This window comes from Chanodichthys erythropterus, chromosome 20 (genome assembly GCF_024489055.1).
Source record: "Chanodichthys erythropterus isolate Z2021 chromosome 20, ASM2448905v1, whole genome shotgun sequence".
NCBI classification, from domain to species: domain Eukaryota; kingdom Metazoa; phylum Chordata; class Actinopteri; order Cypriniformes; family Xenocyprididae; genus Chanodichthys; species Chanodichthys erythropterus.
In genome coordinates this window covers 27,855,359-27,972,975 of record NC_090240.1, presented here as the reverse complement: position 1 = coordinate 27,972,975, position 117,617 = coordinate 27,855,359, and the positions used below count along the sequence as shown (strand labels likewise).

Here is a 117,617-nt window from a genome sequence, read left to right as displayed (position 1 = left end):
TTCATTCGTGAGCCTTCAGTTTGACCTATGCTGGACACAGATTTGCAGTAACATCAACCTCTACATAATCTACTAGTCATAATGATTTCAAAAGAGCCCAGAATAAATTAAATATAAAGTTTTATTTGTCAGGTAACAATGTATCAAGCCAATTATATAATTAAACAATGAGAATCCAATTCAGAAATTATAAATACATAACATCAATTGCTCCAAGATGAATCTAAAAGTGAGAGATGCATACCTGACATCAGAGAGACACACAGCAGTGTCAGTGTTTTGCATGCAGAGCTCCAGAGACTCACACAGCACTGAGTGTTGGTTTTCTGGTTGCAGAATCCCAGTTTTATCTGTTTTAGACTGTTTTACCACTTTCCTTTAAATACCCAGCTCAGAAAAATGATTTAAGTTCACAGAAGGCCTTTTGGTTGGACAAGATGGTCAGGGATAGAAAAGCATTCTCACATTTATTCTGAGCTTTCAATCTTTCTCATAATGTAAGTGACACCATGAAAGGGAAAAATAAATAGATGCATAAGATACAGTACATCATATGTGGTATATAGACATTCTTAGTGAACTTTCTGCCAGAGAGATAAGAAAAGGAGTGGAGAGAGGGAGGTTTACAATGGGAGAGCAGAGAAGATTGGGCAAATTTCTATGTCCTTTCTTCATGATCTTTTCTTCAGATTAGCAATTTTATTGTTTTGTTGCATGGTGTCTGTTTTTTGTGAGAGCTTCTGTGTCAATCAGGAATTTCGATCTTACCAGATAAAATATTTTTTTAGATAATGTTAGAATATTTATCAGGAAAAAAATACAGAATAAGAAAGAACACAAATCTATGTTTGTATTAACATTTTTTTATTATTAATTTAACATTTCAAATTAATTTCATAAAAATAATCAAAGAACAACATTTACAGTAATTTTCAGTCAGACCATTTTAGTGCAAAAAATAACTAAGAGTTCAAAGTAACATTCTAACAACCAAAATCAATAACTGTGTTGAGCTGCAGCTTTGTGATGCAAATTCTCCTATGTAGAAGGCGACATTCTCGTGACCTTCAGCAACGTTCCCTAAAAGTTCTCTAAAGTTGACGAAAATTCCGAACCTTTACAGAACATTCGGGACGTTCCTAAAGTATCATCGTTTAGTAATGAAAGTGCTGCAGTTTAAGGTTCCTTATATGACTTTTGGGGGACGTTCCATTTTGGTTATTCTATGGTCACATAAAAACATTACAAAGAGGATATTTGGGACATTAACAGAATGTTCTCACATGGTCCTCTGTTGGTCATTTAATAATGTTCCCGATATGACTTTAGGGGGACGTTCTATTTTGGTTATTTTATGGTCACATAAGAACGTTACAAAGAGAATATTCGGGAAGTTATCAGAACGTCATATAGTAATATTCCCCTAAACATTCCCAGAACGTCCTGAATGTTCCCTGAAGGTTCACCAAATAACGTTCTCAGAACATTCTCATAACATCCCCAGTGGTGTTAAGGACATTGTCTAGTAACGTTCCCAGTAGGTTCAGAGACGGTCACGATGTGGAGTTTTATAGAAAATAATAAAGTTTGAAGTCACCGTTATGGAGGTGAGCGTTTGCTTTAAATGGGCTCTTGATTCTTGATTTTTTAACAATATGTTTTCTCTGGCTGCTTTAACTGTGTTTCCAAAACACGTTTATTACAGCAAAAATTGCAAGAGAAATTCTGATCAGATGAATTTAGTTATTCAGTGATGGTGATTCAATCATCATGGAGGGTCCTGATTCACTGATCCTCTCCAGAATCTAAACTATGAGTGTATTAACTGTTAGTTCTGCGTTCATTAAAGGTTAGTTTATTTTTCATGTTTTGTTTTTTTAATTCATTATACAAAGTTTTGAGCAGTGTCTAATAGATTCACACAGACATCATGAATCAGTGTATGATCCTCAACAATGGTGACAATAAACACTCTTTTTTGTGACTTTAGTAGTTTGTTTTGTGATGCTCAGAGTCTGTTTATCTGAAAATGTTTGTCACCATTGTTGAGGATCATACGCAGAATCTTGATGTCTGTGTGAATCTACATGATCCTGTCTGAATATTTTCTGCACAATGATAAAAACTTTTAAAATTTCAAAGTAGGACAGGATTTTATGCGTTATCATAGGACTACAACAACATGAAAGTAACACAATATTCAGAGATTAGTGAAGGCCATGGTATGACAATGAAATCATCAACAATGAGCAGCCAAACCAACTTGATTAGAAATGTTTTACTTACTTTTTTTTTTGTAACGAATGCTTTAGAAACACAGTTACAACAACTGGAGAAAAAGTAAAGTCAAGACATCAAGGATCAGGAGCCCAACTAAAGCAAGCGCTTACCTCCATAACGGTGACATTTCTAAATTTTGATAAAACATCAACACCTCATTAAGAAGATTTGTATGAAAGAAATAGTCAGAGTGGTTTTTAATAAGTGAAGATGCTGAGATCTACAGAGATCTGTTAGTGTTTAATGTTGGTTCTGTTATCTGAGTTTTGTGAGGTCACCATTGTGCTGGAGAGTAGATCCTGTGCTTCAGTCAGTGATGATCCAGAAACACTGATGTTCTGCTGCATGTTGTTTTATGTAAAGACAGTAACTGTGTAATTACTGATGCAGTGATACAGTAGTTTACTGTAGTAGTTAATGTAGCTTATGTGTGCTGTTGTCAGTGACTTACTGCAAAAGATTTGCATTTTATAGAAAAGGTTTCATAATAAGCCAGAAAATATCTGTAAAGAGCTTTTTTTTTTCATATATAAAACGTTTAAGAAAAAGTAGTTTTTGTTTGAACAGCCACTTTTATTAATCAATTTAGCTCTAATTTCCAATTAAATTTTTTGACAAGAGCAGCAGGGACATTCTGAGAACATTTCCAAATAAAGTATGGTTCCCTAAACGTTCAGAGAACATCTTGAATGTTCTGTGAAGGTCCGCCAAATAACGTCCCCCAAACCTCAAAAGAACACCACATCGTGACCATCTCTGAACTTTCTGGGAACGTTACTAGGCAACGTCCTTAACACCAGTGGGGACGTTCTGAGAATGTTCTGGGAACGTAAAATTTCTAGTGGGGAGGATGTCATAATAAATCACTTCAGTCGAACACAATATCTAATGATAATCTATTGGCCCATACTGCAGTTTTTGAAAATGCACCACAGCGTTAACCTTCAATAAAATCTCCAAAAATCCAAACACTGTTAAGAATAGTAGAATAACTAGAGAGAGCTCAGGGTGTTGTGCTGAATCTCTCAGAAAGTTGGTCCAAAACACCAAAGCAGCAAGTCTGACAATGGAAAGTCAGAAATATAAAGTGCGTTTTGAAGCAGACTTAACCAGAGATAACTTGAGATGTTTCTTCCAGCTCTCCCTTGAACCCAGTAACACCTTCAAACACAAAAAGTGACACTCAAAATTGTGGAAAATTCTATTCATCTAGAAAACTAATCACTCATTAATGATCAATTCATCATTTTTTTTCTGATTTATTCACATAGCTAGCTTATTCTTTAATTGTGCTTAGCAATGCTGTTGTTTTCGTCAGGGTTGCTTATGTTTACATTCAGTCAACAAACTTATAATTATTTGGCCAGACATTACTAATAACAATTAGTTCAAATAGAAATACATACAGTATGTATGTAATATGACATTATTTATAGTATTCACATACTGTATACTGTAAGCCACTTTGAATAAAACCGTCTGCCAAATGCCTGAATGTAATGTGAACCTAAGCACAGGGTTAATTACACCCATGCCCTGCTGTCAACACCTGACAAACAACAAACTTGTGATGTGTTTTTTTAAATCGTTCAGTAAGGAATGCAAGAATGAATCTTTATGATTGAAATGTTTCACAACCTTCAATTCTTCAGTGTTTTTTTCTAAAGCTGCTGTATTAATTTTATCCAGATATTCAATTCATATCTGTTAAAACAAAGCTCCCTCAGCTTAGTTTCTCAACCTTCAGTGTCTTGAGATTAGTGCAAGTATGATCCCACCATTTACAGCTCATGCTGGCTACTGTGAGGTGGCGGCAACTTCCTGATGTCATTATTCTGGATGAGCTGGAAGTACAGCACGATCTCTTCATAGTTCTTAATGGAGATTCTCTCGTTCACACCATGGAATCTAAAGGAGGAACATGAACGTTTACACAAGTTTATTAACACTTCACAAAGTGTAGATTTACTGCACTGTTACTACATATTATTTACATATGCCAAATTCTAACATCGCCAAATACTGGCCTGGCATGCATAATACAGTGTTTTTAGTCATTTTAGTCGTTTCTGTATAAACAGATTGTTTTGAAAAAAAGCTTTTAAAAAACACGAACAACTTTCTCATTTGTTAGTACTTATTTGTTGTTTAAACGTACCCTCAAGCTGGATACTCCACTACATTAGTATAAAGAGCCACTCTCCTGTGTCTTACCTCTGAGGATCACCTGGTTTGAACCACGTTGGTGCAAAGCGATATATGTCTCGGGTGATGTCCTTGTAGTGCCGGCTGTCAGTGTTGCCAACACATACACCTGTGACAGGAAATCATAGAGCAGCTAAAAGTGGCTCTTCACGAGACAATGATGTGCGTAAGTGGCACTTAAGCAGGAATGCATGACTTCACTTACCAGGGGCCACTGTGAGCTGAGGAAACATGACCTGCACTGTTTTCTTTATGACCTGGAACCCAAAAGCCTGCTCATCATAGGAGCTGATGGGCAGCGGGTCGAATCCATTGACCATCTCTACCTTCACACGCTCATCTGATATGGTTGACTTGACCAAATCCATAACCTAAAAGATGACATAAAAGGGGATGTGATGTGATCAAACAATGGGTGATTATAGTCAAGAGTTTGATATAAAGGGATAGTTCACCCAAAATGGGGTACAAACAGCACGGGACTTTTATTGTATGGACACACATCTTATTGTGTTCCATTAAAGAAAGAAAGTCATACAGTTTTTCAGTCACAAACATAATTGTCATTTTTAAATGAGTGAACTATCCTTCTAGAGTTAGTTTTTTATTTAGAGTGATTCATGTGAAACTGGTTAAGAAGGTGTGAAGAGCAAAATTTAATAGCTGAGCTATAACAACTCTAGCCTGGCTGAATGAGCCATTGAGTGGCTACAGCGTGACCTCTCACCTCCTGCAATGTTTGGGCTGAGTGGATACGGAAATTGACAAAAGCTTCAGCGTATGACGGGATTACATTAATCTGTAAGAGAAAGAGAAATTATCAGATCTACATTCATGCTACAACTTAGAGAACCTACAAAAAAGAGGGCCCCACCTTCACACCCGAGTTAAACATTGTGACGGCAGTCGTGTTCCTCACAAAGGCATTTGTGTCAGGTTTTCTCTCCAACACCCTGCATATGAAGGGGACAACATTATTATTATTATATTACTATGAAAGGGGTTTTCCTGGGTATTTACAAGCTTACTTAGATGTTTATTTACAAAGTTATTGTTGGCTGCATTTAATCATTAATACAGTAAATCATATGTTAAATATATTACATATATCCTGTTCAGCAGCATCTTCTGAAGACTTCAATCATGGTGTTTCAGGGAATTCAGAAACTGCCTACTGATATAGAGAATAACTCCCTTTGGAGTGGACTTTGTGCTTTGTAACTTTGCAGACCTTTTTCATTCTCAAACAGCAACATTACACACTAAAGAAACATGATATGTCCTCTTTAAATTGACTTTGGTAGTCCAAACAATTTTCAGTGCAGGAAAAATCCTGTATAAAATATACTTTGATATGATATTGATTACTGTAGTCAGCATTAAGACAACAATATGAATGAACTACCTGCTGAGTAGCGGAGAGAAGAGCCACAAATTAGACATGATGAATCTGAGAGAAAGGCCAAACTACAAAATAAAATAAGAAAAATTGTTTGATGTAAATCAAGTCTGTATGTCATAAAAAATCAGCCTGTAAAATCCTCTGCTTGAACACTTTTACCTTATGTGCCAGGTGTTCAAATGTGCCACGCTCAGGACCATATCCAAACAGTCTGGGCATCCGATTTTCCTCCAACCTAAGAAAAGATGTTACCAAAAACATAATTTAAATAAAGTCTTTAACTCCGTTAAACAGTGTTTTGAGAATAACTGGATAGCAATAAAAAATAAAAAAAAATCACAAAAACTTCTAATAAAAAGATCAATTTTTCACTATTTCCAATTGTTTTACAATAATAAAGTGTTTTAGGGGTTTCCGCTTGCCTTCTGACAGCTGAAGCCAAGATGCCAATGCTGCTCTCTCTGGGCGGCATGGATGAATGTCCTGGAGCGCTGCTGACACTCAGCTTTACTGTGGCCTGACCCTTCTCACTGATACCTATTCTACAAAACACACACAGGGCAAATATTACAGACTAATTCAATAATAAATAACTCTGCTAATAGAGCTGCTCAAAATAACTCACAGGGCAGCAGGTCCATCCAGGCCACTTATGACACCGTCCAGCACTGCCAGGCCTTCATCTAAAACATACTGGAGCTTCACCCCTCGAGTCTTCAGGAGCTTCACGATATTGACTGCACCATGTAAGCCATTCACCTGACATATAACCGTATAAATAAGTGCATTAAAATAAGTTTTATAAATGACATAAAGATGGGTAAGATAACTAATTTAATATCATAAACGCAGTGACAAGTGAACTGAATGATTCTCTCTTCTTATGCTGTCCCATTTAAATACTTAACGTTGGCTAGACCAGTCTGTAGTTAGTGTTACCGTTGACTAGATTTTATTAACGTTAGCCAACACTAGCAGCCAGAGACTTCGGTAAAGTTGGTTTTATATTCGCACATTCGGACTTCCGCGTTTAAGATTTGTCTAATTATATGTGCTTTGAAGTGAATATTTGCAAATACAAAGCATGGCATGCTATTCACAGCTAATTATTATCAATCTGTACATTTTCCAGAATCGAACAAGACGGCCATATATTGTTTAATCGCTTACTTACTTGCTGAATGTCTGCTGAATGTCCAATGTTGTGCGGAAAACCACATAGGGAGCGTCTCAAAAGTTCGATATTGTTTTATTTTGTGCAAACAGACAACTACATTTTATCCAACTATGTACAATATAGAATATAGATATTTTTCTGTTTCTGTTTCTATACCTACAGAACATACAGCCCATGTATTGCTGTTTTATTCACCTCTGTTTCTCTGGTTTGAAGTGGTAATAAAAACAGTGTTCACCACGTGTTAAATAAAATAAATGGCTAAACTTCTAAACTATCTTTTATATTTTCCTGTTGTATGACACCTTCGTTTAACAATAAACTCTCACAATATCACAAATCATGTGCATTGAAGGATGTTTAGTCCTGCAGAATTATCACTGTCCATGGTACTGAATCAATCAGATTATTGACAAGCATTCACAAAGTATAACAGCAAACAGGATGTTTAACTTGGGTGAACACTTCAAAAAGTAGTGTAAAAACTTTTTTCAAGATGGTTTACTGGACATTTATGAGAAAGGTAGGGTACCACAATGTTTATTCACCCAATTTGTAGGCTACTGCATTTAAAAAAAGTAATAGGCTATGTGATCATAAAGATGTTACTACTTTTACAAATCATATTTGTATATCCTTTTTTTATGAACACATCTATATTGAAATATTACAAAATCTGAACATATTACAAAATTATTTTTTATGTGTCTACACAAAAACGGAGATTTGCGTTTGTGGCTACGTGATGATGTCATCACGCAATGAAATCACAGCGTAATTTAGCAACTTATAGCAACAAATCGACCAGCCTGAAATCAACTGAAGGCAAAAGACATTAAATCTCTTAATATCTCAGCAGAGGAGGATTAAAGAACTCCACAAACAGCATTACCAGCTTCACTTATTACTAACTTCACTGACATTTATTTCTGTCAGACGTCTGCAGCAGTTCTTATTGTTAATTAACACAACTTTTATATTTCTTTCATTTAAGGTTACCGTGATGGTGATTGATGTTTCCATTTATTGGTCTCTAAAGTTTTGTTATCAGTAGCGGCGTTCTTTGGTTGCTGAGACAGTTTGTTTAACAAACATGTTTGCAGTATATCAATATTTGTAATGTTATGAAAAAATAAAAGATCGGAAATTACGGTTATATACGAGTCATGGATTTTTCTTACTATCCAGTGTCAATTTGAATGTAATTGTAAACATGTACTATATTAATACATTTAAATAATAAGTCTTTCTGCAGTGACACAAGAACACATCAACAATCAACCCATGATTCTCAGTAACGGTGACCAAAGTTTCATGCCGCAATGCATGCTGGGTACCATGGTAAACAAAACAAAAAAACCTCCCAGAATGCATCACACTATTAATAAATAATGCAACTGAATTGTACAATATATATTTTTCTAACTATTGTTGGAAAACGATAGTTGTTTGCTGTGATTTTTGTTGTGTTTTATTCGCTTTTTATGTCGAATTTATCTTTATGAATATTTTGTTTATTGTCACCATTGTTGAGATTCATATGCTGATTACTGATATCTATATTTTTTATTAGAATCTTCTTTCTTTCAATCCTGCAGTACAGTTATAATCCGTGCTGTACTATCAACGGATTAGCGAATAAAATTTATTAAGGGCTCATATTAATTATTATATTTCAAACTCATTGATAAAACAAGATATAATTAATGACATCTAAAAAAGAATTACCCATAATACTACTCATATATTTCCACTTCAGTTTATTGCTTTAATTGTGTTTTAACACACACCGATTCAGCAGCCAAGCATAAACCAAACGTTTAAACGTTTAGTGGCCAACTACTGGAACCACCAATCACCAACATGGTAACCCATCTTTATCAAGCCTCTGACAATTACTCACAAGAACACTACTGAAAACAAATCTTGCCTCAAATCAGCGCTTAAAAGTTACTTATGAAGCATCTCAGTCATAATTTAAGTGAACTACATCTTAAGTGTCAGAGCGTCAGCGTCTTAGAGATGATTCACGACACTTTGCTGTGCCACAAATGGTATTTTGGATGACGACATAGGCATGGACCAATCACTGAATAGATTTCCCTATTTAAGAATATTCTCAGACAAATTCACACTGAATGGTGTAATTCCTCAGAGGACTTTACATTCAACACATTTGACAATAAATATTTTTCAAGGTAATACATTACGATATACACATTGGAAATGAAAGATACACATGTTTTCCACCACGTTTTAATAGTAATTTTTTAAACGGTATTAACTGACCTGCCTAGCCTAGATTTTATGATCATTCCACGCCAGATCATCATTCCAGATGTGACAGATACCTTTATATAGCCCACGTTCGTGATTTTTTTTTTCCAGCGGTGAAGGGGGGTGCATGGTGTGGAATCCTGCACAGAAATCACCAACATTGTATTACAGTGAGGTTCTTGACTGTTTGAAGTAAAGTATTTGGAGTTTCGTAGGACTTTGCAGACGGTTCCTTCCATTCTGTCTCTTAGCCGTGTGCGTATAGAGATCAGTGCGTGTTTTCCACTGCGGATGAAAGCTGGTTTTGAGGAAAATAAGGCTGTTGCTGCTTGTCTATGTTACTACGATTAAAAAGAGGTGTTATTTGTGTAGTAACAGCGTTTAGCGCACACGTTATTGATCCGGGAAATTGGAATCTGTGAATATGCGACCAAGTTTACTTTTACTCTGAAATCCTGTATTAAGTAGATTGATTAACCAGTCGTTTATGTTTTGTTTGTGTGTGTCATTTATGTTTTAAACTTCTTCAGTTAAAATTATCATTAAACACTTTTTATTTGTTCTTTGCATTAATATAAATATTTTACAACTTCTTTTGAAAGGCTGTGAGTGTGTTTTCAAAAGCTATTGAACTGGAACTGTGTGTCCATCAAAACAGCCTTAGACCTTTGATACTGAACTTTTCAGTTAATATGACTTCATTAAACACTTTTCAACTGTTCTTTACATTAAGATAACTATTTTTCAACTTCTTTTAGACTGATATGAGGCTTTTTTCAAAAGATATTAATTTTAGAAGTGTGTCAATACAAAATAGCTTTATTAGACATTAAGGGCACAAACTACATGTTTACAGTAAATATTACTATATTAAACACTATGACTGTGTTCTTTACATTGAGATAAATATTTTGCAACTTCTTTTAGACTGATATGATGCTTTTTCCCAAAGATATTAATTTTAGAAATGTGTCAATACAAAATAGCTTTATTACAGTTTAAGGGTAAAAAGTATCCTTTTCCAGGCAATATTTGTACATTAAACACTATGACTATATTCTTTAAATTGATATAAATATTTTGCACCTTCTTTTAGACTGATATGATGCTTTTTTCAAAAGATATTAATTTTATAAGTGTGTCAATACAAAATAGCTTTATTACAGTTTAAGAGTAAAAAGTATCCTTTTCCAGGCAACATTTGTACATTAAACACTATGACTATGTTCTTTACATTGAGATAAATATTTTGCAACCTCTTTTACACTGATATGATGCTTTTTTCAAAAGATACTAATTTTAATAGTGTGTCAATACAAAATAGCTTTACTACACATTAAGGGTACAAACTACACTTTTACAGTAAATATTACTATATTAAACACTGTGACTGTGTTCTTTAAATTGAGATATATATTTTGCAACTTCTTTTAGACTGTTCTGATGCTTTTTTCAAAAGATATTAATTTTAGAAATGTGTCAATACAAAATAGCTTTATTACACTTTAAGGGTACAAACTACACTTTTACAGTCAATATTACTATATTAAACACTATGAGTATGTTTGAGTATGTTTGATTAACGAGTAATTTATGTTTTGTATCTGTATTATTTATGTTTTAAAGTACTACCATAATAATGATAAATCAATGACAACTGCATACATAACTATAAATGATTATGAATTTTTTTATAAAAACAAACAAAATAATGTTCAAAATAATAAGAAAGTAAAACACGAATGTATAGTTGCCTTTGAAGAAGATTTTATTATAGTAAAATTGATAATAATACAGCATAATATAAGCATGTCTCACTCCACAAATATAATCATACAGTAAAAAAGTATGCTGCATGAGAAAATTTAGGAATGTGTTTACATGTATGGAAATGTATATTTCAAGCTGAAGAATATGTGTCACATGGTAAATGTTACATTTCTCAGAATATCTATAAAATGTATGGCGAAGGGCTTTTGCCTGTATATATAGTGAGACGATAGCAGAAATCAGGAGCGGTCTCCTGAAGAGGCTATCTCCTTGTACAATAAAGTAAAAATACTTCTGTAATCAAAGATCTTTGACAAGTCATTTTTTTACATAGAGCATAAACCACAACACTTTCTTAAAGTAAAAGAGGTTGTTATTGAATACCCTTACATTGTTCATATCACTTCACTTGCTTCCTAATTATGAAAAAAAAGAAGAAAAAAAACAACAGGTGTTTTAAATGTTTTTGTAGATAATAAAAAGTAAACTACCCTATATCTCAAATATTTCAACCTCCCAAATGCAAGTATTTCTTCCCCCAAAATTCATTCACATAAAAGACCAGCAGAGGACAACAAGCAACACAACAATATGAAGCTTATACCAAATACTAAAAAAGTGTAAAGCATTTACATAACATATCAAATAGGCAAAACATTTTTTCTTACAATGTAAGAACACTTTCAGCATAAGCTCCTCTAACTGAATAGCTTACAGACACAAATCACAAGTCCATGGTTCTTCCTGTGCTGGCACTTTAATGTTGAGACGATACCACCTCAGACAAATTTCACATTGAACCTGGGAGGAAAATAGGAAATGTTGTTAGATTTATTTGCACAGTGTTGTAATTATTAAATGTAGTTGTGAAAACACATGCTTTCACTTAAAACGAAAAGTCAACAGCCGGATAAACAATACCCAGTCGTAGAGCACATCTACTGGATCTCTTTGTCTGTATCCACAGTTTGAGCATTGATCATCTTTGTGACGTATTTCTTTGCGTTCACACTTAATGCATTGCTCCTCTTTTGGGGGTAATTCTTTTTGCAGTGTGTGATTATGGTAGTCTTACACAACATGAACTTTGCTTAGTTTCCATTATTACTGTTTTGGATCTACACATGCTAAATATCTTTTTTAAAACAGACTATCATACCCGAATTTTTGGCATGCCTTTTCATTTCATTTCATTTGTACCACTCAGAGAGTCAAGCATGAAAAGGGTGTCAGTCTGAGCATATACAAACTAAATTGGATAAAAAGAAACAAATAAATTAGCAAATAAATGTCACTGAAAGATCAAACATGTCTAAATGGGCATATGTAGTAGCTTATCATTGAAATTAGCACTCTTTTACTTACCACAAACCTCCAGTGATTTTTGGTGATATTGACAAAAGTGATGACCCCATCATATTGCTCTAAGTTGACCTGTTTATCAAAAATTTAAAAGATCATGTCTGTGCAGTGTACATGTGAAAATTAAATATCATAAGTAGTTGCACTCACTTTTCAAAATCCTTGCTGTTCCATCTGCTCTCTTGTGCCATTTAAAATGACGCCTGTGGTATCATGGCTTAGCTGGTAGAGATTTGCATCCTCCTTATTAAGTACAGTTATGAAATAGCACTCAATAGTCTAAAATGATAAAGCATTTCAATTTGAATCACATTACTTGATTGACATACATTGAGGACAACATTTACTGTTACATACAAATATAATTGTAATTATGCATTTAGATTTTTGTTCTGTAATGTGTACCTCTCCAAATAACCATTCATGTGGCCTCAGTGCATTGAATTCCTTGTGATGTAAAAGGAACTTGAGATCTTGGCTAGGAGTCTGAACAATTACAACAACTAGCAGCTCTGTATGTTCCTTCTTCTTCAATAGCATCTGGATCTGTAATGATATGAAGTTCATAGAGTAAATAATAGCGTACCTTCATATATGCAATTAATAGTTTAACGTTTTGTTCTAATGACTTCATTACCTGTTCATCTACATGGAGTCCATCTGCAGGACGCTGACATGCATCAGAACTTGAAGTTTCCATTTCCACATCCTTCTTGATCCTCTTTTTGGGGAGCAGGTATTTTATGTGGAACAGAAAAGAATTTGGATTTGGTGGATGGGAAACGGTCTTCCTTCTTCTTCCAAGTTTCTTGAGATTGATCAAGGTTCAAAGGTTCCTCAGGTTGCCGCAAAAGCTTTTGAGGAAGTTCATGCTTGATGATATGCTCTGTATACCTCGCTTGTAGAGACTTGTGCATTTTTCTTATGAATGTCCCTGTTTTGACTTTTCTTTCTTTATGCATTATGGAATGTTTGACAATTCCAAACCACCTTTCAATGTGACAGTTGGCATCTCTTGTTTTTGGTTGTTTCTTTGTTGTCTCCATGTACTGTTCATGACATTCATCCATCAGGTCTCCCAACAGCAAGCCACTCCAAAGAGGAAAGATAGCAAGGTACATATCAAAGAGGACTGTGAGAATGCCTGGACAAAAGTATGGGTTGTCTTCTGTTGCCAACCCTGTGTCATCATCAACCATTTCTTCCTTCACCTCTTTCATAATCTGCTGAAAAAAGGCATAGAATGGTGATTTGGCACTGATGGTCATTGCATGTGTTCTGTCTTCACTTTCACACATTTCCCAGTCTTCAGATTGGGGAGTTTCTTCCATGGCTCCTCTTTGGATCTTGAATTGACACTCTCCAAATATGCAGACTCTCTTTGACGAGGTCTGTGTTTTGTTGGGTTGTGAGCAAGGCACATAATGCACGGAACACCTTTCTTTATTAAGTCATGTTGCTGGCATTTTGAAGTCTTGCGAAAGCATATGTGGCAAAGTATCTCAGTCCTTTGTCATCTGTTTGCCTACAGATTGCCTGTCTGACAGCTTTCAGGATGTGAGCAGAGCAAATGTGTAGTACAGTATATGACTTCATTTCATCCACTGATTTTTTTTGTTCATGCAGAAGTCATATGCTCTGTTGAGGTAAGTGCTGATGTGCTCTTTGTTGAAAGCAAGCATCACACTTATTATTGCCCAGCTATAATCAGTTTCGACCTGGTGAATTTTTATTTGGGTGTACTTTGATAAATGCAAAGTGAATTGCATGAGCCAAAATGTGATTGGTGGTACTGAGTGCTTCATTGGAGAGTGTTTCACAAATAGGCAGTGGTGGTGCATCTCGACCTGCATTTCCTGGAAGAGTGAGTGCATAGTACAACACCGGTTTTGGCTGTTCTGGAATTTTTGACACTACACCACCAGTGGCATCAAGATAGAGGGACACAGGAGACTTACTTCACAAATGATGCACAAGAATGCTGATCCTCAACTCAGAGTACAAATGAACAATGAACCGATTCACACTGAAATGCTGTATGTAGCCTGGTATTTTGAAGTATTTTTCGTCCTTAAATATTGTCTGCCTTAAGGATATTTCCATCTTGATGTTAGAGTGTTTAATGAAGTCATATTAACTGAAAAGTTCAGTATCAAAGGTCTAAGGCTGTTTTGACACACATAGTTCCAGTTCAATAGCTTTTGAAAACACACTCACAGCCTTTCAAAAGAAGTTGTAAAATATTTATATTAATGTAAAGAACAAATGAAAAGTGTTTAATGAAGTCATTTTAACTGAAAAGGTTTAGTATCAAAGGCTTAAGGCTGTTTTGATGCATACACACAGTTCCAGTTCCACATAGTGCGCATTAGCGACATCTGGTGGTCAGACTTGTTTCTCCACCATATCTAAATCATCTAAATCACAGATCTACGGTTTGAAAAAGCACTTGACCAAAGCTTCGTAAGTCCGTGACATCCGGAATAACTTTTGTCTTGAATCATTTATATCTAATATAAACTAATCTCATCTAAATTAATTAATATGTGCCTCGAAGCCTCGGTATCAACCGTCCCATCACTAGACTTAAGTACCATGGACAGTGAGTCTTTATCACGCTGTCAATCGAAACTTGCACTTTGTAGATGGTTCCTCAGATTGACGATGACGTCACAGCACTCCATAGAGGTAAGTGTGTTTGTTTGCTGTCGAGTTCTACAGAAAATTGTGTTGTACTTTGTGCTCATAACAGTCAGTAACGATAAAAAAATTAAATTAGCCTTTTTTAATGCAGATTCACAAAGTTATTGAAAGCGGCAGCCCGAATGTGCGAATATAAAACCAACTTACCGAAGTGTATTATAAGTGAATCTAGCCAGCACATTAATTAAACTTATCAGATGACAAGAGCATGGTTGATGTAAGGTTTGTAAGATTTACCTGCAGCTTAATGTATTAGTGTGAATAGTGGCTTAATATTTGTTGTTTTACCATATTTAAGTATAAAATATATATAATATACATTCCAGTTGAATATGTTAAACAAATGTTTCTTATTTATCTCTCTCTGTCTCTCTCTCTCTCTCTCTCTGACTCTATCTTTCTCTAGAGTTGAAGCCTACAGCCATTGTATCCATGCAGCAACTGATGGAAAAGGGGTTCGCTTTGGTGCTGTTGTCGCAAAAATGACATACATATAAATAAACAAACAAACAAACATTCTTGAATCATTCTTGTGTCTTGTCTTGCCTCTCAACAACCTTTAAAATACCGGCTGTAATTTAGTGACTGCATACGCTGATTCCAACTTTAACTTACTTGATAATGAGCTAATTCACTTTAAGGAGGTTAATCAATATACTGTATAATTCAAGAGACTAAGACTTAAAGTTCTCCATTTTTTACAATTGTTTTAAAATTGATATACAATTTTCATTTATATTTTGTGTAAATTCATGTTTAAATTTAAAATTGTGACTCAAAGCACACTTAGTAATTAACCTCTCTGAAACTGCAGCCATCGCTATATCATCCAGTACGGTAGGTGGCGCTGTCACGAAAAACTAGGGTCCTGAAACTGCAGCCTCCGGTTGTGCAGGAACATACTATTGAAATTAGTTATCTTACCCAGTAAACGACCTGTTGCTCGCCATTCTCGCTTCTCTTCTCGGTGGCAGCAGCAGCGGCGGGAAACCGTAGTGGGCGTGGCCAACTTGTCACTTCAATCGAGGGTGACCAATAGAAAAATGCCTTTCATCCTGGTTGGTAGAGACCGCCCACTGAGCTACAGCTTCACGTGCAAACAAAACTTTTCAATTCGCAAAACTTTTCAACTTGCAAAACTTTTCAGCTTGCAAGCAAAATATTTTGACCCACAAAAAAGACAGCAGAAAAGAGAGAAAAATGTGTGGGTTTGGGATGAAAAGTTCTCAAAGTGCAAAAAAAAAATAAAGGTTTTTAAAGATTTACACGCACTGCAAATAATTCTGTTATCAACTTTTTATTTTTGAACCTTAAGAAGACTTTTTTTGCAATATATATATTTTTTAATTACAAAATGATTAGTTTTACTCTCAAACACAATATGTTTGTTTGAATAAAAAAGACACAAAAGAAACTCCATACGTGACAAGATTTTCGTCATCAGAAGAGTACGTGCACTGCCAAATTTTTGTAACCGCGCGTACATGTATACACAGGTTGCATATGCGCAGTTGATTTTATTTTATCCACAAGGTGGCAATCGTGCTCTGGGGGCGTCGATTCACAAGGCAGTCAAAGAAAAACTGCATAAACAGAACAGACCGGAATGCGTGCATGCAAGTTTGAGCGACAGTGGGGGTCTTATCCCAAAAATCAGAGGGAAATGATAGATGAATAACACTGATGTAGAAGCACCAATTCATGATTTTAAGCCTAAACTTGACATAATCTGTAAACTTGTCCCTCAATTCTGATTGGTTGATTTGAATGTTGTTCCAGGATCAACAAAATATCTTGACCCAGGAACATGTTGAACTCAGCAAAATCAGGTTATGTGTTCAGGTCCCACTCGGAGGTGGTGCGAGTAGAACCCAGAGGGTTTATACTTACAACAGAGCAAATGTTAATCTCTGAACATATTTTTGTAAAGTGTGTTGTGAAAATGAAATGTGAATATATATCTCCATGCAATTTTGTTCACATACCAAATATTTTGACGATTCAATTCAATTCACATTTATTTGTATAGCGCTTTCACAATACATATCGTTTCAAAGCAGCTTTAAAGAGAATGCATGTCAAAATTACAATATCAGAAGAATGCAGTTAGCAAATAATGTAATAATTTGTGAAAAACAGTGTGTGGTTTCAAATGCTTCGATACAGTGAATCATTTTGCAAAGTAACTGGTTCAGTTGTTTCAAAGCTTTGAAAAAATTTGTTTCTCCCATCACAAGTGTAATGTATAAAAAAAAAAAAAAAAAAAAATTCCAACATGTGTAAGTGCTATCAATAATTCACTCTTTGCTGGGAGTTGGACTAACAGCCGATCTGACCAATCATAATGTTCAATGTGCGGTTTTGTCTGACAAATTATACTGCGTTCACGTCACCTCGTATTTACCGGAATCTTGAGATGACAACACGTGACGTTATAATCGGAGCGGGTGTGTCTCATACGTTCTGAAAAGTGAAGCCGTGGGCTCTTTGATTGCCCCCTGGAGGCTGGATGCAGTACAGGTCATAAACCCCGCCCTCTCAATGCAGTCGAATGAGACTTCAGTGAAAACTTAAAAATAAATTCTGCTTCAAATAAAACTTTCTGAAAGATGGTTTTGGTCATTTAAGGTAGTTGTTATCACACTGATATATATTCAATTGTTCGTTTTTGTGATGATTTAGATTTTAGCTAGCAATTTGATTCTATAAAAACGGGGCGTGTCGTCATGATTCGAAGTTGATTGACAGGTTGTCTGAGGACTGTCGGAGCTTCGAGGGGAGATTGAAGATGTATTAACTAACTGTTAATTTTCGATTTCTTTGTCATTAACACCAACAAAATGAGTTGTTCAGCAGTAAACTGTACTAACCGACCTACAGGATCTGACGGATCACTGAACTTTTTTCTGTAACATCAAATGTGGGCGTTATAAGCTTATTAATAAATGTTATTAGTTAAGATAACACACCTAATGTTAACCATGTCGGGAAAAAGCAGGTGATCGTTATCTGGCAGTTACTTATTATTTTTATGGGTATAAAATAATAATTAGCAGGACAAAACTAATGATAGCTTACTCTAATTACAGCAATCGATCTCCTGTAACGTTAGTTGAACTTGATTTAAAATGGCAGGACCGTTTCTGACGATTTAGAGTTGTTTCTAGAGGCATATTATATTGATTTTATCTACTGAATTTGCTGTTTCAAAAATATTATTGCTCTAGAAACAGAATAGCCTATTATTTTATAGGTAGACTTTTAAATTGTGTATAATTTTTATAGTCTATTTAAAATACTAGAATGATGACGCAGTCGTCTGGGCGGAAGTTTGATATCGCGCCTCCGCCTCCGGCTCAACTGACGATTCCTTCTGCGCATGCCCAGGCTCCAAACTTTTTTTTTTTTGACGTATTGCGTAACGTGTCAGCGCCCATTCATCAGCCCATTTTGGCTTCAGTTCAATACAATGGAAGGAAGCGACGTCGCGTCGTCCATCTTTTTTTACAGTCTATGATTCGGAGCTGTTCGCGTCCTTTTGGTCCTTGGACTGGGAGTTATGCGTTTCCATGACACCACTAGCAACACCCTTAATTAATCTACAGCGGTCAGGTGGTACAGCGGCCACGTGGTACATGTGGGAGCTCTCAGAAAACTCCCAGCTTACAAGCTGTAATTACGAGCTCTACGAGCTAGAATCTCGTAACTACAGGGATTACAAGGCCGCGTGAACGCACCTTATATCAAACTGTGGAGTTAGTAGTTGGACTTGTAACTGAGACCAGCTAGTGAGAACTGTGCAGGTAAACTTGGTGTTCTTGTTATTGGGCCCGCCTCCCTTGCCATCGACCAGTGTTTAAGTCCTGCTTGGAGTGGTTCAGAGTGCACAGGTTACAGACATAGATTTAAAACATGGTTTGTATTGAAACGTTTCTGTGGTTTATATTTTGTAACAATATATAGGCTACTACTGTTCAAATGTTTGGGGTCAGTCATTTTTTTCTTTTTTAAAGCAAAATTAGTAATTTAATTCAGTAAGGATGTGTTAAACCAGTGGTTCTCAACCTTTTTTGGGCCAGCCCCCCCTATCCATTATCCAGGTCCTTTACCGCCCCCCCGAAATACCGACAACACCAACCCCCAACACACACACACAAAAAGGGATGTCTTTATTGAAAGTATGCTGATTATTATTCTGTATTAATAATAACAATATGTATAATTCACATCTGTGTTTTCCTCTTCTTCTTCTTCTTATTATTATTAATATAAAATCCGTAACTTTTTTGTATTTAAAATATAGGCTACCAGATTTAATCAGTGAGTATAGCCTACATCTTGAATCCATTTTCCAAACCGTGTTTTTGTCTTATCCTGAATCACTATGACACGCCTATAATAAGTGTTTATATTTGGACTATCTGGTTTGAGTTGACACCGCTGCGGAGTACAGTACCTGCAGTACCAAGACGCCTGCAGTTTAGTTTATTTAACGCTAAAGCTCCAAAAGTTACGGACTGCAGCTTTCATAATGTCACTGAAAGCCAAATAACATATTTGATTTGATTGAACAGTGGCAGGAAGCCCTTAATTTGTGCCGGGAAGCCCTTAATTTGTGCCGGGACATGCTGGAACCGGAACCTCCGAAATCTGATCCGCACCTCATTTGGGGATCCCCCTCTCATATAACACCAAAAGTGGTCCATGCCGTGTTTCACGAGTTCACACTTACAAATAATCAGATAGTAAATAGTATGCATAGTATGCGTATTTGGCGTGCTGTCCGAGGAGAGGGCTCCGAGCTCGGTATTTTGGCCCGAACCCATGTACTCCCCCAAAAATTGCAAACAAATGCAGGACAGCAGGCGGAACATCATTGATGACCCCCAAAATTGCCTTGCTTAGGCTGAATGCGCTGCTGGGGGGGTTAGTAAAGGACCGGTAGATTTCTCGTCATATGGATGAAGACATTAGACAGCGCTGAGCTCCTGCGGGAGCCGAGGCGACATCACTGCTGCGGCCGTGGAGAGAATAGCTGGAGGAACTGAGCTCCTGCGGGAGCCGAGGCAGCATCACTGCTGCGGCAGTGGAGGAATTAGCCAGACTAACTTAGCTCCTGCGGGAGCCGAGGTGACATCACTGCTGCGGCAGTGGAGATATTAGCCACAATAACTGAGCTCCTGCGGGAGCCGAGGCGACATCACTGCTGCGGCAGTGGAGAAATTGGCTTGAAGAACTGAGCTCCTGCGGGAGCCGAGGCGACATCACTGCTGCGGCAGTGGAGAAATAGCCAGAAGACCTGAGCTCCTGCGGGAGCCGAGGTGACAACACTGCAGCGGCAGTGGAGGAATTAGCCAGAACTGAGCTCCTGCGGGAGCCGAGGCGACGTCATTGCTGCGGCAGTGGAGAGAACAGCCAGAGGAACGGAGCTCCTGCGGGAGCCGAGGCGACATCACTGCTGCGGCAGTGGAGAGAACAGCCAGAGGAACGGAGCTCCTGAGGGAGCCGAGGCGACATCACTGCTGCGGCAGTGGAGAGAACAGCCAGAGGAACTGAGCTCCTGCGGGAGCCGAGGCGACATCACTGCAGCGGCAGTGGAGAGAAAAGCCAGAATAACTGAGCTCCTGCGGGAGCCGAGGTGACAACACTGCTGCGGCAGTGGAGAAGTTGGCCTGAAGAACTGAGCTCCTGCGGGAGCCGAGGTGACAACACTGCTGCGGCAGTGGAGGAATTAGCCAGAACTGAGCTCCTGCGGGAGCCGAGGCACCATCACTGCTGAGGCAGTGGAGAAGTTGGCCTGAAGAACTGAGCTCCTGCGGGAGCCGAGGTGACAACACTGCTGCGGCAGTGGAGGAATTAGCCAGAACTGAGCTCCTGCGGGAGCCGAGACGACATCACTGCTGCGGCAGTGGAGAAGTTGGCCTGAAGAACTGAGCTCCTGCGGGAGCCGAGGTGACAACACTGCTGCGGCAGTGGAGGAATTAGCCAGAACTGAGCTCCTGCGGGAGCCGAGGAGACATCACTGCTGCGGCAATGATAGTAATTTTCCGTTGTATTGGAATGATGGTATTAGTTGAGTTGGATATGGCGGCTTGCAGGTATGTGTGAGAGAACGAGCTGGAGCTGAAACTAACCGATAGGTGTTCGTTGGGCTTCTTTAATATGGAAGAGATTAGATCGGATGTAGTTCTTAAGCTTCCAGTGACCAAATGTTTGAATCTGATGCTGGGAGTGGCCTTTTTTGGGTGGCTGTAGTTGCTGCTCCTATGCAGAATGGATTATAGGGTTCTAGGGGAGGCAGCTTGAAGAATGAAGTAGAGAGGTGTCAAGGAGAGTTTTTTGCGGGTGGTTTATGGAAATATCAGCTCAGAATAAGGTACCGGGGTTGAGAATGGGTCCACCTCTGGTGACAACAGCTTGAATTTCTAAGAGGATCTGATGTTGTTGGCAACATGGTTTGGTTCCAGGGCTTTGGTGGGATGGGCATCAGTGTAGTAGACAGGGTGAACTGCGTTTGCTTGTGGGACAGAGCAAGGAGGAAGAAAGGCCGGGACCGAGGCCGTTAGCGGAGGCAGCCTCATGCTCGGTCGGCCCCTGGAGCCAGGGGAGGGATGAGGAGGTTAGAAAAGAGGGAAACTGAGAAAGGGAAATTGCGGCATCTGGGCCTACACCGTTAGCGGAGGCAGCTTCACGCTCGGGTTTGCCCCTAGAGCCTGGGAAGGAACAGGGTGGTTAGAAAAGGAAGGAAGGGAAAGTAGGACGTCTAGGCCTGTGCCGATAGCGGAGGCAGCCTCACGCTCGGGTCGGCCCCTGGAGCCAGGGGAGGGATGAGGAGATTAGAAAAGAGGGAAACTGAGAAAGGGAAATTGGGGTGTCCGGGCCTGCACCGTTAGCAGAGGCAGCCTCTTGCTCGGGTTGGCCGCTGGAGCCTGGGAAGGAACAGGGTGGTTAGAAAAAGAGGAAAGCTGGGGAAAATAGGATGTCTAGGCCTGCTGCGATAGCGGAGGCAGCCTCACGCTAAGGTCTGTAGCTGACACTGTAGACCAAAGACAAAAGAGAGGTAGGGTGAGAGATGGTGGCATGAAATGGCTGAGACGGCTGAGCTTGCTCCGCTAGTAGAGGCATCCTCACGTTAGGAGGGAAGGCATTTATCAAGAGGGGCAGGCATTGTTGGATGGTGTGCGGCGCCGGTGAAAGCCGCGGTGTGTGGCCAAGCGGATGGAGGAGGAAAGTGGGGAATCTGGGGCACGACCCAGGCTTGCTGCTGCTGTGGCCTGACGCTTGTTTCTAGCACATGAATTGAAGATACAAGAGTGAGGATGTAAGATGAAAGATTGGCCTTGTGGAAATACTCACATCATGAAGTTTAAGTAGCTGATCGAAGATAGTAATTCCTGTTTAGAACAGTTTGGACTGTTTAGGAAGGTGGAAGCGAACATAAATGTCCTATTGATTCCTTATGCCTGGAAATTAACTGTATTCAAGTTAAATCCCAGAAATTCAATGGTCGTGGCTGGACCCATCGTTTATTCGGGGCGATTGGAAACCTGAGCTCTGCGAAAGTGCAGGGCCGAGAGATAGATTATTAAACATTTTACATGTTCTTATTTTCTCAGAAGCAGCCTGAAATCCTTTAAACCCGCATCTTCACCTCTGACACAATGGTTTGATACTGTAAATGACACTGTTGTACTATCATTGCTGTTTGATAATCATTCCACATCAAACGAGGTACAATATGATTTGGATGATCCTTGTTCTTTTAACTGTTGCTGGTTTGAGTCACATTTGTAAAAGACAGAGCTTTGCATAATAAAAACGTGCACCTTGAATTTATTTAATTGTTTTCAACAATCACTAACATTTAACCATGGACATGCTGCTTGTTTAATATTGTTTATTTATATTTATTATATTTTCCATCCAGACCTTGAAAGTACTCAATTCCATACTTTCCAAACTGTAATGTAATTAGTTTATTCATTGGTTATCTGTCTATGGTTTGTTAAGTTACTTACAGATTTCTGCTCGCTATAAAACGGATACAGACGAAAAGGGAACGGTAAGATTTATTTAAATGCATCAAAATAATGATTTGAAAAGAATTTGTCCTACCAGTCTCTGCGTCTCCAATAGTGAAGCTGTGCTTATACTTCGAAACAGAAATACATATTCTAAGCGATTTGTTGATGAATCGCAGGACAGCGATGACAATAAGTTGTTTCAATGAATCTATGCGACCGTGCGTGCAATCTGAACGTCATAGGCTACGAGCATATACAGCTGATTGAGTGTTTAAACCACAAGCAGCACGTTAATTAGAACGGCAAACTTTACAGAAACAGTTTAAAACGTGAATTTCCCCGATCAGCATTTATACAGATGTCATAATGTGGAAATTAATTCAGGGACGGAAAACGAGAAGGATTTTAACTGTGCTTTTACGGGGTTGAGTCGATGGGGAGGAAAGTCCGAGCTGGCTGGGATTGAATCTGCGCTGCGGCGCGGCTCTGGCTTGCTGAAGGCCTGCTGCGGCGGCCTGATGCTGGAACAAGGCCCGTTCCTTCGCGGGAGGAGGCGGCATTGCCCGAGACTTGAGCTTGGTGCTCGACTGCCTTGTTGTCCATTTCTTTATGGCAGGAATGATAGAATGGGCAGGACTAGGAATACACAGAAGGAGATCGCGGGTGTTTCGACCGCAGTGACGAGAGTCGGCCTCGGCGTCTTGGCATGCGGGGACCCGTTTGTTTGGGCTGACGCTCCCCCGAGATGAATCGGCGGCGGTGTAACTTAATTGCTCCTAGTAAGGCCAGAGGATTGTGACAAAGATTCCTAGAGGACGAAAAATTCTTCATCGGACACAAAGAGATTAATTTCGGACATGGTGGGAACTTAGGGCGGGTCAGATGCTGTCAAACTGTCGAGGAATATAGGGCTACGTTCACACTGCAGGGCTTAATGCTCAATTCCGATTTTTTGAAAAAATTCGTTTTTGCAAGGCCGTTCACATTTTCAATTAAATGCGACCTTTTGTGATCTCCTGTGTGAACGTGAAATGACCCAAAAGTGACCCGCATGCGCAGAAGAGTACGCAACGGTCAACGACGTCACTCGTTGTTTGCGGAAGTAGACGGCCACTTCGTTTGTTCCAGGCTTTAACCTCCTTGTATTTGGCTCGGAGGCTTTTTATTTTTCGCTGGCATTGGAGCTAGGATCGTCTGTAACCACGCTCTGCCATTTTGCTGGAAATGTTTTCCTAAACCGCCCGGTTCCGATAAGAGCCCTCGAGTTTGGCCTGAATAGAGCTGTCACCCCAAATATTAATTAAATCTGTGACCTCGCTTCCCTTCCATTGACTGGTCTCAGCAGCATCGTCCTCCATGGTTGTTGTTTATCTTCTCGTTCCCGCCTACTTCAACGCAAAATTATGACATTTGTAGTGTATCAATGACGTACGGGTCGGATACATGTGGTCTGTCGCATTTCAAAAGATCGGATACGTATCGGATTCAGGACCACATACCCAAGTGGCCTGGGTCACATTTGAAAAGATCGGATCTGTGTCGTTCAGACTGTCATGAAAAGATCAGATACAGGTCGCATAGGGGCAAAAAAATCAGAATTGGGTCGTTTCAGCCTGCAGTGTGAACGTAGCCTAGGTGAGTCGACCATGTCTTATGCTTTCACTCGTGCTGATTGGGTAGATATGTTGATTACTGATTGCTGACAGCTGGCCGAGATGACGTGATGAGTAGTCAGATTATTTGAACGTTGCTCCTCCCGAATTTTGTTAATAAAACATCATTTTGTGTTTTCCGACGCATAAGCAACATATAAAGCAGTGGCTGCAGGGCCTGAAATTAAAGGTGCGTTCACGCGGCCTTGTAATTCCTGTAGTTACGAGATTCCCAGCTAACAAAAAGGAGTTGTCAGAACGTTTTGTTAACATTCTCTTTAAGTTATGAAAACGTTATTTTGGAATGTTTTCTAAACGTTCAAAACGTCCAGTTTTTTAATGTATCAAGAATGTTTTTTCTTGGTTTATGTTAACGTTAGAGGAACATTCCATTCTATAATTTTGGAAATGTTATAAAAACGTTATTTTGTAATATTTTTGGAACGTTCAAATTAACTGTTTTTAAGAACGTTTTTTCTTGGTTTATGTGAACGATAGAGGAACATTCCATTCTATCATTTTGGAAATGTTATGAAAACATTATTTTCTGAACGTTCACAACACCCTTCCCCACTAGACATTTTACGTTCCCAGAACATTCTCAAAACATCCCCACTGGTGTTAAGGAAGTTGTCTAATAATGTTCCCAGAACGTTCAGAGACGGTCACAATGTGGAGCTCTTTTAAGGTTTGGGGGACGTTATTTGGCGGACGTTCACAGAACATTTAGGAAACCATATTTTATTTTTTATTTTTTTTAGGGAACATCCCTGCTGCCCTCATCAAAAATGTCGATTAATAAGAGTATCTGCTCAAACAAAAAATATTTTTTCTTAAATGTTTTACAAAAAACAACAGCACATGCATGAGCTAATGTACCTGCTGTATCACTGCATCAGCAACTACACAGATACTGTCTTTAAACATGCAGCAGAGCATCAGTGTTTCTGGATCATCACTGACTGAAGCACAGGATCTACTCTCCAGCACAATGGTGACACACAAAACTCAGATAACAGAAACAACATTAAACACTAACAGATCTCTGTAGATCTCTGCATCTTCACTTATTACAAACCACTCTGACTTTGTTTCTTTCATTCAAATCTTCTTTATGAGGTGTTGATGTTTTATCAAATTTATAAATGTCACCATTATGGAGGTAAGCACTTGTTTTAGTTGGGCTCCTGACCCTTTACATTTTAATTATTTTTCTCCAATTGTTGCAATTGTGTTTTAAAGCATGCATTGCAAAATAAATTGTGAGAAAAATCTGATCATATGGATTTGATTGTTCATTGTTATTTTTCTCATCATACAGTGGCCGTATTCTCTGGTCTCTGAATATTGTGTTTTCTTTCATGTTATTATAGTCCAATGATAGTGTATAAAATCCTGCCATGCTTTGATATTTTGAAAGCTTTCATTATTGTGCAGAAATTATTCAAACAGTATCATACAGATTTACACAGACATCAAGATTCTGCGTATGATCCTCAACAATGGTGACAAAATTTTCAGATAAACAGATTAACTCTGAACATCACAAAACAGCTACTAAAGTCACAAAAAAGATTTTGTTTAGTGTCACCATCGTTGAGGATCATACGCTGATTCATGATGTCTGTGTTGAAGGTGGAATAAAAAGCCCTCCTCAAAACTCTTGTCTGTATAAAGAAATAAATATAATAAAGCATTAATAAAACTAACAGTTAATACATTCACAGCTTGAGACTTTAGTGATGATGACTAAATCATCAGCACTAAACAACTCAATTCATCTGATCGGAAGTTCTCTTGCATTTATTGCTATCACTATCATGTCTTGATAACACAGTTAAAGCAGCTAGAGAAAATCTAATGTTATGTGTCAAGAATCAAGAGCCCATCTAAAGCAAACGCTCACCTCTATAACGGTGACTTAAAACTTTATTATTTTCTATAAAACACACACGCAGAAGGCGATGGTTTCGTGACCTTGTTCAACTTTGCCTAAAAGTCCTCTAAAAGTGACAAAAATTCTGACATTTTACAGAACATTTGTGACATAAACGTCCTCTTTTGGTAATGAAAGTGCTGCAGTTCAAAGTTCCTTATATGACTTTAGGGGGACGTTCCAATTTGGGTCATTTTATGGTCACATAAGAACGTTCAAAACATTAAACTTCAAAAACATATAGCAAATATTAATAACATCATAAAGACGTTACGGCTACAGCAATGTTGTTCTCACAACGTTTTCTCTATATAATGAGAACATTCATTAAGTACAGATTACAATGTAAGGACGCTTTTTATAAACATTGTACTCAGAACCTATTATGATAACATTCTGAAAACATTTAGCAAATAATAATAACATTAAAAGCATGTTCTCAGAATGTTATCCTAAGAATGTTTTCGCTCAACATTACGAGAACATCAGTCAAGTACAAATAACATGATAAAGACGTTACAAGAACGTTGTTATGAGAACGTTTTTGATCAACATTATGAGAACATCAGTCAAGTACAAATAACATGGTAAGAACGTTCCAACAATGTTGTTCTAAGAATGTTTCCTCTCAACGTTATGAGAACGTATTTTAACTATGACAACATTAAAAGAATGTTCTTGAAACATTATTTTAGAAATGTTTTTTTCTAACATTTACAAAACTTTAACATAACGTTAGTGAAAGTTATGGAAACGTTCCCTGTTAGCTGGGTTCTAGCTTGTAAAAAGCATTCACGTCCTCGTAGAGCTCGTAATTACAGCTTGTAAGCTGGGAGTTTTCTGAAAGCTCCCACATGTACCACGTGGCCGCTGTACCACCTGACCGCTGTAGATTCATTTAGGCGTTGATAGTGGTGTCATGGAAACGCATAATTCCCAGTCCGAGGACGTGAACAGCTCCGAATATAACGTCACGTGCTGTCATTTCAAGAATCCGGTAAATACGAGGTGACGTGAACGCAGCATAACACCCGCCAACCCGCCAAATGCGGGTAGATTTCAGCTGTGGCGGGTAAGACAGCCACTCCCACTAGCCAATTTGGCGGGTTGAATATAATTTCAGTTTACAGCATCGTCGAAGATCGTCGTAGCACAACAGTACAATCAAATCACACAATTCGTTATTTACATGCAGTTAGTGAAGGAGGGATAGGCGGAATTGCGCTAAATGACACACAACAGAAGCGCTCTGTCGCGTGCGCTTTCTCTCTCTGTCGCGAGCGCGATCAGTTCTCCTCGCGCCTGAGTAGCCAAATACGCGTGCACACAGATGTCTAAATGTCCATCGTGTGGAGTATCTCGCGTGAATACAGTCGGTTATGGCTTAAGTGGACGTAAACAGGTGAGTAATAATATGCGTTAGTTACGTCCATGCATTCAGCTGCCCAATTAAATAGGTCATTAATGTTAATCAAACAACAAAAGATGTTAAATAAATGTAGGCTATATGTGTATCTATAAACCTAGTGTATCTGAAAAAAGATTATTTTTAATTTACTATTTTTGTAATTGGCTTCTTTGTTCTTTTATATTCTTCTAAATCAAGTAAAATGACTCGAAATAAAGTAATTTAAGCATAACAAAGTCAACTTTAATCATATAAAATGTAATTTACCAACATCAAAATTGTGGCCAGTGAAAATGCTGAGTGGCTAGTAACTTTGGAAAACCACTAGCCACAGTGGCAGGTGAGCAAAAAAGTTAATTTCCTGAGTTCCCTTATTAGCCCTGAGTGGCTGTCAAACCTTTTTTAAAGAACGAGATTTTTTTTTTTTAATTGACGCTACCAAACCAAGTCAAGCCAAGCAAGCCTAAGAGTACTAAAATATATAATATACATGTACAGAACAAGAAAAAAAAAATTATAAGTAGCTATAAGCCCAAACGAATTAATTTGAAGCGAAACTGAAAGTAAAAAACGGTCTTAAGCAGCCTATCGTTCGGCATGAATTCAAATGTTTCCATATTAGCAATGTATTTGGATGCTGAACTTTTATTTATTATGTCAAATCACTCCCGTTTCAATATCAACGAAAACAATCTTCACATGAGCAAAAATGTGTTTGGCAGGACCAGTTTCAGCGGTGGTCAAGCTGAACGGCACAGATAGGATATACGTACGGAGTATAAAATGAGCAGTGTAATTTTTTATATGTTTGGCTGACGGTATTTTGTTTTGATAATAAATATGATATGCGAGTTATCACACCAAGAGTGCTGTTTTTAGGAACATCTGCACAATCGCAAATATGACATTTATACAACAGTTCAATAAAGTTACTGAGTAACTTAGCCTAACTTTTATAGATAGGCAATGTTTTTGCTCCGTCCAAGAAAACAGAACAAACAGCAGAACCGCTGCGTCTCCGAGCAACACGCGTTTTGATCCTCAAAAATATCTGCATTTTTGACAGAATCAGAAGAGTAAATGATTCAAATAGGCTACCCAGAGTCGCTAGGTTAAACCTAATAAAAATAAAATAATAAAAATAATTAATAAAAAAACAGTCTATGGGTTAAAAGAATTAGGATTTTTGAACGACTCGTTTGAATAAAGGATTCAACTCTCTCATTAAGTTAGAGGCTTACCGCCATCTTCTTGGCGGTGTTCATAGTTAAAAAGTAGACGTTTCATTTTTTTCAATCATTTCATATTTCTACATTAAAATTTTAACATTAAAAACATTAATCTCTTAACATAATTTTAATATTTTAATAATTAATCTCTTAACATAATATGTAGTGTCACGTGGGCAAAAACGATGTTAAAAGCAGATTTGTAGGTCTTACCTTTTACTCCGTGTCCGTCTGCTGGAAGTCGACCATTACAGAACAAAACGATGCGCATGCGCAGTACTCAGATTCTTCGAAAGTCCGTTTGACTTGCTTGTTTAAAATTTCGAATTTGTCTCGCGCGTGCCCCATCCAATAAATCTCCTTCATTCACAAACACATCATGTTTATAATATATAAACAAGTCCGTAACTTTTGGCGCTCTAACGGTTAAACAGAAAGGCATGCATCTTGCGAAAGAACATTATAGCCGGAGCTACTTCTCTCTGTTTATGTCTATGGCGAGTCACGCAGGTACTGTGATACTACTCCGCAGCGGTTCCTACTACCAGACCGGTCTAATATAGTCAGAATAAACACTTATTATAGGTGTACCGTAATGATTCAGGGTAAGACAAAAACACGGTTTGGAAAATGTTTTCATGTTGTACATTTTCATTGTATTTTTTTTTTTTTTTTTAATTTTGAACACAAAAAGTTACATATCTGGAAAGTTATCAGGAGACCAACAGAGTGCCTTTTGTAGGCCATCCCGGAAGTTAGCGGCGCACGGGTTCCCTCGGTTGAAAGCCTATGTATTTTTCCCATAGACTTTAGGAAAATCGCAGAAAATAAGCTCTGTGTTTAACAAAGGGTTATGACACTTACATGTTTTGTCTATCAAGATCTTTACAAGTTAACGCAAAATTTATAGATTTTGAAGCCTAAATAAAGTGGTCAGATATAAAGGGCTAACAGTAGGCTATAAACGGACTACAGCACACCATGGTCGCGGATCAACTTAGTCACCACCACCAAGCTTCCTCAAACTGTATTTAAAAAAACTTATTTAAAAACATGCTCGCTGATTATGATCTGTGCTGTTATTAATACTTATCCACTTTTTCATAAGAAATGCAGTCCAAATGTCCTGTTTGTTATGATGACATCTAAAGTCCCCGCCAAAGGAAGTAGTCCCTTTTAGCAATTTGTTAGCAACCGCTGTTTTTAAGACACAGTAAAGGTTTAAAAAATCACAAGCGGGTTATAACTGGTGTGATTTATGTCATAGATCAAAACGTGAAAATATTTAGAGGCTTTGTTAACCACAGACCTTATTTCAGGTGATTTAGCAAAAAAACATTTAAAAAAACCCATAGACTTTACGGCGTTGGAACCGGAAGCCCTAAAATGCTAACTCGCTTCCGGGTTTTGCCTACAAAAATGCGTCATCCCTGAGGTACTCTATGGACCACGTCGCTACAACGTTCTCGCGGCATTAACCAGCGACGTCTTTTGAGGACGTGCCCGCGACGTTTCTGGAACGTTAGCCAAGATTCTTAAAAAAATGGAAATTTACCACGACGTCCTCACAACGTTGTCATTCAGTAACCTGTTTTGTTCACAAACATATGAATGATCACAATTTATTAAGTAAAATGTTAGGTAGTTTTGCTGGCAAGTATTTTATGAATATAGGCTATTTATGAACTACGTCGATTCATTTAAAAAGCTTGAATCAATTAAATTTACTCATAATATCCAAATGCCATATTAACAAACATAATGTTGGCTTAATGCAATCTGGAAAGTTATCAGGAGACCATATAGGCTATATACGTTTACAGTCAAGTTTACATACATGGCATGAATGAAATTGGAGTACATTACAGCACATAATTCAAAACTGTTTTGTGTGAGTGTGAGACTGTATGTATTTGTGAACATAATTTGTATCAGTGTTGAAATTGATTCAAGTAAAAACAGTGAAGAAGCATCGCGTATGTAAGTTTATTCATTTAATATAATAATTTACAGAAGTATTACAATGTTGAACTCCATCATATCGCCGGGGTGATAATAATCCTCCGGTCTATAATGAACGTGTTTATCGAAGCAGATGCAGAAGTGAAGTCCCTGCTCTTCACCTGCTCAAAACACACCGGCACGGAAGATAGCAGCGTCCTTTTTCTTGTTATTAAACCTCTGGACTCGATGTCCTGACAGGCTGGAGTTTGTGCAACCTCCACAAACACAATAATTTACCATGACGATGATAGAGTACAAAAACTACCGAAAACACACTGATTCATGACGGCTGTTGCTTAATACCACCTATCTGCACTGAGTCAACACAGAAGCCGTTTCTCAATGTTTCTCTACTTGTTTGTATTTGTGTTCTTGTGGACTTGTGAAACGTCATCAGTCGCTGTCCAAGTACACTCAAAAATAACTCTTTGAACAACATAAAAAAAATCATGGAAAGGATTTCCACATGATTAAGTTGCTTTATTTCAGCATTATGCAATTCTGTTATCCCAATTTAATGTACTTACGTTGGGTCAACTTAATTTATTAAGGTTGATTCAATTTATTTACTATGGTTGGGCACAGCTTAATTTAATAGTGTCAGCCCAACTAATTTGCAATGTTTTGGACCAACTCATTTACTTAAGTTGATCCAATCGATGCAATTTAAGTTAGCCTAACAAAAGTGCTTAATGCTGAAAGAAAGCCATTTAATCACATGGAAATCCTTTCCATGATTTAATTACATTAATTCAAAGAATAGCTTTTGAGTGTTAATAAATTAAAACCTTTTTACCATACACTCAAAAAAATGACACTTTAAACTAACTCAAGTCAATTATGGACTGTTTCCACACAACCAACCAGTTTTTATTAACATTAAAGGTTTATTTTTACTCTATGCAAAATCCTTGAGTTGTGACAAAACAATTGACTAAGGAAGAATCTATGTAAAATAGTTATGTCCAACTTACTCAATTCAATCATGGACAGTGGTTCCACATGATTGAGACAAGTAAAATCCAATAGAATCAATTGTGTTCATTTAAAATAAAATAAATAAAAAGCAATAAATAAATGAATACATAAAAAATAAATTGTTTTCTTATACATTGATTTTTACAATGAATTCTTCTTGTTTCACGAGTTTGTTTCCTCATAAAATCTTTAAGCTAATAAGGTTAAGCGTATTTGGCTTGCTGTCCGCTGTGGAGGGGCTCGAGGAAGTAGCTTCAACTCGAGCTTGGATATACCCCCCAGGGACTACTAGTGCATGGAAGAGGAGTACGATAGATGAGATAGATTCATTTAATTATAGTGAAGATAATCAGATTATGCACAAATAGAGTGTTTAATAGTTTTGAAATTTATATGAGGCAGGGTTGTTTAATGTTTCATTTTGTATGCAGACATCAATCACTTGTTGCCTGAGGCTATTAATGTTTTTGTTTGTTTTTTAAATAAAACGAAAAGAGGCAAAGTGGTGTTTTATAACACATTTCGTTTTATTGTTGGCTAAAATATACATACAGAGATAACCGGAGAAGCCAGAGCGATCTGAGTGACGTTATCAAGTACGCTGCTGTGCCATTTGCAGAATCACCGGACTTGTGTTCTCCCGTCCACGGGAGTTCGTTCTCCTGAGTCAGTCTCAGAGATGGGCACTCGAGTTAGTATGGAAGCCCGTTTCCACCACTAAAAAAAAAAAAAAAAAAAAGATTAATTGCAACTTTTTATCTCAGAACTCTGACTTTTTAACTCGCAATTGCGTGTTTATATCTCACAATTGCGAGTTATAAATTCAGAATTCTGAGTTATAAATTGGCAATTACGAGTTATAAAGTCAGAATTCTGAGTTATAAATTGGCAATTACGAGTTATAAAGTCAGAATTCTGAGATATAAAGCTGCAATTGCGTGATATAAGGTCAGAATTGCGAGATATAAAGTCAGAATTGCGAGATATAAAGTCAGAATTCTGAGATAAACTCTTTGAAAGGATGTGTTAAAAATGACTCAAACTGTGTTAAATTCTTACACATCAATGGGTGAGTTTAGGGACAATACTTGTTGTGTTAATTCTAACACATTCATTGAGTCAATGATTTTAACACATTGAATGTGTCAGGAAGATTAACCAGAGGTGTAGTCAAGACAAAACCCTCCAAGACCGAGACCAAGACCATTCAAGAGGGAAGTTAATGAGATAAATCAGTCATTAATCAAGCACTAGTGATGAACACCTGCTGTTAACAGGCAGAATCATTGAAGGAAAGTGGAAAACAACAACAACATAAAACACCTGTGCTACTTTTGAACATGAAGACCAAATTTGCAATGATCTCTTTGTCAAGTCCAGTCAAAAAAAAAAAAAAAAAAGAAAAAGAAAGAAAAAAAAGGTCTTACACATTAGTGCTTGTGTTTTGGGACAACACTTATGTTACTGTGTCAAACACAGACATTAAGAATGTGTCAAAAAGCATTTGTTAAAATGACTCAAATTGGCTAAATTCTTACACATCAGTGTGTGAGTTTAGGGACAACACTCATTGTGTTAATTTTGACACATTCTTTGTGTGATGATTTTAACACAGTAAATGTGTCAGGAAGGTGATCTGATGATAACAAGCAGAATCACCAAAGAAAATCAAAATTTAAGTCACCATCATTGAGATCAGCGTTTACTTTAGTTGAGCTTTTGACCCTTGACTTTTTAAAACAAAATTTAGTTTGGGCTGTTTTAACTGAGATATGACAACCAGACAAACAAAGGAAACAACAGGTGATGTTGGTTATGTTTTTACATGATCATTGCTTGTCCTGAATCACTGAACTCATTTAGAGCCCAATCTCTGAGTTAGATTTACATTTTTGATTACAGCAGCACTGTGATTCTACAGCAGAAGATCAGCTTTTACAACACAATCCAATGGATTTTGCAAAATGTTTCTGAGCAAAAAAAAAAAAACTTTCTTTCAGGCACACACAGACATCAAGAATCAGCCTGTGAATCTCAACAGTGGTGAAAATAATAAAACATGTTGCAGTGCATTCTGGGTGCCACCAATCAAAATTCATCCATGGCTGCCATCATGCATTGCTGCATGAATAAATTATTAGCTGAATTTTCTTAGTAATTTCCTTTATTCTCATATTGTATTTTGTTCTGTTTATGTGACTTTTTAGTAGCTTGTTTTTTTAATGTTCATAGTTGATCTGTTTATCAGAATATGTTGCTTAAGATTCATATGCTGATTCTTGATGTCTGTGTGTGCCTAAAATATATATTTTTTTTTTGCTCAGAACAGCTTTTGTGAAATTCTTCAAAGGATATTGAAAAAAGCTGATCTTCTGCTGTAGAATCACAGTGCTGCTGTAATCAAAAATGTAAATCTAACTCAGAGATTGGGCTCTAAATGAGTTCAGTGATTCAGGACAAACAATGATCATGTGAAAACATAACCAACATCACCTGATCAGTTTTTTCCTTTGTTTGTCTGGTTGTCATATCTCAGTTAAAACAGCCCAAACTAAATTTTGTTTTAAAAAGTCAAGGGTCAAAAGCTCAACTAAAGTAAACACTGATCTCAATGATGGTGACTTAAAATTTGATTTTCTTTGGTGATTCTGCTTGTTATCATCAGATCACCTTCCTGACACATTTACTGTGTTAAAATCATCACACAAAGAATGTCAAAATTAACACAATGAGTCATTTTTAACAAATGCTTTTTGACATTCTTAATGTCTGTGTTTGACACAGTGAATTTGTCAAAATTAACATAAGTGTTGTCCCAAAACACAAGCACTAATGTGTAAGACCTTTTTTTTCTTTTTCTTTCTTTTTCTTTTTTTTTTTGACTGGACTTGACAAAGAGATCATAGCAAATTTGGTCTTCATGTTCAAAAGTAGCACAGGTGTTTTATGTTGTTGTTGTTTTCCACTTTCCTTCAATGATTCTGCCTGTTAACAGCAGGTGTTCATCACTAGTGCTTGATTAATGACTGATTTATCTCATTAACTTCCCTCTTGAATGGTCTTGGTCTCGGTCTTGGAGGGTCTGGTCTTGACTACACCTCTGGTTAACCTTCCTGACACATTCATTGTGTTAAAATCATTGACTCAATGAATGTGTTAGAATTAACACAAGTGTTGTCCTTAAACTCACCCATTGATGTGTAAGAATTTAACACAGTTTGAGTCATTTTTAACACATCCTTTCTAAGAGTGTATCTCAGAATTCTGACTTTATATCTCGCAATTCTGACTTTATATCTCGCAATTCTGACTTTATATCTCGCAATTCTGACTTTATATCTCGCAATTCTGACTTTATATCTCACAATTCTGACTTTATATCATGCAATTGCAACTTTATATCTCAGAATTCTGACTTTATATCATGCAGTTGTGAGATATAAACACGCAATTGCGATAATATAAAAATAAGATAAAGATATGATAAGATAAAAAGTTGCAATTAATCTTTTTGGGTTTTTTTGTGGCGGAAACGGGCTTCCATACTAACTTGAGTGCCCATCTCTGAGTTCGACTCAGGAGAACGAACTCCCGTAGACGGGAGAACACAAATCTGGTGATTCTGCAAATGGCACAGCAGCGTACTTGATAACGTCACTCAGATCGCTCTAGCTTCTCCGGTTATCTCCGTATATTTTAGCCAACAATAAAACGAAATGTGTTATAAAACACCACTCTGCCTCTTTTCGTTTTATTTAAAAAACAAACAAAAACATTAATAGCCTCAGGCAACAAGTGATTGATGTCTGCATACAAAACGAAACATTAAACAACCCTGCCTCATATAAATTTCAAAACTATTAAACACTCTATTTGTGCATAATCTGATTATCTTCACTATAATTAAATGAAATGGGCTATAACATAAAACACAATCCTGTCTCTTTTTGTTAAATGTCAGTTTTAATGATCAATAGCCATTATAAAAAGGTATAAGAATATACAATAAGAAATAAAGCAAACAGTCAAGCTTACAAAATCAGCGCTTTAGTAGGATACAAAAGTTATATATAGCCATATATAAAGTTATGAAATGCCACGTAGCAAACGTCAGAAGGATTAGCCGAGGTAAGGCTGCTCTCAGCTGGGTACATGAGTGCTGAGCGTCCGGTGATCACCTGCACTCAAAAAAATTATTCTAGCTGCTTGTTCAGTTTATTTAAATAAAATAAGCTGAACCAACACAAATCTTTAGTTTTTTACTTAATTGGCATTCGCACTCAATTGTATTATGTTAAATGAAATTAAATTTGCAAAATGTTAGGTCAACCTAAACCATTTGTGTTGGGACTACATGAATCATTTATGTTGCATTGATTGAACCTGGGCAGTGGATTTCTAGTTCCCAGCATGCTTTGCGTAGGGAAAGATTGGGACAGTAAATGTTGAACTTAAGTGCTGTTTAATGTGTTTTTTAGTAAAGGGAAATACCTTTTAAAGTTTGAAGTTCAGTTATATTTGACATTTAAAAGAGTTTATGTTATGTCGATTTTTTGAGGTTACCATTATGCTGAAGTGTAGACCTTGTGGTTAGGCTCTAGGTGGCTATGTAAAACAAATTCATATTGTTTTCAACAAACATTAACTGTGCTCAAGCCAGTAATGAGAAGTTCTTTATCTGATCATTACTTGCATGCTATAAATGTTACTTAGCATATGAATAAGTGGTATTTTAGTTTAGTTTTTATAGACATAGAAATAAATTAGTTTGAGGGCCAGCACAAAAACAGTCTACATATGGTCATCAGCTTTTCCCCTCTCAATGGTCATGAAACATGTATGTCTGTGTACAACAGCTACTCAAAACCTAAGCACAAGCGCACATCTTCACCATGATGGTAACAAAAAAAAACAAAAAAAAAAGCACTGGTTGGATCAACAAGAATGAATTATGTTCAGGAAACATACACAGAATACGTCAAATGAAACTGGTGTGATCTCATTCAATTAGGATGAATTTCAAATAAATCAGTTCAACTGTGTGGAAATAGGTGTCATAATTGAATTAAGTTAGACCAACAAGTTATTTTTTTGAGTGTGGATCTCGCAATTTATCAATAAACCACAAATTTGAGCTTTAAACCAGCACATTCTCGCCTGAAAAACTCTACGTATCATGACATAATAACAGTAATATGTTTAAATTACGTGGGTTTTCTCCTTGAGGCTTGGTGGTTGGTGAGAGATGCATTCTGGGATACCTGGCTGTCTCAAGTCTGCGCAAGTCACCTCTCGATGCATCCTCGATAAAAAGGGTGGATCAGGAACTCATCCGGGGATTTGAACTATATGCTAGATGTGAACTTTGAATTAGAACAGTACACTGAAAAAAAAAAGATTTTTTTGATGCTGTTCACTTTATTTAAACAACTTATTTTGATTCAACACCATTGTATTAGGTTTCTGGTTCAAATTCAATGCTTCATGTTAAATTAAGTTGAAACAATTACTTTTTGACTTAACTTGATGTTTTTATATTAAAATAACATGTTTCAATCAAGTAAACCCAACCAGGACTCAATCAAACAGGATTTTCACTTCCCATCATGCTTTGCAAAGGGGCTGAACTAGGAGTGTAAATGTTGAAATAAAGTGTTATTTTAAAAATGGAGAGACTTTTTAATGTTTACTATTCTATTATGTTGGTATTTAAAAGTTTCTGTTAATTAATAGTTTTAGGGTTACCATTGTGGTGAATTGTTGCACTTGTGCTTGGGTTGAGAACCTGCTAACAAACTTTAAAATTACTTTAATAAGAAAATAATCATTGTGGAGGTGCTCTGGGTTGCATTTCCCAAAGGCATTAAAAGCCTATGTTGATTGTGAAACCATCTCCACCAATGGACTTAACAATTTAGGCTTTACGATGTTATTGGTTAAGTCAATTAGGGATGAATCCAGTATCACATCTTGATTTCTAACAAAGAACATCACAAAAGTTATGTAAATCACAAAATTAAACAAGAAGAATTAATTGTAAAAAATCAATGTATAAGAAAACTATTTATTTATTTATTTATTGCTTTTTATTTATTTTATTTTAAATGAACACAATTGATTCTATTGGATTTTACTTGTCTCAATCATGTGGAACCACTGTCCATGATTGAATTGAGTAAGTTGGACATAACTATTTTACATAGATTCTTCCTTAGTCAGTTGTTTTGTCACAACTCAAGGATTTTGCATAGAGTAAAAATAAACCTTTAATGTTAATAAAAACTAAGTTGGTTGTGTGGAAACAGTCCATAATTGACTTGAGTTAGTTTAAAGTGTCATTTTTTTGAGTGTATGGTAAAAAGGTTTTAATTTATTAACACTCAAAAGCTATTCTTTGAATTAATGTAAATAAATCATGGAAAGGATTTCCATGTGATTAAATGGCTTTCTTTCAGCATTAAGCACTTTTGTTAGGCTAACTTAAATTGCATCGATTGGATCAACTTAAGTAAATGAGTTGGTCCAAAACATTGCAAATTAGTTGGGCTGACACTATTAAATTAAGCTGTGCCCAACCATAGTAAATAAGTTGAATCAACCTTAATAAATTAAGTTGACCCAACGTAAGTACATTAAATTGGAATAGCAGAATTGCATAATGCTGAAATAAAGCAACTTAATCATGTGGAAATCCTTTCCATGATTTTTTTTATGTTGTTCAAAGAGTTATTTTTTTGAGTGTACTTGGACAGCGACTGATGACGTTTCACAAGTCCACAAGAACACAAATACAAACAAGTAGAGAAACATTGAGAAACGGCTTCTGTGTTGACTCAGTGCAGATAGGTGGTATTAAGCAACAGCCGTCATGAATCAGTGTGTTTTCGGTAGTTTTTGTACTCTATCATCGTCATGGTAAATTATTGTGTTTGTGGAGGTTGCACAAACTCCAGCCTGTCAGGACATCGAGTCCAGAGGTTTAATAACAAGAAAAAGGACGCTGCTATCTTCCGTGCCGGTGTGTTTTGAGCAGGTGAAGAGCAGGGACTTCACTTCTGCATCTGCTTCGATAAACACGTTCATTATAGACCGGAGGATTATTATCACCCCGGCGATATGATGGAGTTCAACATTGTAATACTTCTGTAAATTATTATATTAAATGAATAAACTTACACACGCGATGCTTCTTCACTGTTTTTACTTGAATCAATTTCAACACTGATACAAATTATGTTCACAAATACATACAGTCTCACACTCACACAAAACAGTTTTGAATTATGTGCTGTAATGTACTCCAATTTCATTCATGCCATGTATGTAAACTTGACTGTAAACGTATAGCCTATACATTCAAGTTCACACAACTACATAATCAAGACGTCATATGCACCCCCCACACAATAATCGGCACGGAATAAACTCATAACACATAATGAATAAATAAAGGATAACAAGAAACAAACAGTAACACTGCATGTTCGGCCTCCGGCGGGAGACATGATCACGGATCCGTCAGAGAGATGAAACGTGAATGATGCACCATAAGTCTTGTTTTTTAAAAATCTTTTTTTTTTTTTACATTTGCTAAGTAACGTTACCAAATCAGTCATGATGAGAAACCGCTATATCACGTAATGTTAGTGTGGATGGATATTAAGGAAGTTTATTGGTTTCTGTTATTAGTAATCAATAACGTTATGACCAATAGATGAGTTTGCTTTTGCCTGATTCATGATAATAATCTGTACAATATTGTGATCTGAGAACAGTGTTACATATCGTTTGCTAACGTGTATAGGCTATCTATAAGCTAACACCGGTCTGCCCTGTTCTCCACTAGTTCTCCTCAAACAGCTCAATTTGTCTCTTTTCACCGTTATTTTTTCGAATCCTGTCACATTTACAAATTCCTCAGCGTCCGAACTGTCACTGCGATCCATTGCTTTCATTTATATTGATCGCGCTCCCTTCAGTTATGTCACTTCAGATTTGGCATTTTTCAGATGCAGAAGTAAAATGTTCTCACAAAAAAATGACTCCAGAAGCCTAATTAGTGTATTTATATGTTTTTTTTTTTCAAGAACATCTATTTCATACATTATTTTTCTATACATTGAATCACTGAAGCTCTAACCTGCAATATTCCCTTTGATTGTCATTTGGAGGTTTTAACTCCAGTGGAAATGAAAGTGTCAGCTGTGATTGTCCTGTCAGTTTATTGGGCCATAAAGATAAACATAGTCATACAGAACAGCTGTTAAAGATTAACCTGACATTGTCTTTGACATTTACTTGAGCATTGTGGTTCTCATCATATCAGAGGTATGTAAAATTGTGAACCTGCTCAACAGTACAGCAATACAGATGGGGTAAGTAACCCTGTACATTTGTTTTGGTAGTGCATGCCAACCTTTGACCTTAGCATCTGTGGAATTACAAATTTAAGAATCGGTTATAGAAGAGATTTAAGAAGGTTTAAATTTGTATTATGTGAGAGTTATTAGAACTCTCAAAGGGGGAACTGTGGAATTACAAATTTAAGAATCTGTTTAAGATCTGCGGATCCTACATCCTGACCATTTGGCAGGACAAGCTCAAGATACAGTGGTGCCTTTGTCTCTATGATAATGTAAAGGTATGGGTACTGTAAAGGTACTAGCCTATAACCCCTAGTCTGTAACCCCCATACTGCAGTTCCATGCAGTCAGTACCGCTATAGGTCCTGAAGACATAGAAAGAATTGCTGAGAATTTGCCATCAGTGCATAGAAATTTTTCTGAGTTTAGGATAGAGTTGTCCAGAAAAAATGAAGCTCTATGATATGTCCCTAGCTGACGTCACCCAGCTAATGTCACAAATCCTGAAAGAGTCAGAATTAAATGGTTTTGAAAGTGCTGTAAATAGTTTCAGCATTCCAGCAAAGGCGAATTGAGAGAAGGAGTTCTGAGAGTGTTACAGAACCTTGTTGGACCAAAGGTAGACTGGTCAAAGATCACTAGTTGTGTACAGAAGAAGGATGAAACTGTAGGGGAGTACACTGAAAGATTTTGTCAGTCAGTGGCAGCATACAGTGGAATAGCTGACACTCCAGAGAAGGTGTTAGAGGATAATGGACCACTGGTCTGCATGTGGTTTGATGGGCTTTCATCAGAATACAGAAATGCATTGCCTTTCTTAGACCTCACATGGTCCAATGGAACCCTGCAAAACAACTTGGATAGGTTAGCCATCTGGGAAAGAGACTCAGATGTCAAGACAAGAGTAAAGATTGCAGCAGCATCCTTTAAGGTCAACACAGAGAATCGACAGAAACGTAAATGTCCTAAGAGAGAAGGCAGTTGTCATTACTGTGGTAAACCTGGACATTGGATGAAAGAGTGTAGGAAAAACAAAAAGACATTAAAAGAAATGAACAGCTTTACTCAGCTCCTACTCAGTCTACTTGCTACATTGAAAAGGCCCCTCCCCTCTTCTCCAAACTCTTGGAGCAGCAGCTTGCTGACATGCTAACCATTTGGGCTGTGGGTGCTTAATTTCCCCAGTAATCTACAAGAAAGCTGAAAGACTCATTCTGAACAAAAGAAAGTTGACTGTCACTTCTACCATTTGGGGACACTAGTTAAGTACACTCACAGCCTTGTAATGCTTCAGCACACACTATTCACTTATCCATCCTCTATGGGCTATGATGTCTGCTATGACTGATGTTTCAATGGAAGATGGAGATGTAGCACCTTTAAGTTTGGAAATTAACAACAGGTAGAGAATAGGACACAAAGACCAGTGAGGAGCCCAGGAAAGAACCGAAGTGCATAAGGCCTCGGGGGCCAACCCTGTGGTGAAGACTTCCTCAAAGGTTTCCCCCTCTCTGTTTATCCCCACCTTACTGGTCTATAGGTGTCAAATTGATTAAGACTAGGTAAAGAAAAAGAAGAACAAAACCACTATACGATCACTAGAAGTTTATTATGATAAGAGTTAGACATACGATATGATCATCAGAGGTCTAACATACTAAAGTCTATGCATGAATACTGCTGGTCTGCTGTTTCTTTGTTTTCTTGTGTGCAGGTATGTGTATATGCTATGAGGTCTCATAAGCAGCACCTGGTGTAAAGCATCACCTCAGATATCCATGAACAACCTTCATGATTGCGGAGTCATCTGAGCAAATCGAGTTGCGCAATGACAAAGAATCATCTTGGGACAAACATGGAAATGGACTGTACCGGAACAGACTCCACAGATATTCAGGCGCCATGGACTTTTAGGACTTCCACGCTTATGCTACATGGTTTTCTGTGTCATTTATAAAACATATTACCACCCTGCGTTGTATATGTGTTTCAACAGTATACTCAAGTTAAAGAACAACACTTATGTAAATGTTGGACATGACACAGAATAAGATGTATGTGCCTGTAGCTGTTACAAGTTGCATGACTGCAAGATGGGATTTATGTTAACAAACATAGGTTATAGAAGGGATTTAAGAAGGTTTAAATTTGTATTATGTGAGAGTTATTAAAACTCTCAAAGGGGGAACTGTGGAATTACAAATTTAAGAATCTGTTTAAGACATCCTTTTGGCCATTTGGCAGGACAAGCTCAAGATACAGTGGTGCCATTGTCTCTATGATAATGTAAAGGTATGGGCGATACTGTCACACTGGTTGGGTTAGCACCATGCATTTGAATGCTTTGATCTTCCTACTGGAAGGCAAACTATGTGTGAACATTTACATAGTATTAGTTCTCGTGACCAGCTACTATTTATACTGTTTGGGGTACTATTATCTACACAGTCGGGGGTAATTTCCTGTATTGTCTTTAGATGCTTTTGTTTTAGTGGTCACTTCTAAGGCTGTGTGTAAGGGCAACACCTTTAAGGACTGCCAACTGAATGCCTATAAAACATCATGTATACACTGCCTTAGTTAGATTTTGGATGACCACAGCGACACACAGCGTGTTTCTCAATAAAGAGTAATTTCTGCCTAAAGATATCCCAAAGTGTCCTGGTCTATGCTTCTGAGCTTATTTTAAGGACCTACAAGTTGTGTGCAGATGACATTCAAAACTAATGACTCTAATTTCCTGTTTTGGCCCAAACATTATCAGGAAGGCTATTCCAGAGAGGAACCAAATGCAAAATGCTGTATATTTAAAAAAAAATTTTTAACACACTATCAACTTGGATAATTTAGAGATTTTATCTGTTCGTGATGAAATATATAACTGAATATCATCAGCATAACAGTGGAAACTAATTGCATGCTACTTTCAAATAATATTACCAAATGGCAGCATGTGTATTGAAAATAGCAGAGGGCCTAAAACAGACCCTTGCGGCACTCCATAATTTACTGACATTAACTTGGAAAATTCCCTGTTTACAAAATGGTAACATCAGGTAGGTATGATCTAAAACACTTTAATGCCTGTCCCTGAATACTAGTGTAATTTTGTAATCAATCTAAGAGTATGCCATGATTTTATAGTATTGAATGCAGCACTAATATAAAGTAAAACTAGTGCTAGTAGTTGAGATGCAGCCTTGTTCAGAAGCTAGAAGTCATTTTAAGAAATTACGTTTCTGATGGGGCCTGAATTCTCCTGACTAAAATTTTTCCTAGATATCAGTACACTGTAACAAAGAAATCTGTAGAAAAATGGAAAAGGTACTGGAAATTTTCTGCCAGTATGTTATCCGTTATTTTTATGGACATTTCCCTTAACTCTAAAACACTACAAAATGCAATGTGTAATTCAAAATTTGGGTAAAACACTTGTGAAAAATTAATACAGAATATCCCTTAATATATTAGCACAATACATTGGGCACTTTTTAATGTGTACAATAAATTATGCAAATACAGTATATCTTTGTATCTTTTTTTTTTTTTTTTTAGAGAAAACATGTTTTTTCTTGGTAAGTATCATTTCATCTTCATGTTGATTCATTTATTACAAATAAATAAATACATTTCACATATGAATTTAATCTCAAACTACTGTACTTTCAAATCCAGATTTCATTAGAAACTTGAAGTTTAGCATTTTCATTTATACAGTATAAAGTATATTTAAATGTACATTTAGCAGAAAACTTTCATGCAAAGTGACTTACAAATTAAAATCTGTTGTATCTTTTACATTATATTAAATGCACAGACAAATACTGTAGCCTATATCTTAATGTTCTCTGCTTCCTGCAAGTTCAGTTTTTACTACACTAATCAGGGTATTAGAATACAATATAATAGAATATACAGTGGTTGTCACGAATACGACCTCTGTGGCTCCCTCCGATCGCCACCTGAGGGCGCCATCACCTGAGTATTAAGCCATTCTACATTACCCACACTCCATTTCTAGTCTGATGAACTCACCACCTGTTCCATATCATCCTGGACTATAAAAGACCCACGCACCCTCAGTCAGTCGCAAAGTCTTGTTTTGCCCTGGCTAACATTTCTGAGTGTTTATCCCTGTGTTTAGTTTTCCTGTGTATGACCTTTAACTGTCTTGACTACTCTGATTCTGTTCGCCGCCTGCCTTGTTATCTGTTTGCCTGTTCTCTGATTTATCCTGCCTTGTCTGCCACCAGCCCTGATTGTTTGCCTGTCCCCGATACTGAGTTTGTCTTGTCTCTGATATTGCTTCTGCTGTTATCTGACCCCAGCCTGTACGACTACGATCTTATAATAAAGCTGCACATGGATTTCACTGAGTCTGCTTCATTACAGAAGACTTCGCCTGATCAAGGACCAGCAGCTTTACAACGTCTGTCGACAGAACTCTCTACCCAGGCAAGTGTTCTAGCTGTTCACCAACAACAACTCACTCATCTTACTTCTATTACAGAGGAATTGGTCAAGACGCTACAAAGCATGTGCACCCCACCAGCTGACGCTAGTCCGGCATCAACCACGCCGCCCACGGCGTCTGTCACACCCGTCTCCACGACTAGCAGCCCACACCTAGCCTTCTTGGAGAAATATGACGGTTCACCCGCCAGGTGCAAGGGCTTCCTGCTACAATGCTCATTGTTCCTGTCACAACTACCGGCCCTGTACCCCAATGATGTGAGTCGCATAGCGTTTGTTTGTTCCTTACTCATCAGGAGAGTGTTGGAATCGGCTACTACGGTCTGGAATAATGGCCAATCCTCGTTTACCTCGTTGGAAGATTTCCTGCAGCACTTCTGTGAGGTGTTTGAGCACGCTGAGGGCAGTAAAGAGGCTGGTGAACTGTTGTCGGCTCTTCGTTAGGGGAGACAGACTGCCGCGGATTATGCGCTTACATTCCACACACTCGCAGCTCAGACTTCATGGGTGGATGACACACTTAAACTACTGTTCCGTGAGGGATTAAACACCGATCTGCAGTCAGAGCTGGCATGCCACGATGAGGGTCGCTCACTCAACAGCTTCATCGAACTGGCAATCCGTATTGATAACCTGATCTGGTCACGCCGCCCTGCCAGACATACCCCGGTCACATCTACGCCTGTACCTACACCGTCGCTACGGAGGCAGAACCCATGCAGATCGGCTCAACCCACCTGTCATCAGAGGAGCGTGAAAGATGGATTCAACAGCGGCTGTGTCTCTACTGCGGTCAGCCCGGTCACATGTGATCCTCGTGTCCCACACGTCCACCCAGCCGAAATTCTTCAATGGTGAGTTCCACTTCAACCTCACCCACTATTGAAATCCCAGCTGAACTGTTATGTAATGATGTGACTATCCAGACTCTTGCCATGATCGATTCCGGGGCAGCAGGCAACTTTATGGACCTAGATTTCGCTAAGTCACGAAACAACACGTTAATCCCCTGTAATTCTGTGTTGTCAGTGGCAGCGCTAGACGGACGCCCTCTGGGGACTGAACAGGTTAAGTTCATCTCTGATGACATCACCCTGCAAGTCGGCTCACTTCATAAAGAAACCTTACACTTCTTCATCATTGATTCCCTGCAAAATCCCATCATCCTCGGATTGCCGTGGCTGCAAAAACACAATCCACAAATCTCCTGGGCTGAAAATCAGATAACTCACTGGTCTGAGGATTGCCATAAGACCTGTATCCAGTCTCCCTCGCGTCCATGCACAGTAGAACCTCCGTCTATCAGTGACCAACTCCCCAGTGAATATGCAGACCTTTCAGAAGCCTTCAGCAAAAGTCAAGCTGCACAACTACCACCTCATCGTCCCAATGACTGTGCCATTGATCTCCTCCCCAGTTCCATGCCACCTAAGGGCCGCATCTTCCCACTATCACAACCCGAATCAGAAGCTATGCAACGCTATATTGAAGAGGAACTTGCAAAGGGCTTCATACAACCATCCACCTCTCCCGCATCCGCCGGCTTCTTCTTCGTAAAGAAGAGGGATGGGGGTCTAAGACCCTGTATTGATTACCGGGGTCTCAATGAAATAACTGTAAAATTCCGCTATCCATTGCCTTTGGTTCCTGCCGCCCTAGAACAGCTCCGATCAGCCCGTTTCTTCACCATACTTGATCTCCGAAGTGTCTATAATCTCATCCGCAACCGGGAGGGTGATGAATGGAAGACGGCCTTCTCCACCACCACTGGGCACTACAAATATCGGGTCATGCCGTTCGGCCTGGTCAACAGTCCGTCCGTCTTCCAAGCATTCATAAATGACGTCTTCCGTGACATGCTCACCAAGTGGGTCATTGTATACATTGATGATAACCTGGTCTACTCCAACACTCTCTTAGAACATGTCCAGCAGGTCCGCACTGTTCTCCAAAGACTCATTGATCATCAACTATACGCAAAGCTTGAAAAATGTGAGTTCCATCAAACTTCAACTTCCTTCCTGGGATACATCATCAGCACTGAGGGGGTGGCCATGGATGACAATAAAGTCCAGGCAGTGGTGAACTGGCCATTACCATCAACCATCAGGGAACTCCAGCGATTCCTAGGTTTCGCCAATTTCTATCAGCGTTTCATTCGTAACTTCAGCCTGGTCGCCGCTACACTCACCTTTATATTAAAGAAGGGTAGTTCAGGACTCATTTGGTCAGCCGCAGCCTCGGAAGCATTCCAGAGACTGAAACAATTGTTCACTACAGCTCTCATTCTTCACCATCCTGACCCCGAACGTGAGTTTATTGTAGAGGTAGATGCCTCCAACACGGGCATTGGTGCGATACTCTCCCAGCAGCATGGCAGTCCTCCCAAAATGTTTCCTTGCGCTTATTATTCACGCAAACTAACCCCTCCTGAGCGAAATTATGATGTGGGAGATCGGGAACTTCTGGCGATCAAAGCTGCACTGGAACAGTGGCGTCACTGGCTGGAGAGAAGTAAGCACCCATTCACAGTGCTGACTGACCATCGTAATCTGGAATATCTACGTTCCGCCAAACGCCTAAACCACCACCAAGCCAGATGGGCGCTGTTCTTAACTCGCTTCGTATTCACTGTAACCTACCGCCCTGGATCCAAGAACGTTAAAGCTGATGCTCTATTACGTCAGTTTGAGTCAACTGTCTCTCTGCCCACCAACAAAACCATTCTCCCTTCTTCCATCATCATGGCACCTGTTCAGTGGGATATCATGACCGAAATCACACACGCTCACCTCACAGATCCCTCACCAGCCGAATGTCCTGCATCACTCACAAATGTACCTGCATCTCTCCGTCAGTGAGTAATGCACATGATACACAAATCTCCCAGCTCGGGTCATCCCGGCATCGCTGCTACAGCACAACTGGTCAGCAACCGTTTCTGGTGGCCTTCCCTGCAAGCAGACATAATCCATTACATTCAGAACTGTTCCATATGTCAGACCACTAAATCAACCCGACAACTGCCAGCCGGTCTTCTTCAACCGCTATCCATACCGCAACGTCCATGGTCCCACATTACTATAGACTTTGTATATGTATATATACATATATATATATATATATATATATATATATATAACAATGTTTTTGAATCAACACATGTGTAGACTTGGTTTAATGTGTGGTGAACTTTTATTACTCATTGACCATGTAATTAATCTTGTGACATACAAATGGAATGATGACACACTTTACAGATCCTTGAAGCCTGAAGAACAGGTCATCGAACAGGATGTGCACTGAATATGTTGACAAAGTTACTAACAAAGATTTGTAATGGGAATTAATGGTGCAAATTGCTATCTGAAAGTTTAGTGTAGTGAAGGGAAACATCTTCCTCTTTCATTGCATTTCACCTCTGCTCTAGCTTACATCCTAGTCTAGCTTTCTAATAAACCTGACATTGTACACTATGAATATTGTTGGCAAGCTGCTTATGTTGCTGTTGTAAGTCGCTTTGGATAGAAGTGCTAAATGCATGAATGTAAAAGTAAAGATATTTTAAAGTATCTTTTGACTCTCTTTGCAGTGGATGAACTCAGTGACAGAAGACTGAACATATTCTGAAGGAGCTTGTATCTTTGAAATGATTGTTCAAATGAGTCATTGAGGCTAAAACAATGGAACAAACACTCCTACAATCACAATGCACAAAACCTAAAGGCTGTTATAGTGCAACGGTTGATTTCCTAACCTTGGGATGTGTGACAACATCCAGGACAGGTGACAGTGAGCAGCTATTTTGGGTAAATTCAGTTCTTGTGTGTTTTGGTTAATCATTGTTATCATATATAAAAGTCACTTCTGTGAGTTGGGGGTAAAAGGATGTAATATAAATGATAATTTCTGCATTTCATACAGCAGTAGCAGACAACATTTCTTGACTGATACAACCATCACTTCATGATGACCAAATTATTTTTTCTAGCTTGTAAGTGATTATTGCTCTTACATATAATGCTTTTTTAAGAGCTTGAGTGTTAACATTTCATTTGTATCTCCTTTCAGGCTTTTCTCTGGCATTGTGCCAGTTTGGTAAGTTTTTATTAGTTTTTTTTTTTTTTTTTTATTTGTTTCATTATTAAATATTATAGTCAAGTCATGTTTATATAATGCTGTTATTATATTAATAATATTATTTGTGTAATAATTATATATTATATTAATTTTATTTATTTCAGGATTTGCCTCCCAACTGGCATGTTACTTCACAAACTGGGCTCAGTACAGACCTGGCGTTGGCAAGTACATGCCATCTAATGTGGACCCACATCTGTGCACTCATTTAATTTATGCTTTTTCTGTTATTAGTAAGGAAAATAAATTGATAACCTTTGAATGGAATGATGAAACTCTTTACAAATCTTTCAATGAACTAAAGACAAGGTATGTGCTATCATCTGATGTTTTGTTTGTGAATATATTTGTTAATAGAATAGAATATGTTATGTAATGTAGTTCTGATTATTTGTACAGCCATTTTCAAAAAAATGCTAAAGACATATTTTTTTCATCAGCACTTGACCCAGTAATAGTAGCACTTACCTTGATTTCTATTCTTCCATCTATTTGTGTATTTAAAAAAAAAAATAAATAAAAAAAAAATACCATGCTACGAGCGCGTTACTGTTATAACTGTGACTTCACACAGCACTTACGTACTGTTGTTCTCATGTTGTTTTGATTGATTCTACTATTCTCATTTGTGAGTTGCTTTGGATAAAAGCGTCTGCTAAATGACTAAATGTAAATGTACAGTGAATAATGCTACACATATTTGGCTTGACAGAAACCCCAACTTGAAAACTCTGTTGGCTGTTGGAGGATGGAACTTTGGCTCAGCTCAGTAAGAGTCCTGCTCAAACACTGAATAATGAAGGATGTGTGTTGAACAGAAATGTTTATTTCAACTTCATGGAATTTTCTGCCATGACTGTAGGTTTAGTATCATGGTGTCCACACCAGAAAACAGGCAGACCTTTATTCAGTCCTCCATCACATTTCTGAGGACCCGCGGCTTTGATGGTCTGGATCTGGACTGGGAGTATCCCGGTGCCCGTGGAAGTCCTCCAGAAGACAAGCAGAGATTCACTCTGCTGTGTAAGGTACTTCAAGATTTACAGATTTGCGTTCTTTCGCACACAAAACAAATTAACCTAGTATGCTCTTTACAACAAGTTAATAACATGGTTGAATGTTGGAGTAAAAATCAATAAAAGTAATAAACATTCAGAGAAAGAATGAGCATGCATGTACACATGTCCAAAAGTCCACTGGTGAAAATGCTTCTATTTTGCATTTTTCTATTTAAAAATGTGTACCAATTTACAATAAGGTTTCATTTGTTAACATTAGTTAATATGAACTAAGAATGAACAATACTTATGCAGCATTTATTAATCTTTGTTAATGTTAAAGAGTTCGTTCACCCAAAAATTAAAATTATGTCATTTATTACTCACCCTCATGTCGCTCTACACTCGTAAGATCTTCATTCATCTTTGGAACACAAATTAAGATATTTTTGATGAAATCTGATGGCTCAGTGAGGCCTCTATTGAGAGCAAAGCCACTGAACCTCTCAAGATCCAGAAAGGCACTAAAAACATATCTAAATCAGTTCATGTGAGTACAGTGGTTCTACCTTAATATTATAAAGTGACAAGAATACATTTTGTGTGCCAAAAAAACAAAATAACGATTTTTCAATATCTCATGATGGCCGATTTCAAAACACTGCTTCTGAGGTTTACGAATCTTTTGTTTCGAATTAGGGATTCAGATCTCCTATCAAACGGCTAAACTGCTGGAATCACATGATTTTGGTGCTCTGAACTACTGATCGATTCGTAAAGCTCCAAAGCTTTTTTTTGGTGCACAAAAAGTATTCTCGTTGCTTTATAATATTAAGGTAGAACCACTGTACTCATGTTTTTAGTACCTTTATGGACCTTGAGAGTGGCTTTTCTCTTAATAGAGACCTCACTGAGCCATTGGATTTCATCAAAAACATCTTAATTTGTGTTCCGAAGATGAACGAAGGTCTCACGGGTGTAGAACGACATGAGGGTGAGTAATTAATGACATAATTTTCTTTTTTTGGTGAACTAACGCTTTAACAAATGTTTTAAACATGTATTGCTCATTTTTTATACTGATAACTAATGTTTAAAAATGAGACCTTATTGTAAAGTGATAACTAAAAATGTAAATTAAAAAAAAATCAGCATAACAACAAACTTAAGAGGAACATGAATTTTTAGAAAGTATTTGGTTTGTTCCTCTTTTGCTTTAATGGCAGCAGCACTTGTGCTTCATGAACTCCACAAGTTTGTGTAAAAGATGATCATGTTCTCCAGAATTATTTGAGACGATCCAAAAGAGCAACTTTAGCTTCAACAGATGAAAATTTGACTGTCTGTACAAAGAGTCACATGATCAAGGTCACACTCATTTGATAAGTGACCTAGAAATAGTGCAGAATCAGAAATATTTAATTCTATTTTACATCATGCTTATTTATTTCCGGGTTTATATTAGATTTTGAATGACAGATTTTCAACTTGAATTATAATTTACACTGAGTTAAAAAAGGTCTTAATCCACTGCAAATATGTGACTATAACAGGAACTCTTGGAAGCTTACACGGCAGAGGGTGCTGCCACAGGACGTCCCAGACTCATGCTCACCGCTGCAGTGGCTGCTGGGAAAGGAACGATTGATGCTGCGTATGAAATTGCCGAAATTGCCAAGTATGCCTCATGAAGAGTTTTGTTCACTTTGAATCATGAAATATGATTAAGCTGCGGACAGAATCTCTTAAAATGCCAATAAAATGATCATTTAGTAATATTTGATGTATAAATGGGCGCCGACTATGAACTCGCTATCTTGTAATGCAGGTATTTGGACTTCATCAGTGTCATGACCTATGACTTCCATGGCTCATGGGAGACTGTCACTGGACACAACAGTCCTCTGTACCGTGGCTCTGGAGACAAAGGAGACAATATCTACTTAAATACTGTACAAAGGCCTTATATCCTACTGTAAAACTTCTGAAATATAATATAATAAATAACATATAAATGATTTGTGAATGATACTATGAGTAATTGCAAATAACAAGCAGCTGACAACATGCAACAGGAAATAACTGATTCATCATGATAATGCAGGATTTTGCAATGAAATACTGGAGAGATCAGGGCGCTCCTGTGGAAAAGCTGAGGATGGGGTTTGCAGCATATGGAAGAACGTTTCACCTGGCGTCTGGAGCCAGTGGAGTCGGAGCTCCAGCTAGTGGACCTGCCTCAGCTGGACCTTTCACCAGAGAGGCCGGATTCTGGTCCTATTATGAGGTCTTATCTTCAATCCAACACTTAGAACGTACATTATAGCACAATATTTAATTGTGAAAAATAAAATCAGAAGAGTTATGGATTGATTATCTCCCATCAGATCTGTACTTTCCTTCAAGGAGCCACTGTGCAATGGATTGATGATCAGAAAGTTCCTTATGCAACCAAGGCACAGGACTGGGTGGGATTTGACAACAAGGAAAGCTTTACGACTAAGGTGAATATGTCATACAGGCTGGAAAATACATACAATTTAAAGCAGTTCTCATGTTCTCAATAACTAGATCTGGTCTGCTACAGGTGAACTACCTGAAGGAGAACAAGTTTGGAGGAGCTTTCATCTGGGCTCTGGATCTCGATGACTTCACAGGACAGTTCTGTAGGCAGGGCAACAACCCTCTTATTGGGCATCTCCACTCACTTCTTAATACTGGTACATTTCAAGCCTATTTCTGCCACATAAGAAAAAAAACATGCTTTGGTACATCATAATTACCACATGAAAAGTCAAAATTATGAGATAAACAGTCAAAATTATGCCAAAAATGGGAAAAGGTTGGAAATTTATCATTATTTGTATCTCCATAATTTCAACAAAAAAATTCAAGTCAACTTTTTGTCATTTCAACTCATAAATATGACTTAGTATGTTAATTTCGACTTCTGATCTCATGACATTATAATTTTGATATGAGTATGACATTTTTAAAACGAGTAGACTTTTTGATCTCATAATTATGCCATAATTTCGACTGTCAGACTTCAATTTTGACTTTGTCATAATGACTGTTTTCATAATTTCAACTGTCACAATTTTATCACATTTTCATATCATAATTATGACATAGTCTCATCATTTTGACTTTTATATAAATGAAATGATTATATTATATAAAGAATAGATAATGTACAGTCTGTTCTGCGTTACCTTGTCAGTTTATTTTGCGATAACTCTGACTGTACATTATCCCTTTATTGCATGGCTACTCCCCAAATAAAGAAATATATGGGCATGAAATATTGATTCAAGTAGAAATTGGACGAAGCCAAATATTAGGAAATATCAGACCGCTGGATGCCGTGATTGACCAATAAGAATCAAGTATTCCAGGGAGCCATGTAATAAACCAGATTAATAATTGGAAAACTTGAGATAAAATATCAAATTCCAATTTCCTCCTCCAGAGTCTCTCCCTCCAAATGCAACACATGTGCCCCAGGAGACCACAACATCATCCACTGCTCAATCTACTAGACGTAAAGTTGTACCGACAGCTCCCTCAGGAGCAGAGTTCTGTAAAGGCAGACCAGAAGGACTTCATGCAAACCCAGCTGACCCAATGACCTTCATTCAGTGTGCTAATGGCGGAACTATTGTACATACATGCCCAGCAGGGACCGTCTTCCATCCCGACTGCTTGTGCTGCGACTGGCCAAAGAATTAACCTCATGTTATCATTCCTAAAAGGGAAATGTGTGGAATTTTTGCAGCATTTTTGAAGTACTAGTATTTAGGGCCACTAGTGGCGCAATAATTTCACACTTTACCTTTAAGTTTGTGTTAATGTCTTCAAATTTAACATACACAGCCAATGATATAATACTACTTTTGCAAACTATTTTGTTGGGTCTTTGTGCTCCCTTTTAGTCTAACTTGTCTCATTAAAACTAGCATGATTAAAAAAGCACTAATTGTCCACTTATTTTACATTTAGAGTGTGATTGCATACTTACATTTGTTCATTCATTAAGGACCCGGTGTCACACAGAGTCTCACGCTGGCAGGGTCGCGGGTCTCACGATCACAAACTCGCCAGTCTGATTTTTTTAAAGGGGGGGGCGTGACCAAAAAAGTTGGAGCACCACTGGTTTAGTCATTTCCATACAACTCGCTAAGTCATTGATCAAGTTCAGAAAATCTCAGATGACGTGCCTACTGCTGTCTTCATTCGTGAGCCTTCAGTTTGACCTATGCTGGACACAGATTTGCAGTAACATCAACCTCTACATAATCTACTAGTCATAATGATTTCAAAAGAGCCCAGAATAAATTAAATATAAAGTTTTATTTGTCAGGTAACAATGTATCAAGCCAATTATATAATTAAACAATGAGAATCCAATTCAGAAATTATAAATACATAACATCAATTGCTCCAAGATGAATCTAAAAGTGAGAGATGCATACCTGACATCAGAGAGACACACAGCAGTGTCAGTATTTTGCATGCAGAGCTCCAGAGACTCACACAGCACTGAGTGTTGGTTTTCTGGTTGCAGAATCCCAGTTTTATCTGTTTTACCACTTTCCTTTAAATACCCAGATCAGAAAAATTATTTAAATTGTAAATTACAGAAGGCCTTTTGGTTGGTTATTAATCAATTTATGGGTGGAATAGGAATATAATAATTCATAAGGTTTTATGAATTATTATGCACATACCGACCCAAGGGGGAATTAAACCTATATTGTGAATCAATTACAACGAATTATAATTGATTATATATGTGATTAGTTCAGGTTCAATAATTATTTAGAGAAACTACCAGCTCATCCAGCAAACCGCTGCTTCTCACAGAATATTATGAACGGAGTTATTCTCTGGCCATGAGAATAACTTGCTATTATAGCATCAAAGCATAAAACGATCGAAAAACGTTAAAGTGTCTTGGTCTTCAGTTGAAGGAACAAACAGAACAATCGCGCGTGAATAACGTTTTAATATATGCAAACTACGAATACAGAGGTTATACGTCTATATATATATATATATATATATATATATATATATATATATATATATATATATATATATATATATATATATATATATATATATATATATATATATATACAAGAATATACACACATAGGCCTATGCACAAGAGTGGAAGTAGAGAAGGAAAGAGAGAAGGCAAGTAGCAAACTTACAAACAGTCCTTGAAGCCAGCACGGAAATCAGTTTCATCATCTAAGATTGAGAAACGGCAGTATACTTGCATTGGTTGTGTGTGTCGAATTTCAATTTAGCGCTGGTGCAGTTCGTTGGCTTCTTCCGTTCCGCGGGAAGGTTTGAACTGAGGACTTGAGAGTGAGTTCCAATGGAAGATGGCGGCCCAGAAGCTGAGCGCGATGGCAGCGCGTGGTCACCGGAGACGTCCATGAGAGACGTGCATGAGGTGCTCGGGAGACAAAGGAGGAAGGTGTGTGTCGTTGTTTTTATGGAAACCCAATCTAACACACCTCCTGAATTGTAGCAGCCAATAGATGCGCAGCACTATTTGGCGGGCAAAGTTCCTTTGCTTGGTCCCCTAGCTGAATTTGCATACTTAATGACTATCAGATCGGATTTCGAGATGGAGTACGTTCTTCACAGTATCATTAAACACATAGAAAAATGCATTTGTCAGCTATGTGACATATCTCAGTGAATAGCTCGAGTCTGGAGCTTTATGGAGAGATCAAACTCGATACATCAGAAATGCATATAAAAGAAGTTGGTTTACAGACAAAAATTCCATCATTAAAATGCACACTAGCACAAGTACACTCATTTAAACACTAGGAAACATGCATACGCTTCAAAATACAGGATGGGTATATGTTGGTATAGTTGTATTTTACATATACAGTCAAAATGTTAGTTTGTGTGTTTCTGTACGTGTGTGTTTTTGTGTGTGTGGGTGTTGGAATGTGATCTGGTCAGTCTCTGGGGGGTGCTCCTTTTTAAGTCTCCAAAGTTGGGAAGTTGGAGTTTTCTGTTTTACTTCGGAGGGTAACAAAGGTGTCAAGTGGGCTCATCTTCTCTCGTCTCTTCGGGGGCCGAGCTGAGATTTACAACCCAGTCCAGCATGCTAAAAGTGTTCTGAACATTCCAAAGTTTATTGATTATCCTGATACGTGGGTATATGCTACACTGACCTTCAATCTTTCTCATAATGTGAGACCATGAAAGGGAAAAAGAAATAGATGCACAAGATACAGTACATTATATCTGGTATATATATTCTTAGTGAACTTTCTGCCAGAGAGATAAGAAAAGGAGTGGAGAGAGGGAGGTTTACAATGGGAGAGCAGAGAAGATTGGGCAAATTTCTATGTCCTTTCTTCATGATCTTTTCTTCAGATTAGCAATTTTATTGTTTTGTTGCATGGTGTCTGTTTTTTGTGAGAGCTTCTGTGTCTATCAGGATTTTTTACCAGATAAAATATTTTTTTAGATAATGTTAGAATATTTATCAGGAAAAAAATACAGAATAAGAAAGAACACAAATCTACGTTTGTATTAACATTTTTTTATTATTAATTTAACATTTCAAATTAATTTCATAAAAATAATCAAAGAACAACATTTACAGTAATTTTCAGTCAGACCATTTCAGTGCAAAAAATAACTAAGAATTCAAAGTAACATTCTAACAACCAAAATCAATAACTGTGTTGAGCTGCAGCTTTGTGATGCAAATTCTCCTATGTAGAAGGCGACATTCTCGTGACCTTCAGCAACGTTCCCTAAAAGTTCTCTAAAGTTGACGAAAATTCCGAACCTTTACAGAACATTCGGGATGTAATAACAGCACCAAATAACGTTCTCAGAACATTCTCATAACATCCCCAGTGGTGTTAAGGACATTGTCTAGTAACGTTCCCAGTAGGTTCAGAGACGGTCACGATGTGGAGTTTTATAGAAAATAATAAAGTTTGAAGTCACCGTTATGGAGGTGAGCGTTTGCTTTAGTTGGGCTCTTGATTCTTGATTTTTTAACATTAGATTTTCTCTGGCTGCTTTAACTGTGTTTCCAAAACACGCTTGTTACAGCAAAAATTGCAAGAGAAATTCTGATCAGATGAATTTAGTTATTCAGTGATGGTGATTCAATCATCATGGAGTGTCCTGATTCACTGATCCTCTCCAGAATCTAAACTATGAGTGTATTAACTGTTAGTTCTGCGTTCATTGAAGGTTAGTTTATTTTTCATGTTTTGTTTTTTTAATTCATTATACAAAGTTTTGAGCAGTGTCTAATAGATTCACACAGACATCATGAATCAGTGTATGATCCTCAACAATGGTGACAATAAACAATCTTTTTTGTGACTTTAGTAGTTTGTTTTGTGATGCTCAGAGTCTGTTTATCTGAAGATTTTGTCACCATTGTTGAGGATCATACGCAGAATCTTGATGTCTGTGTGAATCTACATGATCCTGTCTGAATATTTTCTGCACAATGATAAAATCTTTAAAAATTTCAAAGCAGGACAGGATTTTATGCATTATCATAGGACTACAACAACATGAAAGTAACACAATATTCATAGACTACTGAAGGCCATGGTATGACAATGAAATCATCAACAACGAGCAGCCAAACCAACTTGATTAGAATTTTTTTACTTACTTTTTTTTTTTTTGTAACAAATGCTTTAGAAAAACAGTTACAACAACTGGAGAAAAAGTAAAGTCAAGACATCAAGGATCAGGAGCCCAACTAAAGCAAGCGCTTACCTCCATAACGGTGGCATTTCTAAATTTTAATAAAACATCAACACCTCACTAAGAAGATTTGTATGAAAGAAATAGTCAGAGTGGTTTGTAATAAGTGAAGATGCTGAGATCTAAAGAGATCTGTTAGTGTTTAATGTTGTTTCTGTTATCTGAGTTTTGTGAGGTCACCATTGTGCTGGAGAGTAGATCCTGTGCTTCAGTCAGTGATGATCCACAAACACTGATGTTCTGCTGCATGTTGTTTTATGTAAAGACAGTAACTGTGTAATTACTGATGCAGTGATACAGTAGTTTACTGTAGTAGTTAATGTAGCTTATGTGTGCTGTTGTCAGTGACTTACTGCAAAAGATTTGCATTTTACAGAAAAGGTTTCATAATAAGACAGAAAATATCTGTAAAGAGCTATTTATATATATATATATATATATATATATATATATATATATATATATATAACGTTTTAAAAAAAGTAGTTTTTGTTTGAACAGCCACTTTTGTTAGTCAATTTAGCTCTAATTTTCAGTTAAAGTTTTTGACAAGAGCAGCAGGGACATTCTGAGAACATTTCCAAATAAAGTATGGTTCCCTAAACGTTCAGAGAACATCTTGAATGTTCTGTGAAGGTCCGCCAAATAACGTCCCCCAAACCTTAAAAGAACTCCACATCGTGACCATCTCTGAACTTTCTGGGAACGTTACTAGGCAACGTCCTTAACACCAGTGGGGATGTTCTGAGAATGTTCTGGGAACGTAAAATTTCTAGCGGGGAGGATGTCATAATAAATCACTTCAGTCTAACACAATATCCAATGATAATCTATTGGCCCATACTGCAGTTTTTGAAAATGCACCACAGCGTTAACCTTCAATAAAATCTCCAAAAATCCAAACACTGTTAAGAATAGTAGAATAACTAGAGAGAGCTCAGGGTGTTGTGCTGAATCTCTCAGAAAGTTGGTCCAAAACACCAAAGCAGCAAGTCTGACAATGGAAAGTCAGAAATATAAACTGCGTTTTGAAGCAGACTTAACCAGAGATAACTTGAGATGTTTCTTCCAGCTCTCCCTTGAACCCAGTAACACCTTCAAACACAAAAAGTGACACTCAAAATTGTGGAAAATTCTATTCATCTAGAAAACTAATCACTCATTAATGATCAATTCATCATTTTTGTCTGATTTATTCACATAGCTAGCTTATTCTTTAATTGTGCTTAGCAATGCTGTTGTTTTCGTCAGGGTTGCTTATGTTTACATTCAGTCAACAAACTTATAATTATTTGGCCAGACATTACAAATAACAATTAGTTCAATTAGAAATACATACAGTATGTATGTAATATGACATTATTTATAGTATACACATACTGTATACTGTAAGCCACTTTGAATAAAACCGTCTGCCAAATGCCTGAATGTAATGTGAACCTAAGCACAGGGTTAATTACACCCATGCCCTGCTGTCAACACCTGACAAACAACAAACTTGTGATGTGTTTTTTTAAATCGTTCAGTAAGGAATGCAAGAATGAATCTTTATGATTGAAATTTTTCACAACCTTCAATTCTTCAGTGTTTTTTCTAAAGCTGCTGTATTAATTTTATCCAGATATTCAATTCATATCTGTTAAAACAAAGCTCCCTCAGCTTAGTTTCTCAACCTTCAGTGTCTTGAGATTAGTGCAAGTATGATCCCACCATTTACAGCTCATGCTGGCTACTGTGAGGTGGTGGCAACTTCCTGATGTCATTATTCTGGATGAGCTGGAAGTAGAACAGCACGATCTCTTCATAGTTCTTAATGGAGATTCTCTCGTTCACACCATGGAATCTAAAGGAGGAACATGAACGTTTACACAAGTTTATTAACACTTCACAAAGTGTAGATTTACTGCACTGTTACTACATATTATTTACATATGCCAAATTCTAACATCGCCAACTACTGGCCTGGCATGCATAATACAGTGTTTTTAGTCATTTTAGTCGTTTCTGTATAAACAGATTGTTTTGAAAAAAAGCTTTTAAAAAACACGAACAACTTTCTCATTTGTTAGTACTTATTTGTTGTTTAAACGTACCCTCAAGCTGGATACTCCACTACATTAGTATAAAGAGCCACTCTCCTGTGTCTTACCTCTGAGGATCACCTGGTTTGAACCACGTTGGTGCAAAGCGATATATGTCTCGGGTGATGTCCTTGTAGTGCCGGCTGTCAGTGTTGCCAACACATACACCTGTGACAGGAAATCATAGAGCAGCTAAAAGTGGCTCTTCACGAGACAATGATGTGCGTAAGTGGCACTTAAGCAGGAATGCATGACTTCACTTACCAGGGGCCACTGTGAGCTGAGGAAACATGACCTGCACTGTTTTCTTTATGACCTGGAACCCAAAAGCCTGCTCATCATAGGAGCTGATGGGCAGCGGGTCGAATCCATTGACCATCTCTACCTTCACACGCTCATCTGATATGGTTGACTTGACCAAATCCATAACCTAAAAGATGACATAAAAGGGGATGTGATGTGATCAAACAATGGGTGATTATAGTCAAGAGTTTGATATAAAGGGATAGTTCACCCAAAATGGGGTACAAACAGCACAGGACTTTTACTGTATGGACACACATCTTATTTTGTGTTCCATTAAAGAAAGAAAGTCATACAGTTTTTCAGTCACAAACATAATTGTCATTTTTAAATGGGTGAACTATCCTTCTAGAGTTAGTTTTTTATTTAGAGTGATTCATGTGAAACTGGTTAAGAAGGTGTGAAGAGCAAAATTTAATAGCTGAGCTATAACAACTCTAGCCTGGCTGAATGAGCCATTGAGTGGCTACAGCGTGACCTCTCACCTCCTGCAATGTTTGGGCTGAGTGGATACGGAAATTGACAAAAGCTTCAGCGTATGACGGGATTACATTAATCTGTAAGAGAAAGAGAAATAATCAGATCTACATTCATGCTACAACTTAGAGAACCTACAAAAAAGAGGGCCCCACCTTCACACCCGAGTTAAACATTGTGACGGCAGTCGTGGTCCTCACAAAGGCATTTGTGTCAGGTTTTTTCTCCAACACCCTGCATATGAAGGGGACAACATTATTATTATTATATTACTATGAAAGGGGTTTTCCTGGGTATTTACAAGCTTACTTAGATGTTTATTTACAAAGTTAGTGTTGGCTGCATTTAATCATTAATACAGTAAATCATATGTTAAATATATTACATATATCCTGTTCAGCAGCATCTTCTGAAGACTTCAATCATGGTGTTTCAGGGAGTTCAGAAACTGCCTACTGATATAGAGAATAACTCCCTTTGGAGTGGACTTTGTGCTTTGTAACTTTGCAGATCTTTTTCATTCTCAAACAGCAACATTACACACTAAAGAAACATGATATGTCCTCTTTAAATTGACTTTGGTAGTCCAAACAATTTTCAGTGCAGGAAAAATCCTGTATAAAATATACTTTGATATGATATTGATTACTGTAGTCAGCATTAAGACAACAATATGAATGAACTACCTGCTGAGTAGCGGAGAGAAGAGCCACAAATTAGACATGATGAATCGGAGCGGCAAACCAAACTACAAAATAAAATAAGAGAAATGGTTTGTAGTAAAGCAATTCTGTATGTCATAAAAAATCAGCCTGTAAAATCCTCTGCTTGAACACTTTTACCTTATGTGCCAGGTGTTCAAATGTGCCACGCTCAGGACCATATCCAAACAGTCTGGGCATCCGATTTTCCTCCAACCTAAGAAAAGATGTTACCAAAAACATAATTTAAATAAAGTCTTTAACTCCGTTAAACAGTGTTTTGAGAATAACTTGATAGCAATAAATAAATCACAAAAACTTCTAATAAAAAGATCAATTTTTCACTATTTCCAATTGTTTTACAATAATAAAGTGTTTTAGGGGTTTCCGCTTGCCTTCTGACAGCTGAAGCCAAGATGCCAATGCTGCTCTCTCTGGGCGGCATGGATGAATGTCCTGGAGCGCTGCTGACACTCAGCTTTACTGTGGCCTGACCCTTCTCACTGATACCTATTCTACAAAACACACACACGGGAAAATATTATATACTAATTCAATAATAAATGACTCTGCTAATAGAGCTGCTCAAAATAACTCACAGGGCAGCAGGTCCATCCAGGCCACTTATGACACCGTCCAGCACTGCCAGGCCTTCATCTAAAACATACTGGAGCTTCACCCCTCGAGTCTTCAGGAGCTTCACGATATTGACTGCACCATGTAAGCCATTCACCTGACATATAACCGTATAAATAAGTGCATTAAAATAAGTTTTATAAATGACAACTAATCAGTTCACTTGAGACTGACCTCCTCGTCGTGACCCAAACCAATGAAGAAGCTTCTCCGAGGGGTGTAACCTCGTTCCAGCAGGTATTCCAGCGCCTGAAGGATCCCCTTCAAGAGCACATCATTACAGTTAGCATCAGGTGTGCAGTTTTTTCAATGAAAACAATGCAGTGCTGAATCACTGTACCATCACAGACTGTTTGTTGTCGATGGTTCCTCGACCATAAATGAAGCCATTGATCTCTTGAGCAGAGAAAGGAGGAGCGTCCCACCCATCCGCCTCATCGGCCGGCACTACATCAATGTGAGCCAGCAGCATGTACGGCTCCAGATCAGGCTCTCTCCCTGGTACCGTGAACAGATGGCTGTAGTTTCCCACCACCTCATGTTTGACCAGGCTGGATGAGAAGACCTTTGGGAAGACTGAGAAAGAAACCAGTCAACACTCCTTTAGTGTCACTCAATACAAAACCTAATATTACTAAAGGAAAAGTGGCTACTTTACAGCGCTAACCTTCAGAAAATGCTTGTTTATATTTTTTAAATTGTATTTTTATGTTTTCTATATATAAGGTTTGGAATTTTTGTTACCATGTTACCAAAATGTAGGACGAGCTTCAAGCCGGAATTGTGTGATTAAATTGTTTTCAGGCAATGCAGAAAGGGTCCACATGATGTCACTGCCTCTGAGCCCAATTTTATGAAATGCTTAACTATTTGTAATGGGAAAAACATGTTTTTTGTATGTATTTATAGCTTCAAAAAGGTAATGGGACACAAATCAGGGGAAGGTTTCAGTAATCTTGCGTTGACAGCACTGTTTGATGCTGTTGTAACTCATGGTGTCTCACCCCTCCTCAGCAGCCCGTCGAACTCGCGCAGCGCGCTCGTGTTCACATTTGTCTCAGTAAATGACACCGTGGGAATCTGTATGGCCGCTACGAAAGAGACGAAAACAAGACATTTGCAACAGTTACATTACAATTACATTTGTAATATCAACAGCACACATGTTGACAGTGTCTCCGTTGACTGTATCTAAATGTCTTCCTGATAAATCTATTCACGTCACGTGATGAGTTTCATGTCAAACTGCGCTTAGGGATCGGGACAGAGACGGACTCGGTATTTCTACGTTGTTTGTTACCTTTGAAATTTGCCAGCAGATTCTTCCTCTGTTGCGGACTTAAATGAAGAGAAATGGTTGTTGTATTTTCCCATTTTCCCAGCTCAAGCCCCGCGTTCCCATCAAATGTAAACGTCCTAACGGTGGCAACAAGGAACAAAACTGTAATCGCAAATATGGCACTAAACAGCAGCCCTTTGAGAAACTTAAATAATTTCCAGTGAGTGCTATGGCCTGTCATGTTTCAGGAAGTACGAAAGAGTCATTTCATAATCAGGGTTCATGTTTATCTAATACCTCACTGATGACGCAGCACGAGCGCCCTCTGCTGCTGTGGATTAGAATCACGTGAATCAGCCATGGAGATTTTCATAAAGGTGAACTGGCCATAGGTGGGGGTGAAGGGGTTAGTTCACCTAAAAATGAAATTTCTGTCATTAATTACTCACCCTCATGTCAAATTAAGATATTTTTTGATGAAATCCAATGGTTGAATCTTCATAAAATCATCATTATGACCATCAGATGATAAGACACACATGCATATAGGCTATGTTAATTATATGTATATGCTTTTGTTTACTTTATTTAATAAAGAAAAACCATGTGCTCTGTTCATACTCTGCTGTTTAAAACTGCATGAATTATCTAATCAAAACACAACTAACATAAAGCTTTTTACTGAAAAAACAAACTGAAAGACTGAAAATAAAATAAAACACACAATAAAGTAAACATGACAAAATAAGGACACTGACAAACACAAATATGAGCAATCAGCATATGAATCTCAACAATAGTGACAACTAAATATTCAGACAATCAGATCAACTCTAGACATCACAAAAGTGATTAGTTATAACAAAAACCTCAGCATAAAATAAAAGCAAATAGTTAGAACTAAAAACAAATAATAGGACAATTCAGCTGCATATTTTATTCATGTTGTGATGCATGCTGGGAGTTTTGTACTATTGTTTCTAGCATGCATTGCAGCATGACACTTTTGATTGTCACCATTATTGAGATTCATGTGCTGATTCTTGATGTCTTTGTGTGTCTATCTATCTATTCTGTAAAATATAGTTAGTTGAGTTTATGTAGAAAGCTTAATTAAACTGTTGGGTTTACTTAAAAAACTTAAAGGAACCGGTTGCCTTAGATTTAGCAAGTTAGTTAACTCATTATTTTGATTTGATAAAACTAAAATGTAATTAAACTGTTGGGTTTAGCTACCACAGAGTACTTAGAAATCTTGAGGATTGGTAATTTCAATTTTACAAATTGAGTACTTAGTTCAGTCATGTTAAAAATTATGTAGAAAGAAACTGCCTTAAATTTCTCAAGCATTTTTTACTCAGTTGCAACAATGGACCATACATTTATTTGTATTTATTAAACTGGAGATACTGTTGAAAATAATAAAGTTTGATGTCACCATCATGGTGGAAAGTGTTGGCTTTAGTTGGGCTCTTGACCTTGACTTTTAACATTAGTGTTTCTCTGGCTGTTGTAACTGTTATGGTGAAAAAAGCCAAGAGAAATGCTGGGATTGTTCTGTTGCATCTTTCCTGATGATCTCACTGAATATCCACAGATTTAATCCTGAGGTTTTTATACTTGAACAAAAGTGTGGTTTGTCATTAAAAACAAATAAGTATTTTTTCATTTCTGGGGAGAATAAATGTAATAAAAATGGATGTCCTTCCCAAACTTTTGTATTTATTTCAGTCTATACCTAGTTATTTATCAAGTTCTTTTTTCAAAGACCTCAATAAACACCTTTCAAAGTATATTTGGAATAATAAAATGCCACGAATTAAACTTTCCAAACTAATGAAACCAAAAGATAAGGGTGGGATAGACTTCAGTTATATTATTGGGCAGCTCAGATAAAAAATATGACTAGTTGGTGCAGTGAGAGGACCAATTCTATCTAGTATAATATGGAAGCTTCAGTTTGCGCCCCACTATCAATCAGGCTTTTACCATTTGTTAAGAACTACACCAAGCTAAAAAACATTTCAGAACATTTTACCATATCAAACACTCTTCGAGATTGGAGAGACATTAAGACATACTTAAAAAATTTTCCCTCTCTTTCCCTGTCCTCCCCACTTTGTTTTAACCCTGATTTTCCTTTAACATTCCAGTATATTGGTCTGTCGACATGGCTGAAACTCGGAATCTCTCAAATATCTTGTTTATTTTCGGAGGGTACTTTAAAATCTTTCCAGCAGATTATGGAGGAATATAAAGTTCCAAAGTCCAATTTTTACAAATATCTTCAATTAAGGCATTTCTTAAAAGCAAAAATAGATAAAGAAGAATTGAGAATGGAAACAACAGAGATTGAAGACCTTTTATTGAATTCAGTCAGTTTAAAGGGATTCATGTCAAGGACATATAACATCTTGTCTAGTAATTGCACCTCTGCCTTATTGGGACTGAAGGGTGTCTGGGAAAAGGATATTGGTCAAACTATCGAAGAGAATGAATGGGTTGTTATATGCAATAATGTATACCCAAAATGTACTTCTCTGGGGATCCATGAGCTCAACTTTAAATTTTTTAATAGGATATATCTCACCCCGATGCGTATTAGGAGATGTTTAGCAATGCTACAGGCCTATGTTTCAAATGTAAAAAAGATAAAGGTACATTCATTCATTGTTTTTGGTTCTGCGACAAAATTTTGCCATACTGGAAGAAAATACACAGCGTAATTAAAGATCTTCTCGGACTGAACTTTGATATGACCCCAGCTTTGTATTTATTGAATTTTAATGTGAATAATCTGTTTAAAAAAGATGCAATACAATTATTCATTGTCTTGGTATATTTAGCTAAAAAATGCATTTTGTTACTTTGGTCTGCATCACAAGCTCCTTCCTTTAAAATGTGGATATCACAGATTGCAACTTGGTTGCCACTTGAAAAACTCACCCACGATAAACACCAAAAATCAGAAAAATTCTGGCAGATATGGTCTCCCCTTTGGGAATACATAAAATAGCTCTCTTGATGAACATACAGAACTGTTTTTAACTTTCTTTAATTTTCTTTTTATTTCCTGTAAAGCAGTGGTTCTCAAACCTGTCCTAGGGACCCCCAACCACTGCACATTTTGCATGTCACCATCATCTAACACACCTGATTCAAGTCATCAGCTAATTAGTAGAGACTGCAAGAGTTGAATTGGGTGTTAGAGATGAGGGAGACATGCAAAATGTGCAGTGGTGGGGGGTCCCTAGGACAGGTTTGAGAACCACTGCTGTAAAGACTGCTCTAAAATACTGTGACCTTTTTGTTTTGTTTTTTTGTGTTGTGTTTACATTTGAATACATCCTTTTTTCTTCTTTTTCTCCTTTTTTAACTTGTGACTCTTGATTTCGTACAATCTGTAACATGTATATATATGTTGTGATACTGTTAATGTTATGTTGATAATATGGGCAAACAATAAAAAAAAAAACAAAAAAAAAAAAACAAATAAGTATTTTTTAGTAATCAATGAAACTATAACAAGAGACGGAATGCTGTTAAAATCATATTTTTAATATGTTAGTCAAAAAACATTTGGGACTATATAGACACACAGAGACATCAAGAATCAGCGTGTAAATCTCAACAACGGTGGTAGCTAGTTTTATCAATTCAAAATAATGAGTTAACTTACTTGCTAAATTTAAGGCAATCGGTTTCCTTAAGTTTTTTAAGTAAACCCAACAGTTTAATTAAGCTTTCTAAGTAAACTCAACTAATTACATTTTACAGTGATAATCTTCTGATTGGTTTTGTTCCATTATAACATTTCAGTGATGGTTGGTTTTGTTCGTTTGCGAGATCTCAGTTGGTTTTGTTTTGTTATGACATTTTAAAGACGTTTTGCTAGTTTAGTAGATTTCAATGATGGTTTGTTATTTTCCGTTACGAGATCTCAATGACGGTCGGTTTTCAGTGTCAGTCGGTTTTGTTCTGTTAAGAGATTTCAAACATGGTTGGTTTTTGTTTTGTTACGAGATTTCAGTGACGGCCGGTTTTGTATGGTTACGAGATCTCAATGATGGTCAGTTTTGTTCCTTTACAAGATTTCAATCACAGTTTGTTTTCATTGTCAGTCAGTTTTGTTCAGCTACTAGATCTCAATGTTGGTCAGTTTTATTCCGTTATTAGATTTAAATGACAGTCGAGTTTGAATCGACTCAAACTGTTGGTTTTGTGACGAGATTAAATGACGGCCGTTTTTCAGTGTCAGTTTTTTTTTCCATTACGAGATTTTAATGACAGTTGGTTCTGTTCCATTACAAGATTAGTCAGTTTTCATTGTCAGTCAGTCAATTTTTCAATGGTTCAGTTATGAGAACTCAATACGATATGTTTTGTTCTTTTACGAGATTTTAATGACAATTAGTTTTGTTCCATTACAAGATTTCAATGAGATTTCAATGACAGTCGATTTTGTTCCTTTACAAGGTTTCAGTAATGGTTGATTTTGTTTGGTTACAAGATTTCAATGACTGTCAGTTTTCAGTGATGGTCAGTTTCATTTCGTTAGGAGATTTCAATGACGGTCGATTTTGTTCCTTTACAAAATTTTAGTGATGGTTGATTTTTTTCTGTTATGAGATTTCAAAGACAGTCAGTTTTATTCCTTTACTAGATTTTAATAACAGTTGGTTTTGTTCTGTCTATTTTAATGATGGTGGGTTTTGTTTTCATTTCAATGATGGTTAATTTTGTTCCTTTGTGAGATTTCAAAGACGGTCGGTTTTTGTCTCATTGAAACATTTCAATGACGGTCAGTCAGTTTTATTCTGTGATGAGATCTCAATGATGTTTTTTCTTTACAAAATCTCAATGACGGTCAGTTTTATTTGATTGATGGTCAGTTTTGTTCAGTTACAGTTAATGTTGGTCGATTACGAGAACACTGATGTTGGTCAGTTTTTTTTAAACATGCCCACCTCCCATACTGATGATCGAATGTTTGAGTCCGCTCAGAGCGGGGCAGTTAGGACCAGGTGGGGTTATGTTAATGCCATGACCTGGAGGGGAGTGAGGTTTAAGGGGGTGAGTGTAATGAAGACCAGATAGTAGAGAGCTGTACTGGTAAACCTCTCTCCCCACCTCAAAAGGCGCACTAACAAAGGATGTTAGAGATAGTGTTCTTTAATGCTAAAGTATAGTTCACTTTTTACGCGTATGCGAGGGTCAGCGTACAATGTGCGTGACAAGATTTTCGTCATCAGAAGAGTACGTGCACTGCCAAATTTTTGTAACCGAGCGTACTTGTATGCACAGGTTGCATATGCGCAGTTGATTTTTTTTTTTTTTTTGCAGCAATCAGTTTATCCACAAGGTGGCAATCGTGCTCTGGGGGCGTCGATTCACAAGGTAGTCAAAGAAAAACTGCATAAACAGAAAAAGTGGAAAGTGAAGTATACCCGGGGCTTTAGGAGCCACTGGCCTCTCTAACACCTCTTCCCACAGCTACCCAGTCTCCCAGGAGATCTCCCATTCAGATAAAGACGGGGCTCAACCCTGTTTAGCTTCGGTGGGTGTGCAGGTGAAAGCTCCAGGTTGACCGTTGCAGGGCTTCTCAAACATCTTTCCAGCCATAGACCCTCTTACCAGTGCAGAGTTTAAAATAGAGAAAATAGAGAAAACACTTTAAAATCTATTACACAATCCTTCACTTGACCTCTGGACACCAAGTCTGTGTCAGACACATAGGATAAATAATTAGTAAAACATAATTTTTAATAATATATTAAATTCCCTGTTTTGGGTTGACACATAACAACTTACAGTGTAAAAAGATATAAGTTCAATCTCCTTTTCTTTGCTCCATTGCCGCCATCTTGTTTGAATTTTTTCTGAAATCTCTGCAGTATATATTTATCTGTATATACTATGTATATGTTCTGCAATGGAATGCTAGAAGTCTAGCCAATGGTCAAGAATTCAATTCAATTCAATTCAAATTTATTTGTATAGCGCTTTTCACGATACATATCATTTCAAAGCAGCTTTACAGAAAATGGATGTCAACATTACAATTTAAAGAATGTAGTTAGCAAATAATATACTTTAGGTAATTACAATCACTGTTAGCAGTTTAACTGAAGGTAGAAGTAATGAGCTCCTGGAAAATGAATTACATTAACAATAAATTAGGATATAGAGATTGTGCAATGTGAATGTTGATCTAGATGATTGCGTCTCCTGAAGTCCTCGCAGGAGCTGGCGCCGTCTCTTCACAGGTGATGGTCATCGGAGGTCTTCTTAAGAGGCTGGATCCAAACTGAAGCTGATGTACTCTCTAGTCACCTCAGGGCGGGTGTCCCGAGGTAAAACAGAAAAGCAAAAGGAGAACAATTAGCGTAGCTGCTGTTCATAACTTTAAGCAAAGATAGTCATGTGCAGTTGATCTGATATGAGATGCATTATGTGAATGCTTGGCTAAAGAGATGCGTCTTTAATCTAGATTTAAACTGGATGAGTGAGTCTGAGCCCCGAACATTATCAGGAAGGCTATTCCAGAGTTTCGGAGCCAAATGTGCAAACGCTCTCCCTCCTTTAGTGGACTTAGATATCCTAGGTACAACCAGAAGTCCAGAGTTTTGTGATCTTAAAGAGCGTGAAGGATTGTAGGGCGATAGAAGATTGGTTAAGTACACAGGAGCTAAACCATTTAGAGCCTTATAGGTCATTAGCAATACTTTATAATCGATACGGAACTTAATAGGTAACCAGTGTAGAGATGATAAGATTGGTGTTATATGATCATATTTTCTTGACCTGGTAAGAACTCTAGCAGCTGCATTTTGTACTAATTGTAGCTTGTTTATTGAGGAAGCAGGACAACCAGCTAATAATGCATTACAGTAATCGAGACGTCATGAAAGCATGAACTAACTTTTCTGCATCAGAAATAGATAACATATTCCGTATCTTAGCAATGTTTCTGAGGTGAAAGAAGGCTGTTTTTGTAACATATGAAATATGATTTTCAAAGGACAAGTTGCTGTCTAATAGAACACCTAGGTCTTTAACTGTCGAGGATGGAGTAACAGCACATCCTTCTAAATGCAGATTGTAGTCTGAGAGATTCTGTGTACAGGTTTTTGGCCCAATAAGTAATACTTCAGTCTTATCTGAATTTAATAGAAGAAAATTACTAGTCATCCAATGTTTTACTTCTTTAACACACTCTGTCAGTTTGGATAATTTACACTGTTAGCCCGGATAAGTTGAATTTACTTAAAAAATTTGAGGAAACTGGTTGCCCTAAAAAAATTAAGTAATGATTAAGTAATGTGAACTTAATAATTCAAGTTCATTTAACTTAAAATGTTTTGTAATATTAATTACTTTGTAGTTATTACAACTAGTATATTTAAGTTCAATGTACTAAGCAAGTTAACTTGCCACCAATCAAAATTCATCCATGCCTCCCATCATGCATTGCTGCATGAATAAATTATGAGCTGAATTGTCTTAGTAATTTTCTTTATTCTCACTATTTAAATTTTGCTGTTTTTCTGTGACTTTTTAGCAGCTTGTTTTCTAATGTTCAGAGTTGATCTGTTTATCAGAACATGTTGCTTGTCACCGTCGTTGAGATTCACAGGCTGATTCTTGATGTCTGTATGTGCCTAAAATATAATTTTTTTTTTTTGTGATAAGAACAACTTAAAAAAAAAATAATTGTATTATAAAAGCTGATCCTCCGCTGTAGAATCACAGTGCTTCTGTAATCAATAATGTAAATCTAACTCAGAGATTGGACCCTAAATGAGTTCAGTGATTAAGATCAAATAATGATTATGTGAAAACATGACCAACATCACCTGATCATCTTTTAACTTGGCTTGTCTGGTTGGTTTTATTGCAGTTAAAACTGACCAAACAAAATCTAATATTAAAAAGTTAAGGGTCAAGAGCTCAACTAAAACAAACCCTGACCCTCGATGATGGTAACTTAAAAATTGTGATTTTCTCCTTTGGTGAAAAACTATAAAAAGGTAAATGTTAGGAAAAAAATGTCTGTAGAACAGCCAAAACAAATGTTCCAACTGCTCATCAACAGCTCCTTCAATTCACACACACCACAACAAAATGGCGTCATTACCTGCCACAAACCAGTGTGAAGGAGGCGTGGTCAGGAGAAAAACTTCATAATTTAAGTGCATTTAACTTACATTTATTAACACATTCAAATACACCCACAAATTAGTAGAATTTACTTATATTTTATAAGTAATGCAACCAAACTTAAATATTTTAAGTATATTGTAATTATATTTTTAAGTAAATATAAAATCCGGGCTAGATTTCATCTGGTCGTGATGAAATATATAACTGAGTATCATCGGCATAGCAGTGGAAACTAATCCCATGTTTTCTTATAATATTGCCGAGTGGCAGCATGTAAATTGAAAATAGCAGAGGTCCTAACACAGATCCTTGCGGCACTCCATAGTTTACTATCGTTATCTTAGATTTTTCCCCGTTTATATAAACAAAATTGTGACGGTCTGATAGGTATGACTTAAACCACCGTAATGCCTGTCCCTGAATACCAGTGTAATTTTGTAGTCGATCTAGGAGTATTTTATGATCTATAGTGTCAAACGCAGCACTGAGATAAAGTAACACTAGCATTGAGACACAGCCTTGGTCAGAAGCTAGAAGCAAGTCGTTTGTAATTTTAACGAGCGCAGTTTCTGTGCTATGATGAGACCTGAATCCTGAATTTCTATATATTTCTAAATCCTGAAGGATTTCTATAGTTATTTATGACCCAGGACTGCAGTTAGATGAAGAAAAACTGGAAGGAATAATGGCTAAAGTTGAGCTGCCAGTATGGGGATTTTAATGCACAGTGGAGTTTGGGGGAGTACTTGAGATAGAAGTGGACCAGTCCTGGAGGATTTTACTGAAAATCATGGATTGGTAGTGTTGGAATGATGTTAGGTCAACTTGGTGGGGATGCAACCTCATGCATTGATTTAACCTTTACTTCCTCTGAACTTGCCATAGAAGTGACCATGTTCCAATTTTAAGAAAGATTGGGAGAAGGCTAATTAAAGAACAGGGCTACAGGCCAAAGAAATTACGCAAAAGCAAGGTGGGATGAATTTAAAGAAAGAACTCAGGAAATAGTGCATAATGTGTTTCGAGGACGTTTAGACAGATGCATTAAATAATTCAGTTTGTTAGCATAGGCTGCAGACAACTTTATCCCAAGAACTGAGTTCTCAAAAGAATGTGCCCTGGTGGAATGAGGCATGACCTCTTGCTGTTTGAGTTAGAAATAAAGCATATCGACGACTGAGGAAAAACCCAATAGAAAACCATACAATTGTATATAAGAAATTAAGGGCAAGAGCTAGAAGAGATCTTTCAGACTACAATTTTTATTTTGAAGGATGTACTGTTACTCCATCTTTGGCAGTTAAAGAACTGGGTGCTATATTAAACAGCAACTTGTCCTTCGAAAATCATATTTGATACAAAAACAGCCTTTTTTTAACCTCAGAAACATTGCTAAAATACAGTGTGACGAGTAGGGTGGGCGAGAACTGCGAGGGAACGGTGCGAGGTCGGTGTTAAAGGGGCTCTATGTAGGAATGACACCCAGAGTTCAAAATAGGTACTGCAGTCCAAATTCAAAATATTGTTTGGCCCGCCCCCTCGTTCAAAGACGCGACTTACCAGCAACATTAGGTAGTGCAATTCACAATGAAAGCTGAGGAGACTTACACACTGTAAGCTGATGAGTTGATTTATCTGTTTCTGTTGTTCATAGAGATATTTAGATGGATTCAGAGGCTTTTTAGGTCAAGTAGAATCTGCAATTCTCTGACCCAGTTTGTTTGTTGGTTTCCATGGCTACAATACGTGGTGTTTTCTGCAAACTGGCAACCAGTGATGTTGAAATACTATTGGATAAACTGGCAACACACAGTTTCACACAGACCAAAACAAAGACACATTCTGACATGGAACGCACATTTTCAAAGTAGAATATCTGGCTGTAGCATTGTCTTTCTGATAAACAAGTAGGTGAACTTAGCATGTTTCCTAAATATCTGCAAACATATTGGGGTATTTTTATGCTTTATTAAAGGTCCCGTTTTTTGTGTTTTTTTTTTGAAGCTTTGATTGTGTTTATAGTGTGCAATATAACATGTGTTCATGTTTTTACTTATCTGTATACCGCTGTTTCCACTGTCATAAAAACGGGCTGATGACTTCCTTGTTCTATGAAGTACCTCATTCAGACATACGTAACGAGTTCTGATTGTGCCAGTGGTTCCTGTGTTGTGATTCGACAGCAGCTTAGCGCACCCAGAGCCATAGAGGGCGCACTTTGCCCGGAAAGGTCACGCTTCTTACCATAACGTGTGCTGCACATAGATTTACATGTGGATTATTGTGGTGTTGTGCCGAATGAACGCAAAAGACAATAATTCCCGAGAGACTGAACTCTTTATTCTCCACAAGCAGCAACAGAAAATGTACAACGTTAGCACTCACTCATACGGAAAACAGCCATATACATAAACATAGTCCCCTCTTGTGGCCATTATGTGCACTGCAGTCCAACATTAACTATTGCAGTAAGGATACCACAATTATAATTTTCGGGAACCGAGTTAAACATAAATTGTAACCATTGATCTCTAAGTACAGCATCCCTGGGAAGGCCAAACAAAGGTGATTGGACTGCGGGATGAAAATAACAGCGTTTCGACTACATGGCGACAAACACACTCTACAAACGCAACTCTTGCTCTTCTCCGTGGGAGCGCAACAAGACCACGCCCCCTTTTTTGTGTGTTCCTGTGGGCGGAGGTTAGTCAAAAAACTGTTTTAGTGACGTCATTAAAGAAGGAAGTAGAGGGATGTAGTCCAAACTGGCCGTTCGATGTAGGCGACTTCTGTTAAACAAATATCTCGCTTGGCATTGAACTTTGAGCTTTAAAATTTTACAGATTTTATTTTTACTCTAACAACAACATTACACACTAACTAAAGTTTGAAACAAGGGATCACGAAGAATGGGACCTTTAAAGTAAAAATCGTACATATAGCCCCTTTAACGATCTTCACCTGTGAGTCGCACCGGCCTCAAGTCTCTCACGGAGGAGCTCCGGAAGCATAAAAGGAGGAGCGACAACATTGAAGGACGAGAGAGGTCCAGGCCTGGATATTATTTCATGTTTTGTTATGTTTGTGTGGCTGGCAGACGTCCGTGAGGGTCTGCCGGCATTACTTTCGTTTTGTTCTTTGTTTTTTTTATATTAAAGATTATTGTTGAACGTTCGCCGGTTCCCGCCTCCTTCTTCCCGTACATACAAACAACGTTACATACGGAATATGTTATCAATTTCTGATGCAGAAAAGTTAGTTCATGTATTCACGATGTCTCGACTAGATTACTGTAATGCATTATTAGCTGGTTTTCCTGCTTCCTCAATAAACAAGCTACAGTTAGTACAAAATGCAGCTGCTAGAGTTCTTACCAGGTCAAGGAAATCATATAAAATCATATAACACCTGTCATGTCTTGTTTTGGTGTTGGTTCATGTTCACATTTCATGGTTTATGTTATAGTTATGCTTTTCCATTGGATTGCTTTGTTTGTTTTCCCTGTTTTCCATGTGCTTTTGTCATGTGATTTCCCTTGCCCTCATGTAATCATGTCATCTGCTTCCCCTGCCTCATGTGTCATGTTCTGATTGGTTGTCATTGTCATGTGATTTCAGGTCTGTCCTGTCATTGGTCCTTTGTCTTGATTGTTCACAGGTGTTCCTTGTTTGTCATTAGTCTTTTTGTATAATAGTCCTCATGTTCCGTTGTTATCTTGTCTCGCTTTGTTGAATGTAACATGCTATGGTGATTGTCAGGATGTATCAGGATGTATCAGGATGTATCAGGATGTATCAGGATGTATCAGGATGTATCAGGATGTATCAGGATGTATCATATCATAAATCCGTATCATATCATAAAATCTGTATCATAAAATCATATAACATATAATCATCTCTACACTGGTTACCTATTAGTTTTGGTATCAATTGTAAAAGTATTGTTACTGACCTATAAGGCCCTTAATGGCTATAAGGCTCCTGTACTTAAACGATCTTCTATTGCCCTACAATCCTTCACGCTCTTTAAGATCACAAAACTCTGGACTTCTGGTTGTACCTAGGATATCTATGTCCACTTTTCACATTCACATTTGGCTCCTAAACTATGGAATAGCCTTCCTGATAATGTTCGGGGCTCAGATTCGCTCACCCAGTTTAAATCTAGATTAAAGACGCATCTCTTTAGCCAAGCATTTACATAATGCATCTCATATCAGATCAATTGCACATGACTATCTTTGCTTAAAGTTATGAACAGCAGCTACGCTAATTATTCTCCATTCGCTTTTCTGCATAATACGGAAGAGGATTAGGGCCAAGCAATAATAATAAAAATAAAACCATCTCGAGATTAAAGTTGTTAAATTTCCAGAAAAAAACTCGTTAAATTTCGAGAAAAAAGTTGCAATAAAATGTTGAGAATAAAGTCATTAAATTACGAGAACAAATTTGTTAAATTATGAGAAAAATGTCGTTAAATTTCGAAAAAAAGTCCAGATAAAATGTTGAGAATAAACTCATTAAATTATGAGAATAAAGTCATTAAATTACGAGAAAAAAGTTGTTAAATTATGAGAACAAATTCGTAACGAATTTGTTCTCATAATTTAACGACTTTTTTCTCATAAAAAGTAGTGTGTTGGTCTCAGTTCCACCATGGATTCTGCCAGAGCCTACAGTTGATCTTTCCATCAAGTTAAGGAAAATAAGGGTGATCTTGTAGCCATGGTTAATGAGCATTTGAGAGGAAATTGGACAGACTGTATGGTGTGAAGAATGCACACATTCAACACTTAAATTAAAAGGAAACTTATAAAAAAAAAAAAAGAAAAAATACAATGGATTTTATTTTGTCTGTGCAGGTAGAACTGAAACATGCAGTTTTTTCATAATGCTATCAACTGTTAGTATTTTGACAGTCATTGCGGTATGTTTGACTATATATTCATGTTTGATAGAAAACTAGTGCTAGTGTTTTGACAGACTGATTCAATTGGCTTTGGCCAGAAAATTAACTATTTGTCCAATTGTGTGATGTGGGTGTGTTGCTGCATTAAAAAGTATTTTAAGTATTGGTAAACACTTGTTAGCAATTGTAAAAAACTATAATAGAGTTGTGTACTTTGTCCACTTCTGGTTTTGGTTAATCATTGTTAGAGGATTAAAGGTAAAGGTTATATGTTGGAGGTAAAAGGGAGGAATATAATGATAATTTCTGCATTTCATATAGCAGACAGTTTCCACCACTTCATGATGAACAAATTCATTTTTCTAACTGGTAAGTAATTGTTGCTCTTACAGAATGTTTTTTAAAAGCTTGAGTGTTTTAATGTTTTATATGTCAACATTTAATTTGTATCTCTTTTCAGGCTTTTCTCTGGCATTGTGCCATTTTGGTAAATATTAAATATTATGTTAAATATTATATTCAATTCATGTTTATATAATAATATTATTATTTTAGTGCTGATATTAATTTAATAATAATATTTGTGTAATTAATAATTATAATATTAATTTGATGTATTTATTTCAGGATTGGCCTCCGAACTGGCATGTTACTACACAAACTGGGCTCAGTACAGATCTGCCGGTGGCAAGTATATGCCATCTAATGTGGACCCACATCTGTGCACTCATTTAATTTATGCTTTTTCCAGTATTGATGAGAAAAATGAATTGACAACCACTGAAACGAATGATGAAACTCACTACAAATCTTTCAATGAACTAAAGACAAGGTATGTGCTATCATCTGATGTTTTCTTTGTGAATATAGTTGTTAATAGAACAGAATAGGTTATGTAATGTAGTTTTGAATAGTGATTATTTGTACAGTGAATAATGCTACACATATTTGGCCTTGCAGAAACCCCAACTTGAAAACTCTGTTGGCTGTCGGAGGATGGACCTTTGGCTCAGAACAGTAAGAGTCCTGCTCAAACACTGAATAATGAAGGATGTGTGTTGAACAGAAATGTATATTTCATCTTCATGGAATTTCCCATGACTTTCAGGTTTAGTATCATGGTGTCTACAAAAGAAAACAGGCAGACCTTTATTCAGTCCTCCATCACATTTCTGAGGACCCGCGGCTTTGATGGTCTGGATCTGGACTGGGAGTATCCCGGTGCCCGTGGAAGTCCTCCAGAAGACAAGCAGAGATTCACTCTGCTGTGTAAGGTACTTCAATATTTACAGATTTGCGTTCTCTCACACAATGGTTTTTAACCCTAAAATAGGCAACGTGTACCACGAGTTACATAGTTTTTATTGTCTTGTTTAGGACATAAGAAAGAATTTTTCATCAAATCCTTTTATCTTTTATCATAGTCTGGTCTGTCTTGAGTATGCTGGTCACATGATTTGTTTCAAGTTTTCTGTGATTAATCAGCCAGTCTGACCTAAATCCATCATGGGCACCACTGGTGCAGGATATTCAGATTTTTCGAAAAGTAAATATATTAATCATACTTTTTTTCATAAAAACAACTGCTAATATTAATTGTGAGTCTTAATATGTTGAAAAAGAAAATTAAGTTATATGTTGCTCATGTTGTTATTTTGCAACTGTAAGTTTGTATCTCCCAGATTACGTTGCCTGTATAGGGCATAAAAAAGGATTATCCACAGTATTGACAGTGAATGGTGTTTCAAGGTAAACTGGGCTTCCTGTAATGGTCATTGCATTTTTGTGAATTCTGGGGTGATGAGTGAGAGGTGGGTTGTGGGTGGTGGGAGGGCCAGCAGAAATCTCGTTCCAGGACTGGGGCCCCTAGGGAAGACCCTTATAGGCCCTCCAGGCCCTCTATACAGTCCCCCTTCTTATTCTATGTATTTTGAGTTTAAAAAAATGTGCAATTGTTAATATTCACATATAAAACTGATATTATTACATTTTGTTGACTACATCTTTGCAATTTTAACTAGATATTTCCTTGCAGAGTTTCACACAGCTATTTTATGGTAGAACGATGGTGTCCAACCCTGCTGGAGGCCCACTGTCCTGCTGTCCAGTTTAGCTCAAACATACCTGAAACACAAACAAATCTTACCAAAGTCTTCAGGAAAAGAATTAAATACATAGATTGAGAAGGGGGACTGTGTAGAGGGGGCCCAGAAGCCTGGAGGGCCTATAATGGTGTTCCCTATAGGGGCCCCGGTCCTGGAACACGATTTCTATTGGCCTTCCTACCACCCACAACCCACCTCTCAATCGTCACAGGATTCACAATAATGCAATGACCATTACCCAGTTTACCTTGAAACACTATTCAGTGTCAATACTGTGGATAATCCTTTTTATGCCCTAAACAGGCAACGTAACCTGGAAGTTAACTAAATCAAACTAAAGTCAACTAACAAGTAACAACTAATATCCAAACTACATCAAATATTTCAAAAATTCCTTTGGAAATGTTTAGTTAAATTCAGATGATATATAAAGTGACATTAAATATTTTTTGCTGATCATTCAGTCTTGCCTGTTTAAGGGTTAAAATCAATCTATGCTCTTTACAACAAGTTAACATGGTTGAATGTTGGAGTAAAAATCAATAAGGAAGAATGAACGTACATGCATGTCCAAAATCCACATCTTAAATGCTTCTATTTTGTATTTTTCTATTTAAAAATGGATAACACTTTACAATAAGGTTTGATTTGTTAACATTAGTTTACTACACCAGATAACATCATGCTAAATTATTTTAAATATTTAAAAATCCTAAAGCTCTTTGTTTATTTCCGGGTTTATATTAGATTTTGAATGACAGATTTTCAACTCGAATTATAATTTACACTGAATTAAAAAAAGGTCTTAATCCACTGCAAATATGTGACTATAACAGGAACTCTTGGAAGCTTACACGGCAGAGGGTGCTGCCACAGGACGTCCCAGACTCATGCTCACCGCTGCAGTGGCTGCTGGGAAAGAAATCATTGATGCTGCGTATGAAATTGCAGAAATTGCCAAGTATGCCTCATGAAGAGTTTTGTTCACTTTGAATCATGAAATATGATTAAGCTGCGGACAGAATCTCTTAAAATGCCAATAAAATGATCATTTAGTAATATTTAATGTATAAATGGGCGCCGACTATGAACTCGCTATCTTGTAATGCAGGTATTTGGACTTCATCAATGTCATGACCTATGACTTCCATATCACATTGGAGAATGTGACTAGACACAACAGTCCTCTGTACCGTGGCTCTGGAGACACAGGAGACAATATCTACTTAAATACTGTACAAAGGCCTTATACCCTACTGTAAAACTTCTGAAATATAATATAATATATAACATATAAATGATTTTATAAATGACAGGAAATAACTGATTCATCATGATAATGCAGGATTTTGCAATGAAATACTGGAGAGATCAGGGCACTCCTGTGGAAAAGCTGAGGATGGGGTTTGCAACATATGGAAGAACGTTTCACCTGGCGTCTGGAGCCAGTGGAGTCGGAGCTCCAGCTAGTGGACCTGCCTCAGCTGGACCTTTCACCAGAGAGGCCGGATTCTGGTCCTATTATGAGGTCTTATCTTCAATCCAACACTTAGAACGTACATTATAGCACAATGTTTCATTGTGAAAAATAAAATCAGAAGAGTTATGGATTGATTATCTCCCATCAGATCTGTACTTTCCTTCAAGGAGCCACTGTGCAATGGATTGATGATCAGAAAGTTCCTTATGCAACCAAGGCACAGGACTGGGTGGGATTTGACAACAAGGAAAGCTTTACGACTAAGGTGAATATGTCATACAGGCTGGAAAATACATACAATTTAATGCAATTCTCATGTTCTCAATAACTAGATCTGGTCTGCTACAGGTGAACTACCTGAAGGAGAACAAGTTTGGAGGAGCTTTCATCTGGGCTCTGGATCTCGATGACTTCGCAGGACAGTTCTGTGGGCAGGGAAACAACCCTCTTATTGGGCATCTCCGCTCACTTCTTGATACTGGTACATTTCAAGCCTATTTCTGCCACATAAGAAAAAAAACATGCTTTGGTACATCATAATTACCACATGAAAAGTCAAAATTATGAGATGCTAATTTATAATTATGACATAAATGGGAAAAGGTTGGACATTGATCATTATTTGTATCTCCATAATTTCAACAAAAAAATTCAAGTCAGTTTTTTGTCATTTCAACTCATAATTATGACTTAGTATGTTAATTTTGACTTCTGATCTCATGACATTATAATTTTGATATGAGTATGACATTTTTAAAACGAGTAGACTTTTTGATCTCATAATTATGCCATAATTTCGACTGTCAGACTTCAATTTTGACTTTGTCATAATGACTGTTTTCATAATTTCAACTGTCACAATTTTATCACATTTTCATATCATAATTATGACATAGTCTCATCATTTTGACTTTTATATAAATGTTATGATTCTATTATATAAAGAATAGATAATGTACAGTCTGTTCTGCGTTACCTTGTCAGTTTATTTTGCGATAACTCTGACTGTACATTATCCCTTTATTCCATGGCTACTCCCCAAATAAATAAATATATGGGCATGAAATATTGATTCAAGTTGAAATTTGATGAAGCCAAATATTAGGAAATATCAGACCGCTGGATGCCGTGATTGACCAATCAGAATCAAGTATTCCAGGGAGCCATGTAATAAACCAGATTAATAATTGGAAAACTTTAGATAAAATATCAAATTCCAATTTCCTCCTCCAGAGTTTCCAACTCTCCCTCCAAATACAACACATGTGCCCCATGAGACCACAACTTCCTCAGGAGCAGAGTGTCATGAGTCGGGTTTGATTTTCTCCCTGTTTCTTATTTCCTCTATCATTATTACTACTTAGACTCAGCTGTTTGTCGTTACAATCAGCGCTCGCGCTTATCATTTCCACACCTGTTCCTTCTTTACTCTAATTTTCTTTGCTATTTCTCTCTGCTGTTTTCTCGCCTCTTTGCCAGATTATTATTACGTGCTTTCTTACGTGTGTCCCGGCTCTTCATGCTACAGGATTCCCTTCTCGTGTTCTCTGTGTGTTCATTCCAGTCTGAGTCACATTCTAAGTCCCAGACTTATTCTTGCCCCGCCGTGTACGTCATACCTGTTCTCTGCCCAGTCTCCCAGCAGCCAGAGATTGAGTAGATCACCTGCAGTACAGATTCTCTAAGTCCGGGACAGAGCCTCTGTGTTGTTGCGACCCCTCTGCCAAGACCTGGATCGCTTCTGTTGACTTTTTCTCATGAACTGTGTCCCAGCTGCGAGCACACAAGAAGCTGGTGCTCGGCAGACTGCCTGAGTTATTAGGGCCCAAGCCCCTCAAGCGCAGGGCCCTTTTGTTTTTCTAAGGAGAATTTTTTTTTTCTCCATCATCCAGGGCTTTTTTGGGGCCTTAACATGCTCAAAAACTCTTAAAAATCGGCACACACATTGGAATCTGCGGCCATTAGGAAGCCGCAAAGGATAGGACCCAGGCATGGCTGAGGGGCTCGACAGCGCCCCCTTGAATGGTGTCCAAAAACTTGGTCCGTGTATCAAACACGCTTTCATGTATTTGTGCGAAACCCGGTACACACTTCTGTGTGTGTGTGTGTGTGTGTGTGTGTGTGTGGGTCTCTGTCTGTGTCCTTCTCTGTACTTCTTTTGACTATACTTGTGAGGACCAAATGTCCTCACTTATTTTGTGGAATACTTTCACAACCCAAAACCTACACATTTGACTGGTCCTCACTATTTTAAAAGGATTTTAAATCAGTCAAAATATGTTTTTATTTAAATATAATGATAGTTACATGTTTTTGTGATGGGTAGGTTTAGGATTAGGGGTTGAGTTAGGCGATAGAAAATATCATTGACCTGATTTAAAAATCAATGGAAGTCTATGCAATGTCCTCACTGAGACAGCAGTACAAACCTGTGTGTGTTTACCCCTTTTTTTGATAAACTTATAGAAATATTGAACTGCAAATGATAACTTCACACTCATTTGAAATTGAACCATGACATTATATCACTATTTGGACAGGACTACTTTTCAAATGTCATTTGAGTTACAATTATTATTACCAACACCTGTGATTTCATGTTCTGATTCATACAAGACTTAAATCTTTGTTTTGTGTTTACAGAGGAGAGTGTGTTTTCTCGACATGGGTGTTATAGAAAGTTATGTGCTGTGTTTGCAAACGTCATGTACAATGCATGTCTTTAAATTAATTATTTATTGATATAATTTACTAAAACAAATTTATTAAAAATCACTATTTAAGTAAATTTCACTTGATTTTATAAAAGTGTCTGTTCAAAACTTGGGCATATGGGCATTTGCATTTGATCATATGGGCACCAGCTGCTGCAGTAAATGTGGTGTATTCAAATAACTTTGACATAGTCCGTTTATGTTTACCCCTTTTAAATGCCTATTGTCCACTGTGCACAGTTGCTCTGAAGCCACCGGGTTGGCGGTGCCACTGGGCTTGAGCCCGCCATTGCTGCTTGCAGCTATATTTCCTGTTATTATTAATAAACTGTATCTTAACTGCCTTTTCGCTTCTGGGCCCTCTGCTTTCCACAACACATAGTTCTGTAAAGGTAGACCAGAGGGAATCTATTTATTTGGGTGACCAAAAAAAATTAATCTACTAGTCATAATGATTTCAGAAGAGTATATACAAATATAAAGCTTTATTTGTCAGGTAACAATGTATCATGCCAATTACATAATTAAACAACGAGAGTCCAATTCAGAAATTATAAATACATAACATCAATTGCTCCAAGATGAATCTAAGAGTGAGAGATGCATACCTGACATCAGAGAGACACACAGCAGTGTCAGTGTTTTGCATGCAGAGCTCCAGAGACTCACACAGCACTGAGTGTTGGTTTTCTGGTTGCAGAATCCCAGTTTTACATGTTTTAGACTGTTTGACCACTTTCCTTTAAATACCCAGCTCAGAAAAAAAGATCTAAATTGTAAATAACAGAAGGCCTTTTAAAATTATACGAACATGAAAGAGAAAAAGAAATAGATGCATAAGATACAGTACATCATATCTGGTATATAGACATTCTTAGTGAACTTTCTGCCAGAGAGATAAGAAAAGGAGTGGAGAGAGGGAGGTTTACAATGGGAGAGCAGAGAAGATTGGGCAAATTTCTATGTCCTTTCTTCATGATCTTTTCTTCAGATTAGCAATTTTATTGTTTTGTTGCATGGTGTCTGTTTTTTGTGAGAGCTTCTGTGAATTTCGATCTTACAAGATAAAATATTTTTTTAAGATAATGTTAGAATATTTATCAGGAAAAAAATACAGAATAAGAAAGAACACACATATATGTTTGTATTAACATTTTTTTATTAATAATTTAACATTTCTGTTCATGGAATTAAATTAATTTCATAAAAATAATCAATAAACAACGTTTACAGTAATTTTCAGTCAGAGCATTTCAGTGCAAAAAATAACTAAGAATTCAAAGTAACATTCTAACAACCAAAATCAATAACTGTGTTGAGCTGCAGCTTTGTGATGCAAGTGATATCCAGAAGGAAATGCTTAAGGAGCCAGGAGACAGTATTTATATCATTTTTTACCTCTAATACACCACTATCCAACTTCGTTCAGCTTCCTGTTAGTGAGGTCTGATCGTGCTCTGACAGCGGAAGTGATGTCTCGCGCTCATTGAAGTATATGGGCGAGACATCACTTCCGTCACCAGAACGCGTTTTTGACCTCACTAACAGGAAGCTGAACGAAGTTGGACATAGTGGTGTATTAGAGGTAAAAATTATATAAATAATGTTCGGTTTCTCACACAAACCGATCGTTTCGTCTCTTAGGACATTAATGTGTCGTCACAAGCTGCAGGTGTTAATTTTGATTTGTCTAAGCAAGTTTTATTTACTGTTATAGTTGAAGTTCCCATCCACTGCTATTATTTGACTGACAGACGGCAGCGGTTGCAGTTAAAAATCATAATTTGCGTTCGACTGAAGAAAAAAAGTCATCTACATCTTGGATGCCCTGGGGGTAAGCAGATAAACATCAAATTTTCATTTTTGGGTGAACTATCCCTTTAATCTGAAAATTTTGTCACCATTGTTGAGGATCATATGCAGAATCTTGATGTCATTATGAATCTACATGGTTGTTGTCTGAATAATATCTTCACAATGATAACAACTTAAAAAAAAATAAAAATAATAATAATCAATGTTATTGAATAACATGTGCCCTATGAGCCTACTATGTATAAAAAGCCACTCTCCTGTGTCTTACTTTTGAGGATCACCTGGTTTGAACCACGTTGGTGCAAAGCGATATATGTCTCGGGTGATGTCCTTGTAGTGCCGGCTGTCAGTGTTGCCAACACATACACCTGTGACAGGAAATCATAGAGCAGCTAAAAGTGGCTCTTCACGAGACAATGATGTGCGTAAGTGGCACTTAAGCAGGAATGCATGACTTCACTTACCAGGGGCCACTGTGAGCTGAGGAAACATGACCTGCACTGTTTTCTTTATGACCTGGAACCCAAAAGCCTGCTCATCATAGGAGCTGATGGGCAGCGGGTCGAATCCATTGACCATCTCTACCTTCACACGCTCATCTGATATGGTTGACTTGACCAAATCCATAACCTAAAAGATGACATAAAAGGGGATGTGATGTGATCAAACAATGGGTGATTATAGTCAAGAGTTTGATATAAAGGGATAGTTCACCCCAAAATGAACGTTCTGTCATTTAATCACCCTCACATCATTTCAAATATGAAGATATTTTGAAAAACAATGGGGTATAAACAGCACAGGACTTTTATTGTATGGACACACATCTTATTTTGTGTTCCATTAAAGAAAGTCATACAGTTTTTCAGTCACATTTTTTTTATTTTTGAATGGGTGAACTATCCTTCTAGAGTTAGTTTTTTATTTAGAGTGATTCATGTGAAACTGGTTAAGAAGGTGTGAAGAACAAAATTTAATAGCTGAGCTATAACAACTCTAGCCTGGCTGAATGAGCCATTGAGTGGCTACAGCGTGACCTCTCACCTCCTGCAATGTTTGGGCTGAGTGGATACGGAAATTGACAAAACCTTGAGCATATGGGTATATACAAGCTTAGATGCTTATTTTTAAAGTTAGTGCTCGTTGCATTTAATCATTAATACAGTAAATCATATGTTAAATATATTACATATATCCTGTTCAGCAGCATCTACTGAAGACTTCAATCATGGTGTTTCAGGGAATTCAGAAACTGCCTACTGATATAGAGAATAACTCCCTTTGGAGTGGACTTTGTGCTTTGTAACTTTGCAGACCTTTTTCATTCTCAAACAGCAACATTACACACTAAAGAAACATGATAGGTCCTCTTTAAATTGACTTTGGTAGTCCAAACAATTTTCAGTGCAGGAAAAATCCTGTATAAAATATACTTTGATATGATATTGATTACTGTAGTCAGCATTAAGACAACAATATGAATGAACTACCTGCTGAGTAGCGGAGAGAAGAGCCACAAATTAGACATGATGAATCGGAGCGGCAAACCAAACTACAAAATAAAATAAGAAAAATTGTTTGATGTAAATCAAGTCTGTATGTCATAAAAAATCAGCCTGTAAAATCCTCTGCTTGAACACTTTTACCTTATGTGCCAGGTGTTCAAATGTGCCACGCTCAGGACCATATCCAAACAGTCTGGGCTTCCGATTTTCCTCCAACCTGAGAAAAGATGTTACCAAAAACATAATTTAAATAAAGTCTTTAACTCCGTTAAACAGTGTTTTGAAAATAACTTGATAGCAATAAATAAATCACAAAAATCTTTAATAAAAAGATCGATATTTCAGTATTTCCAAATGTTTTACAATAATAAAGTGTTTTAGGGGTTTCCGCTTGCCTTCTGACAGCTGAAGCCAAGATGCCAATGCTGCTCTCTCTGGGCGGCATGGATGAATGTCCTGGAGCGCTGCTGACACTCAGCTTTACTGTGGCCTGACCCTTCTCACTGATACCTATTCTACAAAACACACACAGGAAAATATTACAGACTTATTCAATAATAAATAACTCTGCTAACTGAGCTGCTCAAAATAACTCACAGGGCAGCAGGTCCATCCAGGCCACTTATGACACCGTCCAGCACTGCCAGGCTAAACATACTGGAGCTTCACCCCTCGAGTCTTCAGGAGCTTCACGATATTGACTGCACCATGTAAGCCATTCACCTGACATATAACCGTATAAATAAGTGCATTAAAATAAGTTTTATAAATGACAACTAATCAGTTCACTTGAGACTGACCTCCTCGTCGTGACCCAAACCAATGTAGAAGCTTCTCCGAGGGGTGTAACCTCGTTCCAGCAGGTATTCCAGCGCCTGAAGGATCCCCTTCAAGAGCACATCATTACAGTTAGCATCAGGTTAGAGTAAACACTTGTTCCAATGTAAAACAATGCAGTGCAGATTCACTGTACCATCACAGACTGTTTGTTGTCGATGGTTCCTCATCCATAAATGAAGCCATTGATCTCTTGAGCAGAGAAAGGAGGAGCGTCCCACCCATCCGCCTCATCGGCCGGCACTACATCAATGTGAGCCAGCAGCATGTACGGCTCCAGATCAGGCTCTCTCCCTGGTACCGTGAACAGATGGCTGTAGATCCCACCACCTCATGTTTGACCAGGCTGGATGAGAAGACCTTTGGGAAGACGAAAGAAAGTTTCACTCAATGCAAAACCTAATATTACTAAAGTGGTTACTTTCCCTAAATAGAGTAAAAAATAATGATTACAAAATAATGAAGAAGTGTCAAGTGAAATGAAGTGCTTAACCTTCAGAAAATGCTTGTTTATATTTTTAAATTGTATTTTTATTTATTCTATATATAAGCTTTGGAATTTTTGTTATCCTGTTACCAAAATGTAGGACGTCTAAGGCCTCTGAGACCAATTTTATAAAATGCTTCACTATTTATAATGGGAAAAACATGCTTTTTGTATGTATTTATAGCTTCAAAACGGTAATGTAACACCAACCAGGGGAAGGTTGCAGTAATTTTGCGTTGACAGCAGTGTTTTGTCTCACCCCTCCTCAGCAGCCCGTCGAACTGTCCTAATGGTGGCAACAAGGAACAAAACTAATCGCAAATATGGCACTAAACAGCAGCACTTTGAGAAACTTAAATAATTTCCAGTGAGTGCTATGGCCTGTCATGTTTCAGGAAGTACGAAAGTCTTTTAATAATCAGGGTTCATGTTTATCTAATACCTCACTGATGACGCAGCACGAGCGCCCTCTGCTGCTGTGGATTAGAATCACGTGAATCAGCCATGGAGATTTTCATTTTGGTGAACTGGCCATAGGTGAACTAACCCTTTCCATAGAAAGGGTTAGTTCTCCTAAAAATGAAATTCTGTCATTAATTACTCACCCTCATGTCGTTCCAAAACCGTAAGAACTTTGTTCGTCTTCAGAACACAAATTAAGATATTTTTTATCCGCCAAAGAAAGTAACAAACTTTCCATATTCAAGGTCCAGAAAAGTAAAGACATTAAAATAGTCAACTAACTACAGTGGTTCAACATAAGAATCAACTTTAGGGCAGAATCATAAATGACAGGTAATACAAGATTACAAGCAATAGGCAGGGCTTGATGTGAGGGAGGATGCAGGGGAAAAAAGAAAAAAAAAAAAGACTAAAACCACCTTCCTTGAAACTATCTAACTAACTGCATGGTATGTGATATAATGTAGAGATTATTTTTGCCCCAGGGTTACACCCCTTATTTTCTGGGGTTTATTTGAACCCTTTACTCAGTACAGTTTATGGTGACTGTACTAGGGCATTGGACAGTATGTGATGTGCTGTATGGCCTATTTTACACCAGGGTGACATCCTTTATTCAGTACAGCTTATTGCAACAGTACTGGGGCACTAGAACCCACTCAGGCCACAGGTTGATCAGACCCACTGGCCTCTCTAACACCTCTTCCCACAGCTACCCAGATAGACTGGGCTCAACCCTGTTCAGCGTCAGTGGGTGTGCAGGTGAAAGCTCCAGGTTGATCGCTGCAAGGTTTCTCAAGCATGTTTCCAACCATAGACCCTCTTATGTAGAAATACAAATCACAACAATGGTGACATCCTTCATGCCGCAATGCATTCTATTAAAGGTGTTCTAAGTGATCCTGGGTGGATGTAACTTCCTATTGACGTTCGAAGTGTTGTCAAACAAAACAGAGGCTAGCTAGACCCTCCCTCCCTCCTCCTCCTCCTCCCCCTCCCCGCCCAAAAACTCCCAGCATGCATCACAGCATGAACAAATTATGCAGCTGAATTGTCCTATTTCTATTTCTTTAATTCTAACTATTTGCTTTTAACTTGTGTTGTGGTTTATTGTTCTGTCTTTTAGTAGCTTTTGTGATGTCCAGAGTTGATCTGATTGTCTGAATGTTTAGTTGTCACCATTGTTGAGATTCATACACTGATTGCTCATATCTGTTTTTGTCACTTTAGTATATCATTTTTTTCTTTTAATTTCAGAAATCTTAGCTGTTTTCTGAAATATAATGTGGACTATGTTGCAATAAAATGGAGTTTATAATTGAAATGTGTTAATGGCAAAACACTTACATTGAACAACATCAGTGATTCAGGTTATTTCATGATGATTATAAAACCATCAACAGCTAAAAATAATCATCAGATCTCTTTTCAGCTTTCTGTTACTGCAAACGTGTTTGATAAACACACTGTCAGAGCAGTTATAGAGAAGTCAAACATATTATAAGAGTTAAGAGCCCAGCTAATGGAAACACCAGTCACCATTATGGTAACTTCAAATGAAACAAACATGAGTGTTAATCTTCCGTTAATGAATGACAGAAATAAAGTCAGTCTGGTTAGTAATATGTGAAGCTGTAATGCTGTTTGTGGAGTTAAGAGATTTAATGTCTTCTTTTATCTTCAGTTGATTTAATCTAAGGGTGTGACTGAAGTCATTTGTAGCTCTAGTGTTTCTCTTGTCTCTTTTTTTCTGTTCTCTTCTTTCCTTCAGTGATTCTGCTTGTTAACAGGCTTGTTAATGCTAAGATTATTTTATAAATAATATATAAAGACTTTGTGGCTCAGATAAGGTCCAGTTCTTCTTTATTTCTTAGCTCTTGGCTGACATGTGGCATTGCTATGGCCTGCTTTTGGCTCAGATCTGGTAAATAAGAGTAGTCCACCCAAGTGCCATCATTCCATGTGGCTCAGATCATCATACCATGCATGGCAGATGTGGTCCTGATTTTGCCCGGCACAAAGTTGCTATCTGGAAAGTGTCATAGGAACTCATTTCTAGAGTTATTTTTATTAAAACTATATGTTGATAATAATCAAACACTTCAGTGCCCTCCAAAGGCACCATTTTTGGTAGCCTATATAAAGGGATGGATTGTGTGTGTGTGTGTGTGAGTGAGAGAGTCTGGTGGTCACTCCAATACTACAATTATAATTTAAAGCTACAGTCTGTAACTTTTGGCGCTCTAGCGGTTAATAAACAGAACTGCATGCGTCAAACAGAGAGATCTCTGGCTACAATGTTCGGTAACACTTTACAATAACAGTACATTAATAACCATGAACTAATGCCTAAATTAATAGTTACTTCCACATGAACTCATGATTAGATAAGATATGAACTAATCATGAACTAATGAAAAATGATCCTTAACTACGACAGGAGTCATAAGGATTCATGCATGAAAACAGCAACCTTAACTACGCATTAATACATGTTTGATAATTAATGCATTAATTAACATTTAGGGGTAAACTAAATAAATCAGCCTCCATAAGAGTAAACAAGAAGTACTCTGAATTTGAATTAAACGTGATTTAATACTGTCATAATTTACACTGTAATATCATAATCTGCCATCTGCAGCTTTGTGACAAATAATTGCAATGGCACATGATTATTTAGCCATTAATTACATAGATCTGTCTAATCAAATGTGGAAAATAGACTAACTACCACTAATAAATTTAATTTGATCTAAACTGTTTTCTGATTTTTACAGTTCATTTATATTTAGTCATAGATATATAGTCATAGTTTATTCCCGGAACTAAAGTATGTAGGGTTTGTTTCTGGCGGGACACTCATTAGTGGCGCACGTTAGGTGTTCTCTTGCCGCGTTTGTTGTGTTGCTGGCATTTTAAACTAATAAATGTTGACTGCTTTGGTAAGCCGAATTAATAACTAAAGACATATTTACATGTATGTTTTATTGGGATTTTCAGGAGGTTATGTGCAGTTATTAACTGTATTTGTATTTTTGTCATTTAAATGTATATGCTTTGATTAGCATTAGCTTGTGGTCGCGTGCTATTTTACATGTAAATGTGCCTTATGTGTGTCTTTACAGGTATGTTTATGGCTTGCTTTCAAGTCCATATATGTTTAATTATATAAATAAAAATAAAATACAAATACTTTTTATTTTAGTTTTTTTGTACAGAAACAGAAACTGTTTAGGATGTAAAGGAATAAGGATGGCACTCTATAGTATTTATTCATATATTAGTTAATGATGTGTGATATGTGCATCATGTCATGACTTTACTTGAGGGGGCACAATCATAATTAACTAATTATTAACTAAGCATATACTAACATCAACTAATGGTTGGTTAATGTATACTTATGTCATGACTTTACTTGAGGGGGCACAATCATAATTAATTCACTGTTAACTACTTACCAAATTCAGCTCATGATTATCATTAACTTACTATCAAACACACATGTACTAACAGTATTCAGCCCAGTTAAGTGATGTTGTGTGACTTTTCAAAAAGTCAGAGAATGGAGGTACAGTATGATCACAGCCTGCGTCTGGATGGAGAGTGATCTTCTGAATCTGATACCAGCAAACGCTCCCTGACCTTAGTTCATGTTTCCTGTTTGGTTATTTTTTTGGGAACCGATTCCTCAGGAACTGATGTAAGTCACAGTAGTTTTGTTTGATAGGAAAGAATATCACAAAACAGATTAAGACCTTTTAAGATAAATAGTGTATTTAGTATTTTATATGTTTGATAAGGAGGATAAGTGAAAATAATGGCAAACTAATCCTGTGCCTTTCAGTGATGTTTATAATGAAGCTGCTGATGTCAGTAGTTTAAATTCTGACAATAATAAATTGTTTAAATTTATTTCAAAGTCCAAATATGTATTATTCCTTCTTATAGAGACTGTTTGATTTAGTTTACCCTAAATGTTAATTAATGCATTAATTATCAAACATGTATTAACGCATAGTTAAGGCTTCTGTTTTCATGCATGAATCCCTATGACTCCTGTCGTAGTTAAGGATCATTCTTCATTAGTTCATATCTCAACTAATCATGAGTTCATGTTGAAGTAACTATTAATTCAGGTATTAGTTCATGGTTATTCATGTACTGTTATTGTAAAGTGTTACCCAATGTTCTATGACGAGTCATGAAGGTACTGTGCTACTCCGCAGCAGTGCAGATCCGACCAGTGTAAAATAGTCCTAATATAAACACTTATTATAGGTGTAGTATAGTGATTCAGGATAAGACAAAAACAGTGTGGAAAATGGATTCATTATGTGCTTGCTCTATATAACTTTTTTTCATTTTGAACACACACACACAAAAAAAAATGTTACAGACAGCAGCTTTAATGAATAATGCCTATTTTACTACTCTTTAAACCAATAAATAAAAATGTTTAAGGCCCAGTAAGGCGATGCAACCAGGGAAAATATTTACTAGATGAGAGCAATGAAACAAAGGTCAAATACATTAGAGGTTATAAACTACATAAAGACGGTGTCAAAATGTCCTTCTGGAGGAGTCTTTATCTTCTCTCTGCATCTTGATGACGTTGCAGGAGTCTACAGTATTTCTGTATAGGGCAGCTATTGTCTCAACCAGCTCCATAAACATCTGAATACTGAATACTTTTCATGTAACATTTGACTATTAATCATTGACAGTGTGACAGAGCAAAGTCAAAAATACAAACTCTTGACATACAGAAGACTCCTTGTGAAATATTACATAAAAAAAATGCAATAACCTGAAGGCTAAGATATTCTATTCAGTGAAGAGGAGCAGAGTGTAGGCAAGCCAGAGGTTGTGTGTGCAAACTGTAAACCCAGCTGACCCGACGTCCTTCGTTTACAGAGTTACTCTGCGTGTGCTGCTGCTGGCCTCAGAATTAACCTTGAGTTACCCAGCACCAACACAATAGCTTTTTTTTCAATAACAAGAAAATCTTGAGATTTAAAAACATTGGAAGGCATATTTTGCATGGACAGAAGATGCATACATAACTTTTAAAGCTAATGCATAACTTTTTCACACACAGCTTTTACCAGCCTACGTCCGTTATCCTCACCCCCCTAAACCTCACTCCCATCCGGGTCACGGCACCAATGTAACCCCTCCACGTCCACATGGGAGTCGGGGGCTCTAACAAAGAACCTAGTGATTTGTATTAAAAATTACTCATCCAGTGAAAACTATCCAAATATACTATAGAAAGGAATTGCAAGAAAATTATTTTTATTATAAATCATGTAATTTTACATGCATCATTTCAAGCAAATTAAGGAAATATATTTACAGTCATTTTTCAAAGTTTGGGGTCAGTAAGATTTTGTTTATGCTTTTAAAAGAAGTATTTTATGCTCACCAAGGATACATTTATTTGATCACAAATACATTAAAAACAGTAATATGGTGAAATACTATTACAATTGAAAATAATGGTTTTCTAATTGTTTATATTTTTAAAATGTAATTTATTCCTGTGATGAAAAGCTGAATTTTCAGCACCATTACTCCAGCATTCAGTTTCACATGATCCTTCAGAAATCATATGTTGATTTTCTGCTCAAGAAACATTTCTTATTATTATGTTTTGAAAACAATTGTGCTGCTTAATATTTTTGTGCAAACTGTGATGAATAGAATTTTCTGTTACATTATAAATATCTGTACTTTGGATCAAATTAATGCATCCTAGTTGAATAAAAATATTCTTTCAACAACAACTAAAAATAATTTTTGACTGACCCCTTTTGAACAGTACTGTACATGAACATAGAATAAAATATGTTTTGTGCAGATTTTATATTCACGTTCATTCAGTCAGAACAAAGCTTATAAATTCCACAGAATTCCAAAGCATGACATCTGTTCATTTTAGGTGCGAGGTGCCGGCAAGTTCCTAATGTCACTATTCTGCATGAGCTGAAAGTAGAACAGCACGATCTCTTCATAGTTTTGGATGGAGATTCTCTCATTCACACCGTGGAATCTAAAGGGAAGTACAAGCTGTTTAATATTTAGTTCCTTTTACAGCTTCAGATAGAGTACCAATTCCGTGTGTCATACCTTGCAGTATCACCGGGTTTGTACCATGATGGGGCAAAGCGATAAATGTCCGGAGACAGTTCTGTGTAGTGCCGGCTGTCAGTGTTACCCACACAGATCCCTGTGAGAGGAAATCATACAACTTGATTTTGATTTGTTGACAAAACTAAGAGTAAGAAAAGCTCTTCATGAGTCAATGATGTCTGCAAGAGGCACTTAAACCCCTTGAGCTCTTGATAGAGAGCAAATATGACAGTGATGACAATGCTGAAAGCCTTACCAGGAGATACAGTGACCTGAGGGAAAATGTCCTGCACAGTTTTCTTTATGATCTGGTACCCAAATGTATCGTCATCATAAGAACTGACGGGCAGTGGGTCAAATCCACTCACAAACTCTACCTTCACACGCTCATCAGATATGGTGGATTCAATCAGCTTTAGAACCTAGAATGTGAATAGGGAATTAATTAATAAACTTTTGGTTTTACTAAACTTATATTAAACTTAAAGGTGCCAACGAACGTTTTTTTTTACAAGATATAATATAAGTCTAAGGTGTCCCCTGAATGTGTCTGTTAAGTTTCAGCTCAAAATACCCCATAGATTTTTTTTTATCATTTTTTTAACTGCCTATTTTGGGGCATCATTAAATATGAGCCAATTTATGCTGTGCGGCCCCTTTAAATGCTGACACTCCCCGCCCACGGAGCTCGCGCTTGCCTTAAACAGTGCATAAACAAAGTTTACACAGCTAATAACCCTCAAATGGATCTTTACAAAGTGTTCGTCATGCATGCGGCGGATTATGTGAGTATTGTATACTGTTATATTGTTTACATTTGATTCTGAATGAATTTGAGGCTATGCTCCGTGGCTAACGGCTAATGCTACACTGTTGGAGAGATTTATAAAGAATGAAGTTGTGTTTATGAATTATACAGACTGCAAGTGTTTAAAAATGAAAATAGCGACGGCTCTTGTCTCCGTGAATACAGTAATTAACGATGGTAACTTTAACCACATTTAACAGTACATTAGCAACATGCTAACGAAACATTTAGAAAGACAATTTACAAATATCACTAAAAATATCATGTTATCATGGATCATGTCAGTTATTATTGCTCCATCTGCCATTTTTCACTATTGTTCTTGCTTGCTTACCTAGTCTGATGATTCAGCTGTGCACATCCAGACATTAATACTGGCTGCCCTTGTCTAATGCCTTTCATAATGTTGGGAACATGGGCTGGCATATGCAAATATTGGGGGCGTACACCCCGACTGTTACGTAACAGTCAATGTTTTGTTGAGATTCGCCTGTTCTTCGGAGGTCTTTTAAACAAATGAGATTTATATAAGAAGGAGGAAACAATGGAGTTTGAGACTCACTGTATGTCATTTCCATGTACTGAACTCTTGTTATTTAACTATGCCAAGATAAATTAAATTTTTCTTTCGAGGGCACCTTTAATATATTAAAGTTTGAAAATCTACCACTGATGTACAACAATAGAACGTTCAGTATTTAAAATGTAACCAACAGCAATTAATATTTGCATACTCAATTCTGATAGGTGTTCTTTCGTACATCTATTTATTTTTCCATTAATTTAGTTATCAGTAAACTCACTCAAAATCCAAAAAATATTTTTTTTTAAAGAGTTACGCAATTTAAATAATAGTAAATTAATAATTCCATCAAATTGAACTGAATAATCCTTATGCAATTTAATTTAATAATTGATTAAGGATTGTTCAATTATTAATCGCATGTCAATATTATACAAAATGATGAGTATAAAACTACTTAAACTAGGAGGGAATTAATAATACATAAAACAAAGTATAAAACTAAGGAAAACGAACATAATTGAAATAAACAGCTACTTTACAAACTTAAAAAAAAAAAACTTTACAAAAACATTTTTTTCTTAATAGTTTAATATTTCTTAATATTTCTTTCTTGATTATTTAGAGAGAGACTGGTTTCATTTAATATGTTTTTACTAGTAAATTTGTAAATGTATACAAAATTTATGAGTGGAATGAAAATTAGTAGAATGGCAAAAGTAGTTTCGTAGTTTTTTACTTTATAACATTATAATACAGTAGTTTTGAGAGTGAAAGTAAATGGATAAACAGACGTAAACACAGAAAAGACCATTCTGAATTCTGATTGGTCTTTTCAGTCTCTTTATCCATTTGCATATTACTATTAATGTCTGTCTGTGTGTGAGTTTTGTATCAGTATATTCCAGCATCTGCAGCTTTAACTCAGGGTTGAGCAGAAAATTCCTTTGTTGTCAAGCAATGCAAATCTAGTTAAAAGTATGAGCTAACTAAATGTGCTAATGCTGTGGCTACAGCGTGACCTCTAACCTCCTGCAATGTCTGGGATGAGTGGATACGGAAGTTGGCAAAAGCCTCAGCATATGCCGGCATTACATTAATCTGTCAGAGAGAAAGAAATAGTCAGATCTCCATTCATACTAAGAGTATTTTTTTATATAAAATTGTGCATAAACAGGAAATGATGTGAATAACAGCCCACCTTCACACCCGAGTTAAACATTGTGACGGCAGTTGTTGTCCTTACAAAGGCATTTGTGTCAGGCTGTCCTTCCAAAATACTGCAAATGTGATTTGAAAGATCAGATTAGAGCATGTACTGACTTAAGAAATATTAGTTACTGTATTGAGCAAAAACGTGGCCTACCCGCTGAGCAGTGAAGAGAAGAGCCACAGATTAGACATGATCATTCTGTGTGGCCAACCGAACTAGAAGGCAAAAGAGAGTGTAAAGCAACTCAGTATTTGTAGGAGTGTCATTAAGCATTTTAAAATCATCTTTGATTGATCACCTTATGTGCCAGGTGCTCAAATGTGGCACGCTCAGGACCATGACCAAAAAGATTGGGCATCCGGTTCTTCTCCAAACTGAGAAATTTTATAACAAAAAAATTATTAATTAATTTATCAGTAAACATCAACATTATGCAATCTGATTAATTAAACAAAACAAAAAAAGTGTAAAAATACTTGATCTAAAACAATAAAAAGTCTCTGTTGTCCCCAGAATGTGTCTATGAAGTTTCAGCTCAAAATACCCCACAGATCATTTATTATAGCTTGTCCAATTTGGGTGTGAGCAAAAACACACCATTTTGTGTGTGTCCCTTTAAATGCAAATAAACTACAGCTCCCAGCTCCCTTTCCAGAAGAGGGCAGAGCTTTAACAGCTTGCGCTTCGGTTGCTCAACAACAACAAAGCTGGAGAATCTCACGCAGCCAAAACGATGATTGTCGGTAACGGTGTTCAGCCTTAAATTGTTCAAACCGGAGTCGGACACTGATGGAGAGACTCAGGAAGTTACAACTTTTAGAATGAAACTAGACGTTTCTGAATGGTTAGTGGATAAATTTATGTAGTTGCTGTGGAGTTGATTCAGCTCATCGACTAGCATGTGCTGTCATGTTGATCTTTTGTGCAAATCCAGTGTTGAATTGACCCTTGTTTGTGAAGCAATCTGGCGTAAAATGACGGCATGGTAACAACACTCTACTACAACAACCTCTTCTCTAAAGCAGCCCAACACAGCCTTGCCTCCTGTCCTTATGTAAATTTTGGGGTTCGTGATGTTACCAACCCAGAAAGAAGCTTGTTGTAGTCCCTACCAGCCATTTGTTGTAGTCCTTAAAAAGCGATTTCTTTAAAAGAATATATCTCCCTTTGCATTGAACTTTGAGTGTCATAACTTTGCAGATGTTGTTTATGCTCAAACAGCAACATTACACACTAACTAAAGTTAAAAAAGTGAAATCATAATCAAGGACCCCTTTAAAAGTAATGCAGTACTTTAATAGTGACTTGAAAAAGTAATCTAATTAAGTAACTCACGTTACATGTAATACAACACTGATTATAACCTGCTATAAAACAGTAGTTTTGAGAGGTGTAAATGTGCCAGACGAACGTTGATAACGGCTTTTGCATTGGGTTTGTTCCATTCTTTCTTGCTTTTTAAAATGCAATATAGTCCGTTACAGGTGCAAAGAAAATATTTATATTAAGATTATCATTAGAGTTTTCATATTACAGTAAATTTGAACATATTTTCCTGCCTTCTGACAGCTGAAGCCAAGATGCCAATGCTGCTCTCTCTGGGCGGCATGGATGAATGTCCTGGAGCGCTGCTGACACTCAGCTTTACTGTGGCCTGACCCTTCTCACTAACACCAATTCTACGAAAACACACAAAGTATAAATTACACACTATAATTCAGTCTTAAAATAATTATATTAATACAGTAAAACAATGGTCTCACAGGGCAGCAGGATCGTTTAGGCCATCTACCACACCATCCAAAATTGTGAGACCTTCATCTAAAACATACAGAAGCTTCACCCCTCGACTCTTCAACAGTTTCACAATATTCACAGCACCTTTTGGGCCACTAATCTGAGAAAATCGATTAAACAGCTGCATTAAGACAAGCTTTGATTTCAGCAGATGAACTATGGTTAACATACAGTATGATCTTATACTGACCTCCTCGTCGTGACCCAAACCAATGTAGAAGCTTCTCCGAGGGGTGTAACCTCGTTCCAGCAGGTATTCCAGCGCCTGAAGGATCCCCTTCAAGAGCACATCATTACAGTTAGCATCAGGTTAGAGTAAACACTTGTTCCAATGTAAAACAATGCAGTGCTGAATCACTGTACCATCACAGACTGTTTGTTGTCGATGGTTCCTCGCCCATAAATGAAGCCATTGATCTCTTGAGCAGAGAAAGGAGGAGCGTCCCACCCATCCGCCTCATCGGCCGGCACTACATCAATGTGAGCCAGCAGCATGTACGGCTCCAGATCAGGCTCTCTCCCTGGTACCGTGAACAGATGGCTGTAGTTTCCCACCACCTCATGTTTGACCAGGCTGGATGAGAAAACCTTTGGGAAGACTGCAAGAGCACCAAATAACTTAGAACAAACATTTTATTATTGTTACCAAGAACGTTTGTTTAGAACTTTAGGAGAACCTTGTGAGAACATTCTGAGTTCTAAACTGGGTTTACATATAAAATATGCAAGAAGAATCTATAAGTTCCCATGCTTTGGGCATCATCAGTTCCTCACCCCTCCTTAGTAGCAGGTCAAACTCTTGCAGGGCGCTTATGTTCTGATCCGACTCTGAAAATGACACTGTGGGAATCTGAATTGCCACTATGGAAACATGAAAAGAAAACATGAGAATCTGACCACATTATTTTCTGATTAAAGTCAAAATTCTGATTTAGCCTTTTTTTCTGAAAAAAAAAGGGTTAACATTGGGTTTTCAAGCCCTGATCTCAATTCTCACTTATCTCCTTAACAGACAAAGCCTGCAAGTATGAGCTCTGTAAGGTTTGATTTCCCTGCTAAACGAAAACTGAGATCAAGCATCCTGCAAGCATCCCCCCCCACACACACACTCACAAACTCTCCTTCCCCCTGCCTCAAGTCACTGAAAGTTTATTCTATGTATAATGTACCTTTTGTATGTATTGTTTTTCCCTTTTCATGTTTGGTATCATTTTAAAAGTCTCACGGCACTTACGGTTGGTAAAACGGTCTCAATTTCACAGCAGTCACTAGAATTATGCAGAAGATGGAAAATTAAGGAAAATTCTGTCCTCTTTTTGGGTGGTGTCTCTTCTCCTCTCCCCCAAAACAGGTGTTGGCGTAATAAACATTTACGATCCTTTTGTTCTGGTCCCAGTATAAAAGGTAAAGAGCAAAGCAGTCATGTGGGATCTTCTGCAGGCCCCCACAGAGATATATATATATAACAGCAACACATTTAATTGGATTTTTATTTTTCCATAATCTGAAAACTATCAAATTCTGATTCAGAATATTCTGCATGTCTGCAAGTTTTGTTCCCCAAATAACACATATCAAATACCATTTATTTATAGTTATTACTATATTCATCATTTATGAAGCATTTAAATATTTAAGAAGTTAGACTTTTGATAAAACTGATTAAGCTTTCCTTACCTTTGAAATTCTGCAGCAGATTCTTTCTCTGTTCTGGACTTAAATCGGGATAAATAGTGGTTGTATTTCCCCATTGTCCAAGTTCTGTGTTCACTTTGAATGTAAATGTCTTACCGATCACAACAGAAAACAAAATTAAAACTGAAAGTAGGAGGATTAACAGCAGTATTCCAGAAAACTTCAAAACAGACTTATTGATTTTGGTATTCATCTTTCAGAAGTCTAAGAGAAATGAATCTCTGTATGATCATGGTTCACATTTTTATTGCCTCTCTGGTGATGCAACATAAGGGGCCCCTGCTGGTGTGATAGAGACAATCACAAATGTGAAGAGCAAATGAGATGAAAATGAGACCACCTGTTGTGTTGTGAGTAATCAACAACAGAGATATTGAAAGCTTTAAAATAAATGAACAACAAAGTAATTTGCAGAACACTGAGCTGCAGTACTCCAAGTATCTGCCTTCATTAATCATTTAATTATCCTTTACACCATTACAATACATATTTGTAAGGTCATATTTAATAGAAAAAGCAGCTGTAAATCATTTTCTGATATTTTAGGGGTTCACACAGGGCAGCTATTAATAAGCCAATTTATTCATTCAGAAATTCTTATGCTCTTTTAAAGCTTTTTTAAGGCCACTGGTCCCATTTGCACAAAATTTGACATCTAGAGAGCCTCCTGATCTTAATATAATTGAATTTATAAGCTTGCAAAGAACAATTTTAGGATAACATATTTATTTATTCACAAATAAAACAAAGTACATATTTAAAAACTGAAAGACACCATACATTACTCATTATTCCAGCTGTGTAAGATGGAAGAGAAGAATGTGAGTGTTCCTGCATAAGTTCAGGTAGCTGATGACAAAAGCACAAACAACCCAAAAACAAGGAAAATTGTATAAAATACAGATTTGTAGTAAAAGATCAATCAGAGAAAACAAACACTCCATGCACAGGACTAGCCAACTACACACCCCATCAGTTCAAGATTAAAATCCTATGAGGTCTTTGAAGGCAGGTATGGTGGAAGTTTCATTTAGTCCAAACACACAAACCTCTGACACCACTTTATAAAAGATAATCATATGACATCTTGCTGACTAGAACCTGAGATGAATTTGAAATAACTTCCTTTGGCATCAGTGTTAAGCTGTATCGTCAGTGGCAGGGGAGTCCTGTGAGGTGGATATAAGAGCAGCATCGTGCAGACCATCGAGCAGCGCAGTGAAAGGACTGGAGAGTGGCTCTTCTATGGATGAGTAGATGAGGAACAGCAGGCAGGCCACCAGGAGAAATACCATGATCTGAACCCACAGAGGCACTAGACGCTGCTGAATCTCCTGCCTCTCCAGTGTAGTCGGACTCAGTAGCGGCATTTCTGGGTATTTAAACTGCACAGGGCGGCCTGCGGCTCCCTTTATAGGCCGTCTCTTTGTAGCACTGCAGGAAGGAAAAAGACATTAGGACTAATTTACACTGTCAAAATTAAATTAGAGGCATGCTAATCAATATTTTGCGAACAATGGTAGCACTTAAGTATGAGGAAATATCCCAGATGGTACTTACTAGATTCCAGTGGGGGTTTTGGCAGTGTCAGGGAACATCTCTGAAAGAACATCCATCACAGGTTCCTATTGGTCAAAAAAAAAAAAAAAAAAGTCTGAATAAGAAAACCTACACAAAGAAGTGAATCGGGACATCACAAAAACCACAAAACATATGGAAGTATAGAGTGAAAAGGAAGAGGATTACCAGCCAAGATTCAAGAAAAACACAGGGCAGATTAGCAAGTCATTTGATATATAATCACCACTTATATAATCAAGGTTCAGAAAGGTACTAAAGACATTGTTAAATAGGTGACGTGACAAAAGTGGTGCAACCTTAAATTTCATGAAGTGACGAATAATTTTTGTGCGCAAAAACAAAACAAAAATAACGACTTTATTCAACAATATCTTCTCTTCGGTGTCATTCTCATATGTTAACAACATCCAACGCTTCCAGGTTCTACATCAGAACGCCGACTCATTATTGGCCGACTCCTGCGTCAGTTTCACACGCATGCATCGTGCTGCTCACATGATCAGCTTTGGCCAATACGGAGACGGCATTCAGACGCAAACATGGAAGCCTTCACTGTGCTTACTGCCTCACCTGCATAAGGACAATGACTGGGAAGAGAAGATATTGTTGAATAAAGTCGTTATTTTTTTGTTTTTGCGCACAAAAAGTATTCTCGTCGCTTCATAACATTAAGGTTAAACCACTGCAGTCACATCGGCTGTTTTAACGATGTTTTTAGTACCTTTCTGTACCTTGAAAGTGTTGATTATAATGCTCATATACCTCTCGGATTTCATCAAAAATATCTTAATTTGTGTTCCAAAGATGAACGAAGGTCTTACAGGTGTGGAACGACATGAGGGTGAGTGAGTAATGACAGAACTTTCATTTTTGGGTGATTTTAAGTATATTTCCTCAAATTCTCAGAAGCTTGCTATAAAGGGGAAAAACATTCCCATTCTCATCACAATCATTTGTAAAGTACAATACATTTTTTCCTAAAGCTTTCGGGTTAAAACAGGTGATGAAGAGTAACAGTGTAGCTCAGCCATACAGGGTTTAAGAATCATGTGAGCTGCATTCATGCGCACAGCATTAAGATCTAAGACACAGAAACAAGAAAGCCAGGCCTTTGATAGAACTCATGAGCGCTTTCCTCTCTCTGACCTTCCAAGCATCAATGCAGTGACTGCACTTCACAGTACATTTTAACTTTTAAATCAGGAGAAATGAAGGAGTACTAAAAATATACTAAAATTAAATTGAAAAGAAGCATTTTCCTTGGTTTTTACTTTTAACAGAGGTTAAAGCTCTCAGGTATGTGAAGTCAGTGCAATAAAGTGAGAAAATTAAGAAACAAAAGAGAACTCAGAGGGATTTCCCAAAGGACAGAGGGAGTGTAAAAGCCCATTAGATGTCTGGCAATGCAGTATGTCTGCTGAATTAACCATCCACCGAAAGAGTGAGGACAAACAAAGAGGCAGACCCTGAGGAGAGAGGAGCAAGGCTGAGGGGGGAAAAGCAGTTACTCTGACAGTTTTTTTCTTATGGGTTGATGGAGATGTTAAACAAAGAGATCTGCCGGTCATGGTGTCTTTATCCAGCCTCATGTAGTCCTGATGAGAAATGAGAGCTTTTGTCAGACTTGAGCGCTGCCGTTAAAGAAAACATTATCTGTAGCACAAACCCGCAGGTCCCTGCTGTCCACCGTCTGCTTGTTTCTTTGACCAGATCTTTTCTCAATCTCTGATTGTTTTGACTGAGAACTGAATCTGTTCTCCATCTGCAGACAAAACAAATACAATCACACCCCAAGACTCAAAACAAAATCGCTGCCAATCATCCCACAATTATCGAGACTCTCAGAACAAACTCTCTCAAACACACACTCCCCTCTTCCACCATCTGAGTGATGCTGAAGGATCTGCACTGGGACCCACTTTGACCCAAAGAGCCATTCTGGGTGGAATTTAAAGACTTGTGCTGAATCTTTCCCTGCAAGAGAACCAAACTGAATAAAGCACAAGTCTGGAACAGTCAATCAGATGTAGCACCAAAAGCCCATAATCCTTCAGTGCAATGAATTAAACATTTCTAAAAAAAAAAAAAAAAAAATGTGCAAGACGGCAAAAAATAACTGGTTATAACATCTCTCTTGAATCTTTCACACCACAAAATCTGTAGAAGAAATAAATTATAGTGCCGTTGACCCCTTTATCCCCCTGCAGAAAAGATCAGGACGGACACTTTATAATTGTGCCCAATAAGAACTGTTCATACTGTACATTTACAAATCCAGTTGAGGGCACAAAGCAGCGTGGGTAAAAATCTCTGTTGTTACTGAACACGCCCACCTGTGGATGTGAAAAATGCAATACAACATACGTCACAATTTAATGCCATACTAACTTTAACCACAGAGTGGTACCATTGTTCACAATACTGAAAACCACATTGAGACATTAAAGCTGCAGTGCGTCATTTATGTTAAAATATTTATCCTGTTCAGCTTAATATGCAGAAACAACTATTAGTAGGTTGTTTCTGTAGGTTGAAACAAAGCTCTGTAGTGCTAAACATTGTTTAACTGTTTGGTGCTTGCCTCTCTTTAGTATGTGGGTGAAACTGGGTTAGATGCAAGCTCCAGAAATTGAATAAAGCCCATATAAAAGAGCTAGATGTGGAAGGAAAAAGGCTCAAAATTGACATTTATCTAGCTAAAGCTATTTTCTAAACAATAATGACAAAAAAAAAAAAAAAAAATATTCCAATGCCTTTTTACTTAGTTGGGTTTTCTGCTCAGTTTACAGAGTATCAGCAAAAAAAAAAAAAAAAAAAAAATCTAAGGCTTTTTAAGACCTGCACAAATACAAAAATAATACTGTATGTCCATTAAGAACAAATCAATACAATGTCAAAATCAATAACGCACCTCAGAATCTTTTGCTCAATTGAACAGGCTATGGTACATATTCAGCTGGGAACTTAAAACTGCTTATCAGCAAAACAGGGTAACTGCATGTTTAAAATACTCAATGCGCATTTTATACAATATGTATCGAAAATGGCTTATGTACTTGTATATTAATACACAGTCACCAACATAACCACAGATAAATTGTTCACAATATCTATATCATGCATTTAGAAAATAGAATGAACTTCCTTTTTATATCATTTAGGATATTTAAGACTTTTTATGGTCTTAAATTTGACAAAAACTGAATTTAAGACTCTTTTTAAGGACCTAGAGAACCCTGAAGTGTCCTGAGCAGCCAAATACTGCAACATTGGCTCTTTAGGGCAGGATTATCTGTTTGTCATTATTTATGACACCATTTTATGATGCTGGTGGCATTGAAATTACACACTTCAGCTTTAAACTCCATCATACCACCAAGTGAGCTTGAGTTACCATCAAGGGCCTCTTTGCTACATCAAAAGTGTCAGTCTCACATACATCATTTATAGCCTTACACAACTAAACTGATGGACAGCTGGTTTGCCTTGCCTCTTTACACAGAAAGACTCAAGCAACATGTTGTCCAAGTTAATGAAAAAAAAAAAAAAAAAAAAAAAAGAAAAACACTCATAGCAGAATATGGAGAGCCAGTTGAGATAATGGATGAATCATGTTTCAGTCTCAGGGGGAAACAAAGGACGGATTCAGGTGCATGTAGAGCCACTTACTCTGCTTCCTGTTTTGCTGGTCTCTGTACAGGACACAGTTTCAGACCGAAGCTGCTCTGAGTCTAGAATACATGCAAAATAAAAAGGTATTAGCAGCAAGAACAATGACAAGAGTCTTTGAGAAACACAATACAGACAATAAAAAAAAAACATTTACTATAAATTAGTGATGGGTCACAATGGCTGACAAGATGTCCAATTCTTAGAAAGTCATGTTTTTAGTGCCAGTTCTTCTGGCTACATCTCCATTAATCTGGATACCTTTGAAAGGTATGGCCTTTCATCCAGACTAAGACAACATTTTTTGTCCTGTGAAAATTGAGCTTTTGAAGACACTCTCCCAAGTGGATACATTTGAAAACAGTTTTCATGTTGTAGTGTGGACTACAACATGCATGTTTAGTCATGTGATGCATATTGTACCGATAGATATCTATGTTTATACCAGTTTGTGTCTGCCTGCTATGAGCTATTCACTTTTGTTGCTAAAGATAAATGCTACTACTTTGTACAATTTTCATATTACATTCCTGCAAAGATGACAGGAGAAAATAAATAAATAAATAAATAAATAAAGACACCAGTAAATGGTAAGATATTATGCTAATAAAATGATCATGCCAGAAAAATATTGTAAGAACTGTATTATGTTTGGTCTCGCAGTATCATTTCAGTGAGCTTTTATTACATTTTAAGCATGCACAGTAAGATTATTTTAGCATTATCCGATGTTTCAGTGTGAATGAGAAACTTGAAAAAGCTCTAGTGTGGACAGAGTGTTTTGAAAGGAAAATGCTGTTTTCAAATGTATACGCATTAATGTAGACACAGCCTTAGTTAGCATGCAAACAAGTCTCAAGTGTTTTGTGCCCTTCCGTCAAGGTGCTTTTGAACAAGAACACATCCTATATGAAGTTTTGAAGTCCTCTAATTGGGTTCAGCTTATTTATTCAAGGCTTTGTTAAACTGATAAATCGACTAATCATTCAGACAACTCAATGAATATTCGAGAATCAATGCTGCTCCCTACCGGAGTCCTTGTCCTCATCTTCCTCCCTCTCAGCCTCTTCCTCACTGTCCGAGTAGAGGCCTGCATCCCCTGTGCCGTTGATTCTGTGCTGTGAGGTCCGTGCTGAAGAATCCAGCAGCTTTTTCAGCTTCTTTTCATATAAACCTCTAGTGGAGGCTGCTCAGAGAACACACACACATGAACATGTTGAATTTATAGCCTAATCTGTTTTGAAACGTGACTCAGACTGACCTACAATGGGTCCGGCTTTAACCCCATACTGGAGCAGTTTGGCTTTCAGCTGATCATCAGTCAGTAAACTCAGGTCTACCATGTCTGCCGCTTCTTTCTTGGCCTGTACAGTGAAATAAACACACAACAAACTATTTAATCAAATCCTCTGGAGGCAGTGAAATTATAGCGATTCATCATGGTAGAGTGAGGAATCAGCACATTTTAGCATAATCTAATAAACATATGCTGACACTAGCTTGCCAAAGGGTGAACCTTGGCTCACGCAATCCTCAATAGACTCTTGTTTTGAGGCTTTCTTGCCTTTGCATCTTGCACTGACACATTCTGAAAAGGGGTCACATCCAATATTAGCTGCTGTAGCAGTTTCTCAACACATACCAACCTCAGGCTAAAGAAACTTCTTCACGTTTTAGCAGAATTGAGCACGCTTTCCACGTTCACAAAATAAGGTGCACAGAAAAGAGCCAAATAAAGTGAGTCTAGATAAAAAGTCAACACATTTGTGACATTTAGGAAAACAAAAAAATAAAAAAAAGACCAGTGTTACAGATATGAGGTTTGCACTGTTATGTAAAAACAGCAGAAATGCACAGCAGTGCTAATGGATCAGAACAGATGACGTTTATCTGAGCCGTTTCAATGTAGCGTTTAGTCAGAAAGCCCTCTAGCACTTTGTTTCTCAAACTTTTTAGGTGGCAGACCACTTCAACAATAAAACAAAAATCACAGACCACTAATAGTCTCATTTCCTAGTCTTCACTGATCCTGCCTTGAGCCACCAATAATATCCATATTTTTTTCTAGCAAAAAAGCTCGACAGCAGTTTTGTGCTTATTTAAATGGAATTTATCAGAAGGCTACTTTCAGCTAATGACCCTAAATGAGCTGACTGTTTGCTAGCTAAGACATTAGACCAAAACACTTACATTATTTAAGTGTTTCTCTTGTCTCACTTGAAAAATCATAAGTCATTGGGAGTGTATAATGTGTGTTTACAGTATTTTTTTATATATATATATATATATATATATATATATATATATATATATATATATATATATATATATATATATATATATATATATATATATATATAATTAGGGGTGGTGAAAAAAATCGATTATTGATTAATCGCGAGTATGTTATGGACGAGTATGAATCGATTATTAAATTTTCAAAAATCGATTTTTTATTTATTTATTATTGTTTTTTTTTTTGCATTATTTTATTTTGTAAAAAATGTTATACCGGGAGTTGAACGTAACGAACGCGCCCAGTTCCAGTTAGCAAGCGCGTGTAACGGCAGCCAGAGCAGGTGTGTAAAATGGAAGAACCAGGAACGAGCAACCAACCGATCCACCCAGCCAGGGGCGGACTGGCCATCTGTGTGATCTGGAGAATCACAGAACGGCCGGTACTCCAGGACGGCCGGCGGGCCGGCCCACCACCCACCGCCACGCACGCAGTCATCATCTGTTTTTTTTCCCCCACTAATCTGTTTCACACTCCAGTACTGTAGGGGGCAGCAATGCACCTTTAAGTTGGATGCCAGCTGCACTGGCCGTGGCCGCCAAGTAAGCAGCAAAGACGTTAGATCAGTGGTCTCAAACTGCCGGCCCGCAACTGATCTCAAAAATAAAACATAATCCGGCCCGCTAAATTATTCTTATTCTTATTCTCTAGTTGCTACCTGTCTGATATGCAAAGAAAAAGTCGCCGTTCTAAGGGGCATTCACATATCGCTTCCGCGCCGCATTCTCCTTTCCAATGCGCTTTCGCTCCAGTGGCGTCTGTCGTTGCTATGCAACCATGAGCCGCGCTCTCAATCGCTTCTATTACAGTAAAAGCACTCGACTTTAAGTCACAAGCGCCGATTTAAACCACCGAAACTTTTTCTTTACCTTGACAAGCGCGATACTAACGGTCTAATCAGATTCAATGAACAATGCTAAGCTATGCTAAAAGTGGTACCGCCAGAACCGGAGATCGGCTGAATGGATTCGAAAACGGTAAATCTCAACTGTTTAACTCTAGGGGAGTTGGAAAATGAGCCTATTTTCAAAAAAAAGTGGAGTGTTCCTTTAAGGATACATCCATGCTTCCTTCAAAAATCGATCTGAGGAAGGTATCTCATGAGACAGGAAGTGAAGCTAACATTGGATTCGGATGTGCCTTGATGCCTTACTACCTTGAAATGTGTCCTCAGAAGGCAACATCTTCCAGTTTTCGGACGCAGACAATATTTGAGCCAGTAATACAGGGGTGGGGAACGTTGATCCTGGAGGGCCATTGTCCTGCAGAGTTTAGCTCCAACCCTATTTAAACACCCCTGAAGTTAATCAGGATTTTCTAGATTTCTAGGGTCTTCCGGATTACTAAAGTTACAGGCAGGTGAGTGTTTTTTTCAGGGTTTGATCAAAACTCTGCAGGACAATGGCGCTCCAGGATCAACATTCCCCACCCCTGCAGTAAGAGATACAATTCAAAAGGGTTTGTAATTTAAAAGGTTTGTTAACATAAAATATAAAAAAAAATTAAACTAAACCATGCTACTTTCCAGGGTAACACCACTTTGGTCATCACACATTGAACACTTCTAATCATAAACTGAGAATTTGACACCCGAGTCTAAGATGGCTCTAACCCAGATTCCCCAGCCCCCTCTGTGGGCCCCTGACCGACCCACACACACACACACACACACACACCTGCAGTGGTCTTACACACAGCCAGAGAGAGTGCGTGAGACAGCTGGAGCCCTATTCGACAACTTTGAGGAATCATGTTTCAGCCTCACACAAGGGAGAAAAAAAAAAAAAAATTCCCCATTTTGACAGAACAGTCTTTGATGTTTTGAGATGCATGCATGCTTTAACTGTATTTCACTGCAGTTGGGAGATGACAGGCAATGACCTACAAACTCCTCAACAGCTTGAAAGCAAAGAACATATGGGTATGAATATTCACAGCACAAATCAAATCTATTTCAATCACGCCACCTTGCGTCAAACTGTTGGAGAGACACGTGTAGATATGGAAACAGTTTGGGGAATCCTACAAACCTGTCTGCAAGATGCAACACATATTGCTAATCAAAACAGTCAAGTCAACAGTCTTCAGATATGAAGACTAATAACGTGACTTCTACAGCTGCTAAACCAGCGTTTTTAACTCACGTTGGCATTAAAATGATCCTCCTCTTCATCACTAGAGAAATCTGTGCTGTTTGTCCTCACATGTTTCAGATAAAGCTCCACATAAGCGTGTTTCTTGCTCTCCGGTGGGGGAAGATCCACATTATGCGCTATGAGCTCCGACTTCAGCCTCTCTTTGGAGAACTGAGAGGGGTCTTCCACAAACACCGGCATGTCAGGTGTGGAAAGCTAATGCATCTGAAAACCCAAGCCCTGAGGAAATGATTTTCGATGCTCGAATGAAACGTCGGCTTTGTATTACAAAAGAACTGGAAGCTCAGCGAGTTGAGAGTCCAAACAACCGTGTCACACCAGCAGCAGCTGCTGCTCGCCCGCCATGGTCTCCTTATATGCTCTGCGTGTGAAACGCCTATCAATTCATTCATGCGGCCTGTTCAGGCAAACTATTTAAAACGCTACTGTACAGGCTTAAATCAACACATAAGTCACACGAGACCAGAAACGCGCGGATATTAATTCTCAAGGTCAATAACGTGAGTAGCTTCTTGCAGGTAATAAATGGTAATCTAGTATCTTTGGTCATTATTTGCACGTTTGACCTGTTTAACCTGGGGAAAAACTGAAAACGACATATTTGCAGACTCACCTCGCTAGAAACTGTAGAGCTATTCACTCCTTACCAATGGTGTTTTAAACAAGCCTTAATGACGCCACCTTACCTGGATAGTATTTTAACGTCCGCGCGCTGACGTGACGTCCTCTGATGATTAATGGCAACGTCACACGTTGGATGTTTTCCCGCCATTTCTACAACGAAATGTCAGCTGCAAAAGATATAAGTTTATCGTTAGTGTTTATGTATTTGAACTATTACAAATACATAAAAATCAAACTTGTTATGTAAGGGATAGTGTGTTAGATGACCATTTTCGTGAAAATGTGATAATGACCAAATTAAAGGTGCAATATGTAAGACTTTTGTTCACTTGAGTGCTTATAATATCCCAAATGTTTCCATCCATTTGTAAAACGGTGAGAAATTGCAATTTCAACCAAGGCTTTGGGACGTGTGAGGATTCGCCTGTCAATTGCGTCATACCCTCGTTACCCTCGGTTTCCGGTTTTATTTTGTAAAAACCATGGAAACACCAATGACGCTTTAATATGTTTTAATAGGCAGTGGAACAACTGTTTTGATATATTTATAGACAGAAAACTAATTGTTGTTATAGCTCAACACAGTCTATATTGTTTAAATCTAATTTTCTTGATTTTTTGCGAGTACCATGCTTTACCATGCCTCAGAGAAAAACACTATTTTGTGAAATAGCTAACATAGCATAATCAGATGCAGCTTTATTTTTAGTAACAGTAATACAGCATTTTCTCCATCATACAATACGTTTTAAAATGAATTGCATGCCATTTATCTACAAGCATCCAGCATTTAATATGATATTCTAAAATTAATCTATCTAACTGCAGTGTGCAACAGTGTCTCACAGCAGCAGCCGAGCGAATGCACAGAGTAACGTTATAACATCATTTTTAAAACACTCAAATTTATCTAATATGATAAACAGAGCTGTACCTCATAGGCCTACTCATGACCAGGAAAGCGGAAGTGGCGCCAGCGACTGTGTCATAATAAAAGTCCCGCTGCTCGTGGCGTGTTGCGCAATCGCTCCAACGGCCTCGTTCAGCTCCTACAACACTCGGTCCTGCTTTGCTTCATACTACAGTAATGTAAATAATCGCATCCATGAACATGATTTCTTCCTAAGTCCTATCCCGAATGTTTCCACCAGCTGAAGACCACAAGATTCCGCGATCAAACTTGCCGTCATCAAGCTACGCCTTTGTTTTGAATGGGCCTCTAGCGGAGAGAAATCTTACATATTGCACCTTTAATAAATAGGCCTACAGGAAGAAATAATGAACTGATTTGATATTTTATTATTTCTTACTTACCTGAAAGTCACCATGAAAGCAAAATTGAAAATTCTTATTTTATTGTATGTTTATTCAATTCTCAATTCTAATATAGGCCTATAATATATCTATTATCATCTCACTGTAAGGAACTTTGCACGTTTTGAAGTTCATTGTCATGTCATGTCTTGCTTCACCATGTGCCTGCTTTCACTGCCTTATTTTTTTTTTTTGCCATAGTTACCCTTGTTAATTTTCCTGATGATTATCCAGGCCCCTCATTTCTTCCTTATCTTGTTAGTCTGCCTCTGTATAAATAGATTCCTGATTCTGTCTAAGTTTGGTGGTTATTGTTTGAGTTCATCAACTTAGTGTTTGTGTGTTCTCCCATGGTGTTCATTGTCTTTTCTGAAGTTCATGTTATTGCCATGCCTGGTTTCATGCCTTGCTAATCTGTGGATTACTTTGTCATGCCTGGAACCAAGTTTGTATTCATGTGACTGTTTAGTGTGGAATAAACTGCTTGCATTAAGATCATCGCCCTTCTTCCTTTGAGACAACACTGCAGAATAACCGACCCATTTGAGATGGACCTAGCAGCAGTTTTTCCTCCTGGAGCTCAACTTCTTCTGTTACACCAAGGTAACCGTTCCATAGAAGACCATACTCAAGATTTTCTGGACCTTGCATACCTGTCTGATTTTCCTGATAAAGCGCTTGCTGCTTTTTTTATCGTGGCAGTCTGAATAAGCCTGTTGAAAAACAACTCTTTTGGGACATTATGAAACAATTGAACAGGCTTTATTATTGAGTGGTATGTTCACTGTTGGATATGCAGAGGAAGAACTTTGTCATGTCCAAGTTGAACTTTTAGAGCCTTCCAAGGGTGCACACTTGGAAGGGTGAGATATCATTTGCTTATCGCACACTTCCAAGTGTGCACCCTTCCAAGTATGAAATAAGCAAATATATATCTCAGTATAAATAAATACAAAATTTGTGTTTTCATAATTTATTTTAATTATTATTGTGTAATTGTTGCTGTGTGATGTTTTTCAGCACAGTCACTGGAACACAACTTAAATATAACATAATCTCCTATTTTATAGAAGAAAATCATTTATAATAATAATAAAATATATTTATATTTTATCGTCATTGGTATCGTTATTGCAATAAATACCTGAAATTATGGTGATACTTTTTTTTTTGGCCATATATACTTGGGAGGGTATATATATGCAAGTGTGCGCCCTACCAAGTGTGCGCCCTACCAAGTGTGTCTATATAGTTTGCAAGAGCGCAATTATAAGCGAGTGCAATTATGAATTTTCCTGTTTGGCTTGATGAAGTTTAATGTCCTCAACAATGTCTTGCAACTTGTTAGCAACCGTCTTTTTCAAGACACATAAAAGCTTTTTTTAAAAAAAAAAAAAAACACGAGCTGAGTATTACTGATGTGTTTAACTTGAGCTTGTGATTACCACAGACCTTATTTCAGGCTTTTAACCAAAATCCTTTGGGATGATGGAATCGGAGCTTTATGAAAGCGGAATCTTACGACCTCTGGTATGTTGCCATTGTGAAATATCAAGTTTAGCGGTCATGCAAAATTAATTGATCCTTCAGTGTTGCAACTGATTAATATTAATAAAGTATCCTAGAGATCAATATAGTGAAGTTTAGTAACAATAAAGATTAATTTCATGACATCTGCTGCACAATGACCAGTTTACTAGAGCTGCTCTTTATGGCAAGGCAAAATATTTGAAAGATATAATCTGTATTTTACAGATAAAAGGCTGATGACACAATTTCACAATTGCTTACTAATTCTGTTGGTGTACCTCAAGGTTCCATATTAGGTCCTTTGCTATTCAGTTTGTACATTAATGACTTGCCTGATGTTTGTTCACCTACTGTAAACTGCCAGATGTATGCTGATGATACAATCATATATTTGCATGCTAAAAGTAAGAAGCAAGCTGCAGAAGAATTATCAGCAGAAATGGATAAAATTACTAAATGGTTAAACAACTCTTGTTTACATCTTAATGTTAGTAAAACTGTATGTATGTTTTTTTCGAAGTCTGCAAATAGAGATCCGGACCCTGATGTTACAGCAGCAGGTAGAAGGTTATCAGTGGTTCATGAGTATAAATATTTAGGTATAGTACTTGATTCACAACTCACATTTAAAAAACAAGTTAAAAAAGTTGGAAATAGAATTAAATTTAATTTGGTCAATTTTAGACATATTAGGAATAATTTACCCACTGAGGCTTCAAAGTTATATATTAATGCTATGATTTTATCACACATGAATTACTGTTTGACCAGTTGGACACAAACAAGTGGGACTACTCTGCAATCATTAGAAAGACTCTACAAGCAGGCTTTGAAAATATTGGACAAAAGGCCTAATTCATATCACCATTGTAAAATTTTAACTAAATATGGGTTTTTAAGTTGGGAAAATATGATTAAATTTGCAGATATCCTACTTGTGTATAAAATTTTGCATGGTATGGCCCCACCTCCACTTAATGAATTTATTAAACAAAATTTTAACTTATCTACTAGAGCCACTACTAGAGGGGACTGTATAATACCTCATAGAAGAAGTGCTTTTGGGCAGTCAGCATTTTATTATAGAGCAGTACATTATTGGAATACTATACCCATAGAACTAAGAAATATTACATCTCTTGCTTCTTTCTAGGGCTGCAACAACGAATCGATAAAATTCGATTATTAAAAGAGTTGGCAACGAATTTCATTATCGATTCGTTGTGTCGCGCGACTATTACACCTGTCAATGAGACGCGGAGATGTTTGAGTATAAAAACGCGTGGTTGAGCGAGAAGCAGAGCGGAGAAATAAATAAATAAATAAATAAATAAATAAATAAATAGCAGAGCGGAGCAAAAATAAATAAATAAATAAATAGCAGAGCGGGGGTAGAGGAAAGACCATCGGAGAGACCCGTGACGTTGTTCTGAACAGGCGTGCCGTTGTCAGGACCCCCGCAGTTTTGAAAAGACAGAAATCGACCCCCGCACTTTTGATACGGGCTGCTTCAATCAGTCACACTGTATCATCTTTTAGCTTTGGATATTTTCTTTCAAATGAGACCATTTTCACGTTTTTTCACGCTTTCGTTCATAAATAATCAACTGTTTTGTCGCGAATGTAAAGAACAGGAAATGCGCTTAGAACAGAGAAACACGCGATCTCCAAACAATCGATCAAAGCGTGCTAACGTTTTAGGACAGGTCGATGGTATTATATAAATCATGCCCGAATGTCAATCAAGCCAAACCGTCCATTCATAAACCGAGAATTTGACCACTTGACAAGGTAAGGAGGATGATCTCTCAGGTTGACGCGCGAGATTTAAGGTTTATGGACTGCTTTGATTTTGGTAATTACATCTAGAAAGATAAACGCATTGATGGCATCTATAAAATAGATATCTGAAGGCGAAACAAAAGTGATATTGCCTCGTCCAGTGAGGAGGACGCACGAGAGGAGACCTGCGCGTTTAATTGGTATGTGTACTGTAATACTGCATTTACAATGCTTATCAGTGGCATACATTTCGATTGCGAACGTGAAAATCCAAAAGACCATGACTAAAACTAAATCAAAATTTGCTGTCAAAATGAACACTGATCTGTTGTCATGTATTTATTCTGTGCTTTGTCCCATATCGGTTATTGTTGACAAATATATTTGTTTGTTGTACTTTTTAAATTTCATTTTAAAGTTTTTTTAAAGCACTTAGTCATCTTAAGCTAAACAAAATTATACATCTTTTTGTGCAATTTATATATAAAAAAAAGCCCTATATATTTGGCAGATGTAAAGCATGTTTTTTGTATTAGTCCATTTGTGTTTTATTACTTTAACAGCTCAGGGATGTTAAAAGAGCAGCCTGTTTTTGCACGTTCTGAGGATTTTTTTGCACTGTGAATTTGCACTGTCATTTCTGTTTTTGAATAAAAGGTTCGAAATTAATTTTTTCTACCCTCCGATTCATCGATTAATCGTAAAAATAATCGACAGATTAATCGATTATTGAAATAATCGTTAGTTGCAGCCCTACTTCTTTCTCTAAAATGATAAAAGGGTGGTTATTGGATAATCAAATATGTCTTCATAAATAGTGGTTCCTTGTTTGTTTCTGGTTTTGTATGTATTTTTTTGTTTTTGTGTGTGTGTTTACCATCAACCTGCCAGAGACTGCAGATGAAAATTAGCCAGAATGGCTAAATCTGGCACATTTACATAAGAGACTTGTTTCTTGTGTTAATTAATGTGCATTGTCCTCTTTTAAAAAATAAATAAATAAAATAAAATGACTGCAGTGTTGCCAATTTAGTGATTTTGTCACTAAATTTAGCAACTTCCACGCACCTTTTGAGACTTTTTTTCAAAAGCCTAGCAACAAATCTAACTACTTCTTGAACAAACCTTATTTGGATTATTATCTTGTCCACTGATCCATTTATAGATCAGTGAACTCGCCAATATGACGTCATCTAGCGACAATTAGCAACGGTTTTAGCTACTTTCAATTGAAAGCAGTTGGCAACACTGGATGCCTACTCCAAAACTGCCTCTCAACTAACTGCAAAAAATGTTCTTATTCTTCACAGACTGCAGGTTTTCAATTGAATGCTGGCTATATACTGCATCTTGGTTATTCACCAGGCTTATATCTGCCTGATACATTACTCCATAGGGCTCCTAGCAAAAGGATTATCGTGTACTACAAGCCACTTTAATAAGCTTCAAGAGTCCAGAAGGATCTGCCAACAGTAAACGTGCTGTGCATCACAACTGCGCTCTGTCTCCCTCATGTCAGTGGCGGGCGCAGGCACAGATGCTGTGTTTCACCACTAAGGTGCATCCCTAGTGGATGAACTCTGATTCACTCTGCTTGTCTATTCTAGAAATGCAACGCTTTGCCTGTTGCCCAGATTACTGTGGCATTCATTCACTCATCAACATGCATAACCCACGTTCCTCTCCTCTCCCCGTCTTTCTGTGTTTCTCTTCTCATCTTTTTTGTTTAATTTTTTCTCCTTTCATTCTCAAATGAATGCATCTCTTCTCCCAGGAAACCATGATGCAAGGGAGGGCAAATGTGAATATACCATCACCCCAATGCTCACCCAGCCAGCCCAAGACTGGTGCCGCAAATTGCATGTTTAACATTCAAAACTGACACTCGGTTAAACAATAACACTGCTATCTATTTAGGCATTATTATGTTGCTGCGTATTTCTTGAAAATTAAACGTCTCAGCTCTCGTCCACTGTAGTCCATTCATCAGACAATTTTGCATAAACTACAACAAATGTGTAGTAGCAGAAGATCTAATGAATATATATTAGATTGATTATATCCACTGCTGATAAGCCACTCTGTACCTAATGGCTTTGAACCCTACATGATACACCATATCAAAATCACATAGGAATAGAAAGCCATAAAGCACAGTAGTGTTGAGTTCTGAGGTGAAACCACCATGAGACCCTCTGTGTTTTCGTCCTTTTATTACATCTTTTTCACAGCTAAACAGATTCTATTTAAACCACTTGAGCCAAGCTGCAGTCTGCACAGAAGATTAAAGAGAGAAAAAAACTCACATCATCATGAATAATTAAACAAAAGAGAGACTATTATTCAGTTTTTTTTTTTTTTTTTGGCCT

General features: G+C 37.3%; 6 protein-coding genes, 1 long non-coding RNA gene and 1 pseudogene across 9 annotated transcripts; 2 read left to right on the top strand and 6 right to left on the bottom strand.

Annotated features, from left to right (window-relative positions):
• Positions 1-3,102: 3,102 nt before the first annotated feature.
• Positions 3,103-8,049, bottom strand: LOC137009516 (N-fatty-acyl-amino acid synthase/hydrolase PM20D1.2-like). The gene is made up of 11 exons (XM_067371802.1): positions 7,062-8,049; positions 6,513-6,646; positions 6,310-6,429; positions 6,047-6,122; positions 5,891-5,952; positions 5,360-5,438; positions 5,213-5,284; positions 4,691-4,856; positions 4,495-4,594; positions 4,059-4,188; positions 3,103-3,441 (listed from the first exon to the last, which is right to left on the bottom strand). The coding sequence occupies exons 3-10, from the start codon at positions 6,357-6,359 to the stop codon at positions 4,062-4,064; spliced, it is 732 nt and encodes a 243-aa protein (XP_067227903.1). The 5' UTR covers positions 6,360-6,429; positions 6,513-6,646; positions 7,062-8,049; the 3' UTR covers positions 3,103-3,441; positions 4,059-4,061.
• A 3,049-nt stretch (positions 8,050-11,098) lies between these two features.
• On the bottom strand, positions 11,099-18,067 carry LOC137009738 (uncharacterized). 2 transcript variants are annotated; one of them, XR_010892952.1, is made up of 6 exons: positions 13,111-18,067; positions 12,879-13,019; positions 12,624-12,752; positions 12,477-12,545; positions 12,033-12,360; positions 11,099-11,912 (listed from the first exon to the last, which is right to left on the bottom strand). It is a non-coding gene; the product is annotated as an uncharacterized lncRNA (long non-coding RNA). The 2 variants fall into 2 exon arrangements; XR_010892951.1 differs by having other exon boundaries at positions 11,099-12,360.
• A 31,038-nt stretch (positions 18,068-49,105) lies between these two features.
• On the top strand, positions 49,106-54,361 carry LOC137009802 (acidic mammalian chitinase-like). Its single transcript, XM_067372331.1, has 11 exons — positions 49,106-49,237; positions 49,315-49,341; positions 49,488-49,692; positions 50,096-50,152; positions 50,246-50,411; positions 51,935-52,059; positions 52,210-52,333; positions 52,486-52,668; positions 52,769-52,885; positions 52,969-53,101; positions 53,854-54,361. Exons 1-11 carry the CDS (start codon positions 49,210-49,212, stop codon positions 54,111-54,113), a joined length of 1,425 nt encoding a protein of 474 aa, XP_067228432.1. The 5' UTR covers positions 49,106-49,209; the 3' UTR covers positions 54,114-54,361.
• A 1,183-nt stretch (positions 54,362-55,544) lies between these two features.
• Positions 55,545-63,931, bottom strand: LOC137009800 (N-fatty-acyl-amino acid synthase/hydrolase PM20D1.2). Its single transcript, XM_067372330.1, has 13 exons — positions 63,662-63,931; positions 63,366-63,452; positions 62,702-62,937; positions 62,536-62,622; positions 62,325-62,458; positions 62,121-62,240; positions 61,867-61,942; positions 61,711-61,772; positions 61,180-61,258; positions 61,033-61,104; positions 60,509-60,674; positions 60,313-60,412; positions 55,545-60,006 (listed from the first exon to the last, which is right to left on the bottom strand). The coding sequence occupies exons 1-13, from the start codon at positions 63,879-63,881 to the stop codon at positions 59,877-59,879; spliced, it is 1,569 nt and encodes a 522-aa protein (XP_067228431.1). The 5' UTR covers positions 63,882-63,931; the 3' UTR covers positions 55,545-59,876.
• A 13,045-nt stretch (positions 63,932-76,976) lies between these two features.
• LOC137009293 (acidic mammalian chitinase-like) lies at positions 76,977-83,379 on the top strand. The gene is made up of 11 exons (XM_067371368.1): positions 76,977-77,086; positions 77,178-77,204; positions 77,345-77,549; positions 77,678-77,734; positions 77,826-77,991; positions 79,659-79,783; positions 79,934-80,057; positions 80,168-80,350; positions 80,451-80,567; positions 80,651-80,783; positions 81,536-83,379. Exons 1-11 carry the CDS (start codon positions 76,987-76,989, stop codon positions 81,664-81,666), a joined length of 1,368 nt encoding a protein of 455 aa, XP_067227469.1. The 5' UTR covers positions 76,977-76,986; the 3' UTR covers positions 81,667-83,379.
• A 1,444-nt stretch (positions 83,380-84,823) lies between these two features.
• On the bottom strand, positions 84,824-88,925 carry LOC137008796 (N-fatty-acyl-amino acid synthase/hydrolase PM20D1.2-like; annotated as a pseudogene).
• A 4,540-nt stretch (positions 88,926-93,465) lies between these two features.
• On the bottom strand, positions 93,466-100,497 carry pm20d1.1 (peptidase M20 domain containing 1, tandem duplicate 1). Its single transcript, XM_067371261.1, has 13 exons — positions 100,279-100,497; positions 99,376-99,462; positions 98,965-99,200; positions 98,792-98,878; positions 98,568-98,701; positions 98,364-98,483; positions 97,103-97,178; positions 96,958-97,019; positions 96,793-96,871; positions 96,621-96,692; positions 94,517-94,682; positions 94,258-94,357; positions 93,466-94,180 (listed from the first exon to the last, which is right to left on the bottom strand). Exons 1-13 carry the CDS (start codon positions 100,487-100,489, stop codon positions 94,066-94,068), a joined length of 1,545 nt encoding a protein of 514 aa, XP_067227362.1. The 5' UTR covers positions 100,490-100,497; the 3' UTR covers positions 93,466-94,065.
• A 598-nt stretch (positions 100,498-101,095) lies between these two features.
• Positions 101,096-110,323, bottom strand: lemd1 (LEM domain containing 1). 2 transcript variants are annotated; one of them, XM_067371977.1, is made up of 10 exons: positions 109,987-110,323; positions 106,808-106,910; positions 106,577-106,732; positions 105,547-105,608; positions 104,142-104,210; positions 103,744-103,839; positions 103,544-103,633; positions 103,386-103,472; positions 101,857-101,921; positions 101,096-101,730 (listed from the first exon to the last, which is right to left on the bottom strand). In XM_067371977.1, the coding sequence occupies exons 1-10, from the start codon at positions 110,176-110,178 to the stop codon at positions 101,436-101,438; spliced, it is 1,215 nt and encodes a 404-aa protein (XP_067228078.1). In that variant the 5' UTR covers positions 110,179-110,323; the 3' UTR covers positions 101,096-101,435. The 2 variants fall into 2 exon arrangements, with proteins under 2 accessions (XP_067228078.1, XP_067228077.1); XM_067371976.1 differs by lacking the exons at positions 103,386-103,472; positions 103,544-103,633; positions 103,744-103,839; positions 104,142-104,210.
• Positions 110,324-117,617: the final 7,294 nt, after the last annotated feature.

Excerpts from the sequence above, each read along its gene's own strand:
- pm20d1.1 (XM_067371261.1), bottom strand. The coding sequence starts at position 100,489 with ATGAATACCAAAATCAATAAGTCTGTTTTGAAGTTTTCTGGAATACTG. Across the intron at positions 97,179-98,363 it reads TTGGCTTCAGCTGTCAGAAG|TTTGGAGAAGAACCGGATGC; the intron begins GCAGGAAAATAT and ends AAAATTTCTCAG. Across the intron at positions 96,872-96,957 it reads TTCTCTTCACTGCTCAGCGG|TATTTTGGAAGGACAGCCTG; the intron begins GTAGGCCACGTT and ends TCACATTTGCAG.
- LOC137009802 (XM_067372331.1), top strand. The coding sequence starts at position 49,210 with ATGATGACCAAATTATTTTTTCTAGCTT. Across the intron at positions 49,693-50,095 it reads TTCAATGAACTAAAGACAAG|AAACCCCAACTTGAAAACTC; the intron begins GTATGTGCTATC and ends TTGGCTTGACAG. Across the intron at positions 52,060-52,209 it reads GAAATTGCCGAAATTGCCAA|GTATTTGGACTTCATCAGTG; the intron begins GTATGCCTCATG and ends CTTGTAATGCAG.
- lemd1 (XM_067371977.1), bottom strand. The coding sequence starts at position 110,178 with ATGCCGGTGTTTGTGGAAGACCCCTCTCAGTTCTCCAAAGAGAGGCTG. Across the intron at positions 105,609-106,576 it reads AGATGAGGACAAGGACTCCG|ACTCAGAGCAGCTTCGGTCT; the intron begins GTAGGGAGCAGC and ends CATGTATTCTAG. Across the intron at positions 101,922-103,385 it reads ATAAGAAAAAAACTGTCAGA|GAACCTGTGATGGATGTTCT; the intron begins GTAACTGCTTTT and ends TTTGACCAATAG.
- LOC137009293 (XM_067371368.1), top strand. The coding sequence starts at position 76,987 with ATGTTGGAGGTAAAAGGGAGGAATATAATGATAATTTCTGCATTTCAT. Across the intron at positions 77,087-77,177 it reads CAAATTCATTTTTCTAACTG|GCTTTTCTCTGGCATTGTGC; the intron begins GTAAGTAATTGT and ends ATCTCTTTTCAG. Across the intron at positions 77,735-77,825 it reads TGGACCTTTGGCTCAGAACA|GTTTAGTATCATGGTGTCTA; the intron begins GTAAGAGTCCTG and ends CATGACTTTCAG.
- LOC137009516 (XM_067371802.1), bottom strand. The coding sequence starts at position 6,359 with ATGCCGCCCAGAGAGAGCAGCATTGGCATCTTGGCTTCAGCTGTCAGA. Across the intron at positions 5,953-6,046 it reads TTGAACACCTGGCACATAAG|TTTGGCCTTTCTCTCAGATT; the intron begins GTAAAAGTGTTC and ends TTTATTTTGTAG. Across the intron at positions 5,285-5,359 it reads TGTTTAACTCGGGTGTGAAG|ATTAATGTAATCCCGTCATA; the intron begins GTGGGGCCCTCT and ends TTTCTCTTACAG.
- LOC137009800 (XM_067372330.1), bottom strand. The coding sequence starts at position 63,881 with ATGACAGGCCATAGCACTCACTGGAAATTATTTAAGTTTCTCAAAGGG. Across the intron at positions 63,453-63,661 it reads TCTGCTGGCAAATTTCAAAG|CGGCCATACAGATTCCCACG; the intron begins GTAACAAACAAC and ends TCTCTTTCGTAG. Across the intron at positions 62,623-62,701 it reads ACAACAAACAGTCTGTGATG|GGGATCCTTCAGGCGCTGGA; the intron begins GTACAGTGATTC and ends GTGCTCTTGAAG.